This window comes from Colius striatus, chromosome 4, assembly GCF_028858725.1.
Source record: "Colius striatus isolate bColStr4 chromosome 4, bColStr4.1.hap1, whole genome shotgun sequence".
NCBI classification, from domain to species: Eukaryota; Metazoa; Chordata; class Aves; order Coliiformes; family Coliidae; genus Colius; species Colius striatus.
Window position 1 is genome coordinate 90,572,785 of NC_084762.1, and position 144,179 is coordinate 90,716,963.

At 38.3% G+C, this 144,179-nt stretch overlaps 1 protein-coding gene across 2 annotated transcripts; it reads left to right on the forward strand.

The window, feature by feature from the left end:
* The first annotated feature begins 13,401 nt into the window (after window positions 1-13,401).
* On the forward strand, window positions 13,402-107,004 carry KHDRBS3 (KH RNA binding domain containing, signal transduction associated 3). 2 transcript variants are annotated; one of them, XM_061995312.1, is made up of 10 exons: window positions 13,402-13,583; window positions 35,363-35,481; window positions 49,087-49,203; window positions 55,477-55,623; window positions 61,563-61,702; window positions 72,726-72,836; window positions 74,239-74,431; window positions 87,209-87,291; window positions 102,252-102,310; window positions 106,450-107,004. In XM_061995312.1, exons 1-10 carry the CDS (start codon window positions 13,496-13,498, stop codon window positions 106,539-106,541), a joined length of 1,149 nt encoding a protein of 382 aa, XP_061851296.1. In that variant the 5' UTR covers window positions 13,402-13,495; the 3' UTR covers window positions 106,542-107,004. The 2 variants fall into 2 exon arrangements, with proteins under 2 accessions (XP_061851296.1, XP_061851297.1); XM_061995313.1 differs by lacking the exon at window positions 72,726-72,836.
* The last annotated feature ends 37,175 nt before the right edge of the window (window positions 107,005-144,179 follow it).

Sequence of the window (144,179 nt, forward strand, 5' to 3'; positions counted from 1 at the left end):
AATTTCCTTATAACAAAATTTGAAGGGAACAACATTTTCTAAGAATCTCCTCACCGCAGGAAGTGTTAAATGACATGTAGCATAAGAATCACCTATTGAGAGCTTCAATTTTAAGAGCCTTAAAAAAAATAATCGAAAACCAAAAATAACATGATTTTTCCTATATTTTATTCATGTTAACATTTGTTTCAAACTTCCAGTATCAGAGACAATTCCCTTATTGGTGGGTTGGTTTTAAGACTATGGAGGGAAGATCAGAAATAGAGTCACAGAATGGTAGGGTTGAAAGGGACCTTTACAGATCATCTAGTCCAACTCCTCTGCAGAAGAATTCCACAGCTGCTTCTTTCTCAATTTGAATAAAGAAACATATAACAAATATTCCTGGCTGTGTGTGAAGCTTTAGGATTTTGCAGGTTTTAAGAGTGCAGGTTGATTTTTTTTTCCCCAAATCAGGTTAGAAATCAGTCCAGTAAAGCTGCCTGCTTTTTTTACCTGTAAAAAAAAAAAAAATACTCAAACCAGACAAAACCAAACAAAAAACCTACCAAAAACAAACCCCACAAAACCCTCAAAAAAATCTAAAGCTGAGAGCTCAATGATGAAAAAGCTAGCTACAATGAAGATTATGTAAACACTAAATTAGTTTATAATGTTATTTTTTTCTTGCTGTGTCTCACACTTTTGAAATTACATGTTCAATGTAACTTTATATCTTTGAAACGAATATGTAGGCTAAATTTTGTTATTTTTATTAATAATAATTTTAGAAGTTGAATAATTTTCTTTTCCTTAAGGACACAAATATTAGTCCTCTCAATCATAGGATACTTGTGAAATGTTTTAAGTTCAGATCTTTTAAAGCACCTTGATATTGATGAACCATTTGTCCTGATTTAGGCCTATCCATGAACAAAGGACCATGATCAGTTAGTACCAAGGAAGAGCTCACTCATCACTTATGGCCCCAGGCAAAACATACAAGACTACTCAACTTGGGAAAGAAAACAAAACAAAAACGTTACAAATATAAATACTCAAACAAAACCAATACGGAATAGGATGATAATGAGAAGTACAACCAACCCCTTTAAGATTCCCTTTCTCCCACCTCTCCTCTCTTCCTGATCCCAGTGGTTTTACCCCCCCGAGCAATGCAGGGGACAGAGAATGAGGGGTGCAGTCGGTCCTGTTCCGATGGCTCCCGCCACTTGTCTGCACCTCAGGGCAGGTGGGCTCCTCACTGCTCCTCACTGCTCCTCCCTGCTCCACTGCAGGGTCCCTCACAGGCCAGGCAGCTTGGCACGGGCCCTTCCAATGGGCCTTCATCCTGAGGCCTGCAGCTCCTCTCTGCTGCCTCTTGAGTGGGGGTCTAAAACACTTGTTTCCTCTGTCATGGGGTCTCCAAAACTCACCCTCTCTGGCACAGGGTCCTCTCGGAGCTGCTGGCAACCATTAGCCCTGGGCTGCAGGGGGAGTCTCTCATCCAACTCTCCTCCTTGCTTCCTCCTTTTCTGACTGTGGGGTCTATATTGTCACCTCCTCCTTTTCTTAATCTTCTATCTCCTCCTACACTCTACAGATTTCCCTTCTTAAATAGTGATGGCAGAGGTGTCAGGCTGGCCCAGCTGGGCCAGAGGTGGGTCCAAACTCTGCTGATGGAAATTTCAGGAACTGTTTACAGAGGCAGCACTGCAGCCCTCTCCCCATTACCAAGTACAAGCAGCTCCAAACACCATCACACCATCCTGTAAGATCAAGGCCACAAATAGTCAGCAGCCTTTGATTTCATTCTGTAAGAAGAAAGCAATTTACTTGTTTCTTGAATTACAACGTTTGCTTTTCTCATCTGATAGCAAACTCCTTTAATTTTTTGACATCAACAAAATAAAAGAAAACTTAGACAAGCACATCTCTTTTGGCTTCCTTTTATTTTTCTAATTAAATTAATATCTTTTGTCTTATCACTACAGTAGTAAGAATACTCTGCATGTATTGTCTGAGTCCTTCGCATTCAGTGCAATTTTGAGAATGAATGTTTTCTGAACTTCACCTATCCCATCTTGTAGTGCATAACAATCTAACTAAAATGACTGAAGCATTAACCTTCTTATAATGAAGATTTTATTCAGAATTTATTCTTCAAAAGCCTGTAACTTTTATGTTAACTTTCCACAAGTGCCTTCCACTGGCCCTCACTTTCAGTGAGACACGGAAGACTGTTAGTCTGCAGCAATTTTATTGCAGTAGGTTTTAAATAAAAAATAGGCTGGTTATTAACTTTTTCAGCTAAAAAGGTGTTAATTGGGAGACAGCATTGCTAATATTACTTTCATAACTGTTGAAGACTGAAACATGTTAGAAGAGTGGTGTGGGAAAACCTGTGGATTCTTTCACATGTGATTTACTCCTTCCACATGTAAACAGACAGAATGGTGTCAGTTCAGCATCTTCCATGAACCATTGAATTAACTTTAGAAAGAATCCATATCATGGAAAATAATACAGTGGGAGGTAAATTTAGGTTTAATGTTTAATATACAAAAAGATAACTAGGCACATATATGGAGGCTTAGAATGCTAAAAGAGTAACATAATTATTTGCACTCTTTAGAATGGCCAAATATTAATAGAGAAGATGTAGGACACATAAGAGCAACCTTATATTATTATATACATTATAATCATTGTCTTATAGCTTTAGGGCAAACGCTCAAGTCCTGCAGTGAGCTCTATCCTGGTGCACTTGCATCTGGTAAAGCTTTACATCAAAGGAGATGTTTGTAAGTATAAGAAAAGGCCATTACCAGAGGTAAAGTATCCGATTTTCCGGTAAGACAGTTCAGCAGATATTAGTGTCCCCTGGACTCTTTCCTTGAGCAAACTGTTGGATTAGATGACCTTGTGGGGGTTTGTTCCACACTTTTTCTTTGATTCTGTATCTTACAGCTCACTGTAAGACTGAAGAAATAAATATCACATTGGTTTTCTTCTCCTGCAGGTAGAAGATAACAGCATCTGCCAAAGCAATCTTTTACAAAGCCACAGTTGACCACTGGCTCATTGCATTAAGGAAATTTGAATATCCGTATTTCCTTCCTTGAGAAAAAATCAAGACTTAACACTGCCACAGCTAAATGCCATAAATCTTGAAATGAAAGCATATGTTTCTTTCACACATTCCCACTTTTATGCTTTAATTTGTCCCAGCCTACCTGAAGTGTTTTTACTCAAATTAGATCTGTTACTAGTATAAAATTATAGCTGTTCTATTTATGTGATATATATATATATATAAAAGAAGAAATAGAAATGTATCTGGGTATACTTAGGATTGGATATTTTTAAGATTGCTTCTTAATCTTGCTGTGGAAATCTAATGCAATAACATAGTGTTATTATCCTTATAGCTATAATATAGGCCATCATGAATCAAAAAAAGAGGATACGATAATGAATATTAAAAATCTAATTATTTGTGTCATTTGGAACATTGTGTTTGTTTTATAACACTACCAAGAATATGGCACATTTGTGTAACACATTCTGTTTATTGAAAAACAAATTCAAAATGAGATAATTTGAACTGCATATTGTGTCATGGGAACAAAAGATCTGTGGCAAGAACACTAGGAAAAAAAATCACAGTAATGAATAAAAAAATCAGTAGCTGAGAAACTTAGAGCTAGGGACTCATTTGTTCTTTAGGATTGTTATGCTAATTTTGGGACTTGCTGCAGCAGCAAAGTTAAGATTTAGGGTGAATGCATCTATTACCAACTAGTAATGCTAGAAAGATATCCTTAGCTTCTCAAGAAAATTTAAAAGACACATTCATATCCTGTTTTTCAAGCACTGAACTTTTACTTGAATGGTATAAGAGGTTAAACTCTTCAAAAGTCAATAAAACTAAGCAGTTTCCTTAAGAAAACAGAAGTGGTTTCCTTGGGAAGGATTGTGTTACGATTCTACAGTAATTAAAAATTAAAAAAAGGTAAATAAATCTATCTAGAGGCCTGTGAATAAGACCTAGAATTGAGGTATTAGCCCATTGATCTATTATTTTTAAGGAAATGTGTGCCTGGATACATCTGAAGCCTTACTAAGCATTTCTCACTCAAGTTTACATTCCTGCCGATTCACTGCCAATATAAGACAGCACATCAATAACATTAAAAATATTGATTTGCAGTAACTTGGTTTTGACAAAAATACATTTATCAATTTCAGTCATAGAACTGCATTAAATCAATATCCAAAATTATTAAAGAAAATGATTGGATGAGGGAGGGACACTCCATGTAATTAAAATCTTTTAGCAGGAAAGCAAAGTCATATTTTCATCTTAACATTTCACTTTATAGATCATTCTATGATGAACACGTGGACAGAAGTGTTGTGATATTTGTGAACATATGGTCAAGACTATTGTTTCCCAATTGAGTTCTAAATGAGAAATCTGAAACCAGGTCATTCTCACTCACTGAATTCTCTGGCATACTTTGTAGAAACAGGTTATTATTTTTTCCCAGTGACTTCTTTTTCTCTTCTCATAGCCACATTGCCTTTTACCATCCCCCAAAGGAACTGCACTCTCAACTCTTTTTAGATTGCTCTATTCTATGTGTTCTGTCTTGTTTCCACAACACATTTAGGACTCACAAATCGAAGACAACCTCTAGAATTGCACTTTTAAGTCTCAAAAGCCAGTTTCCTAATGTACAACAGCCAGACTGTATTCTCAGAGTGCTTTGCCCTGGGATTTATTAGTGCTCAGGTACTTTTAAAAAATGTAATTAGATTTGATACTTTTGTAGATTTTTTTCCCTCGCTATACCATAAAATTCCAATACACTCTGCAATCCTATCAGTCCTTCTTGATATTTTTTTTTAACAGGTCAGGACCAGATTTTCATCTCTTAAAGTGAAATTTGGAAATTACCTAACTGCTTTCAACAGCCCTTTACTATTACTACCTTACTACATGTGGTAAAGGAGATTGTAAGGTAGCTAATAAGGTACCACATTATAACTGTAAAACTAACAAGAGAGGTGGTGGCAACAGCATAACTCTCCCCTTATCTTTGTGTAATGCTTCTTGATGCTGTGACCACTCCGCATTTAAACAATGAATGCTACAAATATTGCTGTCCTCCTGCAGTGAGACAATTAATGAGAGGATGAATCTTGATAAACAATTTAAATTGGTACTTCCATCCAGTGTACTTTATCTCAAATAGAGAAAGAAACATATAACTATATATTTCAGATAATTTCTACAAAACATAATTATTACAAAGGACTGGAGACTGCTGATCTAATGCAGCACCACATTGCAGAGCAGGAACTTTCTATTTCAATTCAAATCTGATATAAGAGAAAACCTAAACATGAAGTCAGACTGTTACTGAAATAGAAATTACTTACTCACTTTCTAAAGCAAGAAATCTTCGAGGTAAAGATATAATACTTATTTTTGTTATTGTAAAAAATTTGAGAAAGTTAAGTAGGGAAACATTTTATTTCAAAATATAAGACCAAAACACATTGACGTTTCCTTAAAACTGATTTTAAACTTATCATGTGACAGGTTTAAAGGCCAATTTTCTTGTGAGACAAAATTCATATAGAATCTGACACAACTCTGCCTTGCCACCATAGGGTATCCTCTTTTTCTACTACTAATAATTACCAATATGCACACAGATTATATGTTTTTAAAAACAATTGTTTTGCATGTGTCAGTTACTTGCCTTGTGATATCACAAAATTAATCAAGGAGGTATCAATTAATCAAGGTATGTAACATATCAACGTTTCAGAGTGGAGCTGGTATTGACAGGTGGCTTGAAATCACTGGGCCTTGGAAAACAGAACTACTTTATGTTGAAAGTTCAAATAACATTCTGGATAGCATTTTTAGTAACTGCTAGTGAGCAGAGCAAATCTCTGATAGCAACTGTTTGTTGGAGACTAAGAGGAGATTTGGAGACTGAGAGGAGATCTTATTAACATTTACAGATGTCTCAATGGTGGGTGTCAGGAGGTTGGGACATCTCTTTTTTCTATAGTAGCTAGTAACAGGACAAGGGGTAATGGGATGAAGCTGGAACACAAATGTTCCACTTAAACATAAGAAAAAAACTATTTCACTGTTGAGGTGAGGGAGCCCTGGCCCAGGGGTTGTGGAGTCTCCTTCCTTGGAGGTCTTCAAGACCCACCTGGACACGTTCCTATGTGACCTGATCTAGGTGACCCTGCTTCTGCAAGGGGGTTGGCCTAGATGATCTCTAAAGGTCCCTTCCAACCCCTACCATTCTATGATTCTATGATTCTATGATTAACTGTTTCTGTCCCTTAACTTTCTATATGACAAAACATACAAAGACCACAGGATATTGAGATCATTTTGTACTGCTTGATGCTTACGTTTTAGGACATGTGCCTGGCAGAGTGGGAGCACTGATATAAAATCAATGTTTCACATACTATTTTGCCTGTAAACTTTGAGCAGGAGCTGAGTCTTACTCTCTTTCATGGCAAGTTCATTCTCTTTCATCTGCTGCCTGTGGAATGTGCAGGAGGAATATGCTCTCATTCCTAAACAGAAGGTCAACAGGTTAGTGCTTTATGCTTTTTTTCCAACAGTTCTTTTGGGGCTCTCCTTCAGCTACTGCTTTGCTTCACAATCTCACTTCAGATATGCAGACTCTGGAAGGTCACTTAAAAGCATCACTACTTTTGTGTATACTTTGGTCTTGTTGCAAATTTTTCATGAAGCATGCTCTGTGTATCAATCTTGTAGAGTAGCTGGTGCAGATGAGTACCTGGGATAAAAGCCCCATCTTCTATAATTAAAACCAAGATTTTATTTTCAAAAAGAAAAATGAACATTTTTATGTTCTCTCTTCTCCTCCTTAACAGATGCTTATAAAATATTTTTTGCAAGACTACTTCATGATTACTGTGTTTGAGTTAATCTGTTTAAAAGCAAATGCAATAAACCACCATCACCAAATGGCCTGTCAATATACATGATAACTGTAGTTTACATTAGTCCTCTGAGGATCTGAGCAGTCTGAGCAATGATATTTTCTGATACATTATCAGAAGAAAAGAAACTGTCTACAGTTTTCATGCAGAACAATGAAAGAAACGAGCCATGGGTAGATTAGAAAAGAAGTATTGTAGAAAATTGTGGTATATGGAAGATATTGATGCAGCAGATTTTTTCCAGGGTTGGAGTAGATAATATCTTTGACCCTGAATAGTCAGTTGTTTCACTAGGCAGCAAGGGGAAAAGGCAGGGGTATTTTCAAACCACAGGTAAACAGTAAACTCATGCAAGCAGACAGAAAAACGCAGATAACCATTTTGAATCGAGCTGTTTTTCTTGAAAGAATCACCGTGCAAATATAAATGTTGTGAGATACATCAAGGTCTTACCAAGACAACGGGTAAGTTATGGATGATGAGGCCTTGGTAGTTAGGAAAGCCAAACTGTGGAAGACAGGCTTTTAATGAGATTGAATATAAGAGAAAAAAATCAGTAACAAACAATTTCACAGTGGAAAAAGCTGTCCTAAGAACAACAGATAATATTCATTAGCACAGCACAATGTGCTAAAAGAGGTGCAATCAGGAAGAAGATAGATCTAACAAAGATAAAAGTGTACTAGATTAGGCATCACCCACATTTAGAGTAACAAAAGAGGTATGTGGGAGGATGAGATGCACCAAGGTTTGTAAGATGTGTTGATTGTCCAGCACTAGAGAAGACAGTCACAAAGTGCACAAGGCAAACCACTTTTATAAGCATACTATGTGGTAAAATAGGAAAATAAAGAGTAGGTAATTTTGCAAAAGCTCTTAGCAGAGGACTTCATCAACAGTACAAAATTCCTTTAAGGTTACAGTACAGGATCAAGAAAAGAGTAGTAAATAACTATTTGTATCCAAATACAATATAAGAGAACTATGTTTTAAAAAAAGGGTTTTCACCGTGATAATATTGATATCTTTTGCATTATTAGAACTATATGAAGTGAATATTAGCAAGCACATAAAGGATGATCTCAAATCTAGATTTTTACTAAATACGTGTGGAAAGACAACACTGGGACAGAGATGTAAAATCATTTCCCCTTATGTAAAACAAAAATAGAAAATACTCTTAATCTCACAAAATACTTGAGAGGAGAGAAAATAAAGTTTGTCATGATGCCTACAGGCACACCATATCACCAAGGTATATATGCATGCAGTTTCAGGACCCTGTGCACTGCTAGAACTACCATTAGCAAAATGCCTAAAGGAAAGAAAAAAGTACTTCAGAACATGGCATACATGAACATAATGAAAAGGTGGTGAACTCACTGCAGTGTATTGCCTCAATTACTACACTAAGAAACTGGAGAGACTGTTCTGATAAAGTGCCTTAGGTTTTAAGATCTAAAAGGAATAATGTGTAATGCTAAAATTTACCTGCTGCAGATGATGTAATCTTTTTGCTCTGTGGGTCTCATACATTCTTCCTACTATGTGTTGTACGTGGATATCAGAAGTTCAGGCCAGGCAGTGTAGCAACCCACTTTTCAGCTCTCAGAAGGCAATTCAAGAAAATGTTTTTTCTCATGACTATTGTGCAAGAGATTTTTAAGGAAGCTGCAAGGATATATTAGAGGACTGTTTGGAATAAGCCATTATCAATACTATACTGAAACAACAACTGCAAGGTTATGTGTAAAAGATACGAGGAGATACAATCTAAAATTAGTTCACAGTTTATGGGAAACCTGATGTTAATCATTTTGGTTATGTGTAGGAATAGAGATGTATCTAACTCTCCAGGCTTAGTGCTTAAAGTAAGTAAAAATATTTTGTTTTTATAAGAGCTGAAGAACATAATGAATTTGATGACTAAGACCAGCAGAAATCTAGATGAAATGGGGAGGGATGGATGAAAATGGTACTGGGATCACAGTCTGAATGATTTCACAGATGATGTTTTCCATAACATGAAAGATTTAGTCATGTACTTGTTCTACTGTGGTATCTTAGCTAATTCAAGGAAATACGCTATAGGCTGATACATAACAAGGAGAAGTTAAGAGTAGCCTTTCATTTATGTAAAATTTTTGTTATCAAAATATTAGCTTCTTGTGGATACTATTACCTTTTTTTTTTCTTTTCATCACAGATATGAGTACACAGTAACAGAATCGCTTTAGATTCAACAGAAATCTTGATAAACCCTTGACTCTTTCAGTGCTTGGACAGGACCTATGGAGGTCATCTGGTCCAGCCCCACTGCTCAAAGAGGGACCCCTTGTTGCTCAGGACAGTGTCTTGACAGGTTTTGAGTATCTCCTAACACACAATACTTTCTTCCTGCAAACCTTGTTTCTCTTAGAAATAAATGTAGGGAAAGAATGAATAAAATGTGAAAACAATATAATGAATCTTTTAAAAGAAGCAACCTTAACATAGCTGATAATGAAATAAGTTTCATTAGGGATGAATATAGCCTAACTTTTGAACTATGAAACAAAAGGTATAAAAGAGGAAGCCACAGTATTTTTAGAAGGAAGTATCCAGAGCTTTTGAAAGTGATTCATGACAGTATACTCCCATCTACCTTTTTGTACTTGCAAGTATGAAGAAATATTGTGGTTTCCTGAAATGTGGGCTAGAATAGTTTCCTGTTCTCCAGGAATATTGGAGAAAGGAGTGCAAGAGTAATTTCACTGTGCCTAATAGAAATCGGCAAGTGATAGAATATTAAGCAAGCCAGCACCTACTTAGCAACATGCTAATCAGAACTGTGGTGAGTCACATCAAGGACATATTCACTAGATGTGGCATTTGTGACAAACTATTTCCCAAAATAGACTGTGCTTCTATAGGTCTTCAGTTTAATGGCTGAAGTCTCAAATAAATGATTCTATAACATTCTGTTGTGGTCTGAGCTTTAAATCAGGAACTTAGAGGTAAACCACAGGCAAGAACTACACTGGAGGCATGTAAGGTTTACCATAGTCAGTGGCAGCTTGATAAGATAATTGAACTGGTTATACCAAAGAAATGAGTGGACAGTAATTTAGGCAAAACTGTAAATATTTAAATGTGCTTACATTATTAGGAACAAACCCTTAATGGTGAAAATACTGCTTGTTATGTTGTTTCAGCAAACAAGGAAAATGTAACTACAGTAAATTGTACAGAACCACATACAAACCAGAGAAAGGAGGCAGCTCTGTTTCAGCCTCTTTGCACACAGACCCCAGATGTCCTGTTGGCTGCATCAAAACGTACAAGGCACTAATATGTCCTAATGCTTTTATTATGTATGAATATTAATTTGGGTATCTAAAGTTTTTGCTTATAAATAGGCAAACACACTGTCAGGTTGGACAACCGGTGCTTTAAGGGAAGTAATGGATGTTAGTCTGATGTTAGTTCCTGACTGATGTACACCTACCAAACTAACTTTCTGAGACTACCACTGCATATAGACAGCAGAGTGGACAAGTGTAAAAAAAACCCTGTTTAGTTTACTGTTGGAGAGCAGGGATAAACAAAGGTAAATAAAGGTAAATAAACAAAGGTAAATAGTTAATTTTAAAAGTTTGGACTCAAGACTTCAACATCTGTGAATACTAGAGTTAGTACTGACTGAGCAGTTTCTCGATCAAGCTGCTTTTCAAGCTTTGTATAAATTTCAGTAGCAAGAAATGAATCAGTCACTAAGAAGTGTGTGTTTCCTGCCTTTCCTGGAAAGTATAAAGTACTCAACAGACTTTTGTCAGCTAATCACATCCTAGGCTGCTTTCTACAGCCTGAAGCTCATAATTTCCCATCTTTGTTGTCCTTCTCTTGTTTTATTACATACTAGTGAAACTCATTGGAGAAAACAATATACTGCACTTGTTACCATCAGATTAGAGTTTGAATAGGGTAAAATGTGGATAATTTTATAATTTCTATATTATTATAGGTCTGGTGAGAAACAAATCTTCAAACTTTCATTAAGTCTTTCTCTATTGTAAGCCAGAGGGAACCAGTATAATTTGGCAAGAAATACTGCGGTTTCCTGAAATACCAAATGTTTATTTACAGTCACCAGAGAGAATATGACTCTTTCCAAGAAAGTTACATTGTGTTTTACATTACAAGTAATAATAGAGTTACCTTTCTGTCTGAGGTGTTGTATGCCACAGAGGAACTTGAAATACATTTTTGGCTTTACTGGCAAAGATAGGGATTATTTTGCTCCGGGTCATTCAATAAAGATTACACTCCTACGTATTGTTCTGTGTCAAAGTTGTATCTGTCTGCCTGTTTCACAACAGATGGCTGCAGTTCAGCACTTATATATAGATGTATACAGAAGGTTGAAATAAAATGTGGATTGTAATCTAACTTCTTCCAGTTGCTTGTATATTCTAATGGCATCTGTCAAGTTTGTTGTCACATGGAATAATTTTTTAAATATAACTTTGTAATTTTGTTTCTGTTTACTCTGGGTCCAGATTTATCCGGAATGGTTGTATAGAGAATGTAAATCAAGTCTATTTTGTATTGTAACATATCTGACATTGTTTTATGAGATATTCCAGTCTGTAAAATACAAGAAGAAATAAGGTACCTTAATATATGGTCCTACTGTTTTAAGGGCAAAAGAGCACATGTAATTCTGAGAAGGGAGCATTAACCTCTGCTTCCAACCTTTGAGTGAGTGATTTCTCATGCCAGCTTTTTTCTTTCCAGAGCTTTTTTCTCCTCATTTTAAAAGGATATGGTTAAGAAACATTGCAAGCCTACTTTTTTTGTGTATGTCTATGAGATACAAAAGTAAATGTGTGATAATTTGAATCATAGAGATGAGAATATTTTCAGTGGTCTTTTATCAGTAGCATATCATCTAAAGTTACTTATGGGCTTTTCTAGTAAATAAATGGTTAAAAATGTTACTTTAGCCTTATGGTTTTGGCTTCAGTGATTTAGCAGTTTTCCCTTGTGCTTTCTTACAGAGAATAGTTGGTCTTGTATCCTTTGGGCTTTTGTTGTCAAAGATTCATTGATGAAACACATAAGGTCTAATAAGGAAACTATGTAAAGCCTCAAAGCTAAAGATCAAAGTGAATAATGACCTAATATACTGAGTGTATCCACTGAAAAAAACCCGAAGAAAATAGGCTTGAGCAAGGTCCTTTAAACTTTGCTTCTTATTTCTGTAAAACACGCTGCTAGTGAATCACCAACTCACACATAATGGCCCATCGGTGTAATTCATGGGAAACAAGAATTTCTGGTTGGTGTTGATTAAGTGCTTTGTATTACTAGAGGTGAAAGTTGGAAATGCTGCATGAATAGAGAGGACCACTGTTTGAGGGAGGGAAAAAAACCCCTTCACATCGCGGGTTTACTCCTTTACACACAAACCTTGCTTTTCCTCGTTCCCCTTCCCTGTGGGAATGGAGAGGCAGGGTCCGCACGGTGCTCCAGCTCCCCTGAGCCTTTCCCACACCTCCGGCACCTCGGGAAGCGGGTCCCGAGCCGAGGACTGTGGCGGGTGATGCGATTCCCCGGCCGCCTCTTCTCTCTCCTCACCGCGCTACAGCTCTCCGTTCAGAGCATGACGCAGAAGGAAGGGAACAGCATCAGCTCTCCTCTGAGGAGAGAGTCTGCTGGAGGTTTCAGCAGGAGCCCTCACTCCTGACAGCCCCTCGGCTGCGACCCCGACCTCCTCCCCTCCCGCAGCCGCTGTGGGAACATTACCTCAGCGCCGCTCCCGCCGGCGCGCCCGCCGCGCCCTCCCACGGCAGGGAGGCGGGGGAGGATGGGAGCAGCACCAATCAGAAGCTGCGGCTGGCCAATGACTGACAAGCCACAGCATCCAATAGGAGCCGTCACATGAGTAGGCGGGGCGACAGAGACCAGGGCTCCGCTGTCTCCGCCTATTGGGAGGAGCCGGAGGAGGAGCCGGGGCCCGGGGCGTAACTCGGAGCGGTTGGGGGCATGGCCTCGGCGGAGCTATTTAAACCTTGTGCGGTGGGGCTCGCCTCTTCAGTCGGCGAGGGGCTGGTGGAGGTGTGTATTGCCTCACTGCGTCAGCCGCCTCACGGGCTCCCTTCTGGTGTACGCGCGTGTGTGCGGGAGGCCCGTCCCGTCTGGGTCAGCCGCTCCCGCGGCGCATCTTTTCCTTCTTCCCTCCTCCCAGCCTCGTGCGCTCCGCAGAGGGATTTCTCCGCTCTTCTTGTCCGGTGGGGCGCGTCCCCCCGGCTCGCGCCCTTTCCGTTCCCTTCCCTCTCTCTGCCGGGGGCTTGCGGCGCTTCCCTCTGGATGCGTCCCCGCAGCCCCAGGCGGGAGGCGGCCAGGGGGAAGCGCTGCCTCCGAGGATTTACTGCTGCCTGGGACTCGGACCTCTGCTGCCTATCTCTCCGCGGGGGCACCCGGCGTCTCGGTTCCGCTACCGCTCCAGACAGCCGCCGCCATGGACGAGAAGTACCTGCCCGAACTGATGGCGGAAAAGGATTCGCTGGACCCGTCCTTCACGCACGCCCTGCGGCTGGTCAATCAAGGTGAGGGCCGGCGGGACACGGTGGAGTGGGGCTACTTCGTCCCGCCGTGGGGCCAAGCGGTGCGGACGAGCCGGAGTTAGTGACGGCCGCCGAGGATGCTCAGGGAGGGGTCTGCTTTTCGTTTTGCATCACTTGGTGGATTTTTTTTTGTTCATGCTGTTGATGTTTAGCGGCTTCTGTCTCCTACTTGCTTAGGGTGCGGGGAGGAGTCGGAGGTTCTACCCAGTACCGGCGAGCGCTGCCTGGGCAGTGCTCTGCCTGCACCTCCGGCGCTGCTCGGGAAGGCTGAGGCTTCCTGGGCCCCTTCTCTAACAGGCAGAGCATCTCCTCCAAACAATAGCAGACACTGAACTGACTTCCTAAATTTCTTCTCTTTCATCGTTGTTGCTTTTTTTTTTTTTAGTAGCGAAGACGTGATCGCTTAGCGCTTGAGTTGTAAATTATTCGAAGTTAAATTGTTGTGTCAAACAGCTTGGGTCTTTCTGTGCTCTGCTTGGGCTTCCACTCGATTAAAACCCCAAAAGATTTTACCATTTCACCCTTTCTGAACAATAAATACCATATTGTTTATGTACTTGGGAACCTCTCTAGAGAGGAGCTTACAACCTGTGTCTTTTCTTAGGAGCTGTTGGCTTTGTAACTAAAATATTGGGGAATCAACAATATGTTTTGATGAATATCTTAAAAACCCAAAAGCATGTTTTCTTTAGCAATTATATAACTGCAGGTAATATATCCTACCCTTTCTACATTTGACATGTCAGACGTGCTTTAGAGTACTAGCCCTTTGTTTCAATGATGCTACTGAATGATACTGAAGAGAAAAGTAATTATATTTTACAGTATGATTTAATGTGCATTGGGAAATAGTCTACAGCTCTGGAGAGACAAACAGTTGATACAGTGCTTGAAATGGTCAAGTGAAGTAAGTTAACTGATCTTCTAATACAACTTAATGGCAACAGAAATGAGTTTGGCTTCAATTGAAGTGATTACAAAGCTGTACAAGGGTTCTTTATTTCCTATAACAGGAATAGGTCTAAATCAATGTGGTTTCATTTAATGCACTGTTGCAGTTTTTGATGTGTGATGGACTGTGAATGCTCAGCTCTAAATCAGAAGGAGAATCAACTATTGTCAGAAATATTCTTGAGTTAGGAGTAGCTATCACAGTTTTGGCTGGGGAGTGCATATGCTGTGTGACTTGCAGCTACATGTCCTTGAATGGTTGGGATTTTGCCTCTTTTTCCTAAGTTTGTAAAAATGCCACTGTTGATAGTGGGATAAATAGGTACTTGTATTGCTTGCTGTAAATAAAGAACTTGTTAAAAATTTTGCTTGATGCCTGAGAATGATGCCACAGATAGCTGCAAATTAATGATGTTCCTCTCCAGGTAGTGTAAATTATTTTAGTAAGTTACAGAAATGATTCACTATTTTACAAACCTTGTTTATTGAAGTAGATATGGCTGTGTAGCTGTTATCAAAATTGGGAGGTTTTGGGACTGTGATAGTATTTTTATGATTCTCAATGAAGTGAGAAATTAGAGGACAGACAAACTTCTGCCTGCTTTCATCAATATGTGATATCTGCAGGTCTGTTTCTGGTTCCAGAAAGAAATTGTTATTGTCAATGAAAAAACATAGATGGACATGGACCCAACCTCTTTATTCTAGTACATCTTTAGATCTTGCACTTATTGTGAAAGTGAAGTCTTGCATTAAATGTTAGGGGGGAAAAAAATCAAACAGGGTGACTATAAACTACTTAACTGTAGTTTAAAATGGAGATTTTGTGTAAAAGAGATGATTTGGGCAGTTGTAGAGTCACCAAAGAAACAAAGAAGGTGAAATGATTGTATGATATAAGCAAGAGGGAAACAAGCTGATATTTTACAAACCCATCTTGTTATGGCACTAACCTTGTCAGTGACTGTTTATTTGCTTCTCAACTGTAACAATTCTGTGCAGTTAAAAGAAGGCAAGTATTAGTGGAAATATGTCATAGTTCTGGCTTGCACTTTGTATGTCAGGTCCACTGAGTTCTTGCTGAGATCAGTGAGCAGGCAAAAGGACTGGCCTGTAAATTTTTTTTAACTGTTTAGCTTCTCAGTTTAGAATGAAATGTGTTTCTAAGTTTGGTATCTTCCAGGTGTGTGTGAAGCTGTCTCAGCAAAGGCTTTAAGTGTTTAAAATAACCAGCTTAATTACCTAATAGCATTTTGGAGTCTTAATAGTATTACACTTACTATCTGTATTTACTTAAAGTGAAATACAGTAGATCAGCCAACTTCAGAAACTTGAGATTTGTTTGTAAGAATTCTATAGCTAATTAGTAAATCCTTCTGAGATGCTGAAGGAATTGAAGTGTTACTTATAAGACCCAAATCGCTAACAGTTTCTAACCATGTTCAAATTGAGTTTCTAGGGAAAAGCCCTGTCTAGACTTAGAAAATCTGTTAATTATAGTTCTCAAATGGCAATGGACACATTTGCATATTATGCTTATAATTACAAATTATCATTTGGGTACACAGAAATTTTAAATGATACAGGGAAAGGGAAGCTTGACATGCTATGAGTTCTGGGGTAGCCTTTCAGTTGAAAAGAGTGTGGAGATAACTAAGATATTACAAGAATAATTTTGTGGGCTGTATTATTCTTTTATAGTTAGCAGCATCTTCTCTTGCCCTAATAAAATGTTGTTTTAAGCATTTTAGAAACACTGAGGTCAAAGAACAGTATTCTTCCACATAGTACATGGAAGTGCTGATTTTTCTTGTTGAAAACTCCTTTCAAGTATTTGGCTTATCTCTCTGGGGTACTAATGAAACCTATTGCTTAAATTTGACTTTAAATTGTCATTGAACTATTCAGCTGCTGCTTAAATTTTTTAATAGTAGGAAGATTTTGCAGAAGACTGGGCTATATTCTTTGCTCTAAGGTTTCTTACTTGTGTACTTGAACTAAAGGCATATTTTTACCTGTAAGCCTGTAAACATATAGATTGGAAGTAAAATTATTTTTCATTTGTAGAAAGGTAACTGTGTTAATGCAATTAATTTGCAACTGGTTCTAGACAGTGAAAAATGGAGCGTTGTCCAGGTTGATTTTTTCTTAAGTTCCGTAATTTGAAAAACCTTGCTAAATATGGGGATCTGTGAAGAAGCAAGAGCTTAATACATGTATAACAGTATTTTTCCTGTCTTTATGCAAAATCTGAACAATTGTTACATGTGAAAGCAATGCTTGCTCTGAAATCAGGGTAATTCTGTGTTGATCAGTGTAAGACACTGAGTACCTTTACTTTTAAAACTTCCTTTTGAGACCTTTATTTTGAAGCCTGACTGCATTTGGAGTTGTATGTAAATGTTGGTAAATGTGCAAGTGTAATGTTGACTGTCATAACTTAGTTCCTAAGTGATGCTGTAAAAATATCAAAAGATCTGTAAGATGAGTTACTTTATCTTCTCTCACATCTCTGCATAGTATTGATGCATGACAAGTATTTTGAATGTTGGGTAAAGTATGTGAAAGTGCAGATGGAAAAAGCTAACTGTAAATAAAACATGTTGATACTAGACATCTTTTGTAAGAGTAGAAATGTTAAAATGGATGTCTGGTACTTGCTTGATATGTGTAGTTAAATGTGTAGGGGGAGAGGATGCTGTAATTGAAGTTAGGGCAGCTGAAATCCTTATGTCAGAAGGCAATGCATCCTGGTGCCATTGGTGAAAGACAGGTTTTAATTCTCTAGACACTATCTATGGAATTCTTCTACCAAGTTCTTTTTTTAGCTACTCTGAGACTTGAGGTAATATCTGAAATTTGCAAGGCTTCCTTCAAGTTGTCAAAAGATGATGTACAGGAATAACAAGCCTTCCTATCAGTAGATGGCTGTATGTGCTAGCTGTATACTAAATTACTGAGCCATGTGACTAGCAGGGATCAGGAGAGGCTTGCTGGTTCTGTGTTGAATTTTGAATAGGAGTTCAAAATCCAATACACCAGTACCTCCCTAAGTATCAAGGAGAATGGAATGTGAGAAGTATGCTGCCTTTTTGCATTGTGAGGATATTAACTGGGTTTTTTTTCAGCAGGTAAGGGATAGCTTTGTAAAAATGTTTGAATTAGGAAATTTAATTTGAGTTCCATAGATGTTATCGATTTTAAATTAATCTATTTTGGCATGAAAAGGTTTCTGGGTGCTGAGCAAGGGTTTTCTTTCACTTTTCATACATAGAATTCCAGTTTTTCACAACTCTAAAAGATGTTTTTGTAGTGTGATGTGACATATATGTGTTGTGATAAATAGTTTGCTATTGAATCACCCACTTTCCTCTGACGATGGGCATTTCATGGTCTAGAACAGACATGTGCAATGCTGCTTGTTCCCAGTCTCTAATGGTGTTGTACTCTGTTGCTGTATAACTTCAAACTCCCCTTCATTTCCCATTATAGTCTCAATTATGAGCAATGCTTGTTTTGTGTCCTGTCTTGGAGGCTGGCAAAACACTTCATGAAGGTTGTAGATGTTTTGTAAAGCAAATGTAGCTGAAGAAATATGTTTGGGTTTTAAGATTACTGGGAGTATCCTATTAATTTGAATAATAGTTTTGTAACTTGTCCTTCAGATGATTCTTTTGAGACAGCAAGTTGTCTGTTAGAGGTTAACTAGAAATAAGAAACTCTTCTATTTTCTTCTAGTAATCAGACTTCAAAACAGTCTGAAAATGTGCAGGGAATTGGTTATTTGGCAGGCTCAGCGTGATGAGAAATTTAGTGAAGCTAATAGGAACGAATGTGGTGTTATGGTAGCACCATAAAACTAGGGAAGACTGACTTTGATTCTATTTTCTTTAAACAGCATGGAAAGTAATAAGATTTAGAGTGAAGGCATATTTTGGCTTTTCCCTCATGTCTCAGTGTTCCTTGTTCAGTAACACTTCAGAAGTTCATGTTTTTGTAATGGTTACTCTTTGCTTTAACTGGAGTGAAACTACTGGGAAAGTCATACAACTAAAACATTAGATTTCTGTTTTGGTCTCATAAAAGGTTGGGGAGGTGATTTATCAGGTATTCCAGTTGTGTTAACAGGGCTACTGTGAAATGCAGCTGAAGATAATACATACTTTGCTGTAGGCTCATCTGCTCTGAAGCATGACTCCAGCCTGCAGCCACTAACCAATGACCACGTTTAGTCTAAAGCTGACTTCTAATTCACTTGCATACTTACTTTGGCAGTCAATGAGAGAGATTGAATTTAAAGGTTTCAAATTTAGACTGACATGGTTTGTCACTTTCAATCCTTTTTGACACCAGCCATGCAAATTAAAACTAACCTTCTGAGTACTTATTTACTGCAGAAATTAGAAAGAAGGTCACAGTACTGGATGGCTGTTTTTCTGGCCTGTGGCTTGTTTTATCTGACTTGCATGTGCCTAAAAAACTGCGTGGCCTTTCTGCTGAGTGGGGTTTTTTTTCTGCTTCTGACTTAAGTATAATTAAGAAACAAAAGAATTTAGGTTGCGTTTTGATTTGAAAGAATTGGGAATCAGAGTTAAGTAGCCTCTAAGTATTCAGTGTGGTACTCCATGACTTTTTAATTAGTATTTAGCAGTTTCAGTAAAAAGCGTGTTTAAATGGATTAACTGGTAACTGACACACCTAATATTTTATGGTGAATTAGCTGATTGCTCTTCAGTGAGCTCTGCAGGAATCTTGCAAGCTTAATGTTTACATTATTAATACTGTTGTCCTTCATCTTCTATTTGGAAAGGATGTTTACACTGGACAAGTGGAGTATCTTGATAAAAAGTGGACTTATCAAGTGGTGCAGTGAAGCACCAACCCTGATGTGTCAGCAGCCCTGTTTCTGCTCCCTGAGCTTTTTTCACCCTCAGCTACTGAGAGTCTTATCTTCATGTTGCCTTTCTCCTGCTACTAAGTAGAAATGATGTGTTCCCTTGAATTCGGATTTCAATGATACAGCTTTATGGGGTAAAGTGAAGTAAAAAAATCACCCTCCTCTGCCTACCTCCAAATTAATGTTAAATGATAAATTTTCCTTTTGTGAAAGTAAAAAGCACTGAGGTCAATTGTCTTTTTTATGGCTTTTTGTTATGTTTAACTGTACCATATACCTCTTCCTGAGTTTGAAAGAAAATAGATTTTTTTCTTCTCTAGACATGCTATAACACAATTTCATTAGTGTTTTTGGTCTATTTGTACAGTCATGGAAGTTCAGAAACCTAGACACTTTATTATCCATCTGTTTCATGACCACTTCTAGTCTGCTCTTTTTTTCAGATTGAGAAGTCCTAATTTCAAGGAAGAAGGTAGAAGAAGAAATCCTTACAGGATTTCCCCAAAACTTTTTTGGTATGTGGAGGTTTCTCAAAGTGAAATAGCTTCTTAATGATGTGACTCAGTTTCTCCATTTAAATCCTGATGTGTGTGGGAAAGCTATTTTGCTTTACTTTCTGCGTCACAGTTGCAGTGATATCTTTAGCTCAAGCTAACAGTTGCTGTTTTTTGGAGACATCCTGATGATATCCTAGGCTGACTGGTCTGCAAGGTGAAATGTGGCACCTTAATACCAGATCTTAAGGCTGGGAAGGACTACTGCAGTCCAATTTGTCTTGTATAACATAAATTGGTCTTAAAGATTCTTTTCACTTATTGTATACCCTTGACCTTTTTATTACACCATGCATCCATGGTCTGGAAAAATGATTAGGTTTTTATTGGCCTACTGTAGGAAAGCATACAATAGAAGATTTATAATTTTTTTTAAACTTACTGTATCTGTTCTTCAGACTCTTTCTGCAGACACTTCAAGTCTTCAGAGAAGGCAGTTAATACCACGTGAAACAAATGCCAGGAATGGCATAAGTGTAGTCATATAAAATGCTTGTGAGGGAATTAATGACCTTTTAAGATTTCTTGCAGTATTATTTTTTTTTCTGTGAATTTGGGGATCTCAGGCAATTAAGTATTAATGTGAAAACACTTTAGAAAGAGCAGAAGTGATCCACAATGAGTTTTCTTGTAGAATAGCTCACAGCATCTTAAATAGCGATTCTGGAATTTTGATTGTGTTACTTACCAGGGTAGGCTTTTGGATGCTGTCTCTGTTTAACAAGAGCAAGAGCTGCATCCTGTGTTTGGGCCTCAGCTCCATGAAGTGCTCCAGGCTTGGGGCAGAGTGGCTGGAAAGCTGCCTACAGGAAGAGGACCTGGAGATGTTGATCAAGAGCTGGCTAAGTAAGAGCCAGCAGTGTGCTCACAGTCAGGCCAATGGCATCCTGGCTTATATAAGGAATAATGTGACCAGCAGTACCAGGGAAGTGGTTATGGGCCCGTACTTGACCCTGGTGAGGCTGCACCTTGAATAACTCTTTTTAGTTTGGGGCCTCTTGCTACAAGGACATTGAGGTGTTGGAGTGTCTGGCAAAAGGCAATGAAGCTGTGGATCTAGAGAACAAGTCTGAGTGCCTGAGGGAACTGGGGATGTCCAGAGGAGGCTGAGAGGAGACATGATCGCTTTCTACTACTGCCTGAAAGGAGGTTGTAGTGAGATGGGGTTTGGTCTCTTCCCATATATCAAGTGATAGGACAAAAGAAAATGGCCTCAAGTTGTGACAGGGAAGGTTTAGATTGGAGATTAGGAAAACCTCCTCCACTGAGAGGATTGTTAAACCCTGGAATGGGCTGCCCAGGCAGGTGATGGAGTCTCCATCACTGGAGATACTTGAAAGACACATAGATAAGGTGCTGAGGGATGTGGTTTAATGGTGGGTTTGGCAGTGTGAGGTAAGTGACTGGACTCTTCTGCAACTGAAACGATTCAATGATTCTGTTTTTGGAAACCCTACTATTATCAGGCGATCAAAAAGAACTGGAGATATCATCGTGCAGTTTTTAACTCGTACTGGCGTTTTTCTGAAGGGCCTATTCTGGGCCTGACGGAGCGGCCCGTAACTGCAGCGCTGGCGCTGCGTCAGCAGGGGGAGCCAGCGCCCGCTGGCCGGCCGGGCCTGGCGGGGAGCGTGGGCGGCCCGGGAACGGCGGGAGGCGCCGCAGTGGGAGCCGCGGGGCGTCAGCGTGCGCTGCCGCACAGACGGTGCTCCATCCGCGTCTGGGAGCGCGGGTCCGTCCCGAAAGCCTGTACGCGGTTAGCTGAGACTTCAGTGGTCAGAGAATCGTGTTGTCAACATCACTTTTCACACTGCTTCGCTATGTGAATATAAAAAGACCGCTGACACTCAAGATCTATAAAGTTGGTGTTGGATCACACTACTCAGTCATCTCGGGTATTTGTCTTCACTGCACATAGCTCGATCTCAAGCTCAGGCTCAAATATAGCCCGAGTGCTGTGTCTGTAATGGAACCACCTTAGCAGGGTTTCTAAATACAGCTGAGATATGGATGGGACCTGTAATAGCTTTGACCCGCACTGCTCTCATGGTGTATGCCTTAACTAATAAGGCTGTGCTTAATGCCTTAACTAGTCAGTCAGTGTGCTTTGATAAGTGTTGAATGAAGTTCTAAAATAAATACTTTGACAGTATTTTCAACTTTAAGGTCTTAGGCTATGTTATCAACTGATGAAATGGAGAGTGCAGGGAAACTACCATGGTGTTATTTATGAACAAATGGCTTATAAATACACTTATGGAATTTACAAACCTCCTAAAATAATAGCCCTTGTTTGAAGCACTAAGTAATAGTTCATAGTTCAATACAAGGTTAATTAAAAGTGCTGATGTGTACTTCATTATCACATAAGCAGCTCTGAGATCAGCTCTAAGAGGAACTAGACAAATTATCCTTTTAAATTCATGCCCCGGTAGAGGAAAATAGATGTGATTGGCTTTTTTAAGCAGTAGATCATTGTTTCTTTCAGCTTCAGTTCTGTGCTGAGTGTTATGTTAACATAATGCATTTTCAGCCTGTGAGTAGCTTGTAGGCACTGATTCCTTATCTTTGTCAAAGTTCTCAAAGCGGTGAGCAGACTTTTCAATTGACTGGTTGTCTAGGCTAGAAAGCTAGCTGTTAATGATGGCTTGCATAAAGTTAGCTACTCAAGGTGCTGACTAAAGTACTCGAGCTTCCTGGATGACCTCCTGCTCTGTCTTTCTGCTGGGGAATACAGTGAAATGGGTAGAAAAAAGATTGATCCAAAGTGTGTTATGTTAACACTTGGATGAAGTAGGATGTAAAACTGTAGGCTTGATTCGGTACTGTTCTTTTCTTAATATTGCTGTATTGGAGTAATAGCTGACTAGAGCTCAAACCTGTAGCTTGTAGTGAGTAAGTTTTTCAGAAGTAACTACTCATTATTTGTGAGTCTGTGCAGACAATGCTAATCATGTAGGTATATCTTGTCAGCATTCAATGAGGTATTTTTGGGCACTTCATTTGTATGGTTTTGGTGCTGTTACCACAGCTGAGATTTGAAGCTCTTCTGCAGAGTCATCTGAAAAGAGCTAAACACAGAACACAAAGCAAGCATAGGTCCTTTATTCAGATCTGGCACCTTAAAATGTGACTCTGCATACTGGTTAGTAATGGATGTCAAGCTGTGTTGTAATGAAAAATATTAGAGATTTATTTTTCCTTCATTTTATTGATGACTAATTAGCTTTTTGATTGATTATAATTGATATAGTTGAGCTTTTGGTGATAATCCCTCTTCTTTACATCTTACAGTATTTCATCCTCAAGACAACCATTATAACATTGGAGAAATTTTTACATGTTTGAAATACTAACAGAATTAGTGAATACAGTTTCAAGCTAGGCCACAAAACAAAGAAATAGGAGCAAATAGGCCTTTAAGGAAAAAAAGAGATAAGAGAATAGGTGCTTCTGGCCAGCTATGTAGTTAATCCCTAGCATCTTGTCAAGACATATTGCAAATAGATAGTTATTATGCAAGAGTAAAATACAGTCTATGAATTTACTGGAAAAAACCACTTTTACTCATTCCCATCCCTTTCTGTTATGTTCAGATTTTTAAATACAGGCTGTTAAAAATTAAAATAGTTATCTACTCAATTAGTTGTGTGTTGCTTAAAGACATACTAAAATAAAGAGCAGTCTTGGGGATGTAGTTCACTTTATATGCCATGAAGATTCATTCTAGCATTTATGGTATTTTCTTGCTGTGTGAAACACTAAGTCTCTAAATCCTCATGTCAAATTTGTAAGAGGTATTTGTGCCTATATTTTTCCTGATGGCTTGAGAAAGAGTGACTTCTCCCTTAAATGTTCTTTCCAGATTTATTGCTAGTGGACAGTTGTATCTTTTCCAGTTCAGTTTATTTCTTTACACAAAGTAGTACATTGTGTCATTTTAGGGGATTACTGTGTTTGTAGCCAGGTAAGTTGTGGTTGCACTTGCTGTAAAATAAATGAACCAGAAAGGCAAGTGACATTTGAAACAATATACACATTAATGATTCTTTAGGAATATGTATTAATGGGACAAGTACTAATTATTACTGTTTTGGTTTTACTTTAGCTTTGCTTCTAACAAGGAGTTATAGAAAAATCTATTATATCAAGTGGTTATTGCTGTCCCAGCTGTCCTTCATACTTTGGGCACCCAGATTCCAAATTTCTCACCAGCTGCGTTTCATGAAATGCATCTGCATTGTCCTCTGCAACATCTAAGAGTTAACTTGATTCTAAACTTCTATAGAATGAGACATCAAAATTTTCTTTCCCATATAGAAGCAATTCAAACACCACTGAACCAAGAAGTAATGGCACCTCAGATTCTTGGTGTTGGCACTTTTATTATTTCTTGGCAGACAGAAGTGATGAAGTAGCAGAAACTTGAATATATGGGGTTATGAAGACAAGTGGGGGACAGGCAGGGCAGATGTCTGCTCAGTACCAGCTTCTGCATTTTCCCAGCACTACTGATACTCATTGTGACCACTTCAGTCTTAGTTTTCCTGTCTCACTTTGTACTTCCCTGACTGTGAATTGTTCCACTGTACTTAAAGATGTCAGCTCCCTTGTGCATGTGACATTTTCAAATTGTTGATTTTTCTGTGTAAAATCTGTACAAAAGTACACACATCTGCTATTTAGACTATTAAATATAGGAATTAGCACCATAAATTTCACAACACAATCATCACTGAGGAAAAAGCTGTAATGTTCAGTGAAAGGTGATATTTTTAAATTAGTTGGATTAATGAAAATAACATGCCTGAAATTCAGCACATAACTACATGCTTCTGAAACTGCAGTGAAACTGAGATGGCACACTTTCAACTTCCATAAAAGCCCTTGATTTTAAACAGTGTTCAAAACATTTAATACAAGCAAATAGGCAATATCTTGACTGCTGAGTAATTGCACAGAATGTCATGCAGGTGATTCTGATTCTCACTGAAGTAACAACTGTCTATTGGAAAGAAACTTGACTTTGAGCATATAAAAATACATTTGGGGATAAAAATCCATCCATTTTAAATTTACCAACCTGAAACATGTGACACAGAAGCAATTAAGTTTAGTTCTTCTTCAGCTAAACGTGAAGACACTGTCTTTATCTAAAGTAATTTAAGACTTGTTTCCTAGGGCAAATAAAACTATAATACAAATGGTGCTAAAACTGGTACATTTGAATTTTCTTTACAAGATCTGTTTCAGCCAAGCTTACTGGCATAAGTTGGTAGTTCAGATATTTATACAGGTATGTATCATGAAGGTCTATTTCATTTTTTCTTAAATCTGGAAAATTGAGTAATGTTCTGTTATATTACTTTGTGTGAATGTAGACATACTAGTTTAAGAAAAAGTTCTGACAGATCCCATAAAGGTTGGATGATTGCTTTTTTCAGTTAAGTTGCTACATGGATAAGCATGTGATCCTTCAGAGAACAGGTTTATTACAGATGTACATATCACTTCTGTCCTGGAGAAACTGGTCAGTTGTCAGATGTTGGTTCCTTCCCTAATGAGCTGTGACAGGAATGAGTCTATAAGCTGACTTGTAAGGTTTATCACACTTCTAGGGTAGTATGATCTTGGTCTAAAACTCCATGATTTGATTCAACTGGATTTATGAATTCAGTTGAACAATACTTGAACATGGTAGCAGTCTACTTAATTTGACATAATAGGTATCTTTATATACAGTAGATGTGGATTCACCTGCTATTGAGCATGTGGAGGGACAGTAATTAATGTTATACCTCTGTTAGTTATCTTTTAGCCTGAATGTTGAGAGTTTTTAAACATTCAACTTATGTTGAAGCTCATAAATAATTTTTGCATCAGTTTTTTTAAACTGCACTTTCTCACAGGGCAATAGATGTTCAAGCTGCCTTCATGTTTTCCCTGCCAAGCTGTTACTGCAGCCAAGGACTGTAATGTATGACAAATAAAGTAAAAATACTGCCTACCATAACTGTACCAAGAGTAGTGTTTTACCTCTTATCTGCTGCAGTATGAGTAATGGCCTTCTGAAGGATTAGAGGTGTTAAAATAATCCAGAATAATGTGCTGGAATTTGTGCACATTCCTCTACATGCACCAACTAACCTCTACAGGTTTATTTTATACATCTGTGACCAGAATGAACAAATACTTCAGGATCTTTGAATTGTTACCTTTTTCAGTAGTATTCTGAAAGCATTTCTCACATTTATGAGCTATATTTTTGTTTCATGGATTAAAATACAACCTGTCTGCAATGTACCTTTACATTCACCTGTAGTTTAATGTTCTTTCTGTATAAATTTGCCTTTTCACAAAACTTAATTGGACATCAATAGTTTGTGCTGTAGTTGAAGTTGGAAGATATAGTCTTAGAAATCTGACAAATTAATTCAAAGGACCAGGCAACTTGTGTTAGAATCAAACTTGGGAAATTACAAAAAGTAGGTTGGATTAATACAGAAGGAATGCAGGAAGATTACTCAAGCATATATTGTTTTCAGTGGTTTGTCTTTTACTGGCTCCAATGCAGGGCTAGCTTTCACTTTCCTTGTTCACTTGACCACTGTGATGTCACAAAGTGTAGATATTTTTCTCAATTTCTGTAGTAAGACTGAGGTGGTTTGTTGTTGGTAATGGTTGTATTGGGTCGTGTGTATGTGAGTTTTCTAAGTCCAAACAGTCTGGTGCTAACTCTGTTTAACTGAATTCAATGTAAGAATTAGCCACTTAGGTACCTGTGGTAGCTTCATCTCTTTTTCCTTTCCCTGGACAGATAATATATTATGTTCTGGGGGCAATAGGAGAAGTGTACCTTTTGGAAGGATGTGTATACATCAGAGTATGTAGTCTTGCAGAACAGTAATGGTAGAGTCATGGACAGGAGGAAGAATGAACTGCTTTACATGGAAATTGAATCTTTGTGGACTACTTGAGCATATGTAATGCTATGATGCAACTTAAATTTCTGGTGTGCTTTCAAGTAACAAATCATGGCTTTCTGAGCTACAGATGTATGAGTCCTTCTGTGACAAGATGACTTACTTGGTGGATGAGGAGCAAGGCTGTGGATGTGGACTTCCTGGACTTTAAGCCCTTTGACACAGTCTCTCCCAGCCAGTTTCTTCCAGTTTCCTGGAGAAACTGGCTGCCCATGGCTTGGATGGACCTACTCTGAGATAGATGGAAAACTGTCTGGATGGCTGGGCCCAGAGAGTTGTAGTGAATGGAGTTAAATCCAGTTGATGGCAAGTTATCAGTGGTGTTCACCAGGGCTCAGTATTGAGGCCTGTTTTCTTTAATATCTTTACCAATGACCTTGAGGTAATTGAGTGCACCCTCAGTGAATCTGCTGATGAGACCAAGCTGAGTGGGAGTGTAGGACCTGCTTGAGGACAGGAAGACTCTTCGAAGGGACCTGGACAGGCTGGAGCAATGGCCTAAGGACAGTCACATGAGTTTCAACAATGCAAGTGCCAGGTCCTGCACTTTAGTCACAATCCAGGCAATGCTACAAGCTTAGGGCAGAGAGAAAATATTTTGGGGTGTTAATTTACTGTTGATTGAAAATGAGCCAGCAGTGTGCCCAGATGGCCAAGAAGGCCCATGGCATCCTGACTTTTATCAGCAGTAGTATGACCAACAGGACAAGGGCAGTGATGTTCCCAGAGTGATTGATACATTACTGAGGCCACACCTTGAATACTGTGTTCAGTTCTGGGTCCTTCACTACAAGGATGTAGAGGTGCTGGACCATGTCTAGAGACTGCAGTGAAGCTAATGAAGGGTCTAGAGAACAAGTCTTACAAGGAGTGGCAGAAGGAACTGGAAATGTTTAGCCTAGAAAAGAGGTGGCTGTGATGAGATATGATCACTCTCTACAACTACCTGAGGGGGAGATTTAATGAAGTGGGGGATTGATCTCTCAATGAATAATAAGACGTGAGGAAATAGGTTCAAGTTGTTGCCACTGGAAGTTTAGACTGGACATTATGAAGAACTTCTCTGAGAGGGTTTTGAAGCATTGGAATGGGCTGCCCAGGGAGGTGGTGGAGTTGCCATCCCTAGAGATATTCAAAAGATGCAGATGAGGTGCTGAGGGATATGGTTTAGTTATGGGCCTGAAAATGTGAGGTTAGTGGTTGGACTCAATGATCTTAAACATTTTCTCCAACCATAATGGCTCTGTAATGTTAATGATAATGATGCTAATGATTCTATGATACATTATAAGGAAGACAGGATATATACTCTTCTTGGTGACTTGCTGAGATGACTACCTAGTTCTGTTCATACATATCACAAAATCACAGAGTGGTAGGGGTTGGAAAGGACCTCTAGAGATCATCTAATCCAACCCTCTGGCTAAGGCAGGTCCACCTAGATCAGGTTACACAGGAACATGACAAGGTGGGTTTGAAAACCCTCAGAGGAGACTCCACACCCTTCCTGGGCAGTCTCTGCTAGGGTTGCCTCACCTGAACAGTAAAACAGCTTTTCCTTAAGTGGAATTTTTTGTTCCAACTTTTGTCCATTATCCCTAGTCCTAAAAAAGAAGAAAAAAGATGGAACAACTGCTCACAAGGGCCCTTGATACAAAATACTAACTTTATTTTGTCTAAGACATATACTCCAAGTAGTATTAAGTACTGTTGTACATGTTGTTCAGAAACTCTCTTCACAATGAGAAATAGTAGCTTTCACTGGAGTAAGGTGAGTATATGAACTGAAGCCTATCTTTACATCTTGTTTTTTCTGAGCAAGACGGACTGAACATCTGTTAATCTTCTATGTTAGTTTTGGTAGTTTCTACTTCATTGTTAGTATTAGTCTAAACAGATTTTAGTGGAGTCGTGTTTGATGTGAAGGTAATAGCTGTTCAATTAGTTTTGAATTGCTTAAATACAAAAGCTTGTTCAAAATATTTGTCATAATTGTGACTGAAATGTATTTTCAGATCAGTGCAGATCGTAGTACTTAGACTGTAAAATAGAACTTAAAATGCTTGTGAATGCAATTTAAATAAAGGTGGATTTGAGTCCAACAGGGAGATTATTAATTTGAATATGGTGAATGTTGTAGGCATCATTCTAGCATGAACTACTCATTTTATTGTAAAACTCAAATTACATTCATTGTCACTTTTTTTAACAAAATTAAGGTGGCATATGAAAGACAGTTACTCTGAATTCAACTATGGAAATAATATGCATTTGAAATAAATTGCACCCTTTTTTAATATCACTTCTGAATTAGGACCTACTGTGGATGCTAAACTTTATTTTAGAGAGGCTTTTTTAAAGTATTAAGCAATGGAGTTTTCTGAAGTTCATAGAGGAATGGGGATGGGTACAGTAGCACTGCATTAGAAATTTAAAAATTTAATACATTTGAGTTGTGTGACCATTGAGGATGGCTCTAGGTGCTGCTGCTCCACATGTATAACTAGTTTAAAATTCTTGAGGCTTTTTGTTTTTTTTAGTTCTCTAATTTTTCTTTCATGAAGATACCCTGATTAGTATTGAGTTTGGAAATATCTCGTGGGTGGAAAATGGGATATTTGTCCAAGTCATTATTTCTATCAGAATAGGTTAGTTGCTGTTCTCAGTTGTGGGGTTTTTTTGTGGGGAATTGGGATGCCAAATACAATTCCAACTGAGGAATTATATATATTTTGTGAATATATACACAGATAAACTGCTTTGAAGGTAACATGACTAAGATATATATGTTTTAAGGTACCCTAAAGCAGAATGTTGTTTACCTTCTCTGTTCAGGGCAAAAATTAGTCGGATCATCCAGCTTTCATGTTAATAGGACAGGGAGGGTGAGTTGCAGGTCTCTTGGAAGCTACTGTCAGGAAATCTATGGGGTTTCTTTCAGGGTACTTTTTGAAATGTATTAAAACCTTAGCGTGATGATTCTGATTTGAAAAGTTCATGTAGTGCAGTACTAATTTCAGCTGAAAAGACAACTAATATTTGTTGGAGAGGTACTATTTCTGAATTTTTAGTTATTATTGTGTCAGGGAATAAAGGAGTCCCCTGAACGATGTGTAATCTGCAGCATAGTTGAGACCATTTTACTGTACCACTGATTAAGCTCTCAAGGTCATCAAAATATTGTTGGGTTCATCAGTTTGTTACTGCACTTTGGATTTACTGGAACAAGTCATGGAAGTACTGTGAGCATTAAATCAACATCCAGCACAGCTGACTTAGTGCAACTTTGCTTCACTGCAAAAATGCTATCAATATTTTCAGAATAGGTAATGCTTAAAATGTGCTTTTTAAAATATGGACTTTGCCACAATCATAGAATCATAGAATGGTAGGAGTTGGAAGGGACCTTCAGAGATAATCTAGTTCAACTTCTCTACCAAAGCAGGTCCACCTAGATCAGGTTGCACAGGAACACATCCAGGTGGGTTTTGAAGACCTCCAAGGAAGGAGACTACACAACCCCTCTGGGCAGCCTGTGGCAGGGCTCCCTCACCTCACAACAGTGAAATAGTTTTTTCTTATGTTTAAATGAAACTTTGTATTCCAGATTCATCCCATTACCTCTGGCCCTGCTACTAGGTACCATCGAAAAATGTAAGCCTCAACCTCCTGACACCCACCATTTAGATATTTGTAAATATTAAATGAGATCCCCCTCAGTCCCCTCTTCCCCAGACTAAACAGCCCCAGTTCCCGCAGTCTTTCCTTATGAGGAAGATGCTCCAGTCCCCTGATCTTCTTGGTGACCCTGTGCTGGACTCTCTCCAGCACTTCCCTGTCCCTCTTGAGCTGAGGAGCCCAGAACTGGACACAGGACTCCAGATGAGGCCTCAGCAGGGCAGAGTAGAGGGGGAGCAGAACGTCCCTTGACCTGCTGCCCACACTTGATGCATCCGAGGATGCCATTGGCCTTCTTGGCCATGAGGGCACATTGCGCATACAGGAGATCTTTATGTAATAGAGTAATAAACCAAAGTCTGTTTCTTATATGTCCTTTGGATGTCCTAGAATCTGAGCCTTAGTATTCCATCTGAAGTAGGAAAAGTTGGTATGAAATTACTTTGATTTAATAGGATGCCTAATTCCCGAATCTAAGGAAAATGAGCAATGTTTCTTAAGGATTTGCAGACAAATTTACCAGGTTCCCGTTTCTCCTAATCTTGTGTTATGGGAAAACTGTGTTAAGGACAAATGCAATAATCATTTTGATTTACTTAAGTTTTACATTTGGTCTTACATTGACTATATTAATTTACTTCAGAAAGTATCACTTTGTTCTACATCAAACACAAGTATGTATATTGGTTTAGCAGAGGAAGTTGGAATTCTGGCTTGTAGTTCTGCGTCAGGAAGATTAATTCTACCTAAAGATTAACGTGAAACAATTTTACTTTGTCATTATCTGATGTATCTAGCAATGTTATTTGGTGAATTAACTGAGGAGTAATCATTGCTTAAATCTCTGCTATGATTAAATGTAAAGAAAAAAAATCCATGCTGTTATTACTTCATCCAGTTAAATTCCTGGGCTCTTGCATTAGCTGCATCCTTAGTCTGAGAACATGAGATTTAAATCTCTGGCATTATGGGAAGCTTTAATCACATGGTTATTTACTATTTGTGATCTAGGAAATGTCATTGGTTCATATAGCTAAGTGATACAGAATGTAATCTAGGGATTAGGAGAAGGCAAATCTTCCTATCCATTTGACCTTGAAAATCTGACTGTTTTCCTGTGTGATCTGGCATAATTTTTTGCTAATTACCTAAAGCTTGATGTATTTGAATGATATTGAATGAGCTGTAGAGATAGGGATAAAATTCTACCATACTTCATATCATATTAATCTTGTTTGACTGCAAAGAAATGACAAATTTGAGGAAAAAGTCTAAATGTAAATAACTTTTCAGTAGTTTAGTGGCCTTTGTTAATCCAAAATAAGTTCTATGACAGCAGTGAATATGCATGAAGTCTTAAGTCAGCTTGATTAACTTTAGGCCATAATAGGGAAAAAATCTTTTGTTTCATAGTGCTATGACAATGGACAGTGCCTGTTTATTAAAGAAAACTCAAAGTAGCCAAAGTATTAAATCTATTAATTATGTTTGTATTCAAGTCAAATGAGTTAAATGATTTACTAGAGCAAGAAGGGAATATTTTCTACAACCTTAATTTTTTTGTATGAACTGCATCAAAATACAATGAAATGAGTATCTAGAATAAAATTGTTGCAGTGAAGTCCTTCAAATACTGGACAAGGGTGGACAAGGGAATAGCAGGGTATGCCATAGATGTAGTTGTGTAAAATAGTGTATGACTCAAGGGGAGAAAACAAATTTTTATCTTTATCAGTTCATAAAAACATGGACCACATTGAAAACACTTACTTTAAGTTTAGGTAACTTCACTGTCACTTACTTTAAGTTTAGGTAACTTCACTGTTACAGTAATTATAGCTAATGAAAACTTCTCTGTCTTTTATCAATCTAACTAGAAGGAGTTTTCAGTGCATTGATCTATTCCAAAATACTGAGGCACAAGGCATTAATTTTGATCTTGAATGGACCTGAACTGTGCTTTTCTGACTTCCCTGAACAAATTCTAGTCCTAACATTTAAAGTCAATACCAAATAAGGTAGTTTAGTGTTGTAACTGCATTTGCTTCAATAATAACAAAATAGATGTATTTTTATTACTATTTTAATATTTCTTGGTGTAAAATACTACTAAAGACCAACATACTTCTGAGTTTTGAGCTTTGAATATTTATAATGTTAGGTACTGTATACCAATACCAGTGTTCAAATCAGTATCATGTTTGTTTTCCATTCATAAAAAGTTCAAACCTTTAAGTATATAGTCTTGTTTTCCAGGAAATCAAGAGCTTTATCATGTTATATCATGAGAAGGGATATTTAGTGTATTTGTATGAGTGCTGTGATAGTACTACACTCCTAGGTCTGAATGTAATAGAAAGTTTAACGTGATGAAAATAAATACCACCTTGTGTTTTGAGTGGGTCTTTCTGAGTGTTTATTTCATCTGGAAATTCAGTGTAGCTTTATTTTGCCCGTAATTCTTTAGCCCATTAATTGGCATCCGCAAAACTTGTGAATTCAATTTTAACTTGGATTCAGCTGTTAATATTCCTCAGTAGCTGTTGTCAGCCTATAGGCTGAGAGTTTTACTGTCTTTTCTGAGCATGCTGCAGCACCAAGGACACTTCAGAGGAAGGTTGCTTAGGGTTCCTCAAAAGTATTTACTAGAAGCTACGTGAATTAACTTCCTAGGGACTTGCCTGGTTTTTAGTAAGCAAAATGTTGTTTAACTACTCCTGTTCTTTTTAATTGAATTTCAAACTAAATTGTCTTGCAAAGTGTACCTAAAGGATGCTTTCTCTTTCTGCTTTTTTTTGTTGATTTCTTTGCACTGAAAAGTTATTACTGTCTACTGTTGGCATAAGTTCTTATTCCTAGCTGAAACTTCAAGGTCTTGAAATCAAATCTTCAAATGCCATTCTTTGACTGAATAGAGGGGTATTTCTTGTGGAAAAACAAGATGTTTGAAGATGGTTCTGGAGGACAAATGCTATGTGGCAGTAGAATAACTTTGCACTTCTGAAATTTATTGGATTTTGGTATTTCCTGTGCTAACATCTATAACACAATATGATGGACTCAATCTTTAGAGACCTTTAGAGATCACCTAGTCCAATCCGCTTGCAGAAGCAGATTCACCTAGATCAGGTTGCATAGGGACATGTCCAGGTAGGTCTTGAAGACCTCCAAGGAAGGAGACTTCACAACCTGCCTTGGGCAGCCTGTGCCAGGGCTCCCTCACGCTCACACTGAAATAGTTTTTTCTTATATTGAATTGGAACTTTTTGTGTTCCAGCTTCACCCCATTATCCCTTGTCCTGTTGCTACCTACTATAGAAAAAAAGGATGCCCCAACCTCCTGACACCCACCATTGAGATATTTGTAAATGTTAATAAGATCTCCCCTCAGTCTCCTCCAGACTAAACAGCCCCAGTTCCTGTAGCCTTTCCTCATAAGGAAGATGCTCCAGTCCCCTGGTCATCTTGGTAGCTCTGTGCTTGACTCTCTCCAGCACTTCCCTGTCCTTCTTGAGCTGAGGAGCCCAGAACTGGACACAGGACTCCAGATGAGGCCTCAGCAGGGCAGAGTAGAGAGGGAGAAGAACCTCCCTTGACCTGCTGGCCACACTCTTCTTGATGCATCCCAGGATGCCATTGGCCTTCTTGGCCACGAGGGCACATTGCTGACTCATTTTCAGTTTATTATCAGTCAGGACTCCCAGGTCTCTCTCTGCAGAGCTGCTCTTCAGCAGTTCAACCCCCAGCCTGTCCTGGTGCATGGGGTTGTTCCTCCCCAGATGCAGGACTCTGCACTTGTCCTTGTTGAACCTCATGAGGTTCCTCTCTGCCCAACTCTCAAGCCGATCGAGATCCCACTGACTGGCAGCACAGCCTTCTGGGGAATCAGCCAGTCCTCCCAGTTTGGTGTCACCAGCGAACTTGCTGAGGATACACTCTGTCCCCTCATCCAGGTCATTGATGAAGATGTTGAAGATTTCAAGCAGTGCTTTGTTTTTAGACTCCTTATATGTTTTTCATGTTTCCCCACCAATGAAATGAAATCTACAGATTTTCATCAGCACAGTAACACACCGGGCAATCAGTGTTTTCAGAGAATTATAATCGAGAATCATTTTTATGTATCTTGATTAAGTAGGGTCAGGCAGCTTGAGTTTGAACTTCTAAATCTCATTCCTAATTGCCTTCAGTGATATAACACTAATCTCAGATTTTTGGGTATGATCTGTGTGTCTCAATTACATTCCTGTAATTCTGAAAGATTGACCTTTACTCAAATAGACTGTAGAAAACCACTGTTAAAGCTGTATACTTTGACTGTACTGTAGAGGAATAAAATAGTCAAGTATTAAACTATGTAAGTCCTTGAATTTAAAAATGAATAAAGGTATCTAAAAATATTTTTTTTTTGCTGCTTGAGCCATGCAAAATGTAAATGCATCCTAAATGCTGAAAGTTAGCATTTTAAAAGCTTCAGTTTTAATCTGAGGTTCTGTATGAACATGAATATTACAAACTTGAAAAGACAAAACATAGTTTACCCTATTGGCCTATATAACCAATTATCTGTATTAATTACACAAGATGCCATATGTGTTATGCTTTACAGGATTAGTTTTGAAGCTTTTAGTTTATACTGACTTGGAAGACTCTCAGCTTTTAGATCATATTAAATTGAGTATTTTTTTCTTTTTGCAGAAATTGAAAAATACCAAAAAGGGGAAGGAAAGGAAGAAGAGAAATATATTGATGTAGTCATCAATAAAAATATGAAGTTGGGACAAAAAGTTTTGATTCCAGTAAAACAATTCCCTAAGGTAAGCCCAATTTTGATAAATTCAAAGTGCTCAGAAAAGATATTCCACTAACGTAGTTTCTAACTTAAATATTTTGGTGCTGTTCTTGACTAGTAGTTTTGGTGCTGTTCTTGACTAGTAGTTTTGGTGCTGTTCTTGACTAGTAGTTTTGGTGCTGTTCTTGACTAGTAGTTTTGGTGCTGTTCTTGACTAGTAGTTTTGGTGCTGTTGTCTGTTCTATAGAAATTCTAAGGTAGGGATGGTTCTTGTTTGAAAAAATGGTGCTGATCACTGCAAGTAGTGTATTGAGAATAAATGAGAAACCACTTTCAGGACAGCAGGACCCTCCTCCTAAGAGTATCAAAAAGGATACATTTTTACAGAGAACTTCTGGAGAGAGTCCAGTGCAGGGCCACTAAGATGATCAAGGGACTGGAATATCTTTCATACAAGGAAAGACTGCAGGAACTGGGGCTGTTTAGTCTGGAGAAGAGGAGACTGAGGGGGGATCTTATTAACGTTTACAAATGCCTAAAGAGTGGGTGTCAGGAAGTTGGGACATCCCATTGCAACAGGACAAGGGGTAATGGGATGAAGCTGGAACACAAAGTTCCACTTCAATATAAGAAAAAACTATTTCACTGTTGAGGTGATGGAGCCCTGGCACAGGCTGCCCAGAGAGGGTGTGGAGGCTCCTTCCTTGGAGGTCTTCAAGACCTGCCTGGACATATTCCTATGTGACCTGATCTAGGTGAACCTGCTTCTGCAGGGGATTTGGACTAGATGATCTGCAGAAGTCCCTTCCAACCCCTACCATTCTATGATAATATTTAAATTGACTCTGATGTCAGGCTTTGAAACCTTATTATAGGTAAAAGTGCAATGTAAAATGCACTGCTAAGAAACCCACTGTGTAACCTTTTCTTCTCATCCTCTTAAATTTAAGCCGTTGTTAGTCTTGAATTAGTTATATCTACACTACTAAATTATGCAGTCTATTCTGGAGGGATAGGAACTACTTTGTTAATATCTTTGACTACCATGAATTCTTAATCCTACTGCCAAATGTTCTGCACTAAAATATTGGTACCTGGAAGCATTTATTCAACTTTATTGTTTTGATCCCTTTTTAAATTTTAAGGTTAATGTTACAAAAATCAGATTAGCCTTTTTCACTTCTTTGTAGTGGCTTTTTCTTCCTATTGGAAATTACAAGATTTCATATTTTTTTGCTCATGGAGGAAAGGAGTTGTTTTTTTTTCCATCTCTTTAAGAAAACTTTTTCCTAAATATTTTTTCACCACACTATCAGTGTTTTTTCTCACAAGACTCTGAGTAACTTACAGGAATTGGTTTACCAATGTTAAAAGTTTCATGAAATATTGCTTCATTGAATTCAAGATTGCAGAGTATTTATATGTAGGCACCTCTTTGGAATTCTGACTTCTGTATAACTGGAAAGAGCTATATAGAAACAACCAGAAACACAAAAATGGGAAGGTAAAAGATAGGGAAAGAGACTGTCAGTATTTGTAATCAAGATTATTTTTTCTTTGCTATTGATGTTGTTACGTGAGTTCAAGGGAAAGAAAAGCAAAACAGGTATTAAAGGGAAATGGTGTTTATTGAAAGATGCTTTTGCTTTATATAGTGTCACCTTTCTTCAAAGGACTAGGCATTGAAATTCTTGTTTAAGGTGTCTAGTAGGGAAGCTCTTACCATAATTTGAATGGGCACTTAGAATTGTAGAACCACCTGGAAGAGACCTTTAAGATTGAGTTCAGCCTTTGTCCCAGCCCTATCAACCACTAGACCATTTTCCTAAGTGCAACATCCACCTGTCTCTTAAACGCCTCTAGGAACAGTGACTCCAGCACCTCCCTAGGCAACCTGTTCCAATGCCTGACAACCCTTTCAGGAAAGAAATTTTTCCTCATATCCAGCCTGAACCTACCCTGGTGCAACTTGAGGCCATTTTCTCTTGTTCTATTGCTTGTCACTAGGGAGACCAGACAGACTTTTGCCTTGCTAATGATCATCCAGATCATTAAGCAAAATATCAAACAGGAGTGGCCCCCTGAGCCCTGAGGGACACCACTTGTGACCAGCCACCAACTGGATTTAACTCCATTGACCACAACCTGTTGGACCTGACTATCTAACCAGTTTTTCACCTAGGAAAGTGTCTGCCCATCTAAGCCAAGAACAACCAGTTTCTCTAAGAGAATGCTGTGGGAAACAGTGTCAAATGCCTTATTGAAGTCAAGGCAGACAACATCCACAGCCTTTCCTTCATCTCACAAGTGGGTCACTGTCATAGAAAATCAGGTTTGCTAAACAGGACCTCATCTTGATAAACCCATGCTGACTGGGGCTGATCACCAGGTTGTTCTGCATGTTGCTGTGGTTTGACCCAGCTAGCACAGCAGCACCGTGACAGTCTCTTGCTTGTTGCCCCCATTCACCCCCACCCTCGTTAGGATGGCAGAGACCCCAGCGAAATGGGAGTAAAAAGATAAGAAAGGTTGTTGTGGATTGAGACAAGGGCAGGGGGTGCTTGCTGTCAATTATGGTTCTGGGCAAAACAGATTCCAGTGCTCGACTTAGAGAGGAAAGTAGGAAATTTTATTCTACAAGAAACAAAACGGAATAATTGCCCTGGCATTCTTCCCTGCATCAATATGGGGTTCCTCCCCTGGGACACAATCCTTAAACTTCTCTGGTGTGGGTTGCTCCCAACAGCTGCGGCTTCTGCAGTTACAGGGTCCCTCTATCAGGACAAGGCCTCTTCTGGGCATAAGTTTAATGAGCTGCTTTGTTGTGGATTCCTCCCCACAGTTACAGCTGTCGGTATTGGGTCCCTCCTTTGGGACACAGCCTGCTCCGGCCATAGTGATAAAGAAAATCACTGCCGCTGGCTCGGGTCTGCAGTGAAGTGTTTGAGTCCGTCCCGTCCCCCCCCCCCCCCCCCCCCCCCCGCCATGGGGCACAGCCTCCTCCAGCCATAATCACTGTCCCTGGCTCGGGGCCTTTAATAAAATGAATTGCTGCCCCGGTCCAGGACCAGCTTTAGCAAAATGAGTCTCTGCCCCTGATACAGGGTCATTATCAAAATGAGTCTCTACCGCTGATGTGGGGTCTTCAAAGAAATGAAAATAAATCTCAGCTTCACCAGTCTTCTCCACAGAATTCAGGGGAGTCTCTGCGCCAGCACACCACCTCCTCTCTTCCATCACTGACCTTGGAGTCCACATGGTTGTTTCTCTTACTGTTCCTACTCCTTGCACCACCACCAGCCAGAAGAAGGGGCAGAGAAGGAAGAAACAGGAAGAAGATGAAGAAACCTCTTCTGACTTCCGCTTAAAATGTGATTGTGGAGGTGTCTAAATGGCTCAGTCCCAGCAGTGGGTCTGGCTCAAAGCTGGGGAGAGTTGCAAGCAACTTCTTACAGGAGCCATCTTTACAGCCCCTTCCCCTTTACCAGAAAAGGCTGTCGTGTCAAACCATGACATGTGTGCTGCACAGTAGAATTCAGGATGATCTGCTGTGGATTAAGCACTACTGTGTGTTCAGTAACTCTGGTCAATAGAGACAATCTAGACTGAACTGGAATAAGAGTGTGTTCAGGAAAGAAACCTGATTTTAGATTTCGACATTTGATTTAATCCTGTAAGTCTCTTTAGACAACACAGTACAACTATTGTGCAGAACAGACATGCCATGGAAGTCCCTGTGCCTTCACTAGGACTTATTCACAGAAAGCAGAATACTGGTATTTCTACTCACATAAGCCTCCCTTGTGATAGTGTCTAAAATCCCGCATATTTTCTATTTAAGAACGTTTTTACACCAATGTAGGTGGATTCAGTTTTTCGTAGACATTTTCACTTTGTTAGATGGCATTTGTTAAAGCTTACTCATTAAAGATTCCATATAGGAATTAAAATTTCTTCCTATGTAAGACTAGTCTGAAAGGTGAGTTTGAAGTCAGACTTAAGTACTCTTGGTCTCTGAAAAAGACTCACCTCAAGCCAGAAGCAGTCACTTCATTTTAGTGTCACTTGTTTACTAGAACTAGGCTTGTTTTATTTCTGAGATCTGTAAATTTAATGTATTGCATGAATTAATGTAGCTTCAACAGTGAATGATGTGAGTTTTGGTTACCTGTACACAGTCTTTTTGCATCCTAGTTATTGCTCTAAATTCCTTGTAGATGTGTTCTGAGAGGGCTCAAATTAGGGATGCTTTAAGTCTTTTGGGGTAGATAAGGAATTAATCCAGTCAGGGGTTTCACTGAGCTGTATTTAGAGTGCATGCATTGTATATTCAGATCCTGTAGAACTTAAGCAGGAAGTATTATGTAGTGCTTACATGAAGCATCTTTGCAGGTTTTCTGAGTGCTTTATGCCTTTATGCTCTTTCCTATGCATGTTTTTAGTTACCTAGATAACTTACCTCCAAGAAGTATTAGTGTTAATGCAAATACGATTTGGTTCTGATTTATGAGCATTTTTTTCTTGCTGCTGATTGGTGACAAATGTTTCAGAAGAGTGAAACTTAAATATGGATGAAATCTGTACAAAAACCTCTTCTGCATGTGAATATTGAATTTAGAACAGTTTTCCTAGCAAGCTGGCATCTGTTTCGATATGCCTGCAGTCCCCACTGATGTTGTTTAGCTATTGAACAAGATTCTTGACAAAAAAAAAGCCTTCAGTCTTCCCAAAGTTGTACTCTTTTTTCATGTCAATGGGTTAGCCTAAGTCACTCCAGTAACTGATAATTCTGTCAAAATAGCATTGGTGTACCAATTTGAGTTAGATCAGGCAAATTTCACAATCCAGGAAATGGTGAGGAAAAACTAAGTTTTTTTAATGCTATAAACAGTGCTTCCCTAAATAAATGATGGTGGCTTTTAAACAAGATCAAGCCCCCAACTTATTTAAATTATTAAACCTTAACAGGATTTTTATCTGAAAACAAAACTAACTACAAATACAAGTGATTTTGCTAGGAGAAACTAGTCATTTATTTTTGCCAATGATGACTCTGGTAAACCAAAATGCCTCTGTTTAGGTAAATAGATATGATTAATGAAGTGTCAATTATTTTTTGGATAAATAAGATCATATGATCAAAAAAACCCATTGATGCACTACTTTCATTCAGAGAGCTTACTATCTGACACAGGGTTAAAGGAAACTTAGTTAAGTATTTCATTGTCTGTTCCCTCTTTGAAACTTGTTAGTTCTGACTCCTTGAATAAATCATAATAGCCTCAACATGGATCAGGCAGTCCTAGCTTTGATCTGATCAGACTGGCATTGTAATGCCTGCTCACATGATCTGTCCTGTCAGATATATTCTCACAAGATTGTAGCTGGGTCCTGTGCAAATTCAGCCTCATTACACTTGATAGCCCTGGAAGGTGGCAGGTTAACTGCAGCAGAAAGCTATGCGACTGAAGTTCAGAGCAGCTGGATTTCTATTGGAGAAGAATCTGGTAGACTTCAGATTCAAGTTTAGTTATTTCTTCTTTTGGGTGTTTTTATTCTCCCTGAAAAAAAGACCCTTAAGTTTTCAGTCTGATACAGAAATTAATCTTAGATATTTAGAGAAGGCTTGAATAAGCTTCGGTGATGCTGTCTGCAATCTTATTGTAAGTGGGACACATACTACAAGCAAAGATTAGTTTAGGGCTTTTATGCAACCTTATAAAAAAAGGGCCAACTTCTGTAGTTAAGATTAATTTCTGAATGGAGAGTCCATATGGATGCTGCGTGTCTAAACTGCAGTTAGTGGAATGAGATGGCAGCTGAGGCAGTGGAGTTCAGGGTGACTCAGTACGCTTCGGTATTAGGTCAGCTAATAGCTCAACTGACTCTAGGTCAAGTGTGAAAATGTGACTCCTCAACCTGTACTTCTGTTGCATTTCAAACTAGAAAAATCTTCAAACTTGCACAGACTTAGAGGCAGGAAAAAATGAGTTGGCTGTGAAAGGTCATGCTGTAGTTTTCTTGGTGAAGGGACTCCCTAGATCTATCCTAACACTGGTGTGAATTTCCAGCATGTGTGAAAGATATTTCATAGCTTAGATATAAATGAGACAGATCAGTATTCTCCTGCTCCCGTGCATTTAATGAATGTGTTGTGCAGTAGTTTAATCTCAAACATCTGACTCTGTTTTGACAGTTTGAACTGAAGTGTTCTGAATGCAGAGAAAAATAGCTTCCATGCATGAATGGAGTGATGATGGTTTTCCATGAGATAGAAGAAACCTATAGGAACAGGGTTTTTATTGTCTACCATTTTAAAAACTGCTCATGGATCTACACTTAAAAACTGTATATATCTTAGAAGTCAGAAATTCTTATATTCCCTGAAGTGATTCTTTATATATTCTCAATAGTTATTGATTTATGGAACTAGTATCCATTTAAGCCTTTTAACTCAACATTTAAAGTAAAATCTATTTTAAAATACCCTTGTCTCACACAATATATCTGTAGCTGTTCTGTAAATTCATGAAGAGATTAATATTTTAATCACATGACTATATAGAAAGCAATTTCTCATGATGCTTAGATCTAAGAATTTCTTAGAGTAGAAATGAGAAAATGTAGTTGTATAACCATATGTGACATGGGAACACGCATCAAATGTAACACTAGGGATAACTTGTGAGCAACTTTACAGTAATTGACCAGGCTTTCTCTTGTGAATAAATGTTTAAAGACTTTTTACTGTGAGGTGAGAAAGTGGAATGGTATACTATGACATAAATGCTTGAGGTATTTACCTTTCTTTATTGAATTGAGTAGGAAAAATATGTTTTCCTGGCTTCTGAAATTTAAAGCACCTTCCTTTATTTTAATGATTTTTATCTTTTCTAGTGATGTTATTAATGAGGGACTATTGCAGAGGACTAATGTGCTAAGAAAGCTTTCTGTGGCTTTAATGGCAATGGCTTGCTTAGCTTTACAAGGAAGCATTTGGTCAAGTGTTTATACTTTCACTAAGTGTTTTAAGCTAGATGAACCATTCTCACGAGACTTGTCGTGGTGGGGATAAACAAGGATTACTTTTTCTTATCTTTCCCTTACTATAAACCATACATAAAAAATATAATGCTGGTGCTAATTCCTTTTTTTCTGAAATTGGTTTAATGGATCAAATATGTATGAAGAGAATGTCTCACTTGTATAACCTTTGTAGAAGTTTTCCCAAGCTGTTTTCAGGGAGTAGTTTCGAGCAGTGACCTGATAAGACAATAAGTCTCCAGATAACTGAAATGGTGTTTTGATTTGAGGATTCCAAAGAAATAGGTGTTAAGCAATGCTGTCCGTAACTCCATCATACTACATCTGCAAAAGAGCTTCTTAGAGTTATTTATCAATAGAGAAAAAATTTTCAATCAAATACCTGATGATTGATTACCCTGTTTCTATTGGGATATATTTTCCTTACTTAATGTCTTATTTTTTAATTGTACAGCACTCAAAAGCAATCCATGAAGGGAAAGTACAGACTTCAAAGTCTTAGTTGACTAATATTTATGAGCTAATAGATGCTATGGACAAGACAGTCTCACAATTGAGGGATTAAAGAAGTTGTTCTGCTTCATAGTGTGTTATTACCCATAAAGTAAGAGAGGCATGCTTTCAGTGATCAAAAGTTTTAGAAAGTAAAGAACCCTGAAATGTTATGTTCTTTTGCTCAAATGACGTAAGACTAGAGGGTGCTGTTGATCGCTACTGGAGTGTTACTTGGCTTGAGCTTTAGCTGAAGTAACAATTTTTACTGTCTTCTCCAGTTCTTTCCTCCCAGCTCTGTCAATATGAATCATGACACTGTTTTTGCAAAGATCCTGTAAGTGTGTCATTGCAATTTTGTTTGAGGTACCATATTTGGCATATCCTCAAGACCTGTTTTAGAAACTGCTTTGAGTGGAGACTGTGTTCTGTTTATGTATACCATCAACCATAATATCCTGATTTCTACCTAAGATATCAAATGCTATTTTAATGATTTAAACGTAGGTGGTTCATGCATTGTAGAATTAACACTCATGACTTGACTCCTCAGAGTACAGCTGTCCTGTAGAACTGTGAATGTAATGGTAGCCTCCAGACCAGCTTGTGCTGGAAAGCAGTATGACTGCTTTAATGCAATGTTAAGCTGAAGCTTGTGAACTCAATGACAATTTGGGGTATCTATAGCAGTTTGAGTATGATTGTGCTGTACTACAGAGAAAAGAGGAGAGTCTGGCATGTCTGATTCTGAGCCAAAGCTAGTGGATAGGAGTGACCTGATCTGTTTGAAACTGCTCAGTTATCTTTTTGTTACTGATGCCTCTAATTCAGAGTTTATAAGCTTGAGTTCAATACTAGACCTGAATTTTGGTTTTGTTCTTATGCTTCTCAGAATCATTTTGATTGGAAAAGACCTTTAAGATGGAGTCCAACCACTGACCTAACACTTCAGTTTCTGCCTTCATCCATTAAAGGACAAAGATTCCCTTTAACCCTCCTTTTATTACTCATGTGTCTATAGAAACTTTAATATTTGTCTTTTACAGCAGTGTCCAGCTTGGTTCTTATTTGCTCCCTATATGACTTGAACATTCTTATTGTCCTCTTGAGCTGCCTGACCTTTCTTCCCAAGATCATAGAGTCATAGTATGGTAGGGGTGACTAAATTCTTTTTCCTTCTGAGCTTTCAGAGTATCCGTGAGACTTGAGTGTAAGCCATTCTCTGTATGAGCTAACTTGTATCTACTTCTGTATCTTAAGCCAGCAATGGGCCCTTGAGGCCAAGAAGGACAATGACATTTTGGCATGCATCAAAAAATGTGGCCAGCAGGTTGAGGGAGTTTCTCTTCCTCCTCTACTCTGCCCTGGTGAGGTCTCACCTGGAGTCCTGTCTCCAGTTCTGGGCTCCCCAGCTCAAGAAGGACAGAACTTCAGGAGAGAGTCTAGCACAGATCTACCAAGATGATCAGGGGACTGGAGCATCTTTCTTATGAGGAAAAGCTGTGGGATGTGGGGCTGTTTAGTCTGGAGAAGAGTGACAGGGGATCTCATTAACACAAGTATTTGAAAAGTATATGTCAAGAGGATGGGGCAACACTCTTTTCTGTGGTGTCTAGTGACAGAACAAGGAGTAATGGACAAAAGCTGGAACACAGTTCCACTTAAATTTTAAGGAAAAACTCCTTTACTGTGAGGGTGATGGAGAACTGACACAAGCTTCCCAGGGAGGGCCTGGAGCCTCCATCTCTGGAGGTTTTCAAAACCTGCATGGACACATTCTTGTGTGACCTGATCTAGATGGACCTGCTTGAGCAGGGGATTGGACTAGCTGATCTCTAAAGGGTCCCTTCCAATCCCTACTATTCTGTGATTCTATGATTCTTGTATTTGCTTCTGTTTTAGCAGCAGGTAAATAAAACCTTGATTTCCTTTTTGGTTTTGTGCTTTTTGCTTTGAGTCCTATTCCTTGATTGCTGGGAATAAAAAAACCTAGATATTGGTAGCAGCTTAGTGGCTGATATCTTTTTGAGTCTTTCTGTATCAAAAATGTTTCAAAACCTTTGCTGATCAGTTGTTTCCACTTTGATGTATAAGAGAAACCAATAGCTCGAATGAGATCTCATACCTGTTGAAAGCTAAACATCTATTTCCTACGAAAAGGATTCATTCAGTGTCATAAATGGTTTTTTTTTATGGAATAATCAACCCAAATTTTCAAAGCTTTTATCTTTGTTATGGGAGCAAAAAGTCTTTGGGGACTGCATTGTAAACCATGTTGTAGTAATCTCCAGTGTTTGTGTATTTAAGCTACATCTAGAGGTATGATGCTTTCACGTCAACAGAAATTCAGACTTGCACAGGTTTCTCATGCTTCAGACTTAAATACAATATTCAGAGCATTGGCATACAGGAAAGAATTAGCTTGGTTGATATTGGGTATATCAACCCAGCTAATATATTTTCCTGTTCATTAAATGTTATGTAGAATAGGTCATCTGTGCAGCTACTTGTGTAACTATTATAGTGTCTAGCTTCAACACTAGATGTTTTTTTTTGGTTTTGAGAACAACATCTAGTGGTATTAAAGTTTAGTAGGTCAAGCTTGAAATGTATGGAGCATTAGACTACTTGATTTTAAAATGAACAATGCAAGTGGAGTAAACAAATGTGCTTTGGAACACCTAAGCTGTCTGAGCCCTGGAGCCTTTCAATTACTTTGATTATATTAAAGTGGATTTCACTTTTGTTGCAGATATACACTTCCACTTATGATTTGTAGTTTGTATTTTAATTGTCAGGTAGTTGTTTGCTCCAGTTGAGGAATATTTGAAGCCATGCATTGCATGGTTAAGTACATGCTTGCCAACTTTGAAATTGCAGTCAAAATTGAGTAAAATGTCAACTGACTATTTTAACAAAGATTATTGCTAGAAATTTAGATTGCATCATACTGCAGGTACTCAGCACTGAAATATCAGCATACTTTGTAAATGGAAAATATCTTTAAATCTGTGCAGTTTTTATTTTTGTTCATCTTAACTTAAAAGGCTGCTCTAAAACAAATATAGATCATTTTAAGTACTGTTTGAAAAATTGTTATTCAAAATTCTGTTTGACCAACCTGATAGCATTCTACAATGGCATAACTGACTGGCTAGATGAGGGGAGAGCACCACATGTCATCTACCTTGACTTCAACAAGGCTTTTGACACAGTCTCCCGTAACATTCTCATCAGAAAGCTCAGGCAGTGTGACTTGGATGAGTGCACAGTGAGGTGGATCGAGAGCTGGCTGAATGACAGAGCCCAGAGGGTGGTGATCAACTGCACAGAATCAAGTTGGAGGCCTGTGGCCAGTGGAGTTCCACAGGGATCGGTTCTGGGGCCAGTCTTTTTCAACATTTTCATCAATGACCTGGATGAGGGGACAGAGTGTACCCTCAGCAAGTTTGCTGATGGCACCAAACTGGGAGGACTGGCTGATTCCCCAGAGGCTGTGCTGCCAGTCAGTGGGATCTTGAGCAACTTGAGAGTTGGGCAGAGAGGAACCTCATGAGGTTCAACAAGGACAAGTGTCCTGCATCTGGGCAGGCATGACCCCATGTACCAGTACAGGGGGTCAAACTGCTGAAGAGGAGCTCTGCAGAGAGCCCTGGGAGGACTGAATGGCAAAAAACTGAACATAAGGCAGCAATGTGCCTTCGTGGCCAAGAAGGCCAATGGCATCCTGGGACGCATCAAGAAGAGTGTGGCCAGCAGGTCAAGGGATGTTCTCCCCCTCTACTCTGCCCTGCTGAGGCCTCATCTGGAGTCCTGTGTCCAGTTCTGGGCTCCTCGGCTCAAGAGGGACAGGGAAGTGCTGCAGAGAGGCCGGTGCAGGGCCACCAAGATGGTCAGGGGACTGGAGCATCTTCCTTATGAGGAAAGCCTGCAGGAACTGGGGCTGTTTAGTCTGGAGAAGAGGAGACTGAGGGGAGATCTTACTAACATTTATAAATATCTAAATGGTGGATGTCAGGAGGTTGGGGCATCCCTCTTTTTAATGGTATCTAGCAACAGGACAAGGGGTAATGGGATGAAGCTGGAACACAAAGTTCCACTTAAACATAAGAAAAAAAACTATTTCACTGTGATGTGAGGGAGCCCTGGCACAGGCTGCTCAGGGAGAGTGTTAAGCCTCCTTCCTTGGAGGTCTTCAGGACCCTCCTGGACACATACCTATGCAACTTGATCTAGGTGCACCTCCTTATGAAGTGGGATTGGACCAGATGTCTAAAGGTTCTTTATTTAGAGAGATTGACTTTATTGACTTCTGGAAATTTGACTTATGAATTATTTAAATTTGCTTTCTTTTGAAGTTATTTCCAGTTGAAATCATGACTGTAGATTAGATTACACAGGGCCCTGAGCCCTGAATATTCTCAGCAAGGGAGATTTTCATTGTTTTGCTGGACAACCTATTTCTGCTTAATGCTTTTCTTGACTGTATCTTAGGATCTGTTAAAAAAAAAAAAAAAAAGAAATTTATGCAATAAAACTTAAAGAAATTACCTGGGGATTTTTTGATCTGGTTTAATAGTTTGGGAAGTGTGGTTCATGCAAGGCCTTGAACGTAATAGCCTGCTTTGGACTGTAGTCATCCATAAGCAACTTACTCAATTGTATCTTCTAACTCAGGTCTCTGTTGGGAATTGAACTTGCAAGTACTAAGGGGAATAAAATTATTCTCATATTCAGTAGGCTTTTAGTGCTTGCATTTCTCTGTCTAGAGCTGAAATGGGTGAATTGGAGCTGTACGGTTTCTGCATTGTAGGGTGACTGCTCTTGGGCTGTTTTCCATCAGCAATTCTAATGTAGCAACAAAGGATTTTGAGCTGCTATTACCCCATTTTTGTGTGTTTTCAAATTTCTCCAGCAGAATAGGGAGATGAAAGAAGCCTGTCTTGACCTTTTACTGACACAACAATAGAGAAATACACAAAGAACTGAATTATTTCATGAATTTGAGACCACAAGTAATTTAATCCTGTTTGCACTTTAGCATGACAGTTTTACTTGTGCCTTTTTAACATGAGTTTGTCACTTCAGAGTCTAACAGAATTTATATCCTGGGTTTACAAAGTGTTGTTGGGGATAGGAAATATTACTGAACATGGTTTAAGTACAGCAACAGATTATTGTTTTGAAGTGAATTGTAGTGAGTTGACCTTTGCTGGTTGCCAAGTACCCACTAAGCTGCTCTTTCAACCCCCTTCAACAGAATAGGAGAAAGTAGTATGAAAAACTTGTGGTTTGATGTCAGGACAGAGATCACTTGCTAATTAGTCATGGGCAAAACAAGCTGGAGTTGGAGGACTAATGTATTGCCAATTAATTGCAACAGGGTGTAGTTAAAAAAAAATAACAAAACTAAAACCGCTTCTCCTACCCAACCAGCTTCTTTCCAAGCTAAACTTCATTCTTGACTCTACATCCTCCCATAAGTGACAGAGAGGGATAGGGAATAGAGGTTGTGGTCAATTTCTAACACTTCATCTCTCCTGATCTTTCCCAATGCTCTTTCCTGGCTCAGGCCTGAGGTTCCTCCTGTGGGATACAGTTATTCACAATCTGCTCCACAGACTGAATTTGTATGTTTGTGCTCTGGATTTAATTCCTTGTTTGTTTTTGTTTTAGTGTAGAGTACATTGTATGGGTTGCTTCATAAATCTTCAAGAGAGGAAGAGGCTAATTAAGATATTTTTCTGTAGAGCTTGGTTTATATTTGTGAGATCGCTGCCAGCTTTGGTTTTTATGGTTATATACCTGGTAACAATTGTTGAAGAATTGAATTGCAATTTGAGTTACATCTGTTGTGTTGAATGGGATAAATACAAAATTCTCTTCATACTATTTGCGTCCTTTGACTTGTGTTTCTGTTGACACCTGGTGGAATCACTTCTGTGTTCTACACAGTTGTACCTAGTGACAGTGTAATTTATCATACATTACTTATTTGCACCTGGAATAGGAAGTTGTTCAGAAAAATACTGTTTTGCTTGTTTGTTTATGATTAAAAACCCAATGAGCTTAATGGTTTTTTGTTTTCTTACAGTTCAACTTTGTGGGAAAGCTTTTGGGTCCACGTGGTAATTCTCTAAAGCGCTTACAGGAAGAAACACTGACCAAAATGTCTATTTTGGGGAAAGGTTCTATGAGGGACAAGACAAAGGTAAGACCCTGGATATGGTGGTAGAGTTTGATACCTTTGTTTTGTGTCTTAGCTAAATTTTTTAAACAGGTGAACAAATCTCTTGAAAAAAAATGAGATAAATAAAAAAAATAAGGTATACTTGTATTGATTAGATTCAGATGGAGTTGTTTTTTTCTAAGTTCTCACTGAGTATTTTGAGGATACCATGAGTTGTATCATGAGGCCCTTATGAAACTATGGCCCTTGAGGATATGTGGGACATTATCACTGATATAGATTGGTCTTGCCCCGCTTAATAATAAGTAATGTCAAAGTGAACATGGCAGTGTTCTCAGTTCTGGAGGAAACTGGCTTTTAGATGCATCCAAATATTTTCACACAAAATAGAACTTCGCACTTAAATCTAATAACACTTCTAGATATAAACAGCTGGTGAAAGGAGATAGAATACAACTAGAAGAAACTTCCCATCTCTATGGATGACAATGCAGCTTAAAGAACTGAGAAATTTCAATTGTTTCTATGGGAGTATTTGTTTATAGTGGATGCATCCATTGCAAGAGCCAAAGCAGACAGCAGAAGAGATACCTTTAGATGGATAGATGACTATACAAAGTTTCACTCTACTGAAATAAATCTATAGCTAAATTTTTAGCAGACGTTTATCAGTGAGATGTGTCACCTATTGGGTGAACTGTGTTTTTTTTAAATTGTAACATTCATACAAATTAAAGCACAAAACTTTCTTTGCTGGTAGCATACTATACTCTATACGCCTCCTGTGAAATATTTCTGTGGTTATGTAATCTGAAGCTTAGAAGTACTGTGTGCCATAAAGACTGATAATGACAGACATGGAAGAGTGACTTAAAGGACTGGCTACTGAATTCCCTAAGCTATACATGTGTTTTAGCATGTTCCTTTATAAATCACATCACATTTCTATTTTGATTTATGAGGAACTGAATTGGAGCCTATAAATTACTTTCTGTGCAACTTTAGTGTTCTCTTCCTTTCAATTCCTTCTTGCAAATATTTTTATTAAGCAAGTTATGTTAGTGTAACTAATTTATATACAAAGACATTCTGCTATAATAAGCTTGAAGAGGAAGAATTTTTTGGAAGTTATGTACAACTCCAAACACAGTACAGGTAATACAACTTCAAGTTTTAAACATTTCATAGTTATTAAATTAGTGCTATAACTTTAACTATGACAGTTAAACCAAAAAAGAATATAAACTGAACATGTTTCAAGCCAGGATGACAGTCTGCAAATTCTGTTTTAAATGACACATGCTGAACTTTCTCAGTTCCTGTGGAATGTGTCAAACTGATACATTTCCTTCGCTGCATTACATGTTTCTATTTCAAAATGTGTCATAAAGTAGGAAGGTACCTGAATTTTTCTAATAGATCTGCAGTACAAGAAAAGCTTGGTGATTGGTTTTTTTTCTTAGAAGCAGGAGCTCATGCTGAAAAGTTCAAATCCTAACTTGAATCTCAGAATTCTGGGGTAGACTTTTAAAGACGTTTTTAGTGGAATCATTTGAACTTCTCTTATTTCCTTGCGTAAAGAAGTAATTTTCAAAATTTTTACTTGTTTTTTTGATGAAGATGCTAGCCAAAACTGATTAACTATTTTTTTTCTAATTAAATGGCTAATAAAGTTGTTTGAGCTATTGTTTGCAGAACTCTTCAATATAATCTTTATTGAGTTCTGAAGCAGTAAGATTCCCCTCATAGTGGGTCTAGTTGTGCTTGTAAAAGGGACAATAGAGAGAAATCAGTTGGATACTTTGGAATAATAGGTCTGGAACAGCTTGTATATATCTCTTTTGACTAGTCCTACAGTAAGTGTCATTCAAAACTCTAAAAGCAGACTAAATTTATTACAGTGTTTACAGTATTGGTTGAACCTATGGAATATGTGCAAGCAAGTACTTATGTTACTAGGGGATCCTATCAGGTAGTAACCTAAACTGTTGCACTCATCCCTGGTTCTTTGGGGCCATGGCTCGACAAACTGGAGATGGTATGTGAAGAACCTAACCAAACAAGGGAACTTAAGGCATTTTCTTTGTTTTGTGTAGATTATCTATTCTCTAATTGTTTCAACCCTATCTTTTGCTACAAATAATTTACCTTTTGCTTTAATCTTCATACTTTCTTGGTTAGCATTTTGGAACTACTGTATTAAACTTGTCTAGAGAACTACCACATAGGAATCTTAATTGTAAAGGCTTTTCTTCTATGAGGAATAATCTTTGAAGAGTAGACTAGGTTTTATTCCATATTAACCACTTACTGCACAGAAGGGCTTACAAGTTCTTGCATGTGGCCAGTTTTCTCATTACCTGGAAAATCTAGTTAAGACTTTAGTGTGGTATTGATAAAGTGAAGTACATCACCTAATCATAGAATTGTTTGGATTGGAATGGACCTCTAGAGGTCATCCAGACCAACCCCTTTGCAATAAGAAGGAATATCTTCTAGATCACGTTGCCCAAAGCCTTGTTCAACCTGATCTTGAGTATTTCCAGGGATGAGGCATCAACCACTTCTCTGATAAGCTGTTCCAGTGTTTCACTGTTCTCATTGTAAAGAAAATTCTTCCTTATATCTAATCTGAATCTATTCTCTTTTAATTTAAAACCAATGTCTCTTGTTCTATTGCTACAGGACCTACTCCTGTCTTGTTTGATATGTTGCAAATATGGAGAGAAGCCTGAGTTCATCTTAGGTATAAAAAAATATGTATAGGTAAATAAGGTGCATTATTTTCTCTACTTTGAAGTAATCCAGATCCCAAAACAAACAATTTGCCTTTTTAATGCTCAAAGCACTGCTCTGGGAAATGGATATGTTGAATGAAGGTGATGCACCAGCCTAGAGACACACATAGGAGAAGGGAGATGGATGGCTTTTCCATTGCACCTGTGACTCCAAATGCTACTTTACTGTCATATAATGTCAAGCATAGTTGCTTCCATTTTCTAATGAGCTGTCTGGCCAAACAGAAACTCCACAAGTTTCTAGCCTGCTCTTTTGGATCTTGTAGTACAGGGGGAATTGTTTAAAAAGTATAATTACCATTATATAGGCTTTTTTCCACTTCTCATTGACAAATCTCCTGAACAATATTGTATTCTACTAGTGTAGAATTGGATCATGTTCAGAGCTGCATAGGAGCTAAGACAATATCTAATGCCATGAACTACAACTTTTTAAAAAAACACTCTGGGAAGAGCTAACTGCTGTTTTGAAGCACTATTGTGATAAGATTTTTTTGGTTTGTTATAGGTAAAAAAGTGTTTGGAATGACATTCCCACAGATTAAAAATCTTCAGCTGATGTGAATTAGTACTCTTACTCTGAAGCCAGATTTGCACCCAAAACAGCTGAGGATGTGATCTATTGTTGCCAAGTTTGTCATAATATTTTTGGTATCACTAGAGGCAAGACAGCATATGCTATGTGGCTACTTTGTGATGGTGATCACAGATTCTGGAATGAACCAATTGTTGGAGACTGGGTCAGATCATCAGATGATTCTTAATATTAGTATACCTACTACACCACTAGTTTTAAAGGAATAATGATTATCATCTCTGTCCTGAGGAAAAGTGATAGTAAGCTTCCTTGGTGACCTCTGTGTTGGAAAAGATTACAGAGCAGTTCTTTTTGAGTGCCATCAGGTGGCATATGGGACAACCAGATGATGAGGTGTGGTCAGCATGGGTTTATGAAAAGCAGGTCCTGCTAGAATAATGTAAACTTCTGTGAGAAGGTGAGCCACTTGGTGGATGTGGGAAAGGCTGGGGATATGGTATACCTAAACTCTAGGCCTCGTCTCCCACAGCTTTCTCCTGGAGAAACTGATTGCCCATGGCTTGGATAGACCTCCCCTGAGATGGGTAGAAAACTGTTTGGTTGGTCAGACCCAAGGAGTTCTAGTGAATTGAGTTAAATCCAGTTGTTGACCAGTCACCAGTGGTGTTCCACAGGGCTCAATGTTGAGGCCTGCTCTACTTAACATCTTTAATGACCTCTCATTGAGAGACACTGAGGTGCTGGAGTGTCTAGAAAGAGCTAACAAAGCTGGTGAAGGATCTGGAGTACAAATCTGATGAGTGGCTAAAGGAACTTGGGAGTTTTCAGCCTGGAGAAAAGGAGACTGAGGGAAGACCACCTTGTTCTCTAACTACCTGAAAGGAGATTGTAGTGAGTTATATTTTTTTCCTCTTCTAAATTATTGTTGTCTCTTTTAAGTAAAAAGTGAACAATTCCCTTAGTGAAAGGATTGGATTACCAAGTGTTGGAATGGGCTGCCAGAAAAGTGATTGCCATCCCTGAAAGTATTTGAAAAGATGTGGTGACCTGCTATCTTTTAGTTCCCTTTTTCCACATCTGATTTACTTTCATCCTTTCAGCAGCTCAAATCTCCCGTGAAGTAGAGTAAAAAACATGTTCTCTGATTTGCTCAGAGAAGTAGCATCTCCATACACTAGGCAAGCCTAGCCAATGTATGTACTGTCAAGTAGTAAAAGATGGAGAATTTTAAGAGCTAAAAATACTGTCTGTGAGGGATACTAGAATGGGAACAAGCTGTGGCTCTTGTGTTGATCATCATGAGGAATAAAAGCTACCTGAAATGCTTAATGTATTTTCAAGGTTAGAGATGTAGACCAGGAGAGAGCTCATTCTTATATGAGTGCTTTTAGGAGCTGTACAGAGTAGTATGTTACTAAGTCATGCTAAAGAATTGGAAAATAAATCCAAGTGAACTTTGCATGTGAAGCAAGAAAGAAGGATAAAGTTACTCTAAAAACTTGCTTATGGGAATGATTTAGAACAACACACAGTGAAATTTCTGACATCTTTTCTATTACTAGACAAGTTAATAACAACAAAAGTTAACTTTAATTCTCAGTTCTCTGGACATCTCATTGCACAATAATGTTTTTACCCTTTAAGAAAATAAACAGGTAATGCTTGGTAGCACATGTATACTAAACCTCAAAGTATATGGAGAAACTCCACTGATTAAAACATCTAGATTCCAGAGCTAGATGACAGTTCATATGTGTTAAATAACTGCTTAAGGAATTAGTGAGAAACAGTTCCTATTAAAACTAAACACTTCAGAACTGTAATGTTTGTTAGTTTACTTCCTCTTTCCAAGATCTATTCCTTATATGGACAAAACTTATGCTTTTTTTGACAGTCTGATCCTCTGCTGACTGACCTCTTGATATTCTTTCTGTGGATGCTCTAATAGCTAACTATTTTGTTTATTTTTTAAACACCTCTGTAGTGAAACAAGTATGATTAGATTATTTATGAATCAGAAATAGATTGTCTTTTAAAAACTTCAACCTATAATTAAGAGGTGGGTGGGGAGGAGACAGATTTCAACTGCCATTGAAACTAAAATTTTAGTAATGTAAAGGATGAATTACTTGATGTTTGTTAAATACAATAAACAACAGGAAAAGAGGGCTTAAGGCTCTTTTTTTAGATAACTGCTGAGAGTTTGATACAATATTCTCTGGTAATACAATGAAAATGTTTTTAATGGTGGTTTAATCTCTTGGAATGTCTGTCATACATGTGAGATGGGGAGAGCTTATCTGAGACTAATTAGTCTTTTAGGATTGAACATTTTGCATGTGAGTGCAAGTATTTGAGCTCTGCTCCACCACATTAAAATAGTTCCTCAGTCTCATTGAAGTGGATTGGGTGAAGCAGGAATATTCTCTTCTGAAATAGGCAGTGAACTCTTTTCCCTAATGTCCTATTTGCTTGTTTCATATGCTGTTAGTTTCAGGTCAAGGTAGCCTAGTTCTGTGAAGCAGATACTTGTACGATAGAAAACTCAGTGAGAAAAGAAAATAAATATATAAGCAGTGCGATAATACTAATGCTAATAATATTGGTAAACACGTTGTTCTTGTGGAATATTAGATCAAACTTGTTCTAAAGACGTTTTAAAGAAAAGACACTCTAAGTTCACATGTGTTTCTCCTACACAAAACCGATGCACTCAGGAAAACTGTTCTGTATGTGAGCAGAAGCTGATGAGTTTTGTGTGTTGCTAGTCACTTACTGACACTATACTGATAAGCAAACTGATACTCTTCTAATATGTAGCAACATGATTGGTTTGAAGTGTATTAGAAAAGTATGTGATTTTTATACTTGAGTCATTGACATCTGAACATAAGTAAACAGGATGTGTAATGACTGAAGAAGATGGGAAAACCTAACTTTTTTTTTCTTATCTCCTAGGAAGAAGAATTGAGAAAAAGTGGAGAGGCGAAGTACTTTCACCTAAATGATGACCTGCATGTTTTAATTGAAGTATTTGCTCCACCAGCAGAAGCATATGCCAGAATGGGACATGCATTGGAAGAAATCAAGAAGTTCCTCATCCCTGTTAGTATAGCTTTAATTCTTTCATAAGAAATCTGGTAAATCTTGAGAAATTTTCTCTGTAACTAACTTACTTTATGATATTGATTAGGTCATGTTGCTTAATTTCCATCACCTGTGAAAAGTGGCGATATTTACAACTAGTTTTCATTTTGATACAGGCAGTTACTGACTGAATGCATAACTGTCCACATATCTCATCCTATACTAAGAGCAACTTTTTCTTGCTTAAACTAGTCATTTGTAAGGTATTTAAAAACCTGTACAATACAGAGAAATCTCTTTGCTCTAGGTAGAACTTTTTGATGATCTTGGTACACCTGAAGCATCGGCATAGGGTTCTGTTTCACTAACAATAAATACATTTTAAGCTGTAGTATTCTCACCCATACCTGTGTTCAGTATTGAGAAACAATACCATTTTATCTTATACCTTTCTTTTTTCAACTAAGATGGTGATACATGAGATTTACATGTCTTCTGGTATATACTTCAACTTGTGATTTATGGATGTATAAAATGAGACGTGATTTCAAGTCTTGTTTGTACTCCAGCTTTGGGATATGTATAGACAATGATGTTGTAGAGTTTCCAGTGACTTTATACAGGAGATTCCTTTGTTTCTTCTTCTGATGTAAGAAGCAAACTTCATTGTGTTGTGATATTAAACTGGTTGAAGCAATCCAAGCTCTCAAGAAGCTAGAGCATTTGAGGTGGGGTTATTGCGTGTTAAGTTCCTAACTATTAGCTTTTTTGTGAAAGTTCTTCTATTTTTATTGGTTCTGAAGGGAACATAGAAAGCAAAACATCCTTGAGGTACATTGACATGTGTTTATTTTTACTACTGAAACTGTTATCCAAGTGTTATTCTTGATTAGTGTTAGATCTTGGAAATGTGAGAAACCTAACTAAGGAAACTTCAAGGCGTGAATCTGAGCAACAGCAGAATGTAAATGTTGGAGAGTGAAGTCAGTGTAGTTGTATTCAGGGTCAGTTGGAGATGCCTCTTGTATGGCTTGTACAGCCTGTTAGTGGGGAACTGCCAGCTGTACTCTAGACTGAAGCAGTTGATGCTGATGACCTGACAGTACTCCTGTATGCATTTGGGAGATTTTAGTTTGTTTTAGACCTAGTCTAGATCCATTAAACTAAGTCCCCATGTAACTGGAGTTTGTGTGGTCCTTGAATGGTTTTTCTTTCTGGATTATTTATGTCTGAATGACAGTTCATATGTGCCAGCACTACTCCATGACATTAACCAAAACATGATTGGCTTGGACAGGCATACTCTTTGCTGGTTGGATGGCTGAGCTCAGAGAGTGGTAGTAAATGGAGTTAAATCCCCTAGGTGACCAACCACAAGTGGTATTTCCCAGGACTCAGTATTAAGGCCTGTTCTATTTAACATCTTTATCAATGATCTAGATGAGGTGATGGAGTGCATCCTCAGTGACTTTGCAGGTGACACCAAGGTGGGTAGAATGTTGATCCATGTGATGGTAGGAAGGCTCTTCAGAGGGCCCTGACCATGCTGGAGCAATGAACTGAAGCCAGTTGTGTGAAGTTTAACAATGTGAAGTGTTGGATTCTATGTTTAGGCCACAACAGCCCCAGGCAGTGCCACAGGCTTGGAAATGTGTGATTAGAGAGTTGTATGGTGAAAAAGGACCTAAGGATGTTGGTCAACAGATGTCTGAATCCCAAGTAGCCAAGAAGGCCAATAGCATACTGGAGTACAGTGTGGCCAGCAGGAGCAAGGAAGTGATTATGCTTCTGTACTTGGTGCTGGTGAGGCTGCACCTTGAATACTGTGTTCAGTTTTGGGCCCATCATTAAAAGAGACATTGAGTTGCCCAGAGATGGGCAATGCAGCTGGTGAAGGGTCTGAAACACAAATCTGACATGGAGTGATTGAGGGAATTGGGGGTGTTTACAGTCTGGAGAAGAGGCTGAGGGAAGACCTTACTGCTTTCTGCAGCTACTTGAAAGGAGCTTGTGGCAAGGTGGGCACTGATCTCTTCTCCCAAGTGACAAATGCTGGGGCAAATGGAAATGACCTCAAGTTGTACCAGAGGTTTAGAGTAGGTACTAGGAAAAATTTCTTCACCAAAACAGTTACCAAGGCCTAGAACAGGCTGCCCAGTGACATGGTGGAGTCCCCATTCCTGGAGGTATGAGACATGTAAATGTCAACGTCATGCTTAAAGACATGGTTTAGTGGTGGAAATAGTATTGCTAGATTAACTGTTGGGCTTGATGATCTCAAGTGTGTTTTCCAACCTAAATGTTTCTGTAGTTCTATAAGTAATGATCTCTGAGAAATTCATTTAGGGATACATCCTAGTGTGAGGTAACACACTAATGTGCAGCTTAAGTTAAAAACCAAAAATATCCTGAGCCTTGTGTTTTGATATTACAAAGAAGCAAGCACCATAATATAACTTTGTCTGCAGGTTGCATATGGCTTTTGTCTTCATGTATATGATAACAGCAGTAAGATTATTTACCTCTTAAAACATCCTAATTAGATAGAAGATACTCCACAGATTATTTGTAGGAATGCTGGGCTATCAATTGTGAAGGTTACTGTATTTACATGATTTTTTTACTTGATTGTGTGAAGAGATAAGGGTTAAGTTCTTGGCTATTCTAGTGAGCAGAGGAGTACTTTATTTTTAGATGAAAGTATGCTCAGTTTAAGTGCTTTTTGTATGCTCTGTAAGTAAAGATAGATCTGATCCCCCTGCCACCTTCATCAGAGATCTTACTTTTCTTCATTGAGCTTAATTCACTAATATCATAATAAGCTTACCAAAACCTATCCACCTCTCTACTGTTAAGCCAGTAAAATTTTAGACTGATAAATGAGCAATTCCATTCACTAGTTGCACATTTTTCTGTCTTGATTTTAAATCATTGCATTTTTGTTGCCCCGAGCTGATGCAACATAATCTTTTCTGAACTATATCAATCCAACACTGTCTTAATTTCCCTTTGGCTTTCAAAAGTAATCTTATCAGATGATTCTAAGTGCTTTGATCTCTTCTGCTCTCCTCCTTGCAGCAGCTACCTCAGGAAGTAATAAGGAGAACCTTTGTATTCTCTAGAACTGCCATTTGGATAATTGCTACCAAATTCATCTTTATTTGTATTTTCTGTAAGATCCATTGTGGCTTTCTTAGAAAACTATCAGTTTTATTTCATGAAAAGTCCTCCTAAGAATATAGGATTATCATCTTAATTTGTGTTCTTACAATGTAGCTCACTGTGCCTTCCAACAATTTCAGATGCTGAATCTAGTTTATGAATGTTCATTGTTCAGTTTTTGTACAGGACCTGAACATACAGTCACAACTGGTCCTAGGATGTGGGATGCAAAGTGTGCTTGTAAAAACTACAGCAAAAATGCCTTTGTCTTTGCCACTGTGTTAGTTGAGGGTGGGTGAAAATTGCAGATAAATTCTAAAAGAAGGCTGCTTAGTTGGGTTATGTAAGTAATTCTGTGTAGGGAGAAAATGGCTTGCATGTGTCTTGATCTAGTCATTCCTGAAGAAAAAAAATCTCAATCTATCTTCATAGAAGGTTGTAGTCAGTCAGGATGGGCAATATTCATAAGATGGGAGTACATATGTTCTTGAATTTCAGTAGCAACGTTTGACTGAAATTCAAGTGTTGCCTCTGCCTAAAGGGTATCGAGAGGAGTACAGCCTAAAGGTTTTCCATGCCTGTCTTGTGTTCTAGGTGAGGAAGAGATTGTCTTCTCAATTTGAATTAATTGCTGTTTACTAGCAGTGAATATTTATAAATTGACCATCTGTTACTTTGAATTGAAGAACACATTTCAGAGTCTTATAGATTAACACTGCTGCCTATTGTGGCTACTTTTATTGTTACTTCCTTGTACTGCCTCTTCACTCTGTATCCTGCTGCTTCTGGCATATGGGATAATGACTATATTTTCTGTTTAGTGTCTATGTGCAATGAGGTCCTTGTTGACAGAGGCTGGTAGTGTATCTAGTAGCGTGCTGCAGGAAAATGAGTAAGCATTGGGAAGAGAAAGAACCCAATGTGTACAGTGGTAACCTAAGCATATCTCAAATTAAGGATATTTTTCTAGAATTCCAGTTCTAGAGGAGGATGTCTTTTGGAGAAGACATCTCTACATACTATGTCAGAGCTTTGAGACCTACGTGTTGTGTTGTAGTTTTAACGATTGGTTAGTATTTTGTATAGCACAAAATCTCAACTTTAAAACATTGAATAGTATTTTGCATTTGTAGACAATTCTGTTCCAGTAACAAAACGCAAATATAAGTGGGTTTCTATGTAGTGTTTAATTGCCCTTTTCTGTCCTACTCCCTTTGATAGTTTGTCTGTCTATTGGTTCCAGATTTGTTTTCTAATGGAATCTGTTTTTCAAAAGCTTCAACTATGTAGTTTAATTAGTGGATGCAGTCTTACAAATTTTCTTCTTTGTCTTGTTTGTTGGTTGGTTTCTGCTACTGAGTAAAGGACTGAGACAGTTGTGAATTAAATTTTAGGGCCCAATTAAGACTCTTTAGACAAAATGTCTCTAGTACTACTTTGAACACTAACTCTTCAGCAATGGCATGTAAAGGAAGACATATTTGTGGAAATCTAGAAGTGTTTCAAGGATAATTGTGATCTTTAATAGATGTTTTAGCCTCCTTTCAATGTGGAGTTATGTTTCAGCAGGTTACAAGGCTGCTTGAGTCTTTTGGTATCTGCTTAGTGCATAAAGGCAAAAAATAAATTTCCAATGAGAGATTAATATTCTTTGTATCACTGAATCACACAAAATCACAGAACTTTAACATCTGGAAGGAAACTCTAAAGATACTTAGTCCAACCCCCCTGCCAGAATAGGACCACCTAGAGTAGGTCACACAGGAACTCATCCAGATGGGTTTTGAATATCTCAAGAGAAGACACCACAACCCATCTAGGCAACCTGTTCCAGTGCTCCATCACTCTCACAGGGAATGAAGTGTTTTGTACTTGAAATGTCGAACTAGAAGATGTTTGGACAAACCTACTTTCTTGGAAATGGGAGGATAAGAACTGTTGCATTAAAAATACCACTCCATTCCTTTTAAATGACTTATTAATATTTCAGTATTTGAAGTGAATGTATACATGTGGAGAACTATTTCCTTCTGATTCACATTTACAGATGCATTTTTTGTCTTAAGTGGAGAAAAAATGGCAGAAAAACATGAACAACTCAAGAATTCATTGCTGTATCTATTTTATTACTATGTGATGTGCCAGTTTTGGAGGTTGGCTCAAGGTTGCTGAGAAGACTCTTGTGTATTTGAAGTACCATATTAATTCCATGTAAATAGCTTCAGCTTTCTGATAGACCTTGAGGATTTGTGTAGAATAAGAAACACACTGTGTGTCTGCAAGTTGTTAATTCTAGAACATGCAAGGATAAAATTTTTGGAGCTCTTATTAGATAACAGCACGTTTGTATTGAATGAATTTCATTGTTTAACTCCTGGTTTTAAAAGTGTGAATATCTAATCTCTTAGTTGTCAGACTGCTCTCTACAGTGTATTTTTTCTGTATTTTGCAACATGAAGCAATGCAGTTTTTCCTGCTTTTAACACACTATGAGCTTCTAACACTATGATTCTCTATCTGGAATTAGAAACCAGGTCTAAGCTCAGAACTGGGACCTTTTTTGTTGTATTCCCACTTATCTACAGCATTTCAACATTATCATTTCAGTTGGTAAAGCCACATGGAGCTAATGTGCAATGGGGAAGAAAAACACCCCCAGCAATAATTGCAATTACTCTGTAGAATTCCTTTGGGAATTTTGATTGAATAATGGGCCTATAATCTGCAAATTGAAGTTTTTCAATATGTTTAACTTTGTAAGAACTGGGTTTTTTTTTCCTCACTCCCTCTTCTAGGACTACAATGATGAAATCAGACAGGCACAGCTTCAGGAATTAACATATTTAAATGGTGGCTCAGAAAATGCAGAAGTTCCAGTAGTTCGTGGGAAACCATCAATTAGAGCAAGAGGAGTACCAGTTCCTGCTTTGTCCAGGTAAGCATGTCAGCTGCAGTGGAATTTAATTTGAATGTGTATTGTTTTGAATTTCTCCCTTCCAACACCAAAAAAAAAACCAAAACGGAATGAGGTAGTCAAATATGTGAAGGAACACCCCAAATAAGAACAAAAGAGAAAGAAATCATTGAAGGTCATCTAGTTAGTTTAGCCTGAATTAACAGTGGTGCTGAAACTTGTGCTATTAAACTTGAATGGTACCTAAGTAACAATGTACATCATGGATCTTACTACTTCTGTGCTGTTTGACTGTTTCCAGCTGCTCCTTAGGTGCCTGTGGAGTCGGTGTATTGACCCTACGGAGCTTCATGGCTCTGAAGAACTGGTGAATCTTGCATAAATGGATGTGAATTTCAGTTCAGTTGCTCTAACTTATGCAATATGCTTATTCCTCTTACTATTTACTATTACAAAGTTTTTATAGTCCTACTAAAATAATCCTATGGAAACATTTTGGAGGTAGAGTTTTGCTTTAGTTTCATCTGTTTTCCTTTTTTTCACAAAACAGTGACTTTTATTTGGTTCAGGAATAGGCAAGCTACTACTTCTTTTGCTTTCTTTTTGAGACGGGAGAAGTTTTTACTCTAGCATCCCCTAGCTTCCTTGCAATACTGAGATGACAGCTTCAACTCCTTTGAGTCTCAAAGTGTGAAAACAAACCAAATGTGTCTGTTGCTGTTATATTACAAGAGATTGTGGCTGGAGTAACTGAGTTCTAACAGTTTTCTACAGTGAACTATTTTGCTCCAGGGATGACTGCTTATTAATGCAAGCTTCAGACTTACATTTCAGCTTTTAAAATCATTCCAAGATAACATTCTGAAATGTTTTAACTCAGATTAAGCATTTTAAAGGGAAAAACACTGAGGAATCATTCCATTTATACAGATGTGTTTAGTTAGATGTAATACCCTGTAACAACGACCTCAAAAGCAACTCAGAAGGGATCTTAAAGAATTTATGCTTACTGTTGGTTATATCCTGTAAGAATATATTTTCTCTAAATAAAAATAAACTTGGATTCCTATATTTTCAAGTAATATTATATAATGTATGCTTCTTTTCTTGATTTTCATGTTCCAAGTAGTGGTAATTATCTACCAAGGTTCACTCCTTTAGCACTAATCAGCTGTACAAAAGTGCTTGGAAATAAGGGATCTTATTTGTTTTTTAGATGTGGCTATCTTGCTAATTTTACTTCAGTTCTTAAATATCTGTTTTCAGCTTTCTCAGGTGCCAGTAACAGGTCAACTGCAGATGCTCAGTACAGAGACACAGTTCAATTGCAATTTATTGTTTGGTTTGATATAGTCACTAAAGTTTCATACCTAATTTCCACTACTAGTATCTAACATGTGCATGCAAAATCAACTGAATTTAAAATATCACTAGTTCTATCCTTTGGATTTGTTAAATTAGCTTTTCAGAGCTTCATACATTCTGCTAGGTAGCTCACAAACCCATTTGTAGTTTTTCCTGTTGGCCTACAACTATGGAAATACCTTAAGGGTAATTGTAAATGTTGTTAGCATTTGATTTGGAGATGACAACTAAAAATTGTATTTGTCATGTCCTTTGTTCTAAGGAAAACAGAAGGATGGTTTGTTTTTGTGATTTGTCCTTGGTGTAAAGCTTTTAGTGGAAACTGAAGTATATTCCTGAAGTGAAATTCAATGCTATTGCTACTGAGATTCTACAGTCATTGAGACTATCTCAAACTCAGTTGTAACGCTCCATTTTTTTTAGTACAAATTGCCTTCGGTGACTAATACTTTTGTTGAAGGAAGGCTTTGTTAAAAGCTTTGTCTTAGTGTTAGATAAGGCTTCTAATAGCAGGCATCCCTGAGATCCATGAGAGGTGTTGAAGTAAAGATTGTGAAGGCTTGTAAATTAAAGTTGAAAACCTTGATTGTAATGAATCTTTATAATCTCTAGAATATTTAAGATATCGGCTTTGATACATGAAACATCCTGCTGAGGATGCAATAACTGAGTGTTTTAAGTTCCCAGTTTTTAAGCATTTCTCATTCCTGAACAGTTTCACTTAAAAAAACTAAGTACTAATTTATACCTTTTTTACTCCTTATCAGACGTGTTGAAACTGGAGATAATGCATCTTATCAAGTGCCTTCTTTTAAGAAGACTTGTTACATGTATGTTTAGCTCCATACCAAAATTTTACTTAGTAGAGAACAATGCTTGTGCTTGCATACAAAATTCTATCATGTGCACAGGTATTCTTGTACATGGTAAGTAATTTCTTAATGATCGTGGTCTGAATTTTTTCTGCTATTGCTGGCTTGTTCCAGATGTCTTTTTTAACTTGAGCCAAGTAAGATTTATATCAAGGAGTGGATGGAATTTTCTATAGAAGGGTTGTGTGTGTTTTGAGCTGTACCCTTAGGAATATGCTTTTTTTTTAATCATTAACCTTGGGCATAGAGCTGGTTCTATGATCCATTCTGCCATCTTGTTCCCATTTTTGTTATTTTCCTCCTTACTAATACTCTTAAAGATGACCTTAAGATGTAATCAAATTTCCTGTCTGTGACATTTATGATAAGCATATATAACCTCTTCAGGTAGTACCTGCATCCTCTATGCAATGAGAAGGAATGTGAGAATTTTTCCTGGTTTTCATTTGTTTGTTTTTATTGCAAACTGACACTGTTAAGGTTTTTGGAAGTCTGTATTAAACAAAGGATCATATTAGTTCAACTTAATTTATTGTGATGGAAAGATCAGAGGTTCAGTGATGTTTAATACGATGCTGTCACAGTGAATACCTAGATGATGTACCTCTTCTGCTGTCAATGTTTCTTTAAGGCATTAGAATTCATATCCTGAATGAGTGTACTTTAAGTGATAATACTACCGAAATGTGACTTGAGACTTCACTAAATACATCAAATAAACATGTTTAACATACATATTAACGTACACATCTGAGGACATTATTACAGAATACTGAAATGGTATAGGCTAGAAGGGACCTCTAGAAATATTCTAGTCCAGCCACCTGCTAAGGCATGTTCACCTCAATCAGGTTGCACAGGAACACATCCAGATGGCTTTGAAAATTTGCAGATAAGACTACTTCACCTTGAACCAGCCTGTGCCAGGGCTCCCTCACCCTCACAGTGAAGAAGCTTCTTGTGTTCAAATGTAACTTCCAGTGTTCCAGCTCCTGCCTGTTACCCCTTGTCCTGTCACTGGGCATTAGAAAAAAGACTGGTTTCATCTTCTTAATGCCTGCCCTTTAGGTTTATAAGTGTTGATAAGGCTTCCCTTCAGCCTCCTCTTCTCTGGGCTAAACAGCCCCAGGTCTCTCAGCCTTTCCTCATGACATGCTCCAGACCCCTGATCATCTTTGGCTCTTTATTTGACTGTCTCTGAAAGCTCTGTATCACTGAGATGGGGAGGCCAGAACTGGACACAGTACTCCAGATGTGGCCTTATCCAGATGGAGGAGTGGGGGTGGAGAACCTACCTTGACCTGCTGCCCACACTCTTCTTGATGCATCCCAGGATGCCATTGGCCTCCTTGGCCACGAGGGCACACTGCTGGCTTATGGTTAGTTTATTATCAACCAGGACTCCCAGGGCTCTCTCAGCAGAGCTGCTCTTCAGCAGGTCAGTCCCCAGCCTGTACTGGTGCATGGGGCTGTTCTTCCCCAGATCTAGGACTCTGCACTTATCCTTGTTGAACCTCATGAGGTTCCTCTCTGCTCAACTCTCAAGCTGATCAAGATGCTGCTGAATGACAGCACAACCTCTGGGGAATCAGCCAGTCCTCCCAGTTTGGTGTCATCAGGGAACTTGCTGAGGGTACACTGTGCCCCCTCATCCAGGTTGTTGATGAAGATGTTGAACAAGACTGGCCCCAGAACCAATCTGTGTGGAACTCCATTGGCCACAGGCCTCCAACTTGACTGGGAGCTGTTGGTCACCCTCTGGGCTCTGTCATTCATCAAGTTCTTAATCCATTTCACTGTCCCCTGTCAAAATCCTTGCTGAAGTCAAGACATCTCTCCTCTCATCTAGCCAGCCAGTCATGGCATCATAAAAGGCTATCAGCTTGTGCAAGCAGGATTTCCCCTTGGTGAATCCATTTTGATAACTCCTGCTAACCTTCTTTTACTCTATCCTGAATGAGCTGTTACATCACTTTTCCAAGGATGGAGATGAGGTTGGCTGGCCTGTAGCTTCCTGGGTCTTCCTTCTTGCTTTTTTTGAAGTCCAGGGTGACATTGACCTTTCTTCAGTTTTCAGGCATCTTGCCTGTACTCAATGATCACTCAAAAATGATGGAGCTTGGATTAGCAATAATTTGAGCCAGTCCCCTCATCACTTGAGGGCGTATCCCATCAGGGCACATGGATCTCTAAGTGTCCAGCTTGCCTAACACATCCCAAAACCAATTGTCCTCAACCAAGGGAACATCTTCTTTTCTTTGGACTTTCTGTCTTTCAGGAACTGGGATTCCTGAGGGATGCCCTTAGAAGTAAAGACTGAAGCAAAGAAGTCATTCAGTAGCTCTGTCTTCTCTTCATTCTGTCACCAGGACACATACCTCATTCAGCGGTGGGCTCATATTCTCCTCAGTCTCCATCTTGCTGCTGATGTACTTGAAGAAGCTCATTTGTCCTTTGTGTGCCTTGCCAGATTTAATTCCAAGAGGGCTTTAACCTTCCTTGTTTCATATTTGCATGTATTGACATTCCTAAACTCTGGTTAAGTGACCAGTGCCATTTTCCACAGTCTTCCTTATTCCATTTGATTTTTTTCTCTCCAGAACTTTTTTGCTCATCTATGCAGGTCTCTTACCTCCCTTACCTGACTTTTTTCTTTACTTTTTGTTTTGTAGATAAAAGCATTTCCTATCTAAAACTTCACATTCCTATTTTAAACAAGGCTTAAGGATAAAATGATTCTGACTTTAAGATATATTAGTGAAGTGAAATTCTAGAGTACAAGAACAATAAATCTGAATCTGGATAATATTTATTGTTTCCTTGGTGTAGTGGTGAAAGCAATTCCTGTCAGAGCTAGAAATCCTTGTTGGTTTCATCAAATGGTTTGGGTTGGAAGGGATCTTTAAAGATTGTTTCAGTCCAAGTGTTCTGCCATGGGAGTTGACATTCCCCTAGATCAAGTTGATGTAAGACCCATCCATCCTGAACAGGAATACTTCAATGATGGATCATCCACAGCTTTTCTGGACAACCTGCTCCAATATCTTGCTTTACTCATTGAAAAGAATTTCTTCCTCATGTCCAGTCTAAATCTACCCTCTTTCAGTTTCTCCATCTTCCTTATAAACAACCTCCCTTAAGTTTTGAAAGGCCACAGCAAGGAAGAGCTAGTCAGATTCACTGCCCAGATGGTGAGGTTTTGTATTTGAAAGCAGTTATTTTGGTTTCACTAAGATGAAGGGAGAAAAAAGTAATTTCTCCTGAAGCCAAGGTGTAGAAGTAGTCTAAAGTAGAAGCAAATTTCTGGTTTATGCTTTTACGGGACTGGGTTGGTTTTACTTTTCCCATTTATTCTTTTTATTCATACTTCACTCTATGCATGACTGGTCCTAATGATAATCCTAATAGTTGATGATTGCCACACTGGGGAGAAATAAAACTGCTACTGAGGTTGTAGGTTAAAATTTAGCTGTCAGAAATAATATGAGGTAGTATGGATCTCTACTGTAATGTGTTCACAAGTTCCAGTTCTTTGTTAGTGACTGGATCAAACTTAAATCATTCCTGTCATGTTTGGAATCAACTGGTTTGTTTTTGAAGAAAACTTTTATTGAACATATAGGACAGTAAAAGATTCTGTAGCAGAAAAAATGTTTGATAGAGCCAGTTCATGATCCAGGACAAAGGCAGGTATGCTGTTCAGTGTGCTTTGCTTCTTTAGTCTTGTGATAAATCTTTCACAGAGTTGGAATGTGGGCATAAATATTGCTGTTTTCAAATAATGTGAAACAAAATGTCTAAATGTTAACTTCAATGATGAATCATTTAAAAAGCCAGGAGTCTTAGCTTAGAGTGATGTTTGGATATCAGTATTCAATATTTTAGTACCGATGTGTTAAAATAACAGGTCTGTTTTTTCAGATGTCTTAACACAAGACCTGAACAAAAATATTTACTATTTGAGGAACTTGGACTGTAGCTAGCTGTACTCAAAGCAAGACAAAATACCAACATCTGGTACTAATTTGTTAGATCTACAGTTTAAATTCTTGCAGATGTATGGAAATGTGGATGCTAGAAGTAAAGAGTTCCAAGTGTTCCCTCATGGAATAATAGTGTTAGGGATTTACTTCCTCTTCTGGAGGCGAGATACTGGAAAGGAGCTTCATACCACATAAACTCACTTAATTGTTGTTCACAAAGTGGAAGAGAGCTGTGAACTGATTGTAGCTGTGATTTCATAGTTAGTAGTTCTGCTCAGTCATCTGGTGAAATGAGAAAGTTGAAATAAAAATCAGCATAATACTAAAGAAGAAAGTGAGAAATGAGAAGGTAAAGTAGAGCTATTGCTGAGGAAAGCTTTAAGGGAGTGTTGGCTGGAGGCTATGACAGCCCTGGCCAAGGACAATAACTTGTTTCGCTGTAAACAAGTCCTGGAAACACTACTGCAAAGTAGATACACCAAACAAATATTGCTAATGAAGATTCAAGAGGAAATATTTCAGTAGTTTTTTATGGATGTATTTAAACTGTATGAGCTGGTAAAATACTGTTTTAGTAGCAATCAACAGTTACATTAGTATCTGAATTACTTCTAAACATTAGCAAATGTTTAAGTTTAATGTGGCTTTGAGTGGTACTAGATTTTCTTTAGAGTGTTTTCCACACATGAAGTTCTTTATTCAAACAGTGAAATCAGTTAAGTAAAAAATACAGTTCTTAATATTTTAACTGTACACAATAAGGTAGAGTTTTCAGGGGGCTGTTGTACATAATGTCTTCTATAATTACTATACTATATTTACAAACCACACTAGCACATTGCAACACTTTCTGTGAAAGGCTGGTTCTCCTTTAATGGATTTGATAGCTTTATAGAAATTTAATGCTTTACTTACTCTTTTTATACTTATGAGAGGAAAAAAATTGAAGTTACATTATGGGAGGTAGGCTCAGTTTCCAACAAAAAAAAATATTTTCATGACATTAACTTGAAGGGATGAAAGATATTAAATAAGTCACTGGTATTTACTTTATTTGATGTAGTCCATGATACTCAGATTGAAAAAGACCTTTTTACTGCTGAGCCTGTAAGTTAATTGCATACCTATGAGAGTAGTCTTATTCTGAATTTAACCAGCTAAATTACCCGTGCATTTAGTGGGAAAGGGTTAACTTCACTAGTTTCACCACTGCTAGATTAATAAATTAAGGAAAATCAAAACCTAACTGATGATAAAGGTGAAACAAGTATTTCAAATTTTCTTATATTGCCACAGTAATCTGTTTTAGGGCAGTAAGTTGTTTCTGAGAGGACAATTCAATGATCTCAAGTACATCTATGATTACTTTGTTAAAGTATGTCTGGATATTATAATAACATCTGACTAGAAGCTAGAATTTACTGAGTATGTGTAAGTACCATCTATTTAAGTACTACAATCTGTTTAGTATAAAATACAGTTAATATATACTTTAGGAGTAGTGTTGCTCTCATCCAGAGAAGTAGATAAAATTCTGGATATTATACTTGATAAGAAAAGTAGATTTTTGTCTTAAAAATGTACCAAAAAGAAAGCCAAACACTTATTTCCTTTGATGCTTGAGTACTTGAGTATTTTGCAGCTCATAAATCTGAGGGATCACAAACAAAGACCTTTTAATTTCAGTTATCCTGAAAATAAGGCATTTTAACTCTGTTTCAAAGTGATTTGGTAGTGAAAAAGATCCAAAATGTTTGAAGACACATATGGGGTGTTCAGTGTCCATTTGTGTACACCATTAGCCTGGATTGCAAGAGACATTCTTACAAACAGTGGAGTAAAAGAACATTCAAGACTTCTGTAAGGGGTTGAGATCACCACATGGTAGTGAGGAAAATAAAGACCCATCTTGTATTTCAGAATATGGGCAGGTCAAGTCTGAAGTGAGCTGAAAAATGAGTTTTGATAATGTACTGCTTTCAAGGGTTGTGGATAATGCTTTGTGGCATATAGAAGTGGAAACAAAGATCTTTCCAGTAATAAAGAAATAGTGGAAAAATGAATAAGCAATGAAATATATTGGGAGATGGATTAAAATTCAGATTCAGAAGCATTCTGACCAAGGGTTAATATTACACTATTTTCTTTATCAAAGGGAATAGTTGTTTCCAATAGTGGAGTTGCTTACAGTGAAACCATAAATTATGTACTTGAACCAAAGTTGTGGATTGAGATTCTTCCATAGGTATTTGAACCATATTATGGGTGCTCCAGAAAGTTTAAAAATCTACTTTTCTAAGTTCTCAATTAACATGAAAGAGTAATTGATTTTAGGAAGAGAGACCATTATTTTAAAGACATACTGTCACCTGAAATTTTCATGGCAAATAATTTTTCATGTAAAGAAAAGCTATTTTAGGTGATTTTTATAAAGATAAAGTCTGTAGGCTATATACAAAGACAGGAGGAGTTGGTGATGGCAGCTGAAATTTGGTCTGCAGAAGTATCTACTTGGTCAAATAAGCAAGCAGTGAAAGATTCAGAGGGACCAAGAGCCATGACAAATTTGATTTAGGGGTAAGATGTATCTGTGAGTGTGACAGAAAAGAGCTAGATATCTTGCTTTGGATAAAATAAGAACGAATCTAAATGTTGACAGATGCACCAAGGTTTTCTAATATGAAACAATTGTAGAAGAAAGTGTTAAGACCCTTTGTGTGGTTTCAGAGACCTGAGAAGTAGATGATTACCCTTCAAAAGTAGTTCATTAGGAGGGAGAAAGCCCAGGAAAATAAAAATGAGATTCCAAAAGGAAAGATGTCATTGGATCAGAAGTGGTAAATGCAACATGGGTGTGTGGAGAAGCTCAGTAGGAATTATTTCCAATCTGCTTGTTTGTGCACCACATCTGAATATCCAGAGCATAAGGGAAGAGAGAAGTCTTATCAGCGTCATCTTGCTCCCTGAGAAGGTAAGGAAGTAACTAATCCTGGAAACCATTTCCAGGCACATAAATGATGAGATCCCTAGGAAAAGTAAACATGAGTTCACAAAGGGGAAGTTGTGATTGATTGACAAGTTAGCATTCTCTAATAGAGTGACTGATTGGTAGACAAAAGGACAGCAGTGAATATTGTCTACTGTGACTTCTGGAAGACTCCTGTAAGATCCTCGATGATGGAGAAATCGTTGATCTATGGGCTGGATGAGGAAACAGATGCATTGAAATCTGTCTGCCTGGCTACGCTGAGAGGGTGGTGAGCAGTGGTGCAAAGTTCATCTGGAGTCCAATAACAAGCAGTGTGCCCCAGGGGTCAATACTAACTCCAGTTCTGTTTAACTTGATAAATCTATATGAAGGAGCAAAGAGTGGACCCTCAGCATGTTTGTGGGTGACACTGAACTGGGATTAATGGGTGATATGCCAGAGGCTTGTGCTGCCATGCAGATGGACATTGGCAGGCTGGAGAAATGTCCTGACACAAACTTCATGAAGCTCAGCAAGGGGAAGTGCACAGTTTTGCACCTGGGGAGGAGCAACTCTGTGCACCAGTATATACTGCAGACCACCCAGCTGAAAAACAGCTTGGCAGAAAAGGACTTGGGTAGATGTCAAGTTGAACAATACACAATCGTTGTCAACAAAATCAAGTTGCAATATGCAGTTGTATTGCAAAGGGCTTCATATATGCATACAGATACACATACCTTACTGTTCTTCACTGATATTTTGGCCTCACTCTGGCAGTTTCACCAGTTCTGGAATATTTTAAGAACTTTTTCTTTAGGCTTTTTACAAATTCTTTACATTATCTCTGCTTTTCTGAGTATTTTACACTTGTTTTATTAGCACTTTTCCTTTGAGGTTAGAGAATGGATTTCAAGTGGCACCTCTCCTTACCCTGCTGTTCTAGCCTTACTGACCATCTCAAGCTTTTTCTTTATCCATTGTTGTGTGTTGCTCTAACTTCCCATGGGATTTCTCTAAATGTCCTCCCATATTGTGTATATACATTGTACCCCTTCAAATATTTTTAAATGTTTCATGTAGCTCCCATTTTTCAAATAAAGTAATACCAGAAGTGATCTGTTGTTTCTGCAAAGCCATGCAAAGATTCCTATTTAAGTGGTTTCTCAGTATTTTGAGTCAGTTTCTGTTCACTGTTGATGTCAGTCAAACTTCCTTTAGTTCCCTGATAACTTCTTAGTGAAATAAGTGTCCAGTTTCTAAAAATTTATTCTGAGACATCATTCCCTGAAACAACCTGATTCTTCATGGTGTTAATTGAATTCTCCTGTTCTGAGTTTTGTATCTCTGCACCTTTCTTGTCTCTTCCAGCCTGGTGCAGAATCCATGAGTGGTGTAATACAGAACTACACATCTCAAATTTTGTTCTTCTTACAGTAACTCTTGAAGTATGTAAATGGTCTCCTAAAAAAGGAGAAGTATTGTTTCACACTCATCATCACTCCAATCCTATTAACTGGTTTTTTTTTTAAATGCAGCAAAGACCTTATCACATGGATCTGGTGTTCTTATTACTATTCAAGAATAAATCTATGCTGACTCTAAAATTGTACCTTTTTTTCCTTTCCCTCAAAAGGTTTCCCATGTTTTTCAGCATGTCCTATTTCCTGCTGATTTCACTTGCACCCTGTCTGAAGGCTGCCGTGAAGATTATGACTTAGTGGTTCTTGAATCTTTTTATTGACCCTCTTTTTTTTTTTTTGGTATTGACTGTTGTCTATGCCAATAGGTTCATTTCCCTTTCTTTGGCTTCACTTGGAAAGTATCACATTTGCTATTTCTTTATATTACTTCAGCAGGCTGAGTCTGGGAACTTCACTGCTCACCCCTGCCCCCACTACAATGAAGTCAAATAAGCAGCTGGTACCCTGTCCTGAGGAGGCATTCTACAGATTAGCCAAAACCAAGTAATAAGCACAGTTTTAAATCACTTACTCTCTAGATTTGTTTAAAATACTTTGTGACTGTGTTTTGATCAGTAATTAGAATTAATAAAAATCTATCCTGATTGTATCAAGTATTTATGTTTTTGCATTCTTCATTTAGTGATGCAGTTTTCCAAATACTAATTATCAGAAAAAACTATAATAATTTTATCAAATAAGTTTACCAATAACAAATTACACAATTTATTTGAAACAGGAAATCTTAAGGCCAAATCTGGATCTTACTTGATAATATTGCTCAAATTGGAAATTACGGAAATCAGGACAGAGTATTTTCACTCAGTTATTACTCTTGAGACTAATTAGATGATGGCTTGATAGGTGGAAAGGTAGTGTACAGCTTGGGCTTGTTTGTTTTTTCTTCTCATATTTATTGCAGTGTACAATAAAGGTGTGACTTCCTCAGAATGAGTCTATATGCAGTCATTTAAACTCAATTATAGTCCATGGGGTGAAATTATCTCCTTTCAAAAGGAGATGTCTATAAGCAATGTTGTAGATATCCTGTTTAAAAGAGGATAAATGAAGCAAATTTCACACAGATTTTGCCTCAAAGTCTCTCCCTTTACTATAGGGAGGTGGGGGGAATTGCCACCTCTAAATAGATCAAATATTTTGAAAACTGTTTCAGCTTGTCTCAGATTTTTCATGCATATATTAGATGTCCAGTGTAATGGAATGCAAGTTGATGCTTATCATTCAGAACCTTAAAACCAAGTACACTTATTTCATGTTTATCATTCTTTCAGAAATGTAAAAACAAATGCACTGTTATTTCTTGTTCTTAAATATCTACAGAACATCAGGTTATATCCTATAATCACCTTGCACATTTATTACTTCTGAATGTTTCCTACAACAGCTGGATGTCTCTTCTTTAAAACTAGAAGAAAATGTAATTTTTCTGACCCACTCAATCTCTTAGGTGCAATGTGATATTTGGATTGCATTTAGAAGCTCACATGGGCTCAGAAAGACGTTGGAACTGATTCCCCTGTGCAGGGTTTGAGTATGATATAGCCTGACAGCTTCAAATTAACCTGTTATTCTATGATTGTGATTTCACATACTGTAAGTCAAAGTGAAGTTGACTGATGTCAGCAAATTGGTTTGAGTCTCTCTGTGTATGTGAGAAACTCAAGCTAGTGAGGATTTTATCACTGAATCATGTCTAGTTTGTATGTTTCAGCATTTTTTTTGTGTAGTATAATTGGATTAAAGCATACAGAAAAAAAATACAGACTATAAACCTCTTCTAGGTTTTCAAGCTGTAGCAAAGTAAAATTGTCATGATGTGGGGAAGGAAGCTGTTGAAAGAGAGGCCAGAGGTGTATTTAATGGTGAGTGACCTGTATGTTCACAGGAGCCGTGGAGGAGTGCCTCCACCACCCACTGGAGTACCGAGAGGGGCACCAGCACCCAGAGGAGTGCCTCCCAGTAGAGGACCAGTCAGTCGTAGCCGTGGACTTCTAGCACCCAGAGCAAGAGGAGTACCTCCACCGTCAGGCTACCGGCCCCTTCCACCACCTCCAGCACAGGAGACATATGGTGAATATGTAAGTGGAGCTGTTGATGTACCATTCATGAAGTGCATGATTTTAGAAGGGTGATACTATTTCTTTGGAACACACTCTCTTTAGTTATTAACTAATTAAGTCTTGCAACCAGAATCTATGGCAAATGTGGTCATCTCTCATCATCTTTTCAGACTTGAACTGTTTCATATTACTAAAACTTCACATTATATGTACTGCCATAAAGGCATTTACAGTGCATTTGACAAAATAGTTATGTGCCACTTCAATGTATTATATTAAGTTTCTGCTTTAGAGAGATCTGAAACATCACATTGTCAGTAGGTTTTTAATTCTCAACTAAAACTGAGAATAATATTCTACTCTTCTTCCTAATCCTACTGTTGTGGTGTTCAATGATTTCACAATTAATGTATTTTTATGAAAGTTTCAGAATTGATCTTAAAATTTTAACAATGTACAGTGTATCTCAGCAAGTCATACATATTTATCTTGATTTTATTGTATTAAAAATTAAAAACCATATCAAAATACTTTATATTGTACATGAATGAAAATTATAGTCAGTTATGAATTGTTAGGGTAAATTTAATTTAAATTGAATTTACAGAGCAGTGAGATAAAGAAAAAAGCTTATTAAATCAACACTGTAGTAATAAAAATGGATTTAGTCTTGTGGAGAAATGTTTTCAAGGATAGTGCTTTTAATGTTTTATATATCTTCAAGCTTTTAGCATGCCCTCTTTACAGCCAAGTCCATCTGGACATTATCTCTGCTATTCAGACTAGCAAAAAGAGAGTTCCTGAGTTGCAGTAAATGATTTTACTGTTCAGATTTTTTTGCATTTCTCTTAGACTATCTTCCACCTACTTTCTTCCTCACTTCTTTAACGCCCCTGCAAAGTCTCTCTAAATCAAATGTCAACCTCTGTCCTTTTGACCAGAGGCCCAGTTTCCTATATAACACTTATAGCTGTATACAGAAAGAAGTTTAATATCATTAGTACACACATTTATACACTTAAACAATTCAGAAGAAACCCATGTAGTTTATCTAATTTTGAGAACTAGTACTTAAACAGTTTATCTAAATGTCCCATGGCTCTACCTTACTTGACTGTCTGTAGAATGAGAACACATGAGTATCATCAGAAATTCTTAGCAGCATATAGTTTCTGAGCCTTGGAGACTGAGATATTGAGAGGTGTTACTGAATCACAGAATGGTAGGGGTTGGAAGTGACCTTCCAAGATCATCTAGTCCAGCCGCTCTGCTAGAGCAGGTCCACTTAGAGCACCCTGTAGATTTTTTTTCCATTGAGAATTAGGATGTCTGCAAGGATTCATGAAGCTTTTCATTCCCTCAGTCTTACAGGCCTCTGCTTTATACTCATTAAAAGAATGTAGAACTGTGTAAGTTCACTCTGAATGGAAACCTTCAACCACTTATGTAAATAACTGTAAATATCTCAAAGATGATGCAGGATTTTCAGTACATAAAGTACTTGCCCACTTCCTCTGCAGTACTGTGAAGTATACTTTGGGACAGAAAATCAGACTGTCACATAGTCACAAACAGCCACCTATTCCCTTCCCTCACTTCGTGTAGTCTTTCAGACTAGTGAATCTTTTAATCAACTGTGAGAATCTTAGTTCGGCCTCCTGCCTATCCTAATATCTCCTTCCTTTTCTTGATTAAGAAATTGTTTCCTAAAAGATAGTACCAAAATGGAAAGGGGAATGCCTGTTGCATTCTGAAAAATTGGAAGGGTTAAGTCTGGAAGCAGTATCTCACACGGACAGTCATACCACAAGCAAAAAAATGATTCATTTTAGATGTGTTTTAATGTGGTGTCCTGGTTTAGCAATGAGCTGTTTTCGCCTGGTAACAGGGGGAGCGCGTTGCAGTGAAGACCCAGTAAAGAGTTTTTGGGCTCTCCCCTGTCTCCTGGATTCACACCCACCTCCAGCCTGGCTGGGCCAATCTGATGTCTCTGCCATCACTATTTAGGGACGGGAAATTGAAGTGTTCAGGAGGAGGTGTAAGAGTGATATAAGATGGAGGTGACCACATGGACCCTAGAGTCAGAGAATGAGGAAGGATGGAGGAGCATCAGACCAGAGACCCCTCTGCAAGCTGTGGTGAGAAGGCAGCTGTGCCCCTGCAACCCATGGAGGGCCATGGCAGGACTGAGAGCCACCAGTACCTCTGTGTGAGTGCGCCCGGACAGGCAGAGACTGTGTGGGGAGGCAGCTGTGGCGCAGGCCGTGCTGGAGAGCCTGTGTGCCACAGAGCAGCCCCACATGAGAGGTAGAGAGGAGCTGCAGCCTTTGGGAAAATGCACATCAGAGCAGCCTATGCAGGGCTGCCGTATGTGTGAGGTACCCCACAGACTTGCAGGGAGGACTGGTACAGAGCCCAGCTGCCCTGAGGAGAGACAAAGGGCAGAAGCTATCAGGAATAGACTGACTGAAACCCCCACTCCCTGTCCCCTTGAGCTGTTCAGGGGGAGGAGGTAAAAACACTGGGATCAGGACTCTGAGCCTGGGAAGAGGGGAGGCGTGGGGAGAAAGTAATCTTAAAGGGCTGGTTGGACTCTTCATCGTTGTACCACTCTGTTGTTTTATTTTTGGTTATGTTTGGGGTTTTAAGGTTATGTTTTAGTTGATGTTGCATTAAATTATTTTCTATTTCCTTCTCCAAGCTGAGTAGCCTGGTCTGTTTTGTCCTGAACCTTAAGCAGCAATTAAGCTCTCCCTGCTTTTGGGCAATCCTCAGGTCTTTGGTACTTGAGGCTAATCTTGGTCTTTTGTTCCCTGATGGGCCTAAACCATGACATGTGGGCTCAAGATGAATAGAATTAGATGATCATTGCTGTCCAATGCTTGGAGCCCATAGGGAAAATTTGCAGAACTTACCTGTTATAGAAGGTTCTTCACAGGTGTAGACTACTTTCATCATCTGTCAGCTTTCTGGGATGTTTGTAACACTGACTGGGTGCTTGATGTGTCCTCTGCTCAAGTCATGCAGCAAATCAGACTAACAATAATATCTGCTCATTTTTTTCTGGTCGAATATAACTAGTTTTTCATCTCCAGTGTTGCCAGTGTCACCTATCTTAGCCCCAGGACCTGCTCCTACTGGTCCCTCACCATATTACTAGTAGCATGATGAAGGTTTTGAAGCCACTAAATGACAATTCCTTATTTTCTCTGAACCCCGTGTTTTTAATAGCTAGAGCATTAGCTTAGACAATAGCAGAAGTTAAGGCCTTTGTGGTTAGCCACCTTTATAATCACTGCTCTGTTCAGTGTGATAAACTTTTTCTGAAGGCCAACAACACACCTCACTTTTATGTCTTCACTCATCAGGTCAGGAAAGAGCCTAGTATGACATATGAAGCATGTCGAGGATGATTTTTATAGTATTGGGATAGGGAAGCCATACCAGTTGGTTGCTAGATTTATTTGAAGCACTTGCTTCAAATAAATAGTTTCAGGGACAGCTTTCTTTAAATTATACAAGAATTTTTCTCTACTCATAGAACAAAACTCTGCAATAGATAAAAATAATTTCATATTTTCTTAAGTCGACAGTTTATTCCTTTAAGGTAAGAAACAGAAACTGTATTTAACTACAAGCTGGAGATTTTAAGCTTTTCCCTGACATTCAGTAAGCAGGAAATTAATGTTATGCTAGCAATTCACTACTTAAGAGTCAATTCCTTAGTCAATGTTCAGTCTAACGTAGGTTAGACAGTAACTATTCAGTCTCTTTTACTGTTTAGTGACAGTTGCTGCTCTCTGCCTCTTCTTGTTGCCTTCTTACCAGCTTCAAGACCTTAAGGCTTTTTTTTCCAAATTAGTAACACAGCAGGGCGGCTGAAGCTTTTTGAAGATTATTTTTTTGTATTTTCTGCTCTTTTAATTTTATAAAGGGGGACATTTTACAAATATTCTGTAAGGAGTTCACTTCTGTACTTCATATGAATAGGTTTGTGATCATGTCATGTCAAGTCCTGTTTTGGCTGCTTAAATGTATTAAATGTAAAGTGATATTCATCTGAGTTCATGATCAGATTTAGGCATTGAGATATGGACTTCAAGCAGTGCTATGGCAGTGTGGAATGTCTGCACTGAAAAATATAACTTGTCTATTTAAGTTACAGCCAAGACATGCTTCAACACTGCTTTGAGAAGCAATCAAGTCTAAATATTTCTTCTAAGTATGTGTGGAAGTTGTTGCAGATATAGAGTTGTTTTTCTGGTAATTTTATTGATGGTTTCTTGTGTTCAGACAAGGGTTAGTTACCTGAGCAGCAGATTTTTCTAATGCAGTAACTACATGTATAATTTCTAGCAGTTAATGCTTCAATTAGAATGCTTTAATGAGATAGCTTTGTGTAATAAGAAATTGAATTAAGATAGAATGTCTACCAGTAAGAGACTTAGGGAGCCTTTCTAAAGGTAAATAAATTGTGATTTGAAAAAGAACATTATAAACTATTTCCAATTATGTTATGTAAAAAAGAGACTGATAAACTTCAAAGTACACTCTTTCAAAATTGACATTTAATTATTGTCACATTTTGGGAAGATCCTAAAGTTTATGGGTTCAAGCCTTATAGCTCCTGAAGCATACATCTCTGGTTATTTCCAAAACTACATGACAATGAAGCAATGTTTCAGGTGTAATTGAAACTTAAGCTTGTAATATGAATTCTATATTATGTGACTGTACTTACACTATATGTACTGTAATGTACATAAATGTTAGACAGGTAAGTTGTATGAGACCATGCTCTTATTTCTTATGAGAAATGGGACAGACTGAAAAGACACCACTGGAACATGCTGTCTGACAAGGTCTTACCCAAAGTCATGAGCAGGTGATGTTGTATTATATGTGTCTCTAACTGAAAGCTCAGTATTTCTGCAGTAGTGGAAGGGGGCTGACATACCTCATATTCCTTTGCTTCTCTCTGCTTCTGACACTATATGCTAGGACAGGCAGTATCTTCGTGGTTAGCACACCATCTCCAATGCTTTCTGTCCTTTGGATTTGATGAGTAATCTTTACAGATTTGTTGGAAGACTTAAGGGAAGTTTGTTCACAAATAATGTTTGACTGGATGGCTAAGCAAAACTCACTTAATGATCCCCTGATTTTTATAATATGCGTATATGTATCTGTTACTGAAAAGAACAAATGCTATGTCTTAGTATTTACAGGTGAAAACCAATTCAGCTGCATAACATATACCCTATTTAGTGCACCTTCCTAGAAACCTAGTGCAAATCCTCTGTTTTCACTTCCAGCATTTTGAATTCCCTGTCTTCTCATTGAGATTTTGAAAATGTGGAAATGAGGATTAAGGTGGAAGCAATTTCTCAGGGTGATTAATAGAATGATGATTTTGTGTGGCAAACTGTTTTTAGAACAGACTTTTCTCATTAACATTCATTTACTCACTTGCTGTTCATGGTTGAAGAAGGAAGATCTGTAGGAAAACAGCAAAAATTTCATATGTCATATCAAAAACCTGCAAGCTTTTTATTTACAAATAAAGGCTTCTTGGAACTGAGATAGCAAAATATCAGGCAAAGTGCTAGTCCTGATGATGTAAGACTTCACATAGAATTTACATTCCCCCTGAAGTGTTCAAGAGTAATTTTAATGTTGCTTTCCAGGAGTCACATGAGATTTTAATTTACATTGGTCTTGGCTGTTTTCTAATAAAACACAACATTAATTTCAAATGGCTTTATTGGCTTAGATATTTTGAATGTGAAAGCCGGGCTTTTGTTTGGGTTTCTAAGAAGGGACTAGAGGTAGCATCCTTGTCTAAGAACTGGACGTGGTTTTTTTAAAGCAATGTATTTACTCAGTTGTGGCCTTTCAGAAGTGATAAGACCTTCCTTATTTATCACTTTCTTATCAGGGTGAATACAGTGAAGACTTTCAGAAAGCAAGTTCATAATATCAAACCATTATTTCTTGGTGCTTTTTTTGCCTTTTTTTTGACACTGCTCCCTGCTGTTGTATTTAGAAAGACAGAATTGTTTTGACCTGGTGGTAACTTGATTTAATTAGCACGTTAGCAAATCTTTTTTTCTTTGAAGTGCATGAAAAACAATCCACTGGTACACAATCCACATCTCTCACTCCAGGAATTACCTTATTAGTTCTGGTTGAAAATGCAGTAGACTCCTTCTAGATGAAAATCTACAAAACAAGAGCTTACAGTCTATGTATGTTTGTTGCTAACAAACAGTCCTTAATGTTATCTCTCAGACTTGAGATGGTAGTAGTTCCCCATATTTGTTTTGATTGCCCCATATTCCCAGTTGAGTAAATGATGAGGAAATGTTACTTTCAAGTAACAAAATGGTTATTCCTTCCCTTCACAATTGTAATTTGTCAGAAAAATTCTTTGTCACTGCATTGATGTTGTCTTACGTTCTTTCTCCTTCAAGTTAATCTCCCGAACATTTTTTGTGAGGTAGTTTTTATATAGAAGGAAGATATCCTCCAGTATTCTTTGATAAAGTACTGATGTAAGTATTAATTTCAGAGAATGACAAAGAAAAACAACAACCATTTAGTTGTTGTGATAAGCCTTGATTTTTCCTTTGGATGAATTTCCTTAGTTGTGGAGAGCTGGAAAATTGATTTCTTATTGTCTTCATTTTTTTTTAGCACTGCAAATGACCATTTTGTTAAAAAGAACTTTTTACTCTCTTCTTTCTTCCTGTTTCCCCTGTCTTGTTTTCTCTGAAGCATTGTTAATTTCCACTAAAGAGGCCCAAACACTAGTCTATTGTTGTCACTGCCAGCAGATTATAATTTAAAGCCACCATTTCTAATTCTTTATGAACAAGAGTATGTTTAGAGTGCTTAATTATTAGAAACACTCATGAGCAAGGCTGAGCATGATTTATGATGTTTTGGGCAGTCTAGAGACTGTAGCAGAGATTTTTTTGCTTCTCATTGCATAAGCTTTTATTGTTTTTATCTTTTTACTTGTGATAGTAACTTCCTATTTAGTGTATTTGAAGAGTGCGTATTTACTCGTTGCCTTTGATTTTCCTGTGAAAAACTTCTGCACTTTGCACTGGAAAACTTTGCTATTACCAATGCTGCCTTTTGGATTTACATCAGTTGTGACCACTGTGATTAGGACAACTGCAGGCTGAAATGCTCTTAAAGAGGAAATGGGATGTGATTCTGGCTTAAGGTGACTGTCTCTTCATCTGAAGCATAATGATTGCAAACTTAGGAAATACAGCAAAACAAATTTTTTATACTATAATTATATGATTGGAATTGGAAATATGTTTTATATAGTCTCAATCAGGAGAAAAATATAGGTTTTTCTGTTTAAAGTAGACAATAGTTTAGAAGAACACTTACTAAACAGTATTGTAGCTACTACTTAAAATTAATTGAATTAATTCAAAGCAACTTAATGATTACTTTGTAGAGGTTACTTATTTCATAGAGAATCATGTTACTTACCCATATCGATGTCAGTAAGTGACTCTCACTAAGCTTTGGAGGATAACCTTGAGGGGCATCTCTGCTCCAGGGAGGAATTTCTAGACATATTGCAAGGAAGATTCTGTAGGAATCCCCACTCTGACTGGGCTTTTATAGAATAGAGCAATTGACTGAAAGTTATCTACTGCTGAATCTACCTCTTGGCAGAGCTAGCAGAAACATCTGGTTTCTAGCAACAATGTTATCTCAGATGTCTGTTTCACAGCCCAGTAGCTCAGGAATTTTCTTATCCTCCCCAGTTATTCTGGGGAATATCAGACAGCTGAGTCAGGATGGTCTGTAATGGCCTTCACTAAAGACAATGTGACTTCCTTCAGCTTGGAACTTTCAGGCAAAGTGCCCTGCTACTCTAGCTTAATAAGGTTTGAGATATTACAGGAAAATTTAATACTCTTTTTCAGAAGATCTGTCTTGTAGTTCCAGCTGTTCTGTTACTTTAAGGGAAGATTCATAAGACAAATTAATAGAAGCCAGGCCAGTCATTCTTGATCCCTTCCTGGTTGATATTTTAAATGTTGTGTGGAAGATACATGTAGCTTAAAGTGGATTTTAACATTTTCAGCTCTTTTTTTTTCCTATATTTTTGTTGTAAGCACAAACTGTATAGCACACTTGCCTGTCACCTTTTGATCAGACTAAATCTGATAAGTTATCCAGAAAATTGAAATAATCACAGTCTTAAGGGCTAGAAGGGACCTTAAAAAATAATCTAATCCAACTCCCCTACCAGACCAGGACCACTTAGAGTAAGTCACACAGGAACTCATCCAGGTGGGTTTTGAATGTCTCAAGAGAAGGAGACTCCATGACCCATCTGGGCAGCCTGTTCCAGTGCTCCCTCACCTGAACAGTGAAGAAATTCTTCCTTGTATTTCTTTGAAACCTCTCATGTTCCAGCATGTACCGTTTGCCCCTTGTCCTATCATTGGACATCACTGAGAAGAGCCTGGCTCCATCCTCCTGACACCCACCCTTTATATATCTGTGAATGTTAATGAGATCACCTCTCAGTCTCCTCCAAGCTGAAGAGCCCCAACTCCCTCAGCCTTTCATCAGAAGGGAGATGCTCCACTCCTTTCATCATCTTGGTGGCCCTGTGCTGAACTCTCCATCAGCTCCCTGTCCTTCTTGAACTGAGGGGCCCAAAACTGGACACAAGATTCCAGATGTGGTCTCACAAGGGCAGAGTAGAGGGGGAAGAGAACCTCTCTCGACCTACTGCCCACAGCCCTTCTAATAAACCCCAGGATGCCATTGGCTTTCTTGGCCACAAGGGCACGTTGCTGGCTCATGCTCATCCTGCTGCCCACCAAGACCTCCAGGTCTCTTTCCCCGACACTACACTCCAACAGTTAATTCCCCAACCCATACTGGTACATGGTGTTTTTCTTTCCCTGATGCAAGACTCTACACTTGCCTGTGTTGTATTTCATTAAATTTCTCCCTGTCCAACTCTCCAGCCTGTCCAGGTCTCATTGAGTGTGTCAGCCACTGCCCCCAGTTTAGTACCATCTGCAGACTTTCTGACAGTGACTCTGTTCTCTCATCAAGGTCATTAATGAATAGATTGAACACTACTGGTCCCAGCACTGGTCTCTGAGAGACTCCACTAGATAAAGGCCTCCAACTAGACCCTGCCCCATTGATCACAACTCTCTGCCTTCTTTCCTTCAACCAGTTCAGAATCCACCTCACTACCTGATCATCCAGCCCACACTTTCTCTGTTTTGCTGCCAGGATGCTGTGGGGGACAGTGTCAAATGCTTTACTGAAATAACAGAAACAAGATGCACCTGTTCATGAAGTGAAAACATGAACTTGTTTGGGTATTTGTGTGTTAGAGGGGAAAAGGAAATACAGCTTCACCGGTAAATGTTCTAATTACCATTAGGAAGAGCTATTTATAGAGTTACATAATAGGAGTAGAGAGGGAACTCCAACTGCATTTGGCATGTAGTAGGAGTGCAAATGCTGTCATCTGTGTGAAGAAAGATAGCTTTAGATATAGAAAGGAATGCTGTAAAATCAGCAAGGAAAATGTATTTTTTTCTTCTAAAAATATCTTAATTGCAGTTCTTGCTGTATTATACAGGAAAGTCTAAATAGCAATGCTTGTCAGTGAAACCGTGATGGGATTTAGTATAGGATGTCTGTGAATATTTGAGTTCTGTCCATTTTCATTATATGTATGTAAAAAATGATAGTTACTTTCATCTAAATTAGCATGATATTTCATAGTACTGAAACATGCCACGTGACTGAGGATATTCCACCTGCATACTAAATAAAGAAGTACTTATTGAAGCCACAAGATGTCTGTGATTCAATCAATAGTGTGGATTTAATCTAAAATGTGAAACATTTGCCTTGGCCGAACTTATTTGTAATCTCCTGAAAGAGGAAAGTTTTCAAATACTATATAACTAGGAGAAAATAGTCAGACCTTGCTCAGGCAAAGCCCTGAAACATACTTCACTTGCCCATACCTAATTGCTACTTCAAAGGAATAATGCACAGTAAACAAATGTTTTAGAATTTGAATCTCATATCTCTTAACAAAATAAGCCATTGAGAGTGGCTCTTTTAAACCTATTCAATGTTTGCAGCATATTGCACATGAAGTTTATCCTGGTTTTAATGTAAGTTTTTGACTCTGTAAATACAGCAATAAAGAAAGAATTTATCTATTTAAGCAGATTATAGCAATTACAACAGCACAGGTTGATCATTTTAATGCTAAATGACAGGTGTCTCACATGTGAAGTACTAACCAGAAAGCTTTTCATTCAAAGCTTACAAGAGCCACTTTCCACATTATAATGTTGAGCTGAATTTCTACAGTAGTCAATTTATTAACATAAAATGGTGAACAATAATGAGTTCTGGGCAAAATTTCTCAGGAAAAGAAATGTTAGTGCTACAAGCACTTAAATATGATACAACATTTCCCCTAATTTTCTTTTTGTTCTGATGGACGTTTTAAGGGTCTTCCTGTGTCAAATTTATCTTGTTCCTTTCTTTGAGAAGTTGTAGATACACCATAACTTCAGATTAGTCTGTTCTCTTCTTTTCTTTCTTGAACAAATTTTACTAGAGTAGTTAACATAAATGTGAATAGGACTGACAGTTTAAGGATTCTTCAGTGATTGCTTAGTGGCAAAGCTTTCCTAATGTGTGAAAATGTTTTTTAGAGTTCTCCACTTTCATTGTGGTCACTGCTGAAGTTTGGGAATCCCCCTCTTAACAATGGTTGGGAGATTATGTGCAAGGAGACCAAATGCTATGTAAATGTTCTGGAACAGAGCAAATACACTGGCTCAGACAGTTTCTGCTGATGATCAATGTCTCTATTGTTAACAGATGTCTGTGTATTGCATCAATAAGTAATGAAGTGCTTATTTGTAATAACTGGCAGAAGGCAATGGTTTTTGTGGGTTTAGTGTGTGGCTTGTCAAGAAAAATGCATATCCATATCAGATGGGCAAAGAAAATGCTAAAACTCTTTTAATTTTTAGTTTCAGTACAGTGAACTACTGAAAGAAAAAACAATGCTTTTCCTTATCAAGTGGGAATATTTAGCTATAGATCTCTTTGCTATTGACAATGGGATGAATCCTTGTGTTTTCTTCCAGACCTATGAAGAGACTGTCACTTGTGCTGACAAATACTCATAATCATCCTCCTACTAATCACTGCTAGGAAGCAATCATGTTCACTGATCTAACAGTGGGGAAGCAGAATTGATGGGCAGATTGCCTGGTTTTCTGTCTAAGCAATTTCAAGTGACTGGAAAAAATGCTAAAAACTCCTGGCAAATTCAGTTTTCTTTCAGTTGCTCTGAGAATGTCACTGACTCCAGCTACAGTAAGTTTTCCTTACAAGACCTAGAAAGCTGTCAGTTTCCGGTCATTGAAGATGTTTTCTACTAGAGCTGGACCAATCTGTCATTTCTCATCCCTACTTAATTGATACTGCTAGTTGGTTTTGGTTTTTGTCATTGCTGAAAGATTCTTAAAGGTTCCTTTTCTTGAGGAAGAATTTGTTCTTGAGTCTTCATCCCTATATTACTAGAGTTTGATACACACTGTTTCAGAAAACAGCATATGTAGGCTGTTGAGTCCCTAGGTATTCAAAGTGTCTTATTAGGTAATTTTCATCTAGCTAAACTTGACAAGATACTCCTTTCACATCCCTTGAGGTCTTTGGTGTATTTGGATAGGATTTGGATATTAATATTTCCTAGGAATCAGTACGAAGGAAGTACCATGTCTACTTTTCATGTGTCTTGGTTAGTTAGGTTTATCATTGGATGAAACAATAAATAGGTGGCAGTTGTTTAGAGATCTAGACAGTGTCATTACCACTTGGTTTTATCTTAAACTATATGGCTTGTAGCTGGAGTTAGTGGTTTGTTCAACTTGGTGTTTAAATGCTATGCTGTTTTGGAAAGTGCTACTACAATGTGTGCTTCAGTAGTGTGAATAATGTGGAAGGGATAAGAAATCCATACTTTTAGTTTCTAAATAGATGCTAAGCTCCTGAAATTTCACAGAATCTCAAGGCTTGGAAGGGACCTTGAAAGATCTAGTCCAACCCCCCTTCCAGAGCAGGACCACCTAGAGTGGGTCACACAGGAACTCATCCAAGTGGGTTTTGAATGTCCCCAGAGAAGGAAACTCCACAACTCATTTGGGCAGCCTGTTCCAGTGCCCTGTCATCCTCATAAGGAAGAAATTCTTCCTTGTAATTTGAAGGATATACAGAGAGCATTCAAAGTAGTAGAACTATTTTTCTTACTAGTCCTATCTCTGGGAAATGTTTCTCACTTTTCTATATAGAATATCGAATTTATTGTCCAGAATAAGTCAGCTACCTAAGTCAGTTGCACATTATTTATTCAGATGTTTCAATTCCTGAGATACTTCCCAAAGCTTTCTTGATAATCAGGAGCTCACTCATCTCAAGTTCATGGAGATATGAAGCATTTGTCTCTACATAAGCCAGTGTTAACTAAGTCTTTTCAAAGCACATTACCAATAGTTTAAAATCCTTTTAAATTAATGGAAGTCTTAGATGTGTTTTGATTTCTAAATGGAAGTGTCTAATATCATTGAGATTTTGCCATTTCATGGTATGTGTGTCATATATGCATTTCAGGAGAGTATTGTATTTCATTTTGGAACTAGGTTACTGCTTTATTTCTGGAGTGTGCTTAAAGTTGCTTTTATATAATTTCAGGAGTATGACGATGGTTATGGAACTGCTTATGATGAGCAAAGCTATGATTCCTATGACAACAGCTATAGCACTCAAGCACAAAGGTAAGTCTTCAAATCTGCTGTAACTACATTTGAAATGTTCTACAGTTGCAAAATTAGTGATTTTTTTCTGTTTTGTCTTAAAAGTTAAAAAAAAAGAGGATTATTAGAAATAACCTTCACTGTTATTTGTCTCTAGTATCAAGTAAGAGTCAAGTTACTGAGTGTATGGAAAGAAATGGAACTGAGAACATGAAACAAAGTTAATGATGTCAAATTATAAATTGGAAAGTTTTCAAAAGTTCAGAAAATTCACGAAAATGTAGTTCAGATTCATTTGTGGAAGGCAGAGAGGATGTAGAAAGGGAGAAATAAACTCTAGGAAGTGTTTTGAAACAGAGCTGATCATTTTCTTGAATATTCCAGTATTTTGATTTATTCTGTAAAAACAAATATACAGCCTTTAGTTTGTTGACTCCTTTATGGAATTGTCTTTGTGATAAATTAGAATGTCTTGCCATTGTTTCTTACCCCAGTTGATTCTCTGCTGTGTTTTTAAGCAGCTCTGATTTATTTTTCTTAAAAATTTTGCTTTCTTCAAAGGAGTCACTTTTTCAAAACTCCCATGAATAACAAGGAATGTGACAGGACGTGAATATGTTCCAGTGATGCTCAAAATGCTATGAAGTACTAACTGCTTATGGTAGTTGGAACTTAATGGCAAGAATCACATGACACATTATTTAGCCCTTTAGCTAATCATCCTCACTAATAGGTACATCTGATGTGCATATCTGAAAAGGGACCTTCTATGCACCTTCTACCTAGTTATAATTTATTCTCACTCTTTCTCTCTTACACCAAACATTCATGGTTTGATTCATGTTAGCTTTTGTAATGCCATTGAGAATTTCTTGGAACTTCCTATGGCATTCAGCTTCAAATGATTGAAACAATGTTGAGAAAGTGATTAAAAAACCCTACTATAGTTTTATATTAGTGCCTTGGTTATTTGGGGGATTAGAGCTTCAAACTTTGCCCACTGGAAGAAGATTACAGTAGGAAAGGTAATGGTGGATGTAGTGATATTGATAAATAATATTTCTTAGACTATTTCATGTAGTCTTATCGGAAATACTACAGAACTAGTCTCAGCAAAGTTGAGAACAAAGCTCTTTAGACTTGACATCTGCTTTGCTGTAGTGTTGGCACACGCAACACTAGACATGGATATTTCACTTGACCTTACAACTTAGCCAATGTAAAGAAGGTTTTTGGGAAGTTAAGTGTTGTTGACAACTAATAGAGTAAAAATACATTTGTGTCTGATACTTGGCTGCTCCAGAGTCTTGGAAGCTACTGAAAATTGATTAAAATTACTGAAGAAACCAGCAGTGTAAGGCCTCCAAAATAAGTGGCTCTGTTGAATGTTATATTTAGAGTAACTGCTGGTGATAGTGGGTTGTTTTGGGATTTGTTTTTTTTTTACACAAAAAGAAAATTACCAAAGTAATCCTCAACTTTTATGTTGATAGTTCTATTCTGTTTTACTGCTTCTTAGTGTTGGTAAATGAGTTTATTGCACACAAACATTTGGACTTCATTACAAAGTCATTTGCCTGAGCCAAAACTAAATGTTACTTGGATTTGATATTTTTTCCATGTTACGAAGGTTTTCATGAAGATTTTAGTTTTTCCTTTGAACTAAACTTAGCAAAACCAAACTCTTCCAAGAAATGAAATTGCTCTTAGAAAAGACTCATGCATGAGAAAATGTATAATATTCTCAGATACACATGCTTACCTGTCTGGAAATAAATACTTCATAAAATTCTTGCTCTATTTTGTATTTTAACTGTAGTTTCACAATACATATGCTGTTGGATTTTGTTGAACTCATTATCTTGTGAAAGATTAGTTAACTTCCCCCTCCCATTTTTATTAAGTGCTGCATGGTAAAAGAAAACAAGAAATTATTTGCTTGTGTGTTTCTCATGGGACATCAACACTCATTTCATGGCATTTTTTTCTGGCTTGGCAAAAGGATTTTTGATTGCATTGGCAGTCAAAAAGTAGTAACTGTGAACAGCCATATGATCTCTCTAGGACAGAACTCTTATTTTTAATCTGAATATTAAAAAATAGCCCATATTGCAAAATGTCATTTTGTAACCACTTAGAGGAGCCTAACATTTAGGTACATTACAGTGTCCTAACTATGAGGGCAATTGGGGAGAAGTGTATTGTTTTCATAGCTTAGCCTTTTCTAATTATTAGTATTTCATCCTTATAAGGCATGAAAAGAAAATATGTTTGCACATAGAGGGCACTGACGTGTTTAAACTATATCATTAAGGACTAGCACACATAAATAAATTAAAAACTTGTAAAAGTATTGTAGAATAAAGTAGTACTCTCAAAAACTAATAGCATTTCTTGTATGTCTTCTGACTTAGTTTCTCTAGAAGATTGTGATAATGGTAATGTGTTAGAGTAAATTAAAGAAGCAGCTAGTAAACTGAAAAGATGTGTTTACTCTTTAAAGTATTTGCAGTAATTTTTCATTATATGAACCCTTTCCCTATGCCTCATCAGCCTTCGTTGATGTTCACAAGTATGCGTTGAACAATGTATGTGATACAGGAGAGATAGTCAAAACACTCATGTTGTTGTAAAGGTTTTGCTTATTTTAGTGACTCCTCTGTTAAAGGTGGAAACTTGCAATAGAATTGGAAGTACCTCTAGAAATTTTTTAGTTGCATAAGCAGTTGCATGACAGCACGTTTTTGTGCACAGGAATACATTCTCTTGTATGTTAAGTACAGCAAGGCAGGACTCTCTTTTATTGTCTTTATTTTTGACAGTCACAGTGTGTTTCTCACAAATGGCCAAATTTGAGATGGTCTAGGATGGGTGATATGTTCAGATACAAAGAATAGCATACTGTGTACTTGTGTGCACTAAGACAGTTGAGACTTTGCGTGCTTCTGCAAACAATTCTTCCTTTCTGTAACATCACTGCTTCTTGCTACCAAATCACATATCTTCAAAAGATTAATAGCATTTTGTTTGACATTGTGAGACAGTATCCTTACTTTGGTTGGCAATCTGAAGCTTTAGTTAAAACCTGCCACAGCACTAATAGGGAGAGAAACAGTTTTCTCCAAGTTCTCATCTGTCTTAATGCCTTGTAATCCTATACAAAATTGTTTTCCTTTAAAATATCTTATCTACAGTTGTTTGGGCAACAAAGCCCCAAATAGTGCTTCAGGATGTCTTGTCACAGCATTATTTGTTACAGTCAAAAGGACTTAAAAAAATACAGGGAGAGACCTTGGAGCTGTACTGAGCTAGACTAGATAACTGATCTTTTTTAAAGATGTGACTAAATTATAGATCTATTTTTTTTGCAGAAGATTGCTAGATGGTATTTTTACCAGTATAAACTGGGATGGTTAATCAACTTGACTGATATTGTTATTAAAAAAACCCCAAAACTATCTAGAATCAATAAAATTTCTCATTTTCTGAAAATCAGTGCTAGCAAACACTTAAAGCAGCTGGAGCAGGTTTCCCTTAAAAGAGCTTAATGAATTCTGTCAAAAGCTGTGATCATTTCTGGTTCATGCTCAATGCCTAGCTGAGGAGAGCAGCAAGAATAGATTGAATGTTACTGTCATGCAGGGTGAGTTTCATGTTACACAGTCAGTAATTTCTTTATACAATTTCTTCTATGTATATACATAGTAGTTAAACTAAATTCTACCAGAAACCTTTTTGGGATCTTAGGGTAGAAAGTAAATTACAAGCATGAAAAACCATTCTCAGGGCTCCTGGTGCTGATATTTGCCAATGTCAGCTGCTCATAGGTGTATCAGCTTCCCTCACCTGCATGTATGCATCCTTACATAACCTAGATGACTCTTGAAGGACTTCCCCAAATATATCTAGAACTGTAATTTGTGGTTTTACTGCAGAAAGTAGTGGGTGTTTTATTGGTCTGACATTAATGCTAGACCAATTTTATTATAAAAATTCAGAGATGTCTATTGTGGAGGAAGCAGGAACAATTAGCTACAGTCTTCATTTAAATTTGTAGATCAGTTTAAACATTTTCAGCATGAAGAAAAAAAATGTTTACTTTACATCCTTGAAATATGTTTCAAATTGAGCAAAAGTGCTTTTGTCCCTTAGTGCTTCCATACATGATCTGCACAAGTGTTTGCGAAGACAATAGTAGGGCAGAGGGAAATAGATGCTAATAAATCAATTGTCACTGTCAGTTCACTGTTTAATGTTCTCTAGAATACATAAGATTTATCACTGAGGAATTGTAGAATAATGGCAGTGTATGGAAACAAAGTCCACCAGGGAGATGTAATACATCACTTGGATTTAGCACTGCCATCTGCTTAATAGCATTGAGATGACTACAGAGGTACTTATGATCAACCATTCATACCAGTGACAGATGCTGCAGAGAGTTAACATGCCAGAGAATGAGGTTTGTTACTGAAATTCAGATTATGTGACAAGGTTGCTGAGAAAGGGGGCTGGGTTTGTTACCTCTTCAACAGCATTAGAGGCTTACTGTGTGCTTTTAAGTTTACTATCAAGAGAGAATGGCTAACACAGTTACTATAGTACAAAAAAATGTGGAGAACCCCATCTGTCTGCTTCACAGCACTCTGAAGTTTCAGATAACTTCTTTAGATTTGTCTGCAGGCATTTAAAACTGGATACTTTTCCTCAAAAAATCTAGCTACAACAGATTAGCAGTCTCAACTATGAAAGGAGTAGTTTGCACAACTACATGGCTGTCTGTTTAGGGACAGGAGTAAGTCATTCATATAGTAAAGTCATTTTGTGTTTAATTGTAACTTTAAAACTGGTTTAGATCTTCAGTCAACTGCATCTCACCTTCACTCATGCAGAATGTAAGGGCTAAGGGCAATTGCTGGCTTTGTCTATGTTTTCTGCAATGTATTCTGGTTCCCCATTTGCCTATTAATCCTGTAGATTTCTCTTGGCAACAGCCATAGTGCCAGTGGCTTAAACATAGTCTTTCTCTTGCTCTTCTTGCATATGGAGAAATAATTGCAGCCATTTCAAGTCATACCAAAATCTGATACATTCAAATAAATGCAGGTTACCCAAAAGCTTTAGAGCCATCTGGTCAAGCTAGTCTGAGTTAAGAGGTTTGGCAAATTCTCTTTAGTATACCTATTTTTTTCAGTATCTCTAATTCCTTCTGTGTTGACTGCTTAATGTGTTGGGAAGTGAGAAGTACATGCTGCACCTTTATTGTCAATCACTTATCTAAAAGCATAAAAAGATAACTGCTCATGTGGTAATTCCTAAGCCTGTTAAAAACGGTGTTATGAATGCCATGTGGTAAGGCCTTATTCTTTACTGTTCGTTTCAACAGGGACTAATCAAGACATAAGATTTCTTCAGCCTAGGGAAGGCTGTGCACTGAGACCCTGGGGTTTGGAAGTTTTGAGGAAGTTTTTGTTTCATAGATTGTGGTAGTTACTTAAGAATTAAGTAACTGCACATCATATTGAAAAGAGAAATAACTCCTCCCCTGCCCCCAAACCTTGAAATCTGTCAGTGGCTGTTGTTCAACTGATACCTAAATAATACAAGTAAATCACTTTGCTAAAATGCTTCAAATCTTTAAATCGTTGATTTTGTGCCACTCAAGGCATCTTAATTTTCAGAGAAGCTGGTTCCTGGTATGTAGTTGGCAAGACCCTCCCCATTTCCACTAGTAACTCAAATTTTCAGGTGGATTCTGAACCTCTGATTAGTAGTCATACAAAAGATGATGACAATCATGTTTGTATGAGGAGGATTTACATAAAGGGCTGAGTGTGTGGATTTGCAATTTGCTTATGGAGATGTTGCTATTGGTATTTGAAAGTTAATTGCTAACACTTTGTTTGTGCTGCTCAGTGTTTTAAATTTACATTGTTAAGTTTGTCAGCAATCATGCATTTCCAGGATATATAAATATGCATAATATGCAAAACGCTGTCTGTTACTGTAGTTTTTCAAGATGTAATTCTGTCTATTTCAATGCTAGTAGCTGTTTGTATTTCGTGCTCTGACTTATCAAATCACTCCAAGGCAGTTTGATTTCTGGGGACTGTGCAAATGGCTAATATTTTGCAATTGTTATTGCTTATGAACACCTGGTATGTATGAGCTTGTTGGAGGCTGTAATTCTGTGTGAATAAAGCCTCAGATGCATTAGCATAAACAAGTTAGTGTCTTTTAACTGAAAATCCCTGCGATGTACTTTCTTGCTTAATTTTTATGCTCACATTATTGAAAGACTATTTTCTGCAGTTCTCCAGGTTTAGATAGATGTTTTCTTTTTTTCTTACAAGTTAACATAAGGTATATTCAGAAGTGCCTTAACAGCACAGTTAAGTTTAACTGGGAGTCTAGCATACATGTTGGAGTTTTTTTTTAAATTGAATTACAGAAATCTGTTCTGAAGCCTCAGTACTAAACAGGAATAAGACTAAGGCAATTCAAATGTAATGAAAGAATTAATCTTAACCTAAGTGTATCACATGCTGCACTCATAAGATTGGAATAGGTTGTTAGAATCCTCATCATTACTAGATACCTCCCTGTCTAGGAGAGTAGTTTTAATTTGTACTAATCCTATTTGGTAAATGCTTTTCACAAAAATATGAAAAAATGATGTTGACTTTCCTCTTTGTTTTGCTATTGAACTTACCAAGGAATATGCCTCAATATTTAGAAAACAAGTAAAAACTGCATTTAAAAATAAATGTTGAGACCTGTTGAAGAAAACTTAAAAGTATTACAGTGGAACCAAAAGTAGTAACATGAAATCTTATATATTTGAGGAAACTAAAACAGACATTATGGCATAAAATTAGAGTATTCATTTTATGTGGTTTAATTGTACATTGTCTTAAAACTGGGTGATTGAATTACCATAATCTAATGAAAAAAGGATGAATATTTGGTAATATTTAGAATTTTTTACCTTGACAAATTGCACAGGTGAAGACATAAGAGAATAGGTCAAATAGGATATTTTAAGACATCCTTTAATAGGAAGGAAAAACTCATTAACAGTGAATATTTTTTAAGTGCTAAATGCTGTATTTTAGTTATTAATGGTAGCTTGTGGAATTAGTCATAGTTTAAAAACATCTTAATTATTTGAGTGCTTCTATTTAATTAAGATGTTTCTTTAAAAAAGGATACTTTAAGCTTAGATGACAGAGGTAGTGAAGAAAAAGTATCCAGTTACTAGGCCTCAGCAGGATGCTGCAACAGTGCTGCTAGATTTATTGTCTTAAGAGAAAGAACTTGGATAATGAGGCTTCCAAATCTTACAAATTGAACTTGTTATTCATGTAGGAATAACTTCTCAAATGTCTTACATAATACACTTTGTGCTGGTTTTGTTGAGATACCAAGACAAGGAGGAGAAACTATATAGTCACTCTATGACTAGAGAAATGACAGCAACATAAATTCACATTTGCAGTAGCTAGTGAAGAATATATATTTTTATATGTAGGGAAGATGTATTTCCCCAGTATGGGGTATTAAAGGGACTTCCTTGGAAAGTTACACTTGGAAACTGGTGTCTGTTGAGAGGCATGAAAAATCAGGCTTCATCGGTTCAGAACGTGTTTTTGTCACTACATGTGTTTTTGGAGATGAAGATTTGATGTTAGTTTGCTGGTTGACAGACTGTCATGGTTTAACCTGGAAAACAGCTGAACACCACACAGCTGTTCACTCACTCTCCCTCTCACAGTTGGATGGGGAGATAATTGGAAAAGTAAAAAAACAAAACCCTCTTGTTTAATAGGGAAAAGAAAGGAGAAAATAATAATGGTAAAATAATTAGCATATACAAAACAAGTGATGCACACAATGCCATTACTCTCCACCTGCCAAATAGTGCCCAGTTGGTTCTTGAGCAGTGTCTCCCAGTCAGCTTTTCCCCAAGTTTATATACTGGGTATGATGTCAGATGGTATGGAATATCCCTTCAGTCTGAGTTTGCTGTCTTGGCTGTGCCTCCTCCCAACTTGTGGAACACTCCAGCCTCCTCGTTGAGAGTATGAGAAGCTGAAGAGTCCTTGACTCCACTGTTCAACAACTCAGACGTCACTGTGTTATCAACAGTATTCCCATCCTATAGCACTGTCCCAACACATTGGGGACAAAGTTTTGTCTCTATCTCAGTCAAAACCAGGACACAGTTCACTTCATATGTCTGCTTGCTAGCAGTTAACAAAAATTGCAGGTATTTCCCTTAGACTATCCTATAGTAGTTTATTTGCTTGCAAGGGAAGAAATATCTTGCCTCTTTCCATTGGTGAGGAAATATCTACTTAATTGGGCAACTTTAGAAAAGGGAGATAGCTGAGGGAGAACTTTAAATTGGTCCCAGAAATACCGGGAGCTGTAAATTGTACTTTTAAGCATGATTTTGGCATCGTTCAGTTGACAGCAATGACAAATACGGTTTAGTAGCCATCAGAATTTGAGGTTTATTGTGATGTAATTGTCAGGTGCAATGTGCTTGGAGCATACATGTTGATAAAAGTACGAGAGCCCACGTAAATCTAGCAAATAAGTCTTAGCAGTTGAGTGGATTGAATTCTTTGACAGAAGAGGAAGAGGTCTGCCTTATTGTGCTTGCAGAGGCAAAGCTTGAATGCTGCCCATGTAAGGGGCATTGGAGAAGCACTGGGAAGATGTCAAACATGGTGAGAGGTGTGCCAGATGCTTACAATTATGCAGCCCTGAAAACAGTTACATAATCTCTTGTACCGAATGTGTTCCTTGATGGCACTTTTACTGTTTTTGAATTATAATCTTATAAATCTGGGACAGAATGATATCTTTTCTCTTAAATGCTTTTCAATGTCAACTGTTAAGGAGAGAGAACAAATTTATAGATAACTGATGAAAGTTGTACCATTCATTTGGTAAGTTAGAAAGACAAGAAGATATGTTGTATATCCTACCAAGTAGTATTTCTAGTGACAGAATGGTGACGTACTGTCTGTTCAGTTTTTATGGATAATGTATTAGAGGGAGCTCTGTCTTGTTACTGCAATCTGTGACAAGTAATATCATCTTGGATTTGTAATAGAATCTTATGTAGGACTTGAAGGATAACCAAAAATTTGATGGAATAATACCCCCAGCTCTTCTCAGTATTGTAAGAAATAGTATAAAGAATTTGTCTGATACCTGTCAGGTCTTTATTATTCTCTGCTGCTTCCATTGTCCTGAGTAGTCTTGTCCATTTGGTGGGAGAGGTAAGAAAACGTGTCCTTTGCTATTGTTAATGTTAGTTGGATCTGTTTTTAGCAAGTGGAACACCTGGTACACAAATGGATATTTAAGACTTCAGATTTAGTTTCCTCTGATATCAGTCTAATTCGTTTCCCCCCAAACTGCTTTGCAAACCAGACAAATGAGATGTGGAGTGGCTAGGGCATGGTTCCGATTCACCAGCCAAACAACAAGAATAGGCAATACAACAAGAGGAAATGGCCTCAAGTTGCACCAGGGGAGATTCAGGCTGGATGTGAGGAGGAATTTCTTTGCTGCAGGGGTTGTCAGGCATTGGAATGGGCTGCCCAAGATGGTGCTGGAGTCACCATCTCTGGAGGGGTTTCAGAGACAGGTTGATGTTGCACTGAGGGAAGTGGTCTAGTGGTTGATAGGGCTGGGACAAAGGCTGGACTCAAAGGTCTCTTCCAGCTGAAATGATTCTATGGTTCTAAACCAAAATGTTGATGTTTATACAGTCTGAATTTTTAGTCTTTCTACTGGTGCTTTCTTGTTTGATGTGACATTTTCAACATTTTATTTAGCATTTTTCATTTTTAGGAATAGATTGCTGCATTCTGTTTGTAGTTTCAAGGTGAAGCTATAGCTTCCTGCTGCTGCTGTTTCTGTGAAGCAGCCTTATTTAGGCTGTGTGCTTCGGTCACTGTTGTAACTTGCCACTTACCTTCCCTGTTTTGAGATGAGTTATGAGTAGAATGAGGAGAAAAAGACTGAGTTCAATGCAATAACTGGACGTTTCAGATTGCAAAACTGTTAGCTTTCAAGAACCTTGTAGAGTTCTGCTAGAAAGATGTAGATAGACATAACTCTGTGTGTGGCAGGCAGCACCAGAATGCAGATGGCTGTGAGGGCATTTCATTGTTCAAAAGTGAAATTTGTTACAATTTCTGCTTTAAAAAACAATTGCTAAATCCTGATAGGTAAGGGAATCCTTGGAGGGGGTACTCTGGTTATCTTTTAGGATTACAGGTAATAGAGTTGCTATTTGTATTACCTACATGAGAGTATAATGGGATACAATTGAGGAAGATTGCATCATTGTTCTGTATTTCATAAAGCTTTCACATACTGGTCTCAGTTGCTTTCTTAGATCATTATCTGTTTTACAGATGTAAGCTGAGATGCAGGGATGAGAGTATGTACCAAAGAAACTACTGCGAAGAAGTGGTAAAACTGGGCATTAAATAAAAATCTATTTGCAAGATGCCCAAAAAGGTGTGGATCTCATCTTGATAACCCTGTTTTTCTGCTATCCTGCTGTAAGCTGGATTAAAGAACACGGTGTTCTAGTGACCCACAGAGGCATTAAGACAGATACTCTATGTTTAAGGCAGTTATGGAGTTATGAGAAGCTTCACTACTGTGATTGTTGTTTTGCCAATAACATTTGGGACACTTTTCCTGTTTACTGTTGATATCAGAAGCAGCTGAGAGTGAAGATCTCACAGGAACGATAGAAAGAATCTTGTCCTTGAGGAGATGTTCTGTTCAGATGTAATCATACCAGTCAAGGTCTATCATATAAGACTTCTTGCTAGAGAGATCCTCACTTGTTCTTTGTACTTTGCTGCTGTTTTGTCTGCCCTCTGTATAGAAGGACAAAGGTGATGTTTATGGAGCTACTGTTAGCACAAAAAGAAACCTTAGTATTTCAAAGGGGTTTTTTTATCACTTTCTGCAACTGCTCTGGCTTCTCCCTGAAGGGATCAGTCTCAAAGTTCCTTATGATGCCAATGTGCAAAAGAGTTGTGGGTTTTTTTCCCAGTTTTCCACTAGTGAGGATTGCAAGAAGCTGAAGCTGGTTACAAAGGTTGGTTTTCATCGCTGAAGTTGAAGGTTTTAGTTCACTTGGTGCTTAAACCTGGTAACCAGCCTTGTCAGTGCATAAGTCTGAAATTTTCCACTAAACTAGAAGCTTTCAATCAGAAACCTTTTACTCTCCCCTTAGCAAACTCCTTGACATACTACTTTTGTTTAAAACAGAGGTGGTGTAATGCTTATTCTCAAAGTTGCCTGTATAAGATCTATGAGCCATGGCAATTGCATTCATTAATCACAACGTATTTTGATGTATTTATCCATTTTTTTTAAAAGTACTACAGAACACCTACACTGGTGGTAGTTGTCTCTGTTCTGGAATTGTCCCAAAAATTAGCCTAATGACCTATTCTGATATCTGAATCATAGAATCATTTCATCTGGAAGAGACCTTTAAGATTATTGAGTCCAGATAGTAGTTAATTGAGTATAAAAGGTAAGAGTTCTTTAAGACTTAACCATCATGTCCAGAGCATTTACTGCTATTTGTTTGTTTCATAAAGATTTTTTGGTCTATTATGGTTCATCGACATATTTTCAGAAACAATCAGCTTAGCAGAAAAGCCTGAGAAGTTCAGGTCATATTCCACAAGACCTTTTGAAGGCTTATGCTGAATACCTCTAAATTAAAGTATTTTAAGATACTTATCACAGCACAGTGATTCTGGATAAAATGGCAGGAAGCTTCCCAATCTTCTATTTCACTTGATAAAAAAAGCTTCTCTGAGGCTTTATTTCAACAGTGTTGCACTGCTAAAATCTGAGGTTGCTCTTCTCTATCTCAGGCTGTTTTCTGAACAGAGAAAACAGGCACTTCCCTCTGGACGTATTTAAACTACTTAAGCCTCATTCACACTTTCTCTAAGCATTGTAGGATTAATGTCCAGCCCTCAGCATTTGAAGCAATGTGCTTAAATCTATTGTTGTTTTCTAATCCTTCCATACTATTAGGTGGTTCAAACTTTTTGTGTTGACATGGAAAATCAAAGCATTTTTTTCTTGGCTGTCTTTGTCTTCTTTCCTATCAGTCCAAAGATATGCAGGAATGGAAACACAAAAGTTAGATATGAGGAGCAAGGGCTTTATATATACAAAAGATTTGAATCACAGCTGATGCACTTAATTGCACTTACTGTTTGCTTAGTAGTTGGGAGGATGCTGGAGAACTGATCTGACAATTCCCATGTAATGCAATTAACAGTCTACAAAGTAGACTCTTGGAGAAGTAAGGAAAGGTTAAGAAAATTGCCTCGAGGACATTTCACATCTAGAAACATAGGAATTCAAAGCAGATTCCAGGTTCAGTCTTGGTGGGGTAAAACAAAAAGGACCTGTGGCATGTTCTGAAACGAGGGAGGCACTTAAGATGAAGAGGAAGATAAACCTGATTGTGGTTTTTATTTTTCTTCTTTCTGCAAGATAAAATGAAAGAAATAGGAAGAAAATGTCTTTACTTGCAGAATAAATCCATTAAAGGCATGCACAGAGTTTGAGTAGTCTTAAGTCAGAGGGGTAAGATGATGGAGAACCTATATAAGAAAGAATAAATGTCAAGGATGCTTTTAAAACAAAAATTGGTGTCATACTTTCTGTCCAGCTAATCTAGCTACTTAATTCCTTGCAATGGAATCAATCTCAAGTATCTCAGTTAATGTGTTCAAATGTACAATTCAAAAAAGTTTGATATTGCAGATTCCTTTGACTAGGCTGCCTTTTAGCAGATGATTGCTTTGAAAAAAATGCAATTCTGTAAGCTGTGGCTTCTTCAGATACAGTATTAGATTTTTCTGTAATTCCTCAAAAACCCTTAGTTATCTTTGATCTTGGTTGTGAACTTCATGGGCTATTTGGACTGTTACAGGTGAAACAAATCTTCATGTTAACTTTTTTACCTCAAATTCCTTAGAGCCATCTGTGTGTTACCCTTTTCTTTGGGTCATAGTCTTTAAGTTGTCTTACCTGAACTTTTGCAGTTGTCAAACATACTATTGACAGAGTGTTGGTAGTGTTCAGACAGCACAAATGAAAAGCAGAGTATTGAATTGCACTGGGCAACTTCTCATACTTCTTGGACAGATGATTAATTTTGAAGGGTTTGTTAATGAAGTTGGATCATATGTGCTTTCAGTTGAGAGGATCTTTTTTTTTCTTTCCAATGTTTCTTTATCTTGCAGTTTACATGCTGTATGATGAGTCACTTCTTGTTTGATAATTCAGGTCTATGAAATGAAACCCTGAAAAAGTAATTGACAGAATTGACAGATATGGGGATAGGACTCAGCTGCTATAGGCTTTCTGAACTTGATGACAGCCGTAAAATAAGTACCGAGTGGAAGGGTAGTGAATGTCAGGTTTAAGTTGGTTGTCAGAACAAAGACTGTTTTATCACTGGGTGCTGTAGGGAAAAATTGTGTTGTTACACTTCATACTTCACCCTTATTGTCTGAAGGTCCTCATCACATCAGCTGAGAAACCATAGATAACATTCAGTTTGTATACAGATAGGTTTTTTTGTGGATCTTTAGTGTATTCCAGGAAGTCTTTATACTAGCAATAACACTCACCCGTGCTAGTATTTCTAAATTTGCCCACAACAGAACAGTGTTATTTCTGATTTGGATTACTTTGTGGGATTTAAAACTTAGTTACACCAAGCCACCAAACTAAAACAAAAACAATCTAAAAAACAACCATCTTATTGTTGACTTGTGTCAATTTAGAAGTAACTGTGATGTGAAGTAATTGTGATATTTGTTTTATATAAATGCTTTACCTGCTGCTTCATGTTAAGGCCATAAACTGGTTTTTTTCTCTCTGGCCTTTATTTTGTAAGCAATCAATCTAATGTTAGAAACATTTTGTCAGTTAGTTACTAGTGATATATTTGATATTTCCTTCTGCTCAGAAGGTAATGACTTGGTAACATCAGTTTGTAGAGCATTTCCCAAATACTGTCAGCCAGCCCTGGGTCTGGCTGTAGTTAGAACAGAGAGGAAATAAACAATTAAGGGTCTTGCTTTCTACATTCTACCAGTGTGTCTAATAAACTTTTGTTCTGACAACTATGTAAATGATGCGTAGTAATGTTTACATGAAATACCAAAGTGTAATAGACCACTAATTTGTAATAAGGCTTGTTCTTCAGTTTTCATTGTGGAAATTCCACTCTGGACTTAATACAAGACCACTATTCTTAAGGGCCATGGTTGTTATATTCATATGTACTTTTCAATCCTAAAAGCAGAAGTCTGCTGACTTAGTTCCTGTCTTCATTTTTCTCCTGCCTATTAAAACATTAGCAGTTACGTATGTGCACATTTGTCTGTTTTGAATACACTGAAACTTGTGTAGCAACTATATAACCTTCTGATCAGCAAGCTGCTTCTCCTTTATTGCATTTCTACCAGTGAATTCAAAGATGCAAAGGTAAAATACTAGGCAACAGTAGGCAATGAAAAGAAGTTAAAGGGATAAATGAATTGGTTCTGTACTTACACCTTCTACTCTTCTTTCATTGGCAACTGTTAAGATCTTGAGTCTTTCCAAGCATCATTTTAAACATGCAGTTCCCACATCTGCATTTGGACTGTGGTCCCAAGGCTCTGATAAACAAAAATTATAAGTGAAAGTAAATGTAGTTTCTTTTCTAATTAATGAATAAACAGGACCTAAGTTGTTGTTGTCATCACATGGATGGTTACCTTAGGGCTTGTCTATATCTTTCAAGGTTTCTTCTTTTCAAAGGTAGACCGATGTGTGATGATAAATATTGCTTCTTAAAATGTAACTGCTTTATTTCTTGTTCTTTTTCCTACTTTCCTCTTGCCGTACAGTGGAGCAGATTACTATGATTATGGCCATGGACTGAGTGAAGAAACATACGACTCTTACGGTGAGTAGCTTTATGAGCTGAATAACTACACAAGTAGTCTCTTGAAAAAAATATAATCAAAGAAGAATTTCCATAAGGCAAACTTCAGTTCTACAGTGGATAACAGCTGTTCAGGGACTCCTCCACTGTCACAGAGCTCCTCATGTGGTTATTGAGAGATACTGAAGGAGGTTTCTTTGGTCTGTTAGCTAACAGTTGTGTGAAATTAAAATCTAAGAAATAAAATGCAATCTAAGTCATACTGCAAGTACCCTTTTTGTATCACATTTAGTAAGATTTAAGGGGGGAAAAAATGGATATGTAGGACCTTTTTTCTTCAGAAGCTGTTTGCAGCTCAAAGCAAATGCTTCAAAAGTGGCACAACTGACACTGAAAATTGATACAAGGTAAGGATATGCTGAAATTGTCAGCTGAATCCAGGCTTAATTGAGTGCGTTTTAGACTTGTATGGTCTTTCTGCATTCATTTTCATGCATCAGTCTTGTGAAATCAAGCAGGGAGTCATTATGTAAAGGTTATAGAAGTACTTTAGGTAGCTAATAGACATGAAGTCAGTGGGTTACTCATGGAGACAAAACAATGCATAATGAAGCAAAAGATGTGCCAGTGGTAAAGATCACATTGGGTTTTTTTTTTGTTAAAGTAAGATGTGTTTAACCTCAGCAGTCAACTGAAAGCCTCACAGCTACTTGCTGACTCCTCGCCAGTGTGATGGGGAGGGTAAGATGAGAAAACTCATGGGCTGAGATATAAGACAGTTTAATAAATAAAGCAACAAGTGCAGACACAAGGAAAGCAAAACAAGGAATTCATTCCCAACTTCCCAGGGTCAGGCAGGTGTTCAGCCATCTCCAGGACAGCAGGGCTCTAGTAGTTGTAATGGTGACTTGGAGTGATGATATTTGTCTTCCCAAATTTCTCACCTTCCTCCTTCTTCCCCCAGTTTAAATGCTGACCTGACATCCTATGGTCTGGGATATCCCTGGGATCAGTTGGGATCAGCTGTCCTAGTTGTGTCCCCTCCCTACTCCTTGTACACCACAGGCCACTCAATGGTGGGATGGAATGAAGAGCAGAAAAGACTTTGACTCTGTGTCAGCACTGCTCAGTAACAACAAAAACATCCTTGTGTTATCAGCAGTATTTCCAGTGCTAATCCAAAGCATAGTCTTCCAGTAGATACTGTGAAGAAAATTTATCTCATCCAAAACCAGTGCAGGTAGTGACAGTCTTAATTAAAGGAATCTGTTATGTGTTAGAAGTATAAATCATGTAAAAAGGCACCTTGGCTTAAGGGATAAATGTTAAATCTCTGGCTAGAGATCAGAGAAGTGTAATCTAGATCACTCAAATCTGAAACAATTGAAGATTGTTAGTAACTAGTGTAAAAGATTTGTGAATCTAAGTGGTGGATGCTGTGCTGATTTTAGGATTCTATTAAAAATTTTCCATGGTGTATTTGTTAAACTCCGTTTGGAAATGCTTCCTGCAGAAAACTTAAATGACCTCAGTGAAGTTATGGTGATAAATGTACTGAATACAGAAACTTGCTCAATGTCATATGCTTAAACTAAATATTTGGCTGAAGGGGAAAGTCAGTTCATCAAAAGAGGTCACTTGAAATTCCTCTGACCCCCAGCACTTTCGGTTAGTGTTGAGATATATATGTATATTTAGCTTAAATCTTTATTTCAGCACTAAAATAAAACTGTTTGCCATTATAAGCCTGATATTTCAAAGACTGTTTCATAAATACAGAATTGATGGAGGAAAAAACTGTATGAAACTGCTTAATGTAGATAGATTTGCCTGATGGGGGAAAAACGTGGAGTGTGGTATTTAAGGCTGAAATTATGGATTTTCCACTGCTTCTGCATTTAAAATTGGTTTTCTATTCATCACAGTACAACCACTCAGAATATTAGGTGATGTAGTTACTCAGATTGAGAGGAAGACTATAAATACCTTGAAGAATTATGATGAGTTACAGCCACTGAACTTTCTGCACATACAAATAAATAGTTACATGCTTTGTTTCTAAACTAACTGATCAGCAAGTACATTCTTAAATGCAGAGTTAGGTACTAATCATCATCTGAACATTAATGCCTTGAACTAAACTTCCTAGAACTGCATAGTGAGCAGATAGTTGCCTAGTGCTGTCCAGGAAGAAATACAGATTCCCAGGAAATACCTGAACTTTACCTCCTCTAAGAAGCTCAGGTGCCATCCATAGGATGTGTTGGAAGAATATTAATATTTTTAGGACTTGGAGCCCTGAATGGCACCAACATGAAAACTGATAAAACATGAGGTGACTCCTTATTAATTTGACCAATTGCTTCAAAAGGAAAAGTATTCCCCTTAAACTGTAACCAAGAGTGCATTTTTTGCATTTAAACATTTCCTTGTAGTGGTGCTCAAGAGGTAGGATAGTTTAATTTTTACCCCTCAGCCAGCTGTTATCAGGTTCCTATGGAACTTGCCTCAGGTAAAACTTAACTTTTTTTCAGCCTAATATCAAACTTCTTACTTTTGCCTCCAAGCAAATGTTCTGACCACCTAAGGTATGATATGTAACCAAAGCTGTGTAGGAAACCACCTAAATTTTGAAAAATGAAGTATCTAAGGTGAGGCTTCAGTGAAGAGATTGTGAAATTGGACCCTTGACTTCTGGGATCCTTTTCACCTAATTTCAGACATCTAATGTCTGAGCAAGTTACCAGTCAAAGTACAAAGGTTCTTTGACTGTTGACTTTCTAGTCCATTAAAGAAAAAACTACACCCAAAAATAAAAAATAAACAAAGTGATGCTTAAATTTTAGGTTATCATACATTTGGGTTCCACCCTTAGTTTCTGGATTGCGTTGTGTTTATTTGGATGCCTGTATGCTTAGGGCAGGACAGTTCTCTACATGGAAGCACGTACACTGTTTTTTAGGTTTGCTGCTGTTTGGTTTTGTGTTTTTCTTTCAGGGATGGTGTAATACTGATTTGTATTTGCTTTATTAAAATGTACCTAAGTACTGTTCCATTATGCTCTGCATTTAGTTTTTTGTTTTTCCTCTTGTGAGTGAAATCGTAAATGCCTGGCACAGTAGATTTGCCTCTAAAGACAATACCCTGCTCTTTCTTGTTACTGTTTGTTACCACTGAAATGTGGTAGGTTTATGAAGTATTAAATATAGCACAAGTTTTTCCACAAGCCTATTGTCAAAACTGAAACAAGCAATTTTACCTGCTCTTTTAATTTTTTTTCTGCTCTCCCTTCCTATTTTTGCATTTCAGAGAAAGCAAATTTAGTTTACAGGGAAGCCAAATACTGCCCCTAGTTTGTTAGAAGCCACAGGTGTTTGTACTGATATTTGAGGCTTTCCACTATTGGATTGCATGTTTGAATTAGGCCTAAATTGGTACTGATGCAAAGAAATTTATTTCTGGGATGAAGTTATTTGCTTATAAATAATTAATATCCTCCATTTTCATCCTAGCATAATTATTTGTAGGCCTACCAGTGTAACTGACACTTGTGTGTATTTGCAACAGGCAGGTGCAACTGAATGCCAGAGCCCTAAATATTTTTGATGTTATCCTGTTACACTCCCTGCTGTTAGGTGTTGGAGAAGCATTGTGGGATAGGTCATGTAGATGTGTTGTACCCAGATTTATTTGTTAGACTTCCCTTTCTATGCTTTGGTTTCAGAAAATGAAACGTTGCTATCTAATTCATACAGTCATAGAATGGTAGGGGTTGGAAAGGACCTTTAGAGATCTAGTCCAACCCCCCTGCATATAAGCAGATTCACCTAGATCAGGTTGCATAGGAATGTGTCCAGGCAGGTCTTGCCTATCTCCAAGGAAGGAGACTCCCCACTCTCCCTGGGCAGCCTGTGCCAGGGCTCCCTCATTCTCACAGTAAAATAGCTTTTTCATATATTTAAATGAAACTTTATGTTCCAGCTTCATCCCATTACCCCATGTCCTGTTGCTAGATACAATAGAAAAAAGGGATGTCCCAACCTCCTGACATCCACTGTTTAGATACTTGTAAATATTGAGATCACAATTGAGTGAAGAAACAATAAATGTGATGTCTGAGAAGATCAGAAAGAATCTGACTATATTCTCTTTTCTTGTAGGGCAAGAAGAATGGACCAACTCACGACACAAGGCACCTTCTGCAAGGACAACAAAAGGAGTCTACAGAGACCAGCCATATGCCAGATACTGATTGTACTGTCTGATGTTGTGAAATATCCAATCTCCACCAGTCCTGTATACTGTTCAAAGTAATTTTTTCTATGAACAATCCCTTTTTATTAAATCCAAGTGCATAAAATTCTGAATGGATGGACTGAAATTAAAATATTTTGTTGAAAGAACAACCTGGACAGAAGGAAATGTAAAACCAAGAACTTTGTTATTTCCAAACTGTATTTGAAAAAAGAAAAATAGGTGATCAAAAAAATAACCTTTGATTAACTAGTGTTAAACAAAGAATAGGTTTACTAAATATGTTAGTCCATTCTTTTAACATAAGCGTAGCCTTTTATTTGAAAGGTTTTCAACAATTTAGTCGTTAGTTTTTATTTTCAGCCATTTGCTAGATTTTCTCTTTGCAAACATGCGTAAAAAGGGAAGCAAACTACAAATGCAAATAATGTGGTATTTTGTAACTCAAGTCTTGAAATGTTCTGTAGTGTTAAGCAAAGTTTTACCCTTGCTTGATACTAAATAAACTTTTGAAAGAAAATCAGTGTGTGTGAGATTAATTTTATGCTTTATCTTATAATAAAACTTCATAAATAGTAGTAAACAGGGAGAAATGTTTAACCGTGATCAGCTATAAAAGGCTCATCTTAAACACTGCGCAACTTCTTTTAAAATATGGTATAAAACTAAATGTCTATATATCTCTATATATATACTCACAGTAGATATAAATGCTGTTTAAAGTATCCAACTGGTATGGATCTGCTTGAGTGCCACATTAAATCAAAATACTTCTGTATAAAAAAGAAAAAATGGTTTAAAATAGCTACCGAGTTTTCTGAAAAAGATGTGACTAGTTTTCATCTTGTTGAGCGTTTTTTCACTAGTGCAACTTTGGAATTTTTATGAGAATTTTGGTACGTTAATGACCACCTCGCTCCGTGCTGGAAGCAATAAACACAAAGCTTTTAAAGACTTTCTGACTTGACTAATTGAGGTCGCTTTCGTCAGAGGCAGAGGATGTGTAACCCTTAAAACGGTCTTCATTTGCAAAGGTAAATAAATCAAATAAGATTTTAATCTCACTTAATTTATCTTAATAGAACCAATAAAAACAGGGAGCTTACAACTTAGCAAGTTTCCTTTTAGAATGTAGGAGAGACTCTGAGGGCACATAAATTCTCATTTTAAAACGTTTAATTTGTTTTAGTGATCTAAAAAGCCTTAGTTTAGCTAGTTAAATTTGGACAAACTATTCCCTATTAAACAACTGTAAAACCTCATAACCAATAGTTTGCAATATATTATTTTTCCAAAAATTCTAGTAACTTTAACATTACAAATGTTGTCTAAAGCTTTTTGTTAATCATTAAGTTTCTATTAATTATAGTTTGATTTGCATTGTTTATTTGGAAGTCTTTGAATTTTACTAAAAGTGTTGTCTTTTTTTTTTCCTGTTAGGAAACCCAACTCCTTGGACAGCCAAGAGAACAAAAACCTTAATCTTCTGATGATTTGGTAGGTATCTTTACTCATCTGTGATATCAGATAAATCCTGGAGCTTTTGATCAGAACATAGAATGGTAGGGGTTGGATCTTTAGTTCTTTATACACCAGGCTTTCATTTATATAATGATTTCAGGCATTGAGGCAGACATCAGGAGAGGTCATTGGCTATGTTCAGGTCTGATAGGAAAAGTCATAGTTCTAAACTGTAGTTAAACAGGGTATTAAATTGTCTCAGGGTTTGAGTGCTGCCCTATGTTTGTTTACTTGAAGGTATCGATAGCTTTGGCAACATTTCAATCAATTAAGTATTTCTTTGGACAGGGGAATGTGAAAAATGAATGTAATTTTATGCTAGTGGCATTCAAGTAGGAATTTAAAACACTAATCTGGTCAGCAAACATGTCTGAAATGCTTTCCCAAAGCTTAAGAAGTCATTTTATAAAATGATTTCTTGAAGTCAAGCACTTCTGCACAAGGAGCAGGGTGATTTTTTGGCACAAATGGAAGGGAATAAGTCCATTGAGAATCCATTAGCTGAAGATTAGCTAGCTCTGTTGTTTCTGGTAAGAAATAATTGACTGTATGTGTGCTTGAATTGTGTATATTTTAAATAGAACAGATTTGTTAAAATTTATTTCCTACTTGGAATGGTAATTCATCCTGCTAACCTCATGATCTTAGTGTTTGTAGTTGACACAACTTAGATAAATAAAGCTCTATACTTTGAGATATTGCTTACGTTGCACTGCTTCTGTATACCACAGTAAATTTGATACTGCTGTCACAGATTAAAGGAATATTTTCTGTACATGCAAAAATGGCTTGAGGATATCTTAAAGATTTAAAGCAAGTGGCCCTTTTAAGGCTAGGAAGGCAAAGAGGTTTTTGCCCTGTGGAGCTCGAAAGGCAAAGATTCTATACCAGCTGCTAGAACTGCTTATGGCAAAACTAAGTATCTATAAACTTTTCAAAACATTTATAATGGAATTGACCAAGTCTCTCTTTCTGTTCACATCTTAAGTCACATCATGAGTTAGCTGGCAAATAAAAAGTTTTATATTAACGACATATGTTGAAACTACTATCTAGAAACAAGATTCAGCTAGTACACAAATGCAACTTCCAAGTAAACTGGAAGTTAATTCAGCCTTCTGTAATATTTACCCAAATGGTATTTTATACTATCTGTCTTTAGGACCTCCTATATGGAGGGTGAAATGTGTCAGCATGCATTTGTGCCACTCCTCTGCTACTCTGCCCTAAAGTCCTGTAAACCCTTAAATTGTTCCAGGCTCTCTTTGCAGGGAAAATATTTTATCCCTGTCAAATCATGCAGAGGCTGGGGGAGTGTGCCAGGGAGCATCTGACAAGATGGATTAGTCTGCGTTCAGGGATGCTCTTGTAAAGTAGCTGAGTCCCACCTTGGCAGAAGTTAACCATTTGAGTCCAATTTTAGTTGCTCTTTGAACGAGTTGCAAGATCTAAGTATGATTCATCTAAAAAAGTCTGTGTATTGAACATAAAAACGACGTGAATTTTAAACCCATTGAATCTTTCATCTTCCAATTCTCCACATTGATACATATTTCTCCTAAGAAAAAGCCTTTTCATGCCTGTTGACAAAAGTGCTTATCAATTCTCATGTGCTATGCATGTGTGCGCAATAAACTACATTAGTTCAAACAGGTGGTATTAGAAACCATGTACTTGCAATACAAAACTTATCTTGACAATTCCTGAAATAATATGCACTACTCATGCTATAGCATTTCTGGTTTGGTGGGACTTCTTTCCTTTGGAGTAACCTTTTAGGAGTAATCCATTAGATTTTGAACAGAAGTGAAAAATAGTCTAAAAAGGTCTCTAAAAGAAAAACCATACTAAAACCACAGTGTAGAAGACAGTCTTTATTTTATTGTGACAAACTAACCTAGAGTGCTTATCCATTTAAGCAGGGTTTTGTATTGTGAAACTGGTCAGTTGCTATATGCTACTGGCCACACAAGTAACGCTAATGATTACAATTAATCATATCATTAATATGCCTTTATTGAACCTTTTTGTCACGTTTACACTGAATTTCAATGGTAGCAGTTTCTGCAATGGTTTCCATAAATCTACATACATTTCTTGTATGCATAATTTCCTGATCCCACTGCTTGTAATCTGAGTGTCTTCAGAGACTTTATGGTCACTAGTCTCAGGATGTATACAAATGAATTTTATTGTGCTCTTTTTCAGGAACTTCAGCCACGTTCATTCTGGACTGCTTATGAGCATTGTGCTTTAACTGTGTGCCCTGACAACGACGAGACAGGCCACAGAGTATGAAATTATCTCCACCATTTCTTGTATTAAAGCCTTAAAGTGTATAACTCTTTTAAAAATAATTGTATATTTAAACTTAGTGATGCGACAATGTTTTATTTTGAGCTCAATAAAGGATTTTCCTCTAACTCCCTGTTACAAAGCAATAATGTAACCCTTTGTTCCTTTAGTGACTTCTTAGCCTTATTCAGCAAGTGTGAGAGAGTGTGTGAAGTCTGGTGACTGGAATTTAAATGCTTTGGAAAGTAGCTTGTCTAATATATGAACAACATGGATAAGTTAAAATGAAGATTGAGATTTTAAGCTGAAGCTTTTCTTAATAGCTAATTGCAAGCAGGTCTAATCAAAACAACATTCTTGGGTAGAGATAATACTCCAGTATCCATTTCCTTCGGAATCTTGTATAACAAGATGTTCTAATCCCTGACAATTATACTATGCTGCTTATTCTCTTTCACTTGGTGTTTGATGCATACAAATGTTCAATACACAGTCACAGTTTTTCTAGTAGTAGTCTTCTATGAAGCTCTTTCACCTTTAACTCTTGTGTGTAACAGTCATGTTTGCTTAGTGCTTTGTTTTATATTAATTGTGATTGTGATAATTTATAACAGAAATAAAATTCTGATAATTTATTTTTTTGTGTTCTTTTTCCCAATTACTGCTTGTAACTCAATATAAGTTTCCCATTCCCCAGGTCTTTCTACCAGATGCATTTTTTTTCTTCACTGACTCTAAAATTCATCACAGAAAAAAAGCACTATTTGGATCTGTCTTGTTAATTTGATTTTGAAAATAAGCAATATCTGGATGCATCAAGAAGAGTGTGGCCAGCAGGTCAAGGGAGGTTCTGCTCCCCCTCTACTCTGCCCTGGTGAGGCCTCATCTGGAGTCCTGTGTCCAGTTCTGGGCTCCTCAGCTCAAGAGGGACAGGGAAGTGCTGGAGAGAGTCCAGCGCAGGGCCACCAAGATGATCAGGGGTATGGAACATCTTTCATATGAGGAAAGGCTGCGGGAACTGGGGCTGTTTAGTCTGGAGAAGAGGAGATGGAGGGGTGATCATATTAATATTTATAAATATCTAAAGGGTGGTTGTCAGGAGGTTTGGACATCCCTTTTTTTCTGTAGTAGCTAGTAACGGGACAAGGGGTAATAGGATGAAGCTGGAACACAAAAGGTTCCACTTAAATGTAAGAAAAAACTCTTTCAGTGTTGAGGTGAGAGAGCCCTGGCACAGGCTGCCCAGAGGGGTTGTGGAGTCTCCTTCCTTGGAGGTCTTCAAGACCCACCTGGACATGTTCCTATGCAACCTGATCTAGGTGACCCTGCTTCTGCAGGGGGGTTGGACTAGATGATCTCTAAAGGTCCCTTCCAATCCCTACCATTCTATGATTCACTTAATAGCTTCACATCAAATAGCTCCTCTTCGACATGTATTCATAACTTCTAATGCTGTATACTGACTATTGAAGAATGAGTTTGAAATTTATGGGATATGGAGAAAATCAAGATCTCCTGTTAACTCTGCAATTGATCAAAGTGTCTTGAGTAAGATCTCTTTCAATACATGAAAAAAAATGTTGACAGTGTAAAAGCCTGTATTTTTAACCTTCAAATATTTAAGGCAATATTTATCAGTTAATTTCACAAGCTGGAAATATTTCCCCTATCATCATCTCTCACTAAACTACAACTGCATTTCTGTGATGTTTTCCATGGGAATCAATAGTAATTATTTAAATAAGTAAAAGCAAAATCCAAAAACCTTTGCATAAGCACAAGAGATGTATAATAATAATTCCTTTCAGACTGACAGGCAGGAACCTCTGGTGTGGAACAGCACCTAACGTTTTAAATGCTAGCCAAGTATAAAAATTGTATATAGATACTGTGGGGGGAATTTAGATAAGCAGAATGCAATTTCACTTGCTGTAATTTGGACCTGTCACCAGGATTACTGACACAAGCTCATGTGAGGAGTGCTATGAACTATTTAAGGAGTGAAGTATCAAGCCTTCCTCTCTGGAGTCATGAACAACAGAGCTTCTTAATGTCAAGACTAAAATATTTTGCTAGTGTGACTTAGCTTTGGCAGTCACATGTTATAATATCTAGGAAATGAGTTAGTCTCGTGTTATATCTACCAAATCCAGCAATCTTTCTGAGATCTTGTCTGACTACTGAGTGGCCTAACACAGGAACTGTTAGGGTCCAGTCAAAGTGAGCTGACTGCAGACTATACAGTTGTTTATCTTGCCAAGTACTTTGTTTCATATCACTAGAGACTTAAAGAATGACTGTTATGCTTTGAAGCCCCTACTTAATTTCTGGTGGTCTTTATTATGTTTAAGTGGAACTTTTTAAGTTAGGTATTTCTTGTGATTGTGTTTTGAGTGAAATCTGAGTCTCGTTGGAATGATTTTGTCATTCACTTCAAGAGACCGTGCATCAATCTGCAACCTGCCTGTGCTGTCACTGATGACTGGGACAGTACTAATACTCTGTTCTGTGGTTCCAGTTTTACATGACATTACCTTAGGTAAAGATTTTGAGCCAGGATATGACCTTGCTGCTTCAAATGAATTTGCACTACAGTCCTTCCAGTAGTGTTTATCCTGGTGTGGGGCTGTTGCCCCATTTGGGTACATCATAAATGTATGAAATAACAATCTATGAGTGTATGTTTTAGAGCAAACACTGAGGTAATACATCTTTCTAAATAACATTGCAGAGCATATTTTTCAAGTTGGAACGTCATGCTTCTGGACAAAAGAGCTGAGACTTTATAGATCAAAATGTGAAGTTAAATATCTAGAGAGAGAGATTGGTGATAAATAGAATCAAATATGCCTTTGAGTGGTGCTTCTTCCATTGCTCCCCACAGTCTGTCTTAATATATTAGTACTGCAGTTGGATTTTTTGTTTTTGTAGCAGGTTCACAATTGTGTGCTAACAGGCCCAACTTGTAGTAGAATTTCCAGCTTGCCAATGCCAAAGAACCTCAGTAGCGTTGCAGCCGAGTAAACACAAGAATCGGAATATCTTTGACTTCAAGTTTCTAAAAAAGATTAATTGGATGAAGGGGCTGAGAATTATTTTCACAAGCTCAGCAGTTTTGTCCAAGACAGATACATTTGTTTAATGGGGAGAAAAAACCCTTTGGTAATGGAAATTATTGAAGATATTTAGTGTTAAAGCACATATTGCAAAGATGATAAATGTTTGTGCAGCCTCACATACTTCAGTGCATTTGCAGTGCGTTGACCCTTGTCTTCAGGCAGGCTTTCTCTATGACTGCAAGTCAAGAGAACACCTCTGGCAAACTTGAGTTTTAAAAATACTTAGAAATTGTAGCTGAGGGCAGAAATAAAGCTGCTTTGCTGTGTAGTTCTTTTAACATTTCTCATCGGGAAAGTATTAAAGTATGAAATATTGTCATTCCTAAAAATAGCAAGTTAGGGAACAAGCTTACCAGAAACTTCCACTTCTCAGTCAAAGATGTACTTGAAATTTAAGGAATTTTTAAAGTTCATACTTAAGAAAAAAATATGACAAAATTTCTCATGAATCCTTAGTAATCAAAATGACTCATGCTCTTTCAGGATAGAAAGCCTACTGAGCTAGAATTCCTAGCTAAACTAAGCTAAGTTTTGCTCTTTTTGCCCTGAGAGAAATCAAAGGTAAATCAGTCCTTGTAGCTGTTTCTGCTTTTGCAAAGCTAAACACTTCAACCAGGTCTTTATGCCTAGAGCCATTTGGTATATAAAATAGCTTAAATGATCCTGTTCTTTATATTCTTACTGAAATTTCAAATGAAGGAAGAAAGTTTTCACCCGAAGTCAAATGCTGGCCCCTTTGTGAAGGTAAAGGGAAGCTTGAGGTTTTTACTGACCTTCATAGACAGATTTTTTTCTTCCTTTTATGCAAAACATTAACTGCTCCAAATGCATAATAAAACAGTGATGTATTAACTCAATACTTCATAATCTTCTACAGCAAAAAAGTAAGAGAGAACTTGTGCTATCAGTGTTGATGTGTTTGTGGAAGATCCTGATGCCCTGAACACCTCACAAAAATGAAACATCTTTAATTAATTTGATGAATTACCTTGTTTCTTTATTCTTCTATTAAGAGATGAGATTTCTTAATGTGGAGGCAATGCTTTCGTGAGTTTGTTCCTGAGAGAAAGTACACAGACTCTATCTCTGAATTTACAACTCTTATTAAGGATATGTTAAAAACTGAAGGAAGAGACATTTGTGTCTCGGTTCATTCCAGTGAAAATGCAATTGCCAGGTCAAAAATCTATGGATGAATATGTTCTTGCTTCAGATAGTGAGACTGCTGTGGAACTGCACTGCTAGATGTGCATTCATGGACCTTGGGCTTTTAATAAATCATTTTTCAGTGTTCAACTCACACTATAAATGCTGTCTTAAAATATCAGTAGACTTCTCAGGATAGTTAATTACAGATTTGAAAGCAAATTAGAAGACTCAGATTAAACCATGGTGAGTGCTGCCTACATGGATGTTGGAAATCATCCAACTGCTGATGATCAGAATTATCCACGTGTGAAAATTAACCTTATTCTATTTAGTATAAAATTCACTCTTGTACAGTATTTGAGGCTCTAACTTGAAATGGTTTGAATAAAAAAATTCCCTTAGATATTGAAAATGTTTCAGTGATGATTTCCTCATGCAGCATATTAATAACAAAAGTATGTGTGGGTTTTTCAATATTCACTTGAAGAATATATGCCTGTTGCACCAGAAATTGAGTTCCTCTAAGACTTATGAGAAAGTATAAGTCAAGAAAGCAGAAATCACCCTCAGGCAAATGCTCCTCTTGAAAGAACTACAGGATAAATCCGTAAGGGATCGTGGTAAAGTGTTGTGGTAATTTTTACAGTAGTGACTGGGAGTTGCATATACTTTTTTAATACTTATTAAAGATTTAAGCAAATGAAGAAAATAAGCATATTATGCAACAGGAAACTGAATGGGAGGTGGGGAAGATAAGCTGTTGAAAGCAATCTAAATATTAAAAGCCATTTTGGACCTCAAGTTTTGAAACGGAAGAGGAAAGCTTCTGTGTTCAAGAACATGCATTCCCTGAGCTAGCTTGGGAAGCCATGCAACAGCTGCAAATCTTTACAATGTCAGTTTTAGTTTGTTTGGTTTTTTTTCCCTGCATAGCTTATTCCAACAATTATTCTCCAAAGTTCACTCTTTATGTGGACATGTTTGTGAGGAAGTGAAAGTGATGGTTTCCAGTTCAGAAGGGTAAGAGAAACATAAATTTGACAACTGTCAGGGCTTTTTTTTCTTTCCTACCTGTTATCTAACTGCTCTGGCATTATAATGCCTCACATAGTAGGAGTAACTTGATCAGTTTTTGTGATATTCTTCAAAGGTATAAGCAGATAAGTTTTTTAAAATGCCACAATTAATACACCTTTGAAAGGTCACTTTGTGTATTCCTGAATGATATTTTATATATGTGCTTAGATAACATGTTTGGTAAGGGCTCTCCAGAAGAATTACTCAAAAGACAGAAGACAATATCTTTCTGTGAGAGACTTTAAAAGCTTGATTATGGTTTATAATTGCTTGCACAGGGAGAAAAGAACAAGTAGGAAATTAGAACTACTGCTAAATGTAAAAGCCCTGCAGTTTTAAATGAGTGTTTGACTGCAGCAGCAAGCTTACATTCAAAAGAATGGGCTTCTGTTGGTTTTCCTACATAGCAGACCAGATTGAATGATCTAATAACTGTGTCTGAGCTTCAAAGTCATGGATCAATGATTGTTTTGTAATAATTCTAACCATCACAAGAAAGCACTTTTCCCCCTTGGTTCCCCCCCACCCCCGATTTTCAAGATAGTAGACTAATCTGTGAGGGTTAAAATGGTCAAAATACCTTTTATTAACAATGATAAATTCTCCATTTCTACATATTTTATATAATTTATATTATACATATCCTACTGCCTTTACAAACAATGAAAGCAATGGTAAGTCGATATTTACTGATGCTAATTTAACAACATGACTCTTGTTCCTTTTCTAAGCAATGTGTAGAAATCTTGTGTATTGCTGTGGTTAACTTGCAAACTATACTTTTTGAAAGCCAGTGTCTACTTTTTAAGTTGACAGAAGTCTAAGTTCTGTTAAAGAAACAAACTGTTATTTACAGGCTTGATTTTTGCATCAGTAACTCAGATGACAGACTCTTGACTGGTTGTCCAGGCTATAGTCAACCAAGAGAAACGAGTTCAATGGGTAACTTATCTTTTTGAGACAGAGTACCTTGAGATCAGATGACTCACCCTCTGAAAGCACCTGGTTTTTCCCCTCTTGACTTATGTAGGTGACTTATTTGGATGTTTAAACCTTAGACGTCTGACTGAAAGTGTGATGAATCTTACTCTACTTCCATTCTAAATCCAGCTTTGTTTGTATGTTGAAAACTGCAGCAACTGGTGGAGTCTGGAAATAAATAGATACTTGGAGAAAAACACTGCAGACAGCTCTTACAGCAGTGTGTAGAAGATGTGGTTTGCTATGCACTATAAAGGGGATGATTCCAAATAGGCAGGAGTAGATGAGAGGATTTATCTGCAACCATGTTTGTTACCTGCTTTCTCTACATCTTTCCTTCCTTCAGAAAAGATTTATGCTGTGCTTGTTGTACACAGAAAAGAAAGACAGACGGTCTTTTGATGGCTTCTGCTCCAAACGTTTCTGTGGCACAGCCTTCTTAGCATTTGTACTTATCAGGATATTTTCAAACTCAATATTTGTTTCCAGAGCCTTCTGTTAAGTGTAGCTATGTGATTTTATTTGTTTGTAAGCATCTTAAATCTAAGGATTAGCTAGAATAACAGCTAAGAGGACTTGTACAAGAGGGGATTTATAGTTAGGCTATAACATTAGTTGCTACTTAAAGGAAAGTTTTAAATGGGATTGCCTGAAGGAAAGTCTAGAGACTAGAAAAAGCAATTGACTTTCTGTGGATAAATACTTAAAACAATAGGAAGTAAAAGATTTCCTCTTTCATTCTGGTGTCTAAAATATTAGTATCCAGCCCCGACTAATAGAATCATAATCATAAGAACTATTAGATGCTACACAGAAAGAAGATAAAAACCTCCAATGTACTCATCCAGTTACGCAAAGGTGTAAAAATAAGATTATCTCTCCTTTGGAATATCTGCAGATCATTTCACTGGGGAACAGAAAATATGCAGTGCTTTTTCCAGTGGAAATCTAAGACTTGGTAGTTCTGTGGTTCTTTACATTGAAGGAATTCACTAACTTTCAAACTGTGCCATTAAGGAAGAGTTGATACAGGTAGATCATTCTGCACAATATAGAATAGGAACCAAAACAAGCCTAAAAAGTACCAGTGGTGCAATATTCCTCAAACTCATATTTTTTTCCAGAAAAACATTGGTTTACAGGAAAACATCTATTTAGAACAAAGTTACCACTGTATTTTAAAATCCCTTCAAAACATTTTTTCAAAGACATACATTTTTAAAGCATGGCTTTCAGGTGATGTTAAGCCACTCAAACATGAGAAAATCAATTGGGAGGGAAAACAGCAACAATGAAAAGTAGAACCAAGAACAGCAAGACACTGACACAGATCTCCCAAACTGTAATTCTCCGTATTAACAGTCCTGGGCAACCTGCTTGAAGTTGGATAAGATGACCTCAAAAGGTCCCTTGCAATCTCCACTATTTTGTGATTCTGTAACATAGGAGTGCCATTCTGTCTGAGGTCTAACTGAATAGAAGCCCTGTCTTACAGTATATTAACTGTGTCTCATCCCCCTTCCTTTACCCACACCCGTGCCCTAGTGTCTACAGGTGTACACATGGTACACTCTAGCCCATCGTCCAGTATGGGCTCCAGAATAGATCCCTGAGGGATGCTGTGAGGAACTGGCTGTCATTAAATATTCAAACCAATGACTTCTACCCTTGGAGTCCATCTGTCCAGCTGTTTTTTCAATACAGTTGGTTGTCATCCAGTCATCATGGAGTCCATCCACCATTCTTGGTGTCTCCAGATTGACTGCAAGTTTCTCATGCTTTAAATTGCATTGACCACTCTCTCTGGGTCTACCATGCCAGTCACCACAGAGGGCAACCAGTTCAGTCAGGCATGTTTTACCTTTGGTAGATTCATGTTGTCATTTCCTAGTTACCTTCATGTACATGGAAATTGGCATCTGGACAGATTTGCTTCATAACCTTCTTGGAGATCAAGGTTAGGCCGGCCAGCCTATAGTTCTCCACATCCTCATGGACTTGACATGAGGGCAACAAAAACGTAGTTCTTTTGCTTTAATTTTATATATATCATGGGAAAAAAAAAAAAGAAAAAAAGCATGAATCTTCCCCCAAACTTTCTATATCCTTCATTACCTAGTACACTAGACATACCACTCTATGTCAAGGCTGACGTGTTTCAGGTACATTGAACGCACATAGTGTGATATTAAATCTGGACTGTAGTCATTCCAGTTGCCCTTAGAGACAGCTGTGATATGAGAGCCATTGAGGAAAAGGAGTGAGATGTGTGCTAGGTATGATTTGGCTAGCCTGAGGAACATGAGAGCACTCTTCTCCTATGCCAGAAGCCTACTTTGGTCGTCTGAGGTTAGTGGCACCTCCATACTCAAAAGCAAATGGCTTTTGAAATAATTGCAGTTGTTAATATAGTAATAGACTTGATTTAGTAGTGAATCAACACACCAAAGATGAAGTCTGTGCTCCCTCCCTTGTCTTCTCTCTTGTGCAAACACAGACTGTGAGCTGATTATAAATAAGTTCCTAATAATCAGCATATGTTAGCAGGAAAGTGTTGACTTCCTGATGCTACCCCACTACCGGGCCCATTATTGTCATTCAGTGATGATACCCTTTTCTGCTAATTCAAGTGGAGGATTGTGTAAATGGGAATGCTGTTAATCAGATAGTGCCTGAGAAACAGTGCTACTTATTAATCATCCCTGAAGATCTTTTGTTCTACTACAGGTACATCTAAAGAGCAGGCAGTATTTTCAATTAGATGCAGGCATTTGTTTTTCAAGGAGTTATTTAGTAGCAAAAAAAAAAACCCCAAACCATCACAAAAATCTAGCAAACTGCATTGTATTATTTACTTTCTTCTGACCACCTGCAGCGTTTCACATCTAGTGGGCAAAGCATAGCACTGCATTAGTTCATGTGTCTCTGGATGTATTTCTCCTGTTAGTTCCACATAAGAGGCTTTAAAATTTAAAAAGCCTCGGCTATATTTTAGGACAGGTCTCCTATTCCATCTTGTGTCTTTCAAAAGAACAAGAGTCAGAATTCTAAGTACCTGGCCATAATTTGATTGTGATGGATACAGCTTTTGGTTTAGATGGCTACTCACCCAAGCACAAATCACCAGTCTTGAAAGAAATGGAGTTCAAGATTTTGCCATTAGGGTCACATTTGCAAATCAGAGCTGCTATATTTATCAAAAAAACCTCACCCAAACCAAATCTCTTAAGCTCAAGATAAAGGCAGGGAGATGACTCTGGTGGATTGACCTTGGCTGGCTACCAGGTGCCCACCAAACTGCTCTATCTCTCTCTTTCTTCAACTAGACATGGAGAGAAATGACAATGTAAAGCTATTGGGTCTGGATGAAGATAGGGAGAGACCATTCACCAGGTTCCATCGTGGGAAAAACAGGCTTGACTTGAGAAAATTCAGTTATTGTCAATCAAAATCAGCATAAGGTAATGGAAAACAAGACCAAATCTAAAAATACCCTCCTCCCACCCCTCCTGTCTTCTCATCAACTTCTCTCTACCTACTCTCCCCTGAGTGGCACAGGATGGGCTGGGGGTTGCAGTCGGTCCACAGCAGCCCCTCTGGGCTGCTCCTCCCTCCTCCCCCTCTCCCTGCTCCAGCACAGGCCCTTCCCTGGGCTGCATCTTTCAGGGCCAACCTGCTCCCGCTGGGGCTCTCCTGCAGCTCCTGCAGGAAATCTTCCCCTGCTGCAGCCTGGGGCCCTCCCTGGGCTGCAGGGTGGGTCTGTGCTCCTGCCGGGTCTCTCCAGGGCTGAAGGGATCCCTGCTCCAGGTCTGCACCACCTCCTGCCCTCCCTCTCCTCCTCTTCTGCCCTCGGGGTCCCTCTGCTGCTGCTCCTTCCTCAGCTTCCTCCTCTCCTCACAGAGACCAGCTGCAGCCCCATTGCCAGTACCTGGGCATAGGCACATTGTACATTATCTTAAGTATATTTATTTGTTAGCACTTTGTCAATAATTTTTGTTTTGTAGTCTACAGTAAGACAGACCTGTCCATTTCCAACATGGCAGAAAGAATCAGGAGCAGAAGTCGCATTGCCTTCAATGTAACTGTCTCTGCTGACCCTACGAGTGCCGTGTCTCGGGGGCCACAGACTGTTTCTCACTCCTCTGCAATAACTCTGAAATTATTTCTTATCTCGAGTTCTTTTTGCTTACCAGCATGCTCTGCTCTAGGATCAATAGTGTGTTGTTACAGTCCTGCTATGGTAATGCACAATGCTGTGGCGTGATAATATCTTGGGGATTAAACAAACTGAAAAAAACATGTAAGGGGTATTGACCTCTAGATGAGGTTTGTTAGGATAAGCTTTCCACTCGTAACTCATGTATCAATGTCTGATATCTAATATCTGAGCATTACTTACCACACAAAGCTTGATGTGGCTAGTTTGAGTGCCTCAGTACTTAGATCTGACAGACCTTGGGTCCGTGAGGATGAGAGGAGCATGTCTGACTCATGCTTTGTTGCAAATGGTCGTTTTTGTTGTTAGTATAGGTCATATCCCCACTGAGACTCAAAATTGTTTCCCTTAGGCTTAAATTTTGCATATGAATATGACCTCTTACTCTCCTGAAAAGGCCCATAGGTCAGTGACAGGCTGGCATACTCCTGCTGTCCAAGCATGTCGTGCTAAAGCTAGCTATGCGAAACAGGCATCAGTTCAATGACTTTAAAACCTACGGAAAGTAGTAACAGATGAGCTGCTTCCTGTTCATAACAGCAACTTGTCAGCCTCACAAGAACTGCTTCATTATTCCTTCTTTGGATGCCTTTTACATTTACCAATGCTTTAATAAGGTCTATCAAAATTCCTTCATGGGCAAACCCATCACTACCTCTCAATCCTCTGGCAAAGCTGGTTATTTGTCTCTTAGATTTCCAGCAAGTGCATTAATTTTTCACCCTGCATTTCCCCTTTTGAGAAGCAAGTGAACCTTATTGCTAGCCTTCTAAGGTTCATCCTGAGCCAGGTATTTATTATCTCAGTTCAGGTCCCTGTTGACTCCATGGGGTGCACAGTTTTTGATTCATATTTGGATTGCTGCCTTTCCAGATTTCTTTGTTGTTGTTGGAGTTGTTTTCTTTTTTGGTTTCCTTTATTTCTTTTTTTTTCCTGGGGTTTTGGGTTTGTTTGGATTTTTTACCCTTTTTGGAAGCAGCCCAAGTTATTAGTACCAGCAAACTCAGTCAGTAACCAAATGTTGATTTCAAATGAAAATGTATCTGCTGTTATGACACTGGGAACAGCCCTCACAGCAGCAGTATCAGAGCAAAGGGCCCTATGAGGCAGTGGTTGCCAGGCTTCAAATAAGATATCAGACTTCAAACTTTGCCACATAGGTGTGTTTAAAAGCCCTGTGGTACAGGAGTCCTAATTCCCGTCTCTGTTCCAATAATCTGAAAGGGTAATGACTGCACAGTTTGTCTAGCAAAGTTCCTGATGACACTGTGCTTTCACGTGCTTTTTTTCCTTTCCTGTCAAGTTCCTGTGTGGCATTGCTGTGTGGTGTTACACAGCTGCTTCTCTTTGCCTCAGAGGTAGCTGCATTTCAGCAGAAGACAAAGGAATTGCTACTCTTCACGCATGTGAAATTCCCTGAGAGGAAAGAGCTCCTAATATTCTGCCTTATTTGACTTTAATGTATTTCTCAGACATCTGCAGGTTTAAAGAGCCACGTTTTGGATTTTGGTAGGAATACTTCCTTAAATTATTATTATCTCCCTTTAGAGGACTAGCTCTTTTCACCTCCCCCCACCAGAAAAAATAATTTACTGATCTCTTCTGGAAGAGACAGACTTTCAGGCTTACTGAATCAGACTGAATGTTTGCAATTAAATTTCAGTGTACTAGAGGTCATTTGTATCTGAAAAAAAAAAAAGCCTTAAGATTCCACCAGATGTGCTGCTTGTGCCTGTTCTTGGGATGAGTTATATTTCATTTGAATGTTTATTTATCCCTACTGTAGTTTTCCAGACGACTTCCACAGTTTATACCAGAAGAAGATCTAATCTTATTATTTTTTTGGTAAAATTAGGTAACAAGCAAACAAACAATGATGCAAATGAGATGTCAAATAGAAAACCAAACACCTCAGAACACAGCCATATACCAAGTATCTCTTTTTTCAAGAAGGAATATTCATCATCTTGGCAATTTCACGTAACGATAAAGAAGTGATGTTGGTGCAGATAGCTCATTCCAAATGGGCTATGTGTGATATGCAAGGTTGCTCCTCCCCATTGGAAAGAAAAATCCAATTGAAAGCAGTTTCTGGTTTTCATTATTAGCCAAGCCGACTTACAAAGTTCTCCTCTAAATTTCAAGGATGTCAGTTTTCCAGACCCTCTGGATTAGTCTTTGTGTACATGCAGCTCACCTTAATAAAAGCTCTTCACACAAAAGCTCTCTTTCCTGCTCTAAAATCTCTGTAGCCCCTCTCTTCACAGCCTTACTTGTTTGAAGTAAGAACGGCTGCAGGCAGGGATTGGAATTATCTCCACAATGTGGAATAGGTACCTGACTTAAGAGCAGGGTTGTGTCTCACAAACAGGACAAGAGGTGGTCATCAGTGGCTTGGAGGTGGAGTGCTTCCCTAAATGGTGGACATCAAATAACAGATCCAAATGAAGCAAAGCGTTACATTTAAATAGATTAATTAAAAGTCATTAAGTTTTATATAGTACCCTCTGATCTGGAGTTGAACAGGTCATAAAAAGTCATGAGGGGAGGCACAAGTTTTTCATGTGTCTGTGGAAGTTTCTTTTGGTTTTGGCTTACAATAGGTTGTTCCACAAACCACAGTTCACAGAATCACAAATTCTTAAGAGTTGAAAGGGACCTCGAAAGATCATCCAGTCCAACCCCTGTGCTAGAGCAGAGCCTCTTAGAGTAGGTCACAAAGGAACTCATCCAGGTGTCTTTTGAATAGTCTCCAGAGGAGGAGACTCCACAACCCATCTTGGCAGCCTGTTCCAGTGCTCCATCACCATCACAGTGAAGAAATTCTTCCTTGTGTTTCTTTGGAACCTCTTATGTTCCATTGGCACTTATACTATGACTGAGAACAGCCTGGCTCCATCCTCCTGACACCCATCCTTTACATATTTGTAAACATTAATGAGGTCAAATGAGTTTCATATCTGGAAACTGGCTACTAAAACCCAGTGAGATTAATGCTGTCTGGTTTGGACACAACTGGACTGAAGGTGACAGCATTTTAGCTACGAATACTTCGTAGATCTTTCAGTGACAACCAGAGCCTATTGCTTTCAACTCTGAGCTCACTTCTATTGTATTTGCCACCCATCATGTTAAGTACAGTGCTAGGGGAATTGCTATTTAAAGTGTGTTTCTGCAGTGTGGTTTTACACTTATGTGTAAAGGGGCATGTACTGAATTGATTTTCTTTTTTTTCTGAAAAGTTTAAATGATCATTCTCATTTGAAGCAACTCTAATTGCAGCTTGCTCATTACTAGCTGTGAAAGCAAACCCTGGAGGCAAGGGTCACCCAAAGCAGAGTGGTTCTATGGATGCAAACCAGTGGAATGCTGTAGAGGATCTCTGTCTGATGCTTTTTTCTTCTTTTTTTTTCTGTATGTAGTTGAGAAAAAAATAGTCCTGACCTTTAGAAGTATTAACCTGACATGTTAAGTTCCACTGCAAGAAATTACTAAGCCTTAGCTAAACTATGCTAAATGAATGTGTTGAGGGCAGCACAAGATGTCTCGTTCCTGCTGCTAGTGCCCGTAGCCATTTAGCACAGAAGTTTCATGTCTTCTTTCCCCCTCAGAAAAATGCAAATCCAACAATTCTTTTCAAAGCTGGATAAAGGGATGTCAAACCTTGTTTGAAAGCTCACAGAAGACAGTGGCAGCCCTACCTTCCCTTGTGTGAGTGGTGCCAGCTCTTAGCAGCACTGTTTGTAGGAAATCATCACTGGTTTTACTTAGCTAAATTTTAAGTTAGCTAAATTTTTTAGTTAGCTAAATTTTAAGTGCCAAATTTTACAGTCTCTGACTTTCAGCTCTTGCTATGCCCTTGATAACAATGTCAAAATCAAGTTTAGGTTGTTTGCATACAATCCAGTACAATCAATCCAATCAATACAATTGTTTGCATACAATCCAATGAAATTAATTAGCCCAGATCTCTTACCAGTTTTTTTTCATTGTGCACTAGAAAAGCATAGGTGATGAGAGAATTTCATTCTGTCTCACCACTGGCTGCAAATGGAGAAGGTGGCACAGTAGTATCTTTACTAAAACTGTGTAGCATGTCACTACAGAGGTGCCAGAACTGACACAGCAATGAAAGCTTTCTTCAAGCGGAGTAAGGCTAGTAGAATCTGGCCCTAACAGCACGAATGCTACAGGAAGAATATCTATTGGGAGGAAAAAAACCCTAGTGATAATACATACAAAGGCTTCAGGGGGAAAAAGATCCCACAACAATCACCCTCACTCCAAAACAAATAAACAGATATTCAAAACCCCAAGCATGATTGAAATAAAAAGGTGTCCTGATACTTAAAATGTCCTACATTGATCATTAGTCAGCACATTCACAGAGCTGTTTGTGCAGACAAATGATATATTGTGCTCCATAGTAGAGAACAGCATAGGGGAAGAGGGAGCAGCTTCAGTAGTCTAGTGGGACTGAGAGCTGTGCTTAGCAAAGGCAGCTCTTTTGGTCCTTTTAATAAAATGACAGTAATTTGACAGTAATAAACATTAGGCTGTCACTGTAATGTAGCAGTTTGCAAATAATGTTGACATTATCTTATGCTTCATGTCAGAATGTTGGTCCACTTTATTAGCTGATTAATGGGGAAATTGGATGAAATTCTTTAAATCTGACAAAAAGGAGCTTGGATTACACCGGGAATGAGTTGTCTTTTGTTTTTCCCTGTTTCATTTAAGCCCTGGTAATGCTTTTTCATCTCCTTTTTGTTGTGTGAGGTATTTTTCCTCTCATTTTGAGCATTTGTGCAAAGCTGTGACAAGTTGAACATAAATGATAACATTGCCTAAACTATTGCAAGTTCCATTTAAAGAACACTCAGAGACAGTTCTGAAATAGTGACGTTTGGGGTTTTTTGGTGTAATTTGTTGGTTGATTTGTTTTTGTTTTTTGTTTTTAAAGTGCCTTCATCAATAACTTCTATCTACCTACTGTCACAGATTGTGGCTCTTCCTACATGCTAGTGATGTAATGCAAATGATGATTAGCCTTCCAGAATTCATTTTAAGGCTGAGGGAAGTGTGAGCACAGAAAATTTGCTAATGCCACACCAAGAGTTTCCTCTGTCACTGCAGCCCATCACAGTGAGCCAGGCAATCTGTCACACCAGAGCCCTCTCAAGTACATCCTTCCAGATCTTATGCTTGCTTTCAGCATTCTCTAGAGACTCTAGACTCTAATAGACACTGGGAAGATTTGGACTTTGAATACATTTTGTAACTGTCTATGACCCAAATAGATTTCATGCCATGGAAGATGGCAATCAAAAGCAGGCTATTAGACATGTATGCAATTGCAAACCAAATTATCAGCTGGCTTATTTTCAGATAGTATCCCCCTTCAGAGAAAGCTGCTGGAAAAACATCTGACTCATAATGACATCTCTGTGTGCTGTATAAGGAGAATGACAGATCTTCCCATCTGTCCATTGTCCTACATGACTCATACAAAGCAAGCATCACAGAATCATCACAGAATGGTAGTATCCAGCACCAGTGTACCCATTGCATAGGATTATCAGGTATTCAGGTCAAATGAGACCTCAGGAGATCTCTATATCTCTATTCTAACCTCCTCAAAACTAGGGTCAGCTGTGGAGTCGTAGAGTATTGCTTTATCCATTTGGGTCTGGAAAACCTCCAAGGATGAAGGTGGCACAATATAGCAGGGCAACCTGTGCCACTGCCTGGATAACCTCATAGGAGGGAAATAATTTATACTCTCTGAGCTTGTTGTCCATGCACAACTATGAAAAGCCTGTCTCGGTCTTCTTCATGACCTGCCTCTGAGTATTGGGAGCTGCTGTGAGATCCCCCTCAAAGCCACCTTTTCTCCAGGCTAAACAATGTCCATCCTCAGGCTGTTCCAGCCCTGATCATCTCTGTGGCCTCCAATGAATTTGTCCTTATTTGTTGATATATTTTCTGTATTGAACTCCCATTTAAGTCAGTTGAAATATGAGCTAACTGCTTAAAATCTTGTGAATCTGGCACCAGGTGCTCAGATCACTTCTGTGAAAGACGTTGTGCTTTAAGCCCAGAAAGCAACTAAATCTCACAGCCACTTGCTGGCTCCTCCCTGGTGCGATGAGGCAGAGAATCAGAAGGGTAAGAGTGAGAAAACTCATGGGCTGAGATAAGGACAGTTTAACAGGTGAAGCAAAAGCTGCAATGAATTAATTCCCCGCATCTCATGGGCAGGCAGGTGTTCAGCCATTTCCAGAACAGCAGGGCTCCAGCAGATATAACGTTATCTTGGGAAGACAAACACCATCACTCTGAAGGTCCTCCCTTCATCGTTTTTCTCCCAGTTTATTTGCTGACTTGTCATCCTATGGTCTGGGATATCCCTGGGGTCAACTGGGGTCAGCTGTCCCAGTTGTGTCCCCTCCCAAATCCCTTGTGCACTGGTGGGATGGGGTGAGGAGAAGAAAAGGGCTTGACTGTGTGTCAGTACTGCTCAGCAGTAACAAAAACACCCCTGTGTTATCAACACTGCTTCCAACACAAATCCAAAACACAGCCCCCATAGTAGCTGCTGTCAAGAAAATTAACTTTATCCCAGCCAAAACCAGCGAACCTTTACCATCTTTGAATCCTCTGGCCAAGAGGATAGGATTATCTTGCTCTCTAGATGAGAGATTAAAAGTTATTACCTAACTCAGACAGAGATGGTATAGTCATTCATTGGCAGAGTCATTATCTGGACCCTTAGTCCTCTCCCAGCCTTATTGGACTGGACCTCAAAAATCCATCTGATATTGTTGGCGAGGGGTGGCAATTATGACTCAGCTGGGAATAAGTGTCAGTAAGTGTTCTCAAGAGGCACTTGACACCCTCTGCAGAAAACCAGCAGCCAATATTAAAAATCAATTAGCATTTTCACAGTGCAGCCTTTGCCATACAATGTACAATGACCTTTACAGGCCAGAGAAGAGTCGGTTTAATGTACTATATAATGCCAGATGGTAATGTCTTTCCTCACTTAGATGGCTTGTGATTAAACTCAATTTTCTCAGCCACCAATTGACCTTTATCCATCTCCCGCAATTTAGTGAATGGAAGTTGGTAAAAGCTGGCACAGTATATACATCATGTTGTGACAACTCCTCCTTGTAACAAGATACAAGTAGGCAGTGAGGTACATCTGAGATGAAGTCATTTGAAGCAAATTTTGTATTCATCCAGATAAAGAACTTGTTGAGATGCAACCAAGTTACTTTTGTGTCCATCATGTCCCACGCATACATTTTCCATTCAGTGAGAAAGTGTTATAACCAGTCCTCTTTTCACTGTTGGACTGTGTTGGAAGGATGAGGCATTTGTCATACCCCAGCTGGATTCCCAGAAGACATGGAGAGAATTTACCCTCCTCCACCTTTGGAGATCAGTCTGTGTTGAAGTACATCCAGCAGTTAATACTGTGCAGAGCAGTAGCGTAAGAAATGGCCTTTGCACTGTTTGTTTACCTCCTTGCTGATTAAATGCCTTCCCACAATCCAGACATGTGCTGGTCCTGGAGATCTGGCAGATTCATCATCAGGAGTGAAATAAGTACAGTTTTTTCCTTCTTCCATGATGCAGTGCCTGTGTTACCCTAAACAGTGGTGATGTGTTAGCTCAGTCACCCCATTGGCACATCCTTGCCAGGGGAAGCTGTGGCCAGTGGGGTTCAGTCCTGGAAACTATGGAAAAATTCATCTCTAAAATGAGTGAAGATCTTGCTTAGGCAGGGCAACTCTCTGTTATCAGGTACTCCAGAGCTCCTAACACCTAGGCAGAGAACAGAGGCAGCCCCTGGACATGCATGTCCACACTCATTTAGCCTGGAGAAAAGAAGGCTCAGGGGATACCTTATCGCTCTCTACAACTACCTCTTTGCCAGCCTGAGACCCTTTGCCTTGCTCCTGACTGTCACAACTCAGGTAGTAGTATATGCAGGTCATAGACTTCTTAACAAAGTGCTTCTGCTTCTTGCAAATGCTCCTCACAATAACTGTGTCCTGGACACAGTCTTGGGATCTTGAAATCTGGTTTAAATAAAACCTGATTTGAGCTTTCTCTATTGAATAGACTGTGGTTAACTCTGTAGTTCACTAATGCAAACACACTATTCAAAGGGTATTTTTGAAATGAGCAGCACATCTTCATGAGTAATTGAGTATTTTGCTTCTTCAGCTTTTCACTCTATTTCCCTTCTATTGAAACAACACATAAGGAAGTAAGGGAAGTGCTGTTTTATCATGCCCTGCTCCTATGGCCTTATTCTTTCTTCCCTTGCTCATCTTCACTCTGCAGTATCAGGAATGATGCTTGAAGTTTCTTCCCTATTCCAATTGTATTTTAGAGCTTTCCTTTGGCAAAACTTTCCTTAAGATGGTTTTATTTTTTCTCCAGGCCTCAAAGATGCCAGCACATGGCAATGAAACACTGACACTGAGTGTCTCTTTTCATGGTTATTAATTTAGACATTTGGACTAAATGTATGCTAGCTAATTGAATGGTGCCAGGAAACATTCCCAGGGATGGGAACTTGATCACCTGTCCTGTTAAGTGGTTCCTGTTATGATTTTGGCCTAAGCCAGCTGGCCCTCTCCCAAATGCATCCTGGACACAGTCTGGGACTCAGCACAGACCAGGGACTATTCCCAGTTAGCAGTTTGGATGTGACTGCCCTGTTTCACAGGCTGGGAGAGTATAGATACAGGCAAATCTGTGTCAAGAATGATCTCAGACACATATAGCGTAACTATCTAACCATATTGTAACCCAAAAGCAGTTTCTCCCTTTTCCTCTTTAGCTAACAGGAGCTCCAGTTACTGTTAGATCTTAAAAAAAAAGATGTGTTTTTTAACATGTATAACATGTATCCTGGGAATCATGAGGACTATCATTTTCTGTGACAGCTGAATTGGTGCTATTTGTAAATATATATTACCTTCCAGCCATCGATTATGCAAATACAGGCACATATTGCAGATATATATTGGACCTGCTCCACAAGTGAATCAGGACTGTGTGATGAATATGCTCCAACGCCCAGACAAATTGGTTGTTGCAGCAATTAGAAGATGTAAGATGAATAGGAAAGGAAAATAGGAGGAGAGAAGGGAGGATTTCTTGTCTATCGTGGTTGAATATCAAACTGAAGGACTGGATACTGTCCCTCCACCAAGTGCTGAGCTCCCAAGAGATGCTCCACAAGAGACTGGGAGCCAGCAGCTTAAGCCTAAGGTGGCAACTTTTATTATTATGATACCTCAGAAAAGTGCCTATTGATCGTGTCTGCAGGTTGTAGGAAGATTCAGGCTGGGTTACAAAGAGGCAACCATGACTCCTTCTCTTCTTTAATAAAAAGAGAAAGAGACAGGAATTATGTCTTTTTGAAATGAACATCTATAGCTTATCTAAACTGATTTTCTGTGTGTTCACATCTAATCAGATGGCAGATGATTTAATGCACAGACATTTCCTTCTCTTAGAAGACCTAGAGAAGCAGCCCTTTTCTCATGTGTACGGCTCCACATACAGCTTTTCTAGGTAACCACATACCCTCCCTGCAATACTGTTTGCTTGTGGTGAAAGCCTGACTGAAGGGATCATCAGCCACACTTCGATCCAGGTGTGACCTTGACACTAAATGCAGATGTTGGCTTACAGTGGTATTAATCTGATTGTAAAATATCCTTGTTTCAGTGCACTGGTGGGAAATTTGCAGCCATACCTAAAATTTCACTTCAAAATTGGGAAGATTATGCAAATGATTCAATTTTCAGGGAATACATAGTTCTGGATTAAAAGTTCAGTAACATCAAATGAGGATCAGTTTTTATACCATTAAAAATGGTTTGGTTTGGTTTGGTTTGGTTTTTACATTTCAACCAGCTATTAATACTGATACATTGTTAAAACAACTCTCTGCTCCAGAGACTTACAATTAAGTGTTCCCAGAATGTAATATCAAGGACAGCAAGTATTATTGATTAATTTTGTGATATGGCTTCCCTCAGAAAGTCATTCAATATTAGTTATCAAAATATATGCAGAGGACAGGTGAAAAAAGTAGTGTCTTGTATCTCTGAGATTTGTACTACAACAGGTCCTATTGCAGACCCATATATTTTCTTTTTAATGGTGTTATTACTATTTTTCTCAGTGTCATCTAACACATACATGTTTGTTTTCACCAAAGTACTGTAACTTCCTCTACAAGAGTTTACTGAGTGGCAGGCGAATGAAAGGATTCTGGGGACACCAAGATGATCAGGGGACTGGAACATCTTCCTTATGAAGAAAGGCTGTGGGAAATGGGGCTGTTTAAGCTGGAGAAGAGGAGACTGAGGGGGGAATCTCATTAATGTTTACAAATATATAAATGGTGGGTGTCAGGACATTGGGACATCCCTTTTTTTATTTCTGGCTAGCAACAGGACAAGGGGTAATGGGATGAAGCTGGAACACAAAAAGCTCCATTTAAACATAAGAAAAAACTATTTCACTGTTGAGGTGATGGAGCCCTGGCACAGGCTGCCCAGAGGGGTTGTGGAGGCTCCTTCCTTGGAGGTCTTCAATACCCACCTGGACATGTTCCTATGCGACCTGATCTAGGTGACCCTGCTTCTTGCAGGGGGGTTGGACTGGATGATCTCTAAAGTTCCCTTCCAGCCCCTACCATTCTTTGACTCTATGCTTCTCTCTCTGACACAAAGATGCTCTAAAACCACAGGCAATGTGACTAATGCTTCTCTACTTCTGTTTTTCCCTTTTATCACCTTTCTTTTGCATTCAAAATGTTTATCTGGAATAGTACTTACCTCATCTTGTTCCAAATGATCTTCCCACTGCAGCTGCAAGCTCTAGTGCCTTGTAATACAAATGAATAATAGCTCTTACACACTGAGAAAGAACTTAAGATGAACTTCCATTTTAGTAAAAATCAACGTCCTCCCTTAACAACAGACAAATAAACAAACAGCAAAAACATCCCTTCCCCACAAAACTAAGCATCAGTAATGAATTTTTAAAGTTTCTTTTTTTATGAAACTGCACAGGAAAATCAGACCATCTGGAAAGTAAAATGTTTTAATACGTGATAACTTCATACCAGTTTCACTGAATTTACGTTACTGTTTGTAGTTGAGGTGACTGGGACAGCAGAGGGAGGTGGATCGTGTCACTCAGATGATAAATGTGGAAGAAGGGACTCAGGTTTGTCTCCTGCGAGCTGAAAGAAGAATTCCCTCCTTTCCACAGATGGATGTGGTCAGACAGCCACCTGCAACTGTGGGTTGTTGCACCCACCCAGTCTCACCAACTTGCACTGTCCGTGAAGAGTTAGAATTCCTTTCTTTATTGCTAAAGAGAAAAGGTAAGGAAGCGTGGCCAATAACGTGGGAATTAGCACACTGAGCTCTGTCAATGTGGTGGCCATCTGTGTCTGGCAGGCTAGCAGATTCATTTAGCTGGTGGAAACACATGATGCACTGAATTAGAGGAGAAGACAGAAACTTGAACCCACCTGAGCCCTGTAAAATTACTTTTCTCCATGATGTGGCAGCTTTGTCATCTTTTACAGTGACTTACGGGTGATAACAAACACCCTCTACGTGGAGGCTACTCTAACTCTCCTATTGATTTTTCCCAGTCCTGTGTGCTTGTTTAATAAGAAAAATGTTGCTTGAAACTGAGTCTGATAATCTTAAAGATGTTATTTACTTTTTGAAAGGTGAGCTGGATTATGATTAATATGGTGAATAGCTGAAACCTAATAGAGTCAATGCTTCTTTATATCACAGTGGTCCAGTCCAGATGCAGAGATGAAAGTAACAATAAAGCCTGAATTAAACACTCTCAACTTTCATGTTTGTGCAAGGAGTTTATCTTTCTTTCTCTTTTTCTTTTCTTTTCTTTTCTTTTCTTTTCTTTTCTTTTCTTTTCTTTTCTTTTCTTTTCTTTTCTTTTCTTTTCTTTTCTTTTCTTTTCTTCTCTTCTCTTCTCTTCTCTTCTCTTCTCTTCTCTTCTCTTCTCTTCTCTTCTCTTCTCTTCTCTTCTCTTCTCTTCTCTTCTCTTCTCTTCCCCTTCCCCTTCCCCTTTCCTTTTCCTTTCTCTTTCTCTCTTTTGTTCTTTTCTCTTTCTTTCTCTTCCTTCCTTCCTTCCTTTCTTTCTTTCTCTCTCTCTCTCTTTCTCTTTCTTATGTGTAGACCCCCCCTTCAATCACAGGAGCTAGTGTCATCCTACTGCACAAAATGGGAAGGAGAAACTTAGCTATCTGCCAGGTATAACCTCCTTCCTCACTTCTGCACCTTTCCAGGGGCAGTCTCAGCACTGGCCTCCTCAGGCATTGCTCATTTCCAGAGCACAGCTTGAGTAACATGGTACATGATTTTCACTGAATGGATCAGAGGCACTTTTTCCAGGGCAGTTTAGTGAATGCATGACAGCTCCTCTATCTCTTGTTTGCACTGGGAGGCTGTGACAGGCAGGGAACTCGAGGCATCAGCATAACCCAGGAGAAAATGTAAAAGTGAACCATGCCACCCTATCCCTATGTCTGTCCCTATCCTTGTCCCTATCCCTCTCTCCTCTACTTTCCTTCTTCCTTCTTTTTTAAACAAAAATCACATCCTATGAATGCACCAAGACTCAGCAACTCCCTTTGGATCACCTTGGGATGGGACTGTGAAGTATCTCCTGCTTCTGTGACAACGGGGGATCATTTATCACGAGCTTGCAGATGATACAGCTTCTCCTTAGCAGTTGAGGCAAAATAGATCCCAACCTCTGAGTTCTACCCTTCCTTACTGGCTCTCAAAGAGCCTCCAAGGCTCACCCATCAGCCATGAACCCGTTGTATAAGGTCTGTGTAGAGTCTTTCCTGTAGAATATACAGGAACAGTTCTTGCTATTGATTAGCAGCAGCTCAATACAAAAATGTTTTAGGTAGCAGAGCTATACTGGGACTGTAGTTGCTCTGAGTGCTGCTGACTCTCAAAGACAGAGCACTGTTCATTACACACTTCCTGAGCTCATCTTCCTTTCTCTTGAGATCACAACATACATTTGTCATGTTGTAGAGGAGTCTACAAACACCGGTGCTTGCTTTGATTTTCCTCTTGGCATCCCAGCTGGGCAGTGATATGTTGTCTTGTCATGCTGAACTACCACTTTGTTTTGATATTTTTTTTACACAGTGACAAAATATTTCCCGAGATCTAACTTGAAATTAGATCTGGGCTTAAATGGATTGAAAAAACATTGTTAAAACTTTCTTCTTAAAATGGAAAAATAATTAAAAGTAAAAATAAAAATGAGTAAGCCTTTATGTTTCAGTACTCATAAAGGAATGTATCTACAGCTTGGTTTGGTTTTGACTCATGCAGTTAAACCCATGGTAGCTTTTACACTGTCAGAATGTACAAACTTACTGAAATGGTTTTAATAAGCTCTCTACTCAGTATAGTAAAATTTCTACCATGTTCCAGATAGGACTGGAAAGGAATTCAGTCAATCTAAGAGACCATTCAGTATTATTTTTTCATATTGATGCTGACACAGAGTCATGATGTGTTTTGCAAATTTTCACCAGAGAATCACAAAATCTCAGGGGCTGGAAGGGACTTCAAAAGATCATCCAGTCCAAGGTCCCTACCAGAGCAGGACCACCTAGAGTAGGCCACACAGGAGCTCATCCAGGTGGGTTTTGAATGTCCCCAGAGAAGGAGATTCCACACCCCATCTGGGCAGCCTGTGCCAGTGCTCCCTCATCTGAACAGGGAAGAAGCTTTTCCTCGTATTTCTTTGGAACCTCTCATGTTCCAGCTTGTACCCATCGCGCCTTTTCCTATCACTGGACATCACTGAGAAGAGCCTGGCTCCATCCACCTGACACCCACCCTTTATGTATTTGTAAAGATTAATGAGGCCACGCCTCAGTCTCCTCTTCTCCAAGTTGAAAAGCCCCAGCTCCCTCAGCCTTCCATAAGGGAGATGCTTCACTCCCTTGATCATCTTGGTGGTCCTGTGCTGAACTCTCTCCATCAACTCACTGTCCTTCTTGAACTGAGGTGACCCAGAACTGGACACAAGATTCCAGATGTGGTCTCATGAGGGCAGAGTAGATGGGGAGGAAAACCTCTCTTAACCTACTGCCCACAGCCCTTCTAATAGACTCCAGGATGCCATTGGCCTTCGTGGCCATGAGGGCACATTGTTGGCTCATGCTCATCCTGCTGCCCCCCAAGACCGCAAGATCTCTTTCCCCTACACTACTCTCTAAGAGTTCATTCCTCAACCTGTACTGGTACCTGGAGTTCTTCTTTCCCAGATGCAAGACTCTACATTTGCCCTTGTTGAATTTCATTAGATTTCTCTCTGCCCAACTCTCCAGCCTATTCAGGTCTTGTTAAATGACAGCGCAGCCTTCTGGTGTGTCAGTCACTCCCCTCAGTTTCGTATCATCAGCAGACTTGCTGACAGTGCCTCTGTTCTCTCATCAAGGTCATTAACGAATAGATTGAACAGTACTGGTCCCAGCACCGGTCTCTGAGAGACTCCACTAGATGCAGGCCTCCAGCTAGACCCTGCCCCATTGATCACAACTCTCTGCCTTCTTTCCTTCAACCAGTTAACAATCCACCTCACTGCCTGATCATCCAGCCCACACCTCAGTTTTGCTGCCAGGATGCTGTGGGGGATGGTGTCAAATACTTTATTGAAATCCAGGTAAACCACATCCACTGCAGTACCACCATCTGGTTACGTCTTCATGATGTCTGACTCTTCAGTCAGGACCCATTCTACTGAAGGAGATGGGCACAATTAAGCTGTAACACACCAGTGTGATGCTGTGAAGTGCAGCAAAAACCCAAAATAAATCATGATCAGTGTTCATCCCTCACAGAGATCTGCAATTAAAAACCATGGTTCTGGGTGGGGGATGATATTTGTTTCTATAACCTCTCTCTTATGCTTTAAGAATAAAATACACATCAGAAAGGCACCAATACAAAAGTGGAACTGAGGAATATTTTAAGTAGTTGAATTTAGTGTTTTAGTAAGTGCTGCAGTGAGCAATGAAGCAATCATGATGAAGCCTCCACTGTTGTGGGCTCTCATTTAAAGATAATTGTTCCCTTTAAAAGGAGAATTCATAACATTCCCCTCGCCTGTGGAATCTCTGGTGCTCGAACTGTAGTTGGGGAGGGCAATAACTTGAGTAGTCCTTTATGTATTTCCACAAAACATGACAAAATTTGGTAGTTTAAATTTAGGATCCTTCCTCCAGTATGAGAGGCAGAAGAATTTCATCCACTTCCCTTCTCACTCTTTTATTGCCCCAGTGACTCTCCCATCTTGCAAGCATTTCCCCCTTGACCTAGTGCCTTTTTTTGCTGTGGATATTACAACATTAGAAAAGAGGGTCTGGAACTGCTTATCTTAGCATGTGTGTAGTACTCGGTGTTAACCCACAGCAATTTCTCCCTGAGGTGGGAAAATAGCTGGCTTAGCCTGGAAGTGACACTTCTGCTTCTCTTCTTCTGCCAAGGTGGATGTGAACTATCAGAGACAAACGGCTGGTGTATCGATGATCAATGTGAGGCTTTGCCTTTCGAGAAGTCATCCATGAGTCTTCCATTTGTTTCCCAGAGCCAGAAATCAGATCATCAGTTCCCGTAACTAAATGTTCCAGGAACTAGCATTGTGCCAGCAGTTAGATCAACAATTATTAGGGTTAGGGAGACAGGGCTTCTTGGAGAGCATTGAGCCTTGTTGGAGCATCAGTTACAACAGCTCTATAGTCAACAACACATTGTAATTCATATTTTGAGTATACTTTCACTCAGACTAAATAAAATCTGTGGTCTCCAATTAATTCCACTTCAGTGCCTCCATTTTCCTTAAATTTGTGTTAAGTGAAGGGGATAATTTTTTTTTTCTCTCTTGAACTTCATAGGCTATTTGTAGCCACTAATATAAAGAGAAATGAAGTGAGGATTTACAGCTGGGAAGAATTAAGAGCGACTGGGTTCAAATATGACCCGAAATACCTGTGCAGTCTGCCTGATTGGGAGAAAGTCTGACTTTTTGGTGCATGAGAATCTTTTTCCCAAGTGTTCCAGTTCTCACTTGGCATGGTTTTGCATTTTATATTTAAAGATGTTTTGTTGTACAATTTTAATCTCAGAGTACTCAGCTTCAAACTAGATAGACTATATAAAACCATAGTCACCAAAAAGACTGTTCCAGCAGACAAAGAACAGAAGGTAGTCCTGTGTGTGTGTTTCTCAATTGAACTCTTCTTCAAGCTTATTGATGCTTTCCCTACCATAACTCTCATATATGCAGGTAACCAACACGTAGAGGTTCACAAGCCTTTTGAATTTGACCTTCATTCTTTTTGTTGTCAGATCCATTCAGCCAGTGCCTGTTCTCCTTTTCCTTCCCCAGTCTGTCTGAATGGATCATCTGTTGTATCTATTCTGGCATTTAACTTCTGAGTCGTCTAGGCAGGCACTCTGTTGTGATTTAACTTTATAGCATCAGGTCCTAAGAGACTTTGATCCCCAGTGATGATCTTTCAGCATTCCTGCTTTCCAGTGATTCTGTCTTATATAACAGGCAGCTCAAGAAGTACCTGAAAATATATTAAGAATGTATCAGAATAACATATCGCAAGAGAATCTGATTTAAGGCTAAATATGGGGGTTTTTTACTGTATACTTTCTTGCTCAACAGTTCAATTTAAGGACAAAGTGTCAGCCTAAATTTACTGTCTTTGCTTATCTCATGTCACAGTCTTCATGCTATTTTTATGCAGTTTACTTAGACATGCAACGAATAAAGGTCATTTCCTTCTACTTAGACAAACTTTTACTGCTTTATTTTTAAGAGTGACCTTATTGATAGTGAAGAAGAGACAGGTAGGTAGTTCAGCAGTCTGGAATACTTTATTCCAGAGTTTATCAAGTATGGTGTGTGTGCTATTGATAGGGCAAACACAAAAGGAACAAAACAGCTGCTTTTGGTGGCTTCTTCAAAGATATATAGCTGAGGAGTAAGAACATGCACTTCTATTGAAATATCTACTTGGCTGTTAACATCTGAGAGGATGGATGACAAAAAACCGTTAAGCACTGAATTAGTGATGCAAGTGCAGATGGGAAAAGTATTGGACTGGAAGCAGTGACTGTAGATGTGTATTAACGAAGACATAGCTCTGGGTCCTACATGGTGAGAAGCTTGGACACAGGCATGGAGTTATTCTCTAAGGGAAAAGAATGAGTGTGTACTAATATTTGTGTGCAGAATATGGAGAGGTGACTCTTCTTATACATGTAAGCTGTCCAGAACAGAGCTGAGAGTGGACCTCCAGATATGATGATACTCAGACAACCCAGATCTGAGAATCCCTTATTTATGTGAAATGTCTTTCCTGGCTATGCCACAAGCTGATTGGAGAGATTAAGGTGGTTTATTCCCCATTATCTCCTAGCCTTATTGTAGTCCTTGTCTCTGCCTTGCACAGGAGACTATGCTGTTACACAAAGACTTAAAAGGCAGCTGTTAATCTGCTCCTGTAACACAAAGATGTCCTTATGCTTATTTCAGAAAGGTAAACAAAGAGAGGGACAACTTTATGTCATTGTAAAGCAAGCTGGCATGAAAGCTGCATCTTAGTCCCGCAGAAGGGCCAGGAGGGCCTGCAGAATGTGCCAGTACATCGGAAATATGTGACACTAAATGCGATTTTAAATTAAAAATAGAGAAAAGTATATTAAAAGAATTTCCAAGAAGGCACTGTCATGGTTTAGGCCCATCAGGGAACAAAGACCACGATTAGCCTCAAGTACCGAAGAGGCTGAGAATTGCTCAAGGGCAGGGAGGGCTTAATTGCCGCTTAAGGTTCAGGACAAAGCAGACCAGGCTACTCGGTTTGGGGAAGAAAAAAAAACCAGAAAATAATTTAATGCAACATCAACTAAAACATACCCACAAAAAACCCAAAACATAACCAAAACGAAACAACACAGAGGAATACGTCAATGAAGAGTCCAACCAGCCTTTTTAAGAACACCTTCGCGCCACACCTCCCCTCTTCCCGGGCTCAGAGCCCTGATCCCGAGGTTTTTACCTTGTCCCCCCCTGAACGGTTCGGGGGGGCAGGCAGTGGAGGTCTCAGTCAGTCTGCTCCCAATAGCTTCTGCCGTCTGTCCCTCCTCAGGACGGGTGAACTCCACACCAGTCCTCCCTGCGAGTCCGTGGGGTAACTCACACGCATGGCAGACCTGCACGGGCTGCTCCGACGCGCACCCATTCCAAAGGCTGCAGCTCCTCTCTGCCTCTTGTGTGGGGCTGCTCTGCGGCGTGCAGGCTCTCCAACACGGCCTGGGCCATGGCCGTCTCCCCACACAGTCCCTCGCCCGTCCGGGCTCACTCACATGGAGCTGCTGGTGGCTCTCAGTCCTGCCACGGATCTCCACAGGTTTCAGGGGCACAGCTTGCATTCTCGCCACGGCTTGCAGAAGGGTCTCCGGTCTACTGCTCCTCCTTCCTTCCTCCTCTGGCTGAAGGGTCCACGTGGTTGCCTCCATCTTGTATCCCTCTTACACCTCCTGCCTCGCATTTCAAATTCCCGTCCCCTAAATAGTGATCGCAGAGGCGCCAAATTGGCCCAGCCGGGCCGGAGGTGGGTCTGAACCCAGGAGCCGGGGGAGGGTCCGCAAACTCTTTACCGGGTCTTTCACTGCAACCCGCTCCCCCTGTTACTAAGCCAAAAGCTGCTCCTTGCTAAACCAGGACAGGCACACAGAAAGGCTGCAATTTTTATGTACCCTTAGGGGTAACTGAAATCAGGAGAGTTTCATATAACAGGGTTTTTCAAGTGCTGAAACCAAAAAGGAAAGAAATAAATATGTAATGTCATAGAATCATAGAATTATAGAATAGTAGGGGTTGTAAGGGACCATTAGAGATCATCTAGTCCAATACTCCTGCAAAAGCAGGTTCACCTAGACCAGGTCGCACAGGAACATGTCCAGGTGGGTCTTGAAGACCTCCAAGGAAGGAGACTCCACAACCCCTCTGTGCAGCCTGTGCCAGGGCTCCCTCATCTCAACAGTGAAATAGATTTTTCTTCTACTGAAGTGGAACTTTTTGTGTTCCAGCTTCATCCCATTACACCTTGTCCTGGTGCTAGCTACTATAGAAAAAAGGGATGTCCCAACCTACTGACACCCACCCTTTAGATATTTATAAATGTTAATAAGATCTCCCTTCAATCTCCTCTTCTCCAGACTAAACAGCCCCAGTTCCCGCAGTCTTTCCTCATATGAAAGGTGTTCCAGTCCCCTGATCATCTTGGTGGCCCTGTGCTGGCCTCTCTCCAGCACTCCCCTGTCCCTCTTGAGCTGAGGAGCCCAGAACTGAACACAGGACTCCAGAAGAGGCCTCACCAAGGCAAAGTAGAGTGGGAGAAGAACCTCCCTTGACCAGCCGACCACACTCTTCTTCATGCAACCCAGGATGCCATTGGCCTTCTTGGCCACAAGGGCACATTGCTGGCTCATATGTAGCTTATTATCAATCAGGACTCCCAGGTCTCTCTCTGCAGAGCTGCTCTTCAGCAGTTTGACTCCCAGCCTGTAGTGGTGCAGAGTGAGATCTCACTGAGATTTTACTATAAGACTATAGTAAATTATTCAATACTTGAATCCTTTATAACAGGGATCCTAAGAATACTTTAAAAAAAAATCAAACCCAAACAGAATAAATTTACTATAGAAGGGAGGAAAAAAACCAATCTCTTTTTTCAAAATAATGATTCTGAAGTCAAGTGACATAACCTCCTGAACTGAAGCCCCAGAAAGTCATTTTAGTGTGAAAAGTGGCACAATACATACAGAGAAGTGTCACAATCCTGCAAAGCAGAACTTTGTTGCAATTTCCATGGCGTTGAATTCAATAGATTGATGATTTAAACAAGCTATCTCGATTTCTATGTAGATATGTAATCTGAATGGAAATGCAGTGGAAGTTTTTTTTATTCATGCTACACTGGATTTATCTCACCATAAAGACACTTTGCAATGTCCTTTTCTCAGGATCAGTGCTGAAATGTCATTCTAGCTAATGCTTTGCGTAAAAAAAGGGCATAATCTATGAAACGTGAAGTTGATTCTCCTAACAGTTAAAAGAACCAACCCTGATGGAGGATAAATGATAAAGAACACAAGACTACCATTCTTGTCTTGGAAAAGTCAATAGGGGTTTTTGTGGTTGTGAAGAAGGATGGGAGAAGCTATTTTGAATTATCTAATTAAACAAAAGGAGAAAGGACATGATGGCTGCAGCTGTGAGACAAGGATGTTGTATACGAAGTTTGCCCAATAACCTCAGTCCTTGCCTCTGGTACATTTTGAGAACTGTTGTCTGATAACGTATATAAAGATGGATGGTAAGTTGTAAGTGCTGTTAGTCATTGGATAAAGATTGTATCTGCACTTTCTTTATGCTAAAATAACAACAACAGTACTAATATTACTTTTTTCTTGCCTTGTCTTACCTGCCTATTTGCACTACTGGTAGCTACTGTTTAAGTGATACCAATTAAAACAACAAAAATACTCCAAATTCCTATCCAGACACCCTAACATCATCTTAAATCAATTTAAATCAAATTTAGTTCATATCAAGACAATTAGACTAGTATCTGGTGGAATGTTAGCAGTGCTGTTTTGCAGTACAGTTGAAAAGTTGATGAAGGTATGCATAGATTTATCACCATCAGTATACAGGTGTGGCCAGGTCTGTTTGTGTACTCACATCTCAGTAGTGTAAGATGGTAGTGTCTTTTGGCTAAATGTTGCTTATCTTTTAGCTTCAATATATAATTCATTCTATGAAACCTCCTTGACTGTTAAAGTGCAGAATAAATAATTGGATTAGTCCAGTCAGCTTTATATTGCACAGAAGTAGACTTGTTAGAACAGTGACTGAAAATTAAGAAATGGCCACATCTGAGACCATATGATGACACTTGTATGGCTACATCCTTGGAAAATAGTATCACTTTGCCAGGTACTAACGCTGTTTCCGACTGCTTCCAGGTTTTTGGGTTCAGGGGTCTGGGTAGGGAAGTATTTCACCTAAGATCTGGTATTTTGAAAAATTATTTTACTGCTTCTCAGAGGAAAAATATCAATTTAAAATTATCTGTGAAAGGGTATTGAGCCCTGACTTGAGCTGATGGAGCTGCTAGCTAGCAGACAGGGAGTTTTAGTTCCTGGGCATTCATAAACTGGGTTTTGTCTCTGATCTTGCCCTATCTGGCAAGTGAGCTGTCAAGAAACTAGGAATAATCAGAAACAGGTAAGCTGGTGGATAAGCAAATGATCTGAAAGGTTTGAAATAGGCAAACTGGTAGGATACGCCTAGGAATCTTGTAAAACTAACCATCCTCTCAAAATCACACAATTCTCGCTAATTAGCAAATTCTGATAAGAAAGAGTCATAGAATCATAGAATGGTAGAGGTTGTAAGGGACCTTTAGAGATCGCCTAATCCAACGACCCTGCAAAAGCAAGGTCGCTTAGATCAGGTCACATTGGAACATGTCCAGGTGGGTCTTGAAGACCTCCAAGGAAGGAGCCTCCACAACCCCTCTGGGCAGCCTGTGCCAGGGCTCCCTCACCTCAACAGTGAAATAGTTTTTTCTTGTGTTTAAATGGAACTTTTTGTGTTCCAGCTTCATCCCATCACCCCTTGTCCTGTTACTAGCTACAATAGAAAAAAGGGATGTCCCAACCTCCTGACACCCACCCTATAGATATTTATAAATGTTATTAAGATCTCCCTTCAGTCTCCTCTTCTGCAGCCCCAGTTCCTACAGCCTTTCCTCATGTGAAAGATGTTCCAGTCTAAGAAAAATGCATCCTTACTCTGGTTACAGTCTTTTTGGTATGTACCTGTATAGAAGCAAGAAAAATGAGTTCTCCTTTTGTCCAGATGTTGACAAATAAATAATATTAAATACCATTACCTCTCAGACTAGAGTCCTTGATGTTAATGGAATAAAGCATCCATTGGCTTTAATGGAAGTAAGTTCAGAATCATCTGTAGTTTTCCAATTTCAATTCACTGCTTGTGTCACCCACAGGAATTACTAAAATGTTGCTAAGAGGTTAGATTAGCAGAAGGGAAATGGAGACACAGGAGATGAGATCCCATATGGGTGAGCTTGACTCACCAGAATACATAATTAAGTGTTTATCTGCTTTTGCTGGCTACAGAGCTATTCCTAAATCTTTAAGATGTTCATCTAGGTCCTGATTAATCAAAGAAATCAACCAAGAGAAATCGATTAATCTATCAGATCTTTGTTAAGCGTGATATTAATAAGAAAAGAGGTATTGAGGTCACAAGTCTGGTTGCTATAATCCTAATTTGACCATAGATGTGTTCAGAAACCATTGTACTCCTATGAAAGTGAAAGAAATCCTATCACTTCTTAATATGTATAAACTCTGAAAAGAGGGCTTTTGCCGTTCTCCCTAGAGACAATTATGGCTCTTTATTGACCATGAAGTTTTATGGCCTTTGCACTTTTATTCCTCCTTGCTTTTGCATGCAGATTCCAACCAAGTCTCAAGGGCGTGCTGCCAGATCAAATGTAGGAAGCAGAATTTCTCTTCTTTTAATAAGACAATATTTACATATGCAATAACATAGTGCAGGGTATCGAGTGCTCAGTTCTGTTTACCTGAGTTTGAAGAAAAAAACAGGTACCTGTGCAACTTTGTGGAGTTTATTACAGTCTTATGGACACTGTCTCCAGGCAGCATCACCTCTGCTGTTAGCTATGTTCAACTGTGACGATTCTCCATGTACAAGATTAATTAGTGAACCCACAGAAGGTTCCTGTTTTCTTTAATTTGGTAATACATCCATCTGTCAATGCAGACTTTCCCTGAAATCTTCTGCATCTGTGAGCTGTCCATTTTCAAACAACCTTTTTAACTGTGGATCATCCATCACCTTGTATTTCACTTCAGATGCAGATTAAGATGTGGTATCTTCCTTTTTTTTCCCCCAAGTGTAGTTCAGTATAGCCTTAAGATACTCTTGTTCACGCAGATGTTCTTTAAATCGCCCAGATTTCTCAATCCAAGTTACTCAGCCATACTAAAAGAACATATTTGTATTTGTGTATCTGTATGTGTAG

What these genes read in the sequence shown, in the direction of transcription:
- KHDRBS3 (XM_061995312.1), top strand. Translation starts at nt 13,496, where the DNA reads ATGGACGAGAAGTACCTGCCCGAACTGATGGCGGAAAAGGATTCGCTG. An exon ending in TCAAGAAGTTCCTCATCCCT is followed by an intron (nt 55,624 to 61,562) that starts GTTAGTATAGCT and finishes TCCCTCTTCTAG; the next exon opens with GACTACAATGATGAAATCAG. An exon ending in CCAGTTCCTGCTTTGTCCAG is followed by an intron (nt 61,703 to 72,725) that starts GTAAGCATGTCA and finishes ATATTACTTCAG; the next exon opens with CAGGCTGAGTCTGGGAACTT.